General features: G+C 41.1%; 1 protein-coding gene across 3 annotated transcripts; it reads left to right on the top strand.

Annotated features, from left to right (window-relative positions):
- Positions 1-63,859: 63,859 nt before the first annotated feature.
- On the top strand, positions 63,860-122,732 carry lrrc3ca (leucine rich repeat containing 3Ca). Of its 3 annotated transcripts, XM_059956415.1 has the most exons (4): positions 63,860-64,105; positions 83,963-84,159; positions 87,457-87,517; positions 118,962-122,732. In XM_059956415.1, the coding sequence occupies exon 4, from the start codon at positions 119,048-119,050 to the stop codon at positions 119,828-119,830; it is 783 nt and encodes a 260-aa protein (XP_059812398.1). In that variant the 5' UTR covers positions 63,860-64,105; positions 83,963-84,159; positions 87,457-87,517; positions 118,962-119,047; the 3' UTR covers positions 119,831-122,732. The 3 variants fall into 3 exon arrangements, with proteins under 3 accessions (XP_059812398.1, XP_059812397.1, XP_059812396.1); XM_059956414.1 differs by lacking the exon at positions 83,963-84,159; XM_059956413.1 differs by lacking the exons at positions 83,963-84,159; positions 87,457-87,517 and having other exon boundaries at positions 63,861-64,105.
- Positions 122,733-144,179: the final 21,447 nt, after the last annotated feature.

The following is a 144,179-nucleotide window of genomic DNA, read 5'->3' as shown; positions in this document are numbered from 1 at the left end:
GCTTAGTTTTGCTATCTGAGTAAAATAAAACTTGTACTTGGTGGAAAAACTCAAGCCTGAACTGCAAAGAATAACTTAAGGTCTTTTTTTTACAGAATACTCATTTGTAGATATGTTCTAAAGGAGGTTTGGGTCTGTTCTGACAGCTTCTTCCCCTCTGCCATAAATTTCTTTAGGAACAGCTTCTTCCCTTCTACCAGCAGATTTGTGAACCCATGAGCACTAGCCTACTTCTGCTCTCATTCTGGACTACTTTTTTAAAAAATTCTTATTTTAAATTTGAGGTTTTTTTTTTACATATTTCAATGTACTGCTGCTGCAAACAACAAACTCCACAACATATGTCAGTGATAATAAACCTGATTCTGATTCAGAATCTGTGCAAATTCATTTCCCCTGTCCCTGTTACTCAGTCATGTGGATAAACATGTGATGATGCATGGTTTAAACTATAACTATCAAAAAAGGTGTGATTCCGAGATGAGTGGTTAAGTAAACATTCCATTTTAGATCCAAAATTAGTTCAACAAGAGTCCAAGAACATCAATGCTTCTCTTCAAAGCTCACTGTAAATTTATTACCAATGTATATATAATATGTGTATATATATATATGTCACTATATACTACCCTGAGATTTGCTTTCAAGCAGGCATTCACAATGGAAAATAGAAATATATTAAAATCAATAAAAAATTTCACACAAAAAAGGACTGGCAAACAACCAATGTGTAAAAGAAGACAAAATGTGTAAATGCAAAAAAAAAAATAAGGCCATAAAAATATAAGATATAGGTGCAGAATTAGCCATTTGGCCCATTGAACCTGCTCTGACATTTCATCATATCTAATCCAATTTTCCTCTCAGCCCCAATCTCCTGCCTTCCGTCTGATGCCCTGACCAATAAAGAATCTATCAACCTCTGTCTTAAATAAACATTAAGACTTTACCTACACATCTGCCCGTGGCAACAAATACCATAGATTCACCACTCCCTGACTGAAGAAATTCCTCCTCATCTCCATTCTAAAAGGATGCTCCTCTCCCACCATTGGAAACATCCTCTCCACATCCACTCTATCAAGGCCTTTCACCATTCAAATAGGTTTCAATGAGGTCGTTCCTTATTCTTCTGAATTCCAGTGAATACAGCCCCAGAGCCATCAAACGCTCTTCATATGATAAGCCCAGATTCATTCTCGTGAACCTCCTTTGAACCCTCTCCAGTTTCAGCACATCCTTTCTAGGATAAGGGGCCCTAAACTGCTCACAGTACTCCATGAGGCCACACCAGTGCTTTATAAAGTCTCAGCATTACATCCTTGCTTTTATATTCTAGCCCTCTTGAAATAAATGCTAAGTTGCATTTGCCCTCCTCATCACAGTCTCAACCCGAAAATTAACCTTTAGGGAATCCTGCACGAGGAGTCCCAAGTCCCTTTGTGCCTCAGTTTTTTGTATTTTCTCCCCATTTAGAAAATAGTCAACCCCTTCATTTCTTCTACCAAAGTGCATGACCATATACTTCCTGACACTGTATTCCATCTGCCATTTCTTTGCCCATTCTCCTAATCTGTCTGTCTTTCTGTAGCCTCTCTACTTCCTCAAAGCTACCTGCTCCTTCACCTATCTCCACATCGTCTGCAAACTTTGCAACAAAGCTATCAATTCCATCATCGTTAAAAGAATCAGTCCCAACACAGACCTTTGTGGAACATTGCTAGTCACCAGCAGCTAACCAGAAAAGGTTCACTTTATTCCCCCTCTTTGCCTCCTGCCAGTCAGCCACTACTTTATCCATGCTAGTAACTTTCCTGTAATACCATGGCTTGTTGACCAACTTCACATGTGGCACTTGTCAAAGGCCATCTGGAAATCCAAGTACGTAACATCAACAGTTTCGCCTTTGTCTATTCTGCTTGTCATTTCTTCAAAGAATTCCAAAAGATTTGTCAAGTGAAATATTCCCTTAAGGAAACCATGCTGACTGAGGCCTACGTACTTTATCATGTGCCTCCAAGTACCCTGAGACCACTTCCTTAATAATATTAAGAGCATGAGTTGAAGAGTCCTTGAAAGTGAGTTGTGGAATCAGTTCAGTGTTGAAGTGAGTGAGGTTATCCACACTGGTTCAGGCCTGTGAAGGTTGAAGGGTAAACATTTTGCACCTGGAGAATAAAGCATCAAAGCTTGAATATCTTCAGTGGAAGAGTCATCATGAGAAGTGTGATGTGGGAGTTTGTGCCACATCAAGCAACAATCTTGGACTAACTTACCTTGTAACCTTGATAAAATATGTAGCAACTGACCCATGAGTGATGAACAATGAATGTTTGATCCTGTTCCAATATTGTTATTCCACAATTAAGTTTTTAAAAATTGTGATCTTGTGTTGTGGCAGCTTTGGATGTTATGCAAATGGCTGATAAAAGTAAATCTAATTCATAGGTCCAGAATGATTTATCTTGTAAGATAAATATATCTTACATAAAATTTATTTCCATAACACCTGGCACTTAGACTTTTTATTTGAGAGAATGGACAATCTGTTTTCATTACTTCCAGCACAGGCTTTCTGTACAGTTCAGGATCTCACTGGTGATCACAAGCTCTCTCCTTTGGCTTTGACAAGATTAGAAATTTGGAACTGGGTGCAGGGAACCTACATTTGTCAATCAAAATAGGTCATCGCTGTGTAAGCAGCAGCTGTGGTGGGAGTTGACTACTGGAAATTATGGTCTCTAATAAGTGTTGACAAAGTTGTCAGGTTGAGGAAACCTGCATCTCATTGCAGCTGGAACACAAATTAAATTTGCATAGCAGTTTCTGAATATTTAAGAGTTTTAAAAAAGGGTTTTGATGCCAAGGTTCTTTTCTTATCCTTTAACAAGGTGTCAATTTAATATGTTCTAACCAAACAAATTTCTGCATACCTTCTACTTGTTCTGCATTGTCCATAAAATGCCTATTTGATCATCCATCATGCAATCAATCTCGTCTTCTCTTTTAAAGATGATGTGAAATGAAGATGCCACACCGACAGATTGAGACCTGGTATGATAGCTCATGTGGCAACTTTAAAGTTCTCAGAGGGCAAAGGCAAATGATATTCCTTGAAGGAAAGAACCTGAGTATAATCAATAACAACTTGCTTAAGATCAGATTCAGGTTCATTTATTTATCACATGTATATCAAAACACACAGTGAAATGTGTATTTGTGTTAGCAATCAGCACAACCCAAGGATGTGCTGAGGCAGTCTGCAAGCTCCCACCACAATTTGCGGTGCCAACATAGCATGTCCACCATGTTCACAGAACAAAACAAGCAGCAGCTGCAACAACAACAACAACAGAGCAACAGCAAAGTACGGCCCATTCCTCCCATCCCTCCCTCCCACCCACCTACCCATGCACGCAGACAGTCCTCCAATCCCAGGACAGGCCGTCTTTGACCTCCAGCCTCTATAAGTTATCATTAAGCAAGTTAATTGCTGAATGATAACTTATAACACCATGAACTAATGCAGTTAGACAAAATTTGTCTCAGAGGAATGGATAGTTGAGGAACTGGTGCGGGGGAAGGGTTTCAGATTTCTGGATCATTGGGATCTCTTCTGGGGAAGGTGTGACCTGTACAAGAAGGACAGGTGACACCTGAACCCAAGGGGGAACAATATCCTTTTAAGCAGGTTTGCTAGAGCTGTTGGAGGGGGCGGTTTAAACTAATATGGCAGGGGGATGGGAACCACGTGATAGGGCTGAGGATGGGGCAGTTGATATACCAATGGACGCTATGTGTAGTGATAGGGCACAATTGCTGTCAGTGGGATGAGTTGAAGTGTAACATGAGGACAAAATCAAAAAGGGCGATGAATACAGGACTGAAGGTGTCATATTTAAATACACTCAGTATACGGAATAACTTACTGTAGATGATCTTGTAGTTGGAGATCGGCAGGTATGACATCACAGAGCCGTGGCTGAAAGAAGATTATAGTTGTAAGCTTAACATCTAAGGATATCTAATGTATCAAAAAGGCAGAGGGGGTGGAGTAGCTCTGTTGGTAAAACATAAAATCAAATCCTTAGAAAGAAGTGATCCTGAGCGATGGAATTTGTAGAATGCCAGCGAGATGGCTTTTTTGAGCAGCTTGTGGTTGAGCCTATTACGGGAAAGACAATTTTGGATTGGGTGTTGTGTAATGAACCAAATTTGATTAGGGAACTTAAGGTAAAGGAATCCTTAGGAAGTAATGGCCTTAATAAGTTAGAATTCACCCTGCAGCTTGAGAGGGAGTAGCTAAAGTCAGATGCGTCAGTATTACAGTGGAGTAAAGAGAATTACAGAGGCAGGTGAGAGGAGCTGGCTAGAGTTCATTGGAAGGAGACATTAGCAGGGATGACAACAGAGCTGGAGTTTCTGGGGGCATCTTGGAAAGCATAGGCTAAAAAAAAGGTATTCTAAAGGGATTAGGCAATTGTGGCTGACAAGGGAAGTCAAAGACAGCATAAAAGCAAAAGAGAGGATGAGGAAGCTATTAAGAAAGTCATAAAGATAGAAAAGGTGAAATATGAAGGTAAGCTAGCCAATAATATAAAAGAGGTCATCAAAGAATTTTTCTGATATATAAAAATAGAGGTGAGAGTGGATATCAGACCACTGGAAATTTGGAAAGGTAATAATGGGGGACAAAGAAGTGGCGGATGAACTTAATAAGTATTTTGCATCAGTCTTCACTGTGGAAGACACTAGAAGTGTGCCAGAAATTTGAGATTGTCTTAACCAGAAGTGAGTGTAGTTGCTATACTAGGGAGAAGGTGCTTGGGAAGCTGAAAGGCCTGAAGGTAGATAAGTCACCTGGACCAGATGGACTACACCCCAGGGTTCTGAAAGAGGTGGTTGAAGAGATTGTGGAGGCATTAGTAATGATCTTTCAAGAATCACTAGATTCTGCAATGGTTGCAGAGGACTGGAAAATTGTCAATGTCACTCCATTCTTTAAGAAGGGAGGAAGGCAGATGAAAGGAAATTATGGGCCAGTTAGCCTGACTTTAAAGATTAGGAAGATGTTGGTGTCTATTATTAAGGATGAAGTTTTGGGGTACCTGGAGACACGTGATAAAATAGGCAAAAATCAGCATTGTTTCCTTAAGGGGAAATCTTGCCTGTCAAACCTGTTGGAATTCTTTGAGGAAATAACAGGCAGGATAGACAAAAGAGAGTCAGTGGAAGTTGTTTATTTGGATTTTCAGAAGGCTTTTGACAAGGTGCCACATATGAGGCTGTTGAGGAAGCAGGGCATCTGCAGAAGGACTTAGACAGGTTGGGAGAATAGGCAAAGAAGTGACAGATGGGATATCATGTAGGGAAATATATGGTCTTGTACTGTGGTAGAAGGATCCCTAAAGGTTAACTTGCAGGTTGAGTTGGTGGTAGGGAAGGCAAATGCACTGTTGGCATTCATTTCGAGAGGACTAGAATATAAGGGCAAAAATGTAATGCTGTGGATTTATATGGCATTATTCAGTCCACACTTTGTGTATACTGAGCAGTATGGGCCTCTTATCTAAGAACAGATGTGCTGGTATTAGAGATGGTCCAGAGGAGGATCATGGGAATGATTCTGGGAATGAAAGGGTTATCATATGAGGAGCATCTGATGGCTCTGAGTTTAGAAACTTGCTAGAGTTTAGAAAAATGATGGAGGATCTTATTGAAACTTATTGAATATTGAAAGGCCAAGATAGCCTGGTTGTGGTGATGTTTTCTGTAGTGGGGGAATCTCAGACCAGAGGGCACTGACTCAGAATAAAGTGACGTCCATTTAGAACAGAGATAAGGAGGGATTTCTTTAGCCAGAGGGTAGTGAATCTGTCAAATTCACTGCCACAGATGGTTGTGGAGGACAAGTCATTGAGTATATTTAAAGTGGAGGTTGATAGATTCTAGATTCCTCAGGGCGCCAAAGCTTACAGCGAGAAGACAGGAGAATGGGGTTGAGAGAGGCTTAAGAATTACCTATGATGGAATGTTGAAGCAGACTTGAGGCACCGAATGTCATAATTCTCCTCTGTCTTATGGTATTATTGTCTCTTTGGAACCTAAGATTCTTCTATTGCCTTGTATTCATTGACTATATCTAATACTGTTAACAATATACTACAAGATCTTCCATTGTGACACCTCTCACCCTAAACCTATGCACTTTAGTTCTGGATTACCCAGCTCTGGGGATATCATCCTATCAATGTCCCTTATGATTTTACCTCTGTAAGATCATTTGTCATTTTCCTACACTCCAATGAAAAAAGTTCCAACTTGCTCAGGTTTTCTCCATAACTCAGGACCTCCAGTCCTGGGAATTTTCTCTGCTCTCTTTCAAGCTTAATGGCATATTTCCTATAGTAGGAGATTCAAAACTGAATATTCCAAATGTAGCCTTAGCAAAATCATGTCTAACTGCAACATATCAACCCAACTTCTGGATGCAGTATCCTAACTGATGAAAATTGTTGACAATTTTGTCAATATTTTATTGTTCTAGTTATAGTGTTATTCTTTTATAAGTGCTGTATATTAAGAGAAAATGAGTAACTAAAGACTAAAGGCCAAAAGGGAAATCTTTCTGTGGAGCTGTAGAGATTGGCAAGATCCTAAATGATTACTTCTCCTCTGTTTTTACAGTGGAGAAAGACATGAAGACTTTGGTAGCAGGGAAAGTAAATGGGAAGGTCTTAGTGATAGTTTGCATTACAGTAGAAAAGGTGCTAGATATCTTAAAAGGCATGGAGTTATAAAATCTCCAGGGCCTGATCAGATTAATCCAAGAACACGGTGGAAGGCCAGAAAAGAAATTGTGGGAGATTTGGCCAAGAAGTTTGCACATGGTTAGCCGCAATTGGGGTGCTAATAGACTGGAGGGTGGTGAATGTTTGGGCTATATTTGAGAAAGGCAGCAAAGAGAAACTAGAACTGTAGACCATTAAATCTAACATCTGTGTCAGTTAAGTTACCGGAGCGCATTCTGAAGGATATGATGTGCGTACTTCTGCAAAGATAAGGGTTAATTAGGTACAGTCAACATGGTTTTGTGCATGGGAGATCATGTCTTAAGAAGTTGATTGATTTTTTGATGGTTACCAAGAAAGCTGATGCGGACAAGCAGTAGATGTCAAATTGACTTCAGTGGGGCCTTTGATAAGGTTTCGCATGATAGGTTGCTCTGGAAGGTTAGATTGCATAGAAACTAGTGAGAGGTGGCTAACTAGATGCACAATTGGCTTGAAGGTAGAATGCAGAAAGTGATGATGGAAGGTTGTTTCCCAAACTGGAACCCTATGACTAGTGGTGTGTCTCAGGGTAGGTGTAGGACCCATTCTTGTAATCCGTATCAATGATTTGGATAAGAATGTACAAAGCATAGTTCGTAACTTTGTAGATAACACTAAAATAGGTGGTATTGTGGACAATGAAGAAGATGATTTCTTATCAAGGGGAACTTGATCAGCTGAGTAAGTGGGCCAATGAATAGCAAATGCAGTTTTGTGTGGATAAATGTGGGGCGTTGCATTTTTGAAAGTCAAATCTAGGGAGGACTTTCACTGTCCACAGGGATTACTTCCTACATGACTCCCTGGTCCATTTGTCCCTCCCCACTGATCTCCCTCCTGGCACTTATCCTTGCAAGTAGAACAAATGCTACACCTGCCCCTACACCTCCTGCCTCACTACTATTCAGGGCCCCAGAGTCCTTCCAGGAGAAGCAACACTTCACCTGTGTGTCTTTTGGGGTCATCCACTATGTCCGGTGCTCCCAGTGTAGCCTCCTGTATATCGGTGAGACCCGACATGGATTGGGAGACCACTTCGCCGAACGCCTGCGCTCTGTCCGCCAGAAGAAGCGGGATCTCTCTTGTCCACCCATTTTAATTCCACTTCCCATTCCCATTTGGACATGTCAATCCATGGCCTCCTCTACTGTTGTGATGAGGCCACAATCAGTTTGGAGGGACAACACCTTATATTCTATCTGGGTAGCCTTCAACCTGATGGAATGAATATTGATTTCTCGAACTTCTGCTAATGCCACCCACCCTTTTCACCATTTCCCTCTCCCACCCTATCTCCTTGCCTGCCCATTGCCTCCCACTGGTGCTCCTCCCCTCTTTTCTTTCCTCCATGGCCTTCTGTCCTCTCCTATCAGATTCCCTCTTCTCCAGCTTTGTATCTTTTTCACCAATCAACTTCTTGGCTCTTTACTTCACTCCTCCCCTCCCAGTTTCACGTAGCACCTTGTGTTGCTCCCTCCCCTCCACTCCCCCCACCTTTTAAATCTACTCCTGTTCTTTTTTTCTATTACTATTACTTACTTTACTTTATTGTTGCCAAGCAATTGATACTAGAGCATACAATTATCACAGTGATATTTGATTCTGCGCTTCGCGCTCCCTGGGGCACAAATCAATAGTAAATATAACAAAAGTTTAAATTATAAATCATAAGTAGAAAATAGAAAAGGGAAAGTAAGGTAGTGCAAGTCAGGTCCGGATATTTGGAAGGTACGGCCCAGATCCGGGTCAGGATCCGTTCAGCAGTCTTATCACAGTTGGAAAGAAGCTGTTCCCAAATCTAGCCGTACGAATCTTCATGCTCCTGAACCTTCTCCTGGAGGGAAGAGGGACAAAAGGTGTGTTGGCTGGGTGGGTCTTGTCCTTGATTATCCTGGCAGCACTGCTCCGACAGCGTGCGGTGTAAAGTGAGTCCAAGGATGGAAGATTGGTTTGTGTGATGTGCTGGGCTATGTTCACCATCTTCTGCAGCTTCTTCCGGTCTTGGACAGGACAACTTCCATACCAGGTTGTGATGCACCCTAGAAGAATGCTTTCTACGATGCACCTATAAAAATTAGTGAGGGTTTTAGGGGACAGGCCAAATTTCTTCAGCTTTCTCAGGAAGTAAAGGCGCTGGTGGGTCTTCCTGGCAGTGGACTCTGCTTGGTTAGACTAAGTCTGGTCATTTGTGATACTCACCCCGAGAAACTTAAAGCTTTTGACCTGTTCCACCTGCGCACCACCGATGTAGATGGGGTTGTGCGGTCCGCTACTCCTTCTGAAGTCAACAACCAATTCCTTCGTCTCACTGACATTGAGGGATAGGTTATTGTCTTCGCACCATGCCACCAGGTTCTTAATTTCCTCTCTGTACTCAGACTCATCATTACCCAAGATACGGCCTACAATTGTGGTATCATCAGCAAACTTGTATATTGAGTTCGATGGAAACTTGGCTGCACAATCATGGGTGTACAGTGAGTACAGCAGGGGGCTGAGTACACAGCCTTGTGGGGCACCGGTGCTCAGAGTGATTGTAGAGGAGAGCTTGTCCCCTATTTTTTCAGCCTCCAGCCCTGCTGAAGGATCTCAGCCCAAAACACCGATTGTACTCTTTTCTATAGATGCTGCCTGACCCACTGATTTCCTCCTGCATTTTGTGTGTATTGCTTGGATTTCCAGCGTCTGCAGATTTTCTCTTGTTTGCAATAATAAGAGGTATAGATCGAGTGGCCAGCTGGAGATTATTTCCCAAGGTGGAAATGACTGATACCAGGGGGCATAATTGTAAGAGGATTGGAGAAAAGTACAGGAGGGATGTCAGAGGTATGTTCTTTACACAGAGAGGGAGGGTGTGTGAAACAGAAGGGAAGGGTTGGATTGATCTTAGAGCAGTTTAAAAGGTCAGCACAACATTGTGGGCTGAAGGGCCCGCACTGTGTTACAGTGTTCTATACTCTACTGTTCTAAAAGCTCCCTCGTCTTCTGCTGCTCTTTAAAATACAAAATCATATTGCAATGGTTTCCTGCTGTCACATACAAACTGTCCTATCTGAGAAGTGAACTCAATCTGCATCAGGTCATTTTGATAGGAATACACAAGCCTGACAAGAAATGTGATAGAAATTGTGAGACAAACAGGCACACCAGCAGAGGCATTGTAAGCATTTGCAGGAAATTCCAATAGGCTATGGTTGACAGATCTTGTTGAATCTAAAATGTATATCTGTTCTGCCTCAGGTTTCTTTAATATCCCACTGAGAGCTGCGAGTGTCTTTGCTATCAAAATGATTTTATAAGAAAGACATTTTCAGATTACAAATCTGAAACACTTCAGCAAAGTACGAGTCAAAAACTGGACCAAGGAAAGTGCAGCCAAGGTTGTTCAGATGTTGCAAGTAATGTGGAAGGTGAAATGACCAGCTGGAAAAGAAATGCCGTGCACTTAAAGAATTACGTGTGAGATGTGGATTGGGATGTCAGTCTTGAAAACGCTGGGCTATGGACAGGGTGTGGGAAGTTTATCGAATCCCACAGGAATAGAAATAGCAGCAGATTCAGGGAACTTAAGCTGAACACAGCTTTCATAGTGCTATAGGAAGTCCATTCAATAGAAGGAACACCTGCTAGATGTATTTACATGAAGATATTGGTCATAGACTCATAAAGTCATACAGCACAGAAATAACATCTTTGGCGTAAATGGCCCATGCTGAACAGCAGAGTGGCCCAGCGGAAGTGCACTGGGCTCATAACCCAGAGGTCGACAGATCAAAACCATCTTCTGCTGTTTTGTCTGGGTGCAGGGTAGCATAATGGTTGGTGGCAACATTTTACAGTGGCAGCCGTATAAAATTAGGGTTCAATTCCCACCTCTGTCTGTAAGGATTCGGTACATTTTCACTGTGACTGTGTGGGTTTCCTCTCGCTGCTCCAGTTTTTCTCTCCACATTCCAAAGACGTACATTTGGGGTGAGTTATGAGCATACTATGTTGGTACTGGAAACGTGGTGATATGTGTAGGCTGCTCAACAAAATCCTTGCTTAATTGATTTGGCACAAAACGATGTATTTCACTGTATACCTTGACGTATGAGTGACAAATAAAGCTAATCTTTAAGGTGCTCATAATTTAGTCCATATTTCTCTAATCCATGTACTTGTCCAATTGGCTTTTAAATGTTGTTAGTGTACCTGCCTCAACCACTTTTGCTGACTCATTTTATATACTAACCATCATGTGGGTGAATTAATGGGTTCCCATTAAATTTCTCCCCTCACACCTTAAACCCATGCCCCCTAGTTTTTGATTCCCCAACTCTTGCAAATGACTCGTGCATGGATGATCAATGACACTTCACCTTCACTTAAGACTAACATACAATGACCTCAAAAATCAAGCCATCAAGTCAAAGCCAGTGCAGTTAAAAACCAACAAACCCATGTGCCATCAATGTACAACCTACCTGCCCTGATACCTGCTGGGAGATGTAATTTGAAGGTGAAACAGTGAATCGAGACAGGAATAAAATGGCCTTCATTTTCAGATTCATTTATTTATCACATGCACATTGAAACATACAGTAAAATCTGTCGTTTGCGCTGATAGTCTGCACAAACTAAGCATGTGCTGGGGGAAGCCCGCAAGTGTCACCACACATTCCAGCACCAACATAGCGTGCCCACAATATTCAGCAGATCAACACAGAATACACAAAAAAAGAACATAACAAGCAACAAAACAACAGCAAAACAAGCCCCATTTCCTCTTTTCCATTCACCCACAGACACAAACTGACAGTCCTCCAAACCCCAGGGCAGGCTGCCGGGCCTCCAGTAGACTCGTGGATAATGAGTCTCCGACATCCCCGGTGGACTTCAGTCTCGCAAACCCAGGGCTTCGACTACTGGGCTTTGACTTCCGGACTTCCAATCGACCTTCAGGCTTTGATCTTCAGTATCGACCACAGGATGGCATCCCAAACGCCAGGGGTTGCATCTCAGGCCCCTTCGAAATCTTTTCCTTCTCATCTTAAATTTACCCTGAGAAAAAGTCTGTGACCTTCCACATTATCTATACCCCTTATAATTTTATAAACCTCTAGAAAATCACCACTTAGCCTCCTAGCCTCCAAAGAAAAACGTCCCAGTGTATTCTGTCTCTCCTTACAACTGAAGCTCACTGGTCCAAGTAGCATCCTTGTGACTCCATGACTATGACAGAGGTGGTCTCAGACCAGATTCAGCCAAAGTGAAGACAGCTGAACGATACGCTGAGCCAAAAAAAATGTTGCAGGAGGATACACTTTCGCCAAGTCCCCTCAGAGTGTATGGTGCGAGAGCTGACTGAGAAGAATAGGGAATGATGCTGGGTGAACAAACGGTCCAATGAAGAAAGCAGAGACTGAGTGATGTTATTCTGATAATAAGATGGATCCGACATTCTGGCAGACACAGATAAAGGGCTTGGAACAGCTATCTTGCCAGAGGGCAGTTGATAATATATACATCCAGAGCCTCAACAGACAGGGTGATACAGTAAGCACAAATTGAGGCACTATGTTGATCTGAAGAATTTTCATTGACACACGTACAAGAGAACTGCGCATTTGCCCACTGATCTCAAACCATTGGAGATCTGTAAGGAGCTTGTACGTTCTTTCACCAATTTCATAGGTTTTCTTCTAGGTGCTCCAGTTTCCTCCCACATTCCAAAGATGTCTCTGGTGGTCGTCCATAGTATCCGATGATGACAGGAGGACTGTGCTGGAGTTTTTAAAGTGGAACAGCCGTTGCAGTGAGTAGTTCCACTCTCTCAACCTTAGGAGTCCGAGTCCAGTGATACGATCAAGTATCACAAACTAACATCCTCCTTGGTTGCAGTGGATGACCATGACATCTCTGGTGCCTTGTCATCATGACCTTCGCTCTCCAGGGAGGGTTGCGGTATCGCTTTCCTAGCCATTAGATCTCATCCGCCCAATCTCACGGAGCTGACTTTGCATTCTTTGCATGCTAGGGCAGGCATGTCCCTGCTAGATGTATAGTTAGGGCTAGTGTGTTGTGGGCATGCACTGGAAGCATAGGTGCCCCCAGAGCAAAACTCGGGCTGTGTCGATCGTAGATTTCACTGTATGGTATGTTCTGATGTTTCGATTACATGTGACAAACAGAGCCAATCTTTATTATCGTTAACATAGTTAGCTGAATCTAATTTGAGGCGACGGACACTGAGGAGACAATCAACATACTGAGACATGTTCAAATCACTTGTACATTCAGGCAGAAGATTGAGAGCTACTGGACAATTGATAAAAGCCATGTCTGGAATGAGTGATCTAGACAAAATGAAAAGAAAATAGTATTTTTAAAAAAATGAAAAGTCTATTCTATTCTTCGACCATTTGCACAGGAGAAATGAACTGGGCGCTCAAGGAGGCCTGATCCTCAAGAGCAGAAAGGGTAGATCAATCACAGTCTATGAAGGGATGACAAAATCTGGAAGTGAGCGATTGCCTCTGCAGAGTGAGAGGACGCGTCTGCTGGCCAGTGACAAGTGAGGATATCAGAGACCATGGCAGAACTGCGGTGTGTACAGATCCCTGGAAGGGGAGCAACCAAAGGAATCAACGTTCTCATCAAGCTCTGATGAAAGGTTGTAAACCTGAAACGCCATCTTGATTTCCCTTTCCACATTTCCCGCCTGACCCACCGCATGTTCCCAGTATTTTAAGTTTTTAAAAAAAAAAATCTAATTCTGTTATGGCTGGACAGAAGAGATTTTATTCTTCATCATTATGGTTGACCATGCAGTGTGTATGCTGGGTGGGCCACTCCCTTGATCTGAACCCCTCAGAGAGAAAAAAATATTGACAATAGGAGGCAAATAGGAGACAGTGATGAGTGTAACTCTGAAAGGTTTCAATTCATTCAGTCCTGCCTAACTAATGGTTCACTGGGCCAGAAGCTCATTATCTGTAACTGCGCACTGTGGGTGGGATTGCATTGTTTGCCTGCTCTGTGCCGTATTTTGATCCAATTGGTTGCTGCACCTGAATACAGATCATATATAACAGACCAGACTGCTAGCCAAAAGCGGAGCTTTATTGTCCCTGAGCAACGGTATATTTTTTAAAAAAACGATCAGTTTAATAATTCCTTTTGCAAGTGGCTTCTTTGTTCTCAGGATAACAATTCATGCTGTAAATGGCATGACAGTTATGATGTGGAAGCAGGCTTCACATGCTGAATCCCGGTCAGAGAAAGGTAATGTGGAATCAAGAAGGTCAATTGAATGTTTTTCAACTAAATAATAACAGTCTTTGGCAAAACTGCAGAAAAAGAAGCTGAGGGCTCACAACTGATTTCAGGAATGACCTTTGCTTTGAAGGTTTGAAGAAACGTTCGTATGGAAAACATACTTTCAGTGGAATAGAAGAGGAGGAAAGATTGCTGCCAAAATCCAAGCAGAAAAATGGAGAAAAATATACCAGGGTGTAATTTTTCACGGGGAAGTCTATAAAATTTTATATAATGTACAGCAACCTTTACTAACATAGTAAAAAGAAAGCGGTTATTTTTCTTATCCCTCCATCCAATACAAAAATCTTGAGAATGCTTTGCATTTTTCTTTTCAAGGACCAAGGGTCAATTTTATTCACCATATACATTTACATGTATTAGGAATTTGCTGTGATGTGTTAGTGTGACATGCAGCACAAAAGAACAACATTTAACTATTACAAGGAACAAAGAATCAGTCAAAAATAACTTAGAAGTTAAAGCATGGATCTAGAATAAAATGTGTATGAATACATAAATACTAGGATGTATTTACAATGTAAACAGCATTATAAAAGGTGGTTTAAAGTGTTTTTAGGGCAGTGCAGTGACTGTAATAGATAGAGTGGGACGAGGGTGGCTGACTTGAATGGTCGATCAGATTAACTGCCTGGAGGAAGAAACTCTTGAAATGGCATTATGTTTTTGTTTTAATAGCCCTATAGCTTTTGGAAAAGGCTACATGGGGAAGTCTATAACATTTTATATATGACATAAAGAGATATGTATGCAAATAAACATGTATATAAACATACAGAGACCTTTACTATCACAGTAAAAGGGAAATGGTTAACTGTATTTTTCCAAAGCAAAGAATTTGAGAATGCTTTTCATTTTTCTTTCCTGCATGCTTTTAGAGGTTTCTCCTTTTGTGGTCTAGTTCAGTGCATTTAAAACTCATTATCGATAACAATGTGTAATTTGATTAGTCTTCTGTGTATGTGGTCCACACCAATTATGACATATTCGACAAAATATTGTGAGAGTATTACACACATGCTACGCACTACAGATCTGACAATCTGCAGATAATATGCATTCCTGTGGTAAGTCAAGCTGAGTTAATAAGGTTTTATTCTTGTTCTAGCTGATTGTTATCAAGATTTTTTATCACATCACAGAAAATACAAATTTCTGCAAAGGGTCACTTCCTGACCATGTTTCTATAAGATCCCCACTCATCTTCTAAATTTCAGCAAGTATAGTCCCAGGTGGCTCGATCTCTCCTCATAGGCTAACTCCCTCATCTCTGGAATCAAACTAATGGTTACTTAAACTCAAGAGACTGCAGATGATGGAATCTGGAGCAGCATACAATCAGCTGGAGGAACTCCGCAGGTCGAGCCGTAGCTGTGGTAAGAAAGGAGCTGTTGATGTTTTGGGTCAAAACCCTGCATCAAGTATGAGAGTGAAGAAGCAAGATGGCCAGTGTAAAGAACAGAAGGGGAGTAACAAGACAGGAGACTGAGGTGATTGGTGGACTGAGAAAGGATGTAAGTTGATAGGCAGGTTGTCTAGGTAGGGGAGGGTCTGGAGAGTGACTGATAGGTAGAGGTACACAAACAGACACAGAAAAAAATTGAAAAGCATATGAAACAAGGTAAGTTATGGTAGACGCCTGCATGTTTTGGGTATGGTGCCAAGAAGTAAGTTAGATCTAATGCCCTGAGCTGCGATCTATTTTCATTCTCGCTGGTTCCCATCATGAAATTGCACTCCCCCTCCCCCCCACCCACAGACCCCAAATCTCCCTCTTCCCTTAAATCTGCCAGCAGCCATGTCCAGCTTCTCATTCAAAGTGGCTTTCGTGAAGTGAGAGCATGGAAATCAAATTACCATTCATCAATAAAATATATCACCTGGATTTTCACATTAGAACTAGAAATGTGCTTTGGCCATTTGGAAAGTGGAGTCGATTTACAATGTCCCAATATTTTCCAAGAAAGCTGATATCAATAGGTCTACTAAATTTGTGTTTCTATGTCTATCAATCCAAAGTACTACATATCCTTCCTTCCTTATTCCCAACTGGACTTAACTTTCCTGAAGACCTGCTCTGTTTTATTTCTGGCTCCCTGAAAATGAGCTCCTATCAGGAGGCACTTAGGAGATACTAATACTCTGATGCAAAATCGAATATTGAAAAGCTTGGATAGAATGGTCTTGGAGAGGATGTTTCCTATAGCGGGAGAGTCTAGGACCAGAGGGCACAACTTCAGAATAGAAGGACATGCCTTTGGGACAGCGATGAGGAGGAATTTCTTTAACCAGACGGCAACAAATCTGTAGAATACATTGCCACTGATAGCTGTGGAGGTCAAGTCATTGGGTATACGTAAAATGGAGGTTGATAGGTTCTTGATTAGTAAGGGTGTCAAGGATTATGGGGATAAGGCAAGAAAATGCATTGAGAGGGATAATAAATCAGCCATGATGGAATGGCAGATCAGACTTGATTGGCTGAATGGCCTAATTCTGCTCCTAAGTCTTATGTCTTAAAATTGGGCAATCATGAATTTCTAGGCCAGCTGCCTTCAAAGGTTCCAAGGTCAAGTTTACTGTCAGAGAAATGTATACAATATACATCCTGAAATACATCCATGAAAACAGATAAATGCCCCAAAGAATGAACGACAGTTAAACCTGAGAACCCCAAAGTCTACCCTAGCTCCTCCCTCCCGCGTATAAGCGGCAGCGAGCAATGATTCCCTCTCCTCCCACCAGCAAAAAAAAGCGTATTGGTACCTTCACTGAGCCCAAGTGTGTGCTAATCAATAGCAAAGACACAAACCAAAGGCCTCACATTTCACCTGAATTCAACAACCCACAGGTTCTCTCTCTCTCCTGGCAAGGGAGAGGGAGGTGTCCCCTATTTTCACAGCCAGCAGGAGACATAACAACAACCCGCTGGTTTACGATCTTAAAAGTCTGTTTCGTCGCTTTTTTCGGGCTCTCTGTCTGAAGATCGCAAAGACCTCGGGTCTTCGGGCCCACAGTGAAAGATTTTCCGGCCTCCCCAACAACACACGAGTCTCTGGCCGTGACTCCGACCCTCGATCCACCCGTCTCCAGAGCCTCGAGATCTTAGGCTTCCAAACACGAGCGAGACTCTCAGGCCGAGCCCTTGGCATGTCAGATAGTGGCCAGTTGTGGAACCCCAAGCACGGGTCCCATTCCCACAAAGAACTGAAGCCTGCATGTAACTCCAGGTCAGAGTCTTCAAAAGAACCCTGAAAGGAAAAAAATAAAGATATTAATGGTAGAAATAGAGCTGTTTCCGCAGATGCAAGCAAAGGAAGAAAAGGGAAAAAAAGGCATTAATGAATCTATATGAAATGTTCAAAGCTTGTACATTTGCCCAGATTACTTTTACTTCTACTTATCTATCTGTTCTATTTTTTGAGTGCAATCGCCTTGCAGGAAAGTTTTGCTTTCCAAGAATCAAGGATCAATAATTAACTTTATTCACCATACATGTATTAGCAATTTACTGTGGTGTGTTGGTCTGGGTGTGACATACAACACAAATTCAACATTTATAAAGAATAAAGAATTATATATATAGGTTAAAGGATAAATGCCATTTCCACTGATTGTTTGCAAATGTGCTCAATCTACTTTTAATTATAAAATCTACACTAGACAAATTAACAAGAGATTGATAAAATGGTAATTAAAAGTCAGCTCTCATACTTTTTGGGTGAACTCTGTATTTATGCACAGACTGTAATCCTCCTAACATTCTTTGCTTCAGCAATGGTAAAGGCAAGACTATCATATACTTTCATCTTATTTGTCTTTGCTGTCAAAATGTTTCTCGGCGATGCTGCGCTCAATCTTGCAAACTGTGCTGCATGACTATTTTCTAATCGGATTTCTCAACCTTCCTGAGTTAATCCCAAATTCCGAGGCACCATATCACTCTCTCCGAAAAGCAAAATCAGGCAGGTTTTTCTATTACTGATAATAATCCATTAATTGTCACTGCAAAGTGCAAGTGCATGGAGCTCTCTCTGAAAGGCATTTTGCAAGCAAAGGCAAATAAAATGAAAATATACTATAGTCATGCCTTTATAATCGCTGAAGCAAAGAATGTTAAGAGGATTACAATCCTTGTATAAATACAGATGTATGTGAGCCAGACATTTTACAATCAACTGGACTGGGACCAATTTTGTTGCGATGAATTTGGTGCCTGCGTCCATGCCAGATGGTCTGTCCATGTTTATTTCTTCTCTGTTTGAATGTATCCATGGTAGTTTAACTGAGCATTTATTGGGCCACTTCAGAGGACACTTAAGTGTCTGGAGTCAGATGCAAGTCAGAACATGTAAGGATGGCAAGTCTTCTCTCCTGGAGGGCACTAATGAACCAAATGGACAATCTGATTGTTTCCATGGCCATCATTACAAAAGCTAATTTGTGTTATTATGTACTCCCAACATGAGGTGCCTCACATCTTCTGCATTGCTGTAGAGAAGACATGTTCCATTGCTCCTTTAATGTCTGCAGGCACTGTCTTGGTACAGTCAGAAAAGTCTCCAATGTTCTCAGTATTCCTTTGTCGCTATGGATTCAGGAACAGTATAATCAAAATAAGAAGTATTTTATATTCACTGTCTGCTTTTTTTGGCAGCCTCTCGCTTTCACACTTGTGATGTTTTCGATAACCTTTTTCCTCACACTCTATGTTTCAAGAAGTAAAGACTCCAACCTCTCCAGTTTCTCCCTTTAACTCAGGCCCTCTAGACCTGGCAATATCTTCATAAATCTTACCTTTACTCTTTCCACTTTTAACCACACCTTTCCTAAAACAGGGAGACCAAAACTATACACAGTACTCCAAGCGTGGCCTCACCAACATCTTGTACAACTGCAACTTAATGTCCCAACTCCTGTCCTCAATGTAGGTTGTTAGAGATGTTAGCCCAGATCCACAACTTCAATGCTGGAGTTCCTCAGGACCATTCCCTTAGCCCAACCCAAAGACCTGGATGACATTCAGGTATGCACTGATCAGTGACAATGAATGTTCATACCAGAGAAGAGACTTGCAATGTCTATTCCAACAAGAAAGTGTCCAATCACCTTGACAGTCAATGGTATTTACCAAGATATCATCATTGATATCCTGGGATCTCCATTGATCAGACACTAAACTGGACCAGCTGTATAAATGTGGTGACTGGCACAGAAGGTCAGTATTCTGCAATGAGTGATCCACTTCTTAACACCCAAAGCTTTTCCATCGTCTGCAGGAGGGTGATGGAATTTTCCCCATTTGTTTGATGAGTCGAGCACCAACAATGCTGAAGAAGCTCGACACCATCCAGAACAAAGCTATTCACTGTAGTGTAGCATAGCTTAACACTATTGCAGTGCTAGCAACCCAGGTTCAGCTTCTCCGCTGTCTGTAAGGAATTTGTACATTCTCTCCGTGGCTGTGTACCATATACAAAATACAATATGCGTACTCGCCAGGCTACTGCAACAGCATCTCCCAAACCCACAACCTCCATTACCAAGATCAGCAAGTGTATCACCTATTGCTGGGTCACTTCCAAGTCACACACCATCCTGACTTAAAAATATATTGGAGGCTCTTAGTCAACACTGGGTCTATGTCCTAGTGCTCCATACACAATAGCACTGTGGGAGCACTACAGGTGAAAACTCACCACTGCCTTCTTAAAGGCAAATAGGAATGGTCAACACACACATGACCTTGCCAACAATTCCCAGATCTTGGAAATGAATAAAACTGGTCAATTAATCCTTAAAACATTGCGGTTAGACCATACAACTTAGGAGCAAAATTGGGCCATTTGGCCCATTGAATTTGCTCTGCCATTCCATCATGGCTGATGTATTATCCCTCTCAACTCCATTTTCCCGTGTTCTCCCTGTAACCTTTGACGCCCTGACTAATTAAGAACCTATCAACCTGCACTTTAAATATACCCAATGACTTGTCCTCCACACTGTTGGTGGTAATGAATTCCAGTTTCACCACCTCTGGCTAAAGAAACTCCTCCTTATCTCTGTTCCAAAGACACATGTCTGTATTCTGTTCCTAGGCTCCCCCACTTTTGGAAATATCCTTTCCACAACAAGTTAGATCATAACGTAAAAATTAACTTGCAGCTCAAAAGAAATATTTTTCATGGTCCTAAAAGCCTTGTTTGTGTAAGTATCTAACATTCATTTTGAAGGCCCCCTACTTTATAACTCACCAGTAGATGTAATTTAAGTCAGGTATGAGAATTTGTCACTTTAATGAACCAATAAATATAACTTAACTTTAGGGAAGTAATATTTTCCTCAAGTATAAAGGATTGGAATGACAGAATGGGAAGACAAAGCACGATTCACTGAACAGATTGCTTTAGTAAAGCACCATGTAAAAACCCAAGGGTGTGTTTCTAAATAATTGCAGCTATTAAATATCAGCAATGGGTTCAAAAGATTTTCTGCAAAGGCTTGATGGCTGGTTATGTTAATTAAACCCGTCACCCCTACTGGGATATAAGACACGAACAACAGCTCACTAGAGTCCTCTGCCCTGGTAAGTCTTTCAAGTTGTTCCTGGGAGTAGTCCATCTTCTTGGTGTCAGCTTCAAGGTTGCATCGCCAGGTGTTCTTTGGCCAGCCACTCCTAGGAGGTTGATTGGCCCAATGACTTACACGAATTTGAGGCTTTCATCATATGATTTCATATGTCTTCTAAGCGAAGATCCTTCCTCTCCCAGGGATGAGGTCTTTAGAGCTTCTGTCAGCATTTTTGCTCTGGGTTTTTATAGGATGCTAGCCCGATGCCCAACCCTCCTCCTTTTGCAGCCAGGCTTAGGACTGTCCATGGCGGAGTTAAATGCTTTCAACAAATTAGCAAAGTATTGTGTTTAGTTCTTGTTACAGGAATAATGTGCAAACTTTAAAGAGGGTGAGGAGGAGATTTACTAGGATACTACATGGAGCAGAGTGCATGTCTTACAAGGAAATGTTGGGTGAGCTAGGGCTTTTTTCTTTGGAGTGAAGGAGGATGAGAAGTGTCTTGATAGAGCTGCATAAGCTGAGAGGCATAAATATAGTGGTCAGCCAGAGACTTTTTCATAGGACAACAGAGGGTAATACAGTAACATGAGAGGACTTTCTTAAAGCTTTTTGGAGGAAAGTATAGGGCAGATTTAAGAAGTAGTTTTTTTTTATACACAGACAGTGGTAAGTGCACTGCCAGAGGTTTTGGTAGAGGCAGATACATTAGTGACATTTAAGAGACTCTTAATTAGGCACACGGATGAAAGAAAAGTGGTGAGCTATGTAGGAGGGAAGGGTTAGTTTTCTCTGATTAAAAAGAGACTAAACAGAGAGCATTGCTAATGGAGAAATACACTCAGTGGTCACATTATTAAGTACACCTGTACACCTGCTCATTAATGCTAGCATCTCGTCAGCCAATCATGTGGCAGCAACTCAATGCATAAAAGCATGCAGACATGGTCAAGAGGTTCAGTTGTTGTTCAGACCAAACATCAGAATGGGGAAGAAATGTGATCTAAGTGACTTCTCACTCTTCGGAATTCCAGTGAGTAGAGGCCTAGAGCTTGCTTCCACAGGGACTGGTTTAGGAGGAGGGTTGACAAGTGTGTGAGGGGGAAGAGGAAAGAGCATCATGCTGATAGATCTCAATGAGGGACGATGGCAAGAGGCGTGAGTGGTGCATGAATTCCAGCAGGTCTGATTAGGTTGAATGGCCTGCTTCTCTGTTGCATAACTGACATATTAAATCAGGTAGTCTCAGTGCAAGGAAAAGCAAAACATTATTCATTTAAGCCATAGCCATTTGTTGGATCTTGTTTACACAGATAATTTTGATCACTGCACCTTCACTGTAATAGATCAAAGCGAGTTTCTGAATATTTCTTAACATTGCTCACAATGGCATGAGTGGAGAGCTGGGAGAAGGGGATTCTCATATGGAAAAGATGCCTGAATTCTTGAGCATTTCCATCACTTCCTGCTTTATTTTAGGTTTCCAGCATTTGCAAAGGGAAGTTACAATCTTTAGAAAGACCGATATCCCCCAAGTGATATCCTGGAACAACATTCATAGCATTCTGTGACCTGGTATATTTAATGAGCCATATTACCTATTATATATTATTCATTATCTGTTGTCTATCACTGTGTGAGCAATGAAATAATTGTTCTGTTTACTGCCTTTTGTGAAGCCTTTCTTGTAGAATTTTATGGCAATCATGTAATCAATTAATCACCTCTTTCTTTATATCTCCACAAGTTGCAGTTTGACTTGCACATCGATAGTTATGAGTACAATGAAAACATCTCATCTGTTTTGAAGAAAATGCCATGATAAGGAGGTCAACGACCAACTATAAGTGTTGGCTTGTCCATCTAAAAATATAGGCCACAAGAGTCTGTAGAATCTCTATTACTAATATGAGGGGGCGTAATTTTGATGTCAGTGGTAGGTTTTTTACACAGAAAGTGGTGAGTGCATGGAACATATTGCCGGAGGTGGTGGTAGAGGCAGATACAATAGGGACATTTAATAGACTCTTAGATAGGCATGAAGGAAAAATGGAGGACTATATGGAGGAAAGAATTAGATTGATCTTGGAGTTGGTTAAAATGTCAGCAAAACATTGTGGAGCAAAGGACCCATACTGTTCTGTGTTCTACTAATCCTTTGAGGCTTCCTAGAATTAAGGCTCTATACAAATTAAAGTCCCTTCTTTAACCAGAACTCACTCCTTTAAGATGGAAAGAGAGCCATGCACTGTGTTTTTTTGTATTTGTATATATGTTTTACAAATAAAGTCTATTGTTGAAATTTAAAAAAAAATAAGAACAAAAAAGTTCCCTGGGATACGGTAGAAATACTGCAATGGAAACTATTCTCTATTGAACAGACGAATGCAGTTTAACCCTTGGGAAGTTGCTTGTCTTTGTGAGGGAAAGATCAGACACGCTTGTTACACAGGGCCATGTATACTTGTTCTGTTTTCGACCGGGTAAAACGTGACTGCATCGTGCAATTGCTGAAATTTACAACACTGAACAAGGCCATTCAGCCCAGTATTTTCCTGTCTACCAAAAGTAACTATTTAGCTTTCTACTTCCCAATTGTCCATTTGCAGATTTATAGGTTATAGCTCTACTATTATTTTGTAGCAGGATAAGGATTTTTATCTGCACCATCTCTTCTGGAGGGGAGTCCCAGACCTCTCCATTTAGAAACATCTAGATGAGTGCTTGAATTGTCAAAGCAAAGAATGTGAAATGTGGGTAAATAGGGCTAGTATAGATATGTATAATTTTGGAATGGACATATTGTGCCGAAGGGCATGCACCTGTGATATACGTCTCTGTGACTTTCTAATCCTTGTACATAGGTAAATTAAATTAATACCCCTTATTTATTTATATTTATTTACAGTAGAGATACGGCACAGAAATGGCCCTTTCTGGCCCTATGAACCATGCTGCCCAGCAACCTCTGATTTAACCCTAGTCTAATCACAGGACAATTTACAATGTCTAATTAATCTACTAATTGGTACATCTTTGGACCGTGGGAACAAACTGGAGCACCCAGAGGAAACCCATGCATTCCACAGGGAGGGCATACAGATTCCTTACAGATAACAACTGAATTGAATTCCGATCGCCGACTTCCCGAGCTATAATAGCGTAGCGCAAACCACTATATTACTGTGGCACTCAACCTGCTAGGAAAACAGGTCCTTTTTGTTCTTAGACCATAAGACCACAAGATATAGGAGCAGACTTAGGCCATTCAGAGTCTGCTCCGCCATTCCATTGTGGCTGATCTCGGATCCCACTCAGCCCTATATTCCTGCCTTCTCTCCATAAACTTTGATGCCCTAATCGATTAAAAACCTATCAACTTCTGCCTTAAGTATACCCATGGACTTGGCCTCCACCACAGTTTGTGGCAAAGCATTCCACAGATTCACTACTCTCTGGGTAAAAAAAAAATCCTCCTTACCTCTGTTCTAAAGAGTCATCCCTCAATTTTGAGGCTGAGCCCTCTAGTTCTAGATACCTCCGCCATAGGAAACATTCTCTCCACATCCACTGTATTCAGTCCTTTTAACATTCAGTAGGTTGCAATGAGATAGGCCTGTTAAGGCTGCTTATAGTTTTAGACACCTGAGATTTAACTTCCCTTCTATGTTCCAAAACAAACCTTTGTCTTCTTCATATTTTCCATTCCATGAAATATCTCTGGAAGTATTTTAGTAATCATGACTGCATTAGAGAATACTATTTGTTCCACCAAGTGACACTAATTGATGACCAGAAGGGTACATAGTGTTCTAGCTGTGGCTCAGTTATGTCTTTGTACAGTTCCAGCACATTTCTGCTGTTAGCTTCACCATTGAAGGGAAGTATCCTTTCCTAACCACATTATTCTCTCTTGCTACCTCCAGGGATCGGTGGATGTAAACTCGAAGGCCCTGCTGCTTCATTACTCTTCTGATATTCTACCATTATCATGTTCTTCCTTTCCTCTCACACATCAAGACTGAATTTCATTTGCCATGGCTACACACACAGACCCTATCCAGCAGATTTCTGCAGCCCTCAGTTTTTACCCATGCTAGAGGATTTGTCAACCCACACTGTGCCGGGTGAGCTGACTATCCACTTTGGAGATTAGGCTACGGGTAGATTTCAGGGACTTGGTGCCTTGCTAGTTAATTAATGGCAAGCCTAAGCTGTCCTCATCAAACTCAGTAGCTTCTTTATTATATTCCTCCTGCACCAAATAGAGCGGCCACTGAGTGAATGTTCATGATTGGTTGCAGCCCATCCACTTCAAGGTTCGACGGGTTGTGTGTTCAGAGGTGCTCTTCTGCATGAGGTAGCGTGAGGTTACTTGAGTTGCTGTCACCTGCCTGTCAGCTTGAACCAGTCTGGCCATTCTCCTCTGACCTTGTTCATTAACGAGCTGTTTCCACCCACACTGCTCACTGGATTTTTTTTGCTTTTCACACCATTCTCTGTAAAATCTAGACACTGTTGTGCATGAAAATCCCAGGAGGTCAGCAGTTTCTGAGATACTCAAACCACCCCATCTGGCACCAACAATCATTCCATGGTCACTTAGATCACATTTCTTCCTCACTCTAATATTTGTTCTGAAAAATAACAGAACCTCTTGACCATGTCTGCATGCTTTTGTGCATCGAGTTGCTGCCACATGGTTGTCTGAGTAGATATTTGCGTTAAGGAGCAGGTGTACAGGTGTACTTAATAAAGTGGCCACTGAGTGTACATATCATCAATGTTTCTGCAGCACACAATTTTCTCCCGTGATAGAGAATTTGAAGGAACTGCTTGCAAAGATTTGTTAAAGCATTAAAATCTTAAGCAACAGGGTGATATTGTTTGGAAAAATTACTGGCAAAAGGAGTAGGGCCATACCTCTTACATGATGTGATCGTCTGAGGTACAGGCCAAGGTGGCAGCTGCTTAGCAGCTGTACAATTTACTACAATTATTAAATTGCATTCCCAAAGGTTACGCCAGATGTGGAATGATGTGAATCCAGCCTCTGGAAAAGCACTGTACTCTGGCTGACATACTCATTCTAAATTGCTCAAATTGTACACTGGATTCACTCTGAGGGAGTCATAGGCAAATCACCCCACGTCAGCGTGAGGAACCAGATAATAAAATGAAATACCCTCCCTGGGGAAATGCAATTTGTTTAGAGCTTTCCCTGAAAGGGACTAATATAGCCAGAACATTTCCATTACAGTCGTTAAGCTTTGAAATAAATTATTATACACATTTTGGAACCAGTGTAAAAAAAATTGGCATCTGCAATCAAAAAAACAGACAGCTGTATTTAGTACAACATTAGCTGATCGTAGCTAGTGCACTCAGGGAAGCTCTCCAATTTTACTTCAAAGCTCCTTGAACTAGAAGGAGATTAATCAACCATGGTCCTTCCTCTTGTTTGCTCTCAGGTAAATCCTTGCCAGAAATGCCTGCATGTGCATGTTTGATGAGCACAGCTTAGGCTTACCATTAATTAACATGCGACCTGTGCACATAGTCTTAGTGCCTGTCCTGGAACCCACCCACAGCCCAGTCCCCAAAGTGCAGAGTCAGCATGAGGCACAAGTAAGTGTGGGCGGGACAGGTACGATGTTTTTACATATAGCGGTTCAGCATATTAACAAGCCCTTCTGGCCCAATGTGTCTGTGCTACCCAATTACACCCATGGAACTTATTAACCTACTAACCCGTACATCTTTGGAATGTGGGAGGAAACCCACACAGTCATGGGGAGAACATACAAGCTCCATTCATGCCATTTGCCTACCTAACTACTAATATATAAGTCCGATACCTTCTAAGATCTATGGACATGCATTCCAGAATCACCCTGTTCCTCTCCTCTTCTAATGATCATACTCTCCCTGACTTTCCTTCTCCAGATTGAATTCCACTTACTTTTTTTTAGTACCGATCAACGCCTTTGACAGAGATGTAAACCTGAGAGATTCTTGCTCTCATCATAGAGTATCTTATAGGTACAAGGGTCCTTCGTAGATTTACAAACAAAAAACAAATATTTCTGAACAAATGTAATAGCAAACCAGATACAAAGATCAACTTTATTTGCCGTATTCATTTGCAAGTGTTAGGAATTTGCGCGGTAATTGACAAAAAGCAACAGCATTCAACAATTATAAAGAATAAAGAATTACACAAAAAGTAAAGTTAGGGAATAAAATGTGCATAAATACTAGCATGTGTGTAGGCCTCCGTTAGTCTCGATAGACCATGGATTTGCACCTTGGAAAGTTTGCAGGGCGCAAGCCTGGGCAAGGTTTTTTTTAATGGAAGACCGGCAGTTGCCCAAGCTGCCAGTCTTCCCTCTCCACCAATGTTGTACAAGGGAAGGGCATTAGGACATAGTCACAGAGCAGCATGTGGTTAAGTGCCTTGCTCAAGGACACAACACGCAGCCTCAGCCAAGGCTTGAACTGGCAACCTTCAGATCACTAGATGAACTCCTTAACCACTTGGCCATGTGCCAACACACTAGCATGTATTTATAATGTAACCAGCATTATAAAAAGTGGTTTAAAATGCCTATGGTGCAATGCAGATGGGCTAACTAGAATGGTTGATCAGATTAACTGCCTGGAGGAAGAAATTTTTAAGATGGCGTGAAGTTTCTGCTTTAATAGCCTGATAGTGATTTCCAGAAGGGAACTTATGGAAAAGGTAACTTGCCAGATGGGTAGTGTCTGCAATTACTTTTTCTGCCTGCTTCTTTGTCCTGGACACATATAGATCCTGCAGAGATGGTAGACTGCAGCCAATGACCTTTCCAGCTGACTTGACAGTTTGCTGTAGTTGTCGTATATTGTGAGAGGAATGCTGCACCAAACCAGACAGTAATGGCTTACTTGAGGATGCTCTTTATGCTGTGAGAGAAATTCTCAGCTTACTTTAAGTACTGGTATATGATCCAGACTAAATCCTTAGGATATGGCTTTGTTTTCACGAAAGGAAGGTGGAAAAAATATTAACACGTTTTTGTAAAAAGTCCTCTTCCCTACTCACCATCTGATAAACACCCAAACAGTTCTTTCAGTTCTTCCAATTTAGAAATTGCATTTGCTTTTCTCAATGTAGTACCGACAACACTGGAGAAACCAAATGCCGCTTTGCAAAATACCTCTATAAAATCTGTAAGTGTGAGACTGAGCTCCCCGTCAGTTTAATTTCCTGCCCTGCTCTCAGCCTGACATCTCTGGCTTTGAAATTGCTCCCTTTCCTTACACAGAAGTAAGCCCAAGATAGCGTTCCTCTCTCTCACCACATGTGGCAGTACCTTTCCTTTTTCTCTTCTATTGGTTTCACAACACTTTTGTCAGACTGAACTTGGAGTATTGCATGAATTTATGGTTGTTCCATTATAGGAAGGATGTGGAGACTGTGCAGAGGGTGCAGGAACCCACCAGGAGGTTGCCTGCATAAGAGGGTATGAGCTATAAGGAGAGGCTGGATAAACTTGGGTTGTTCTCTGCAAGGTGTTGGAGGATAAGGGGAAATCTCATAGATCTTTTTAAAATTATGAGCGGCGCAGATAAAGAAGAAAGTCAGAATCTTTTCTCCTGGGTGGAAATGTTAAGTACCAGAGCACATGCTCTTAAAGGTTAGAACCTAGAGCAAAGAAACAGGCCTTTTAGCCAACTATGTGACACCAACCATCAGCCACCTATTTACACTAATCCTTTAAACACAGTACAGGCCCATGATGCAGTGCAAACTTTTTCACCTTTTCTGAGATCAACCTAACCCTTCCCTCCCACGTAGCCCTCCATTTTTTATCATCCAAAATCCCCTTTCATCAAAAGAGGGAAATTTAAAGGCAATGTGAGGGGCTAGATTTTTACACACAGAATGGTAGGTGCTTCCAATAGGATACCAGGAGTAGGTGCGGAATCAGGCTAAATTTAAGAGGCTTTGGATAGACATGTGGATATGAAGTGAATGGAGGGATATGGATGATACACAGGTGGAGGATATTTAGTATAAATGACATCAAGATTGGCACAACATTGTGAGCTGAATGACCTGTTTGAGGTTCTATGTTCTGAACAACTTTGGTCTCCGCTCTATCACAAAGACTCCTTCTCTCCATTCCTGAAACTTAAAACACCTGAATTTCCCACTTTCCAGTCCATGGCATGAAACATTGACTTAGCTTCTCTTCCCACTGATGCTACCTAACCAGCTGAGTACTTCCAGTACATTTTTTTTTGCTTTGGTTTCAGCCTTCCAGAATCTATCATTTTATTTTGCCCTGGTTGTAAAAAGCTGCTTTGATTTCTATCAAATTATGGTTTTAAAACTCCTATTAAATAGTGAATTTGGCAATGCATCAAATCTTTGGATTCATTTTTTTCTGAATTTTGAAGAGCAGAGATAAATTGCTGCAATTTGATTGCTATTCAGAGACCAATTACTGCAATTGTGGCTCTAATTGTATTCTGAATTCAATATTCAAATTAGTTACCCGGAGATAAAGTGAAAATATAGTTATCATTTTGGAGTTTAAACACATTGTACCAAAGTTGGCAGACAGACTTTATCCAAGGAAAAAACATTGCAATTAGCTAAATTACTATTATTTATCAATAGCTATGCATGCATTTATTGATTTGCATGACACTTCCATGTCACCTTTTCTAGAGCAGGCATATTTCGCATTACATTATAAGTATTTAAAAATAAACAGAAGTTAGGCAATCATTTTTAATTACACAAAAATGCCTAGCAACAGAAAATACCTTACTCATTGAAGAGTTACCGACACATCTATAATGGGAGGATTAGCTTTTGTGTGAGAGTGTGAGAGAAGCTACAATGCCGGGATCCACAGGTATATATCAGGGAAAGCTAAAGATAGCCTGGGCTCAAGGTTATTTTAGGTGATTTTTGGGTAAAATGGGTGATTTTAACTACTCTAGTATTGACTGGGACTCCCCTAGATCCGGAGGAGTAGATGGAGCATAATTTGTGATGTGTATCCAGGAGGGATTCATGAAAAAGAATGTAGCTTGTTCAACAAGGGAAAAGGCGATAATTGATTTTATAAAATGAGCCTGGCTGGGTGCTGGTAGTTTCAATGCAGTAACCCTTGAAGAATAGTGATCATAATTCTGTAAGTTTTAAGAGCTTTATGGATAAGGAATGAAATGATCCTTGGTGAAATTGGGAAAGGCTAATTAGACCATAGACCATGAGAGATAAGAGCAGAATTAGGCTATTTAGCCCATCCAGTCTTCTCCATTATTCCATCATGGCTGATTTATTATTCCTCTCAATCCTGCCTTCTCCCCATAACCTTTGATGCCCTGACTAATCAACAACTTATCACCCTCTGCTTTAAAAATATCCAATGATTTGGCCTCCACAGCCATCCGTGGCAGTTTCACAGATTCACCACCCTTTGGCTAAAGAATTTCATCTCTGTTCTAATCCTCTTGAAATGAATGCTAACATTGCATTTGCCTTCCTTACTACAGACTCAACCCGCAAGTTAACCTTCAGGGAATCCTGTACAACAACTCCCAAGTCCCTTTGCACCTCTGATTTCTAAATTTGTTCCCTGCTTAGAAAATAGACCATGCCTTCATTTCTTCTAACAAAATGCCTGACCATACATATCCCTGCAGTATATTCCATCTGCCACTTCTTTGCCCATTTTTCCAATGTGCCTAAGTCCTTCTGAAAACTCCCTGCTTCCTCAACACCACCTGCCTTTCCACTTATCCTTGTATAGTCTACAAACATGGGCACAAAGCCATCAATTCAATCATCAAAATCATTGACATATAACTAAGAAAAAGCGGTCCTAATAACAAATCCTGTGGTACACCAGGAGTTACCAGCAGCCAACCAGAAAAGGCCCCATTTATTCCCAAAGGTCCTCGTTTAACTACAAGACTATTAGCCAGGAATGTAGATTGAGTGTGGCTATTTGAGTGTCTTTCTGACTTGAGGTCTGTGTCCAGTGGGTGTTCCATAAGGGTCAGTGCTGGGACTTTTGTTGATTGTAATGTATATAAATATAATTTAAAAATATAGGTGGTCTAATTAGTAAGAAAATTCCAGGTATAGAGTTAATACATTGTGGTCATAAACCTGCTCCTCCACAGCACATCACAAACCCTGAAATTTATTGTGATTAAGCAATAAGCTGTTATGTTTTGGTGTTGCAGATGGTTTACCGCCCTTCCCCCACCTATCCAAGGAGAAGACTCTCATGAGGTCCAAAACTTTAGCTGATGTGAAGAATCAAGCTCAAAAGAAAAAAAAATATATATAAAATTAGTTAATGTTGGGCATTTCTGACCTAAACTGCAGCATTTTCAAATTAACATTTCAGGAAATGCAGTAAGACAAGTATTTGAGTCGCATCAACAACCAATTGGCCAATTTTATGTTAATATAACAGTAATAATACAAATGACCATGTATAGAATGTGGAAATAAAGCAAGAATAATGCAGGGAGACAGCCATGTAATGAGAAATTCTTAAATTTATGATTGGGAACAAGAATTTGGCAAAAAGCTTCCAGTACACTGAGATGCAGTTACAGCATCTGTTTTTATTGTTAGAGGGAGGAAGGAGATGGTGAAGGCCTAAAAGGAGCCTTTATGGCGTCTTATCTAAATACTCCAGTTTTGGTTCCATGGAAGTCAAAATTGTCAAGTGGTAGAATGTTCAACATAGTTTCTTTCACTGAGAGACATTAGTGAATGAGATCTAGTAGTTTTATGGTAATCTTTGCTGATGGCTGCCACTTTTAAAGAGGATGCTTCCAATGGTGGGGGAAACTAGAACCAGAGGGCATAGCCTCAGAATATAAGGACGTCTCTGTAGAACTGAGATGAGAAAGAATTTCTTTAGAACTTAGTGAATCTGTGGAATTCATTGCCACAGATGGCTGTGGAGGCCAAGTCATTGGGTACATTTAAAGCGGAGATTGATAGGTTCTTGATTAGTATGATGATGATTGATGTCGTCATCATCATGATTAGTAAAGGCACCAAAAGTTACGGGGAGAAGGCAGGAGATAATAATTCAGCCATGATGGAATGGCAGAGAAGACTCGATGGGATCAATGGCCTAATCCTGCTCCTATGTCTAATGCTCTTGATGTTTTCCTGAAAGATAAAGATTAACTTCATTTGTTACAACATACAGCTAAATGCATCATCTGCATCATATCAAATCAGTGAGGATTGTACTGGGCAGCCCACAATCTGATATCAACACAGCTCACTATTCCTAACCACCCATCTTTGGAATATGGGAGGAAAGTGGAGCACCCAAGGGAAACCCATGTGGTCAAGGGGAGAACATACAAACTCTTTACAGAGAATGGCGGGGATTGAACCCCAATCTTACAACTTACAAGCGTTGCATTAACTGCTGTGCTTCTGTATTGCATTGGTAAGTCTTTAATTACTCCACTGCTCACAGTTCCTATCTCCTCTTTCCTCTCTCATCAAATTACTCATTGTCGAGATAAGAACAATTCTCAGCTTCCCATCATCTGATATGCTTGTTGCCTAACTATTCACAAACCTAGAATGGAAAGTGAGGATAGAATTTCAACACAGTTAGCATCCGGACTGAAGTACAAAAATAAGCACTTAAATGCCATTGTTTTATTAGTTGGAGATACCATTGTGCTGACAAAAGTGAGAAATCTTTTAATGGAACTATTTCAGGATTGATTATGATATAATGGTTCATTGATGAATGCCTTGAAAGAGAGGAAATATTTTGGAAACTGTAACTGTTTTACTTATCCGTATGAAATGTATGATAGTTAGGACAGCGTCATTTTGAAACTATTTGCCAGGGAACAAATTTAGGCATAAAACACCAGTCATTGGAAGGATTAATAAAACTACTGGTTGTAACAAGAAAATAACTTTCTCTGGAGAATGAGTTACTCTCCAATAACTTCTAAGTTCAAAGACAGGCAGACAGGCTCTGAGCAAAGAAAGTAACATTGGGAAGTAACTTATAGGTACTGAGGGTATTGACAGTTCTTTAAGGATTGAGGAAATCTAGGGCATAATAACAACAATTTAATTCCAATTAGATAAATCAAGTTGGCTTACATAACGTGAACTACATAAGACAGGAAGAGAATTCTTTATTGCTAATGTGTAAATAACAGATTTAAGATGCCAGCATAAAAGAGATCTTAGAGATCTTCAAAATAATTGCTATTTCTGATTTCTACTTGATGTGTCTAAATGTACAGCTGATAAAGTTTTGTGCCAATCCACCTTCTAGCTATCTTCCTTCCCCCCCCCCCACAAAAAAAGAGAAATTCTGCAGATGCTGGAAATCCGAGCAACACACACAAAATGTTGGAGGAACTCAGCAGGCCAGGCAGCATCTGGGAAAAGTCAACGTCTCGGCCCGAAAGGTCAACTGTACTCTGGTGTCTTCTTCTTTCCTTTCCAGTCCTGAAGAAGGGTCTCTGAAACGTCGACTGTTTATTCATTTCCAAAGATGCTAGCTGACCTGCTAATTTCCTCCAGCATTTTGTATGTGTTACTTCTGTGAATAAGTGTTGGGTCATCAAGAAAGCATTATGCGTGTTAATTATTGGAACTGCAGTTGAGATTGAATTGAATCAATTGACTTTATTTCTTACATCCTTCACATACATGAGGAGTAAAAATCTTCACGTTACATCTCCGTCTAAATGTGGAATGCACAATCATAATAATTTATAATATTTTATAATTTTGGTCATATTATACTGAACAGCAATTTTTTTCCAAGGTGTTGCTTCCTCAGAAATATTTTGTAGTTATGATAGACTGCTTAAAGCTGAACACAAGTATAATTTCAGATTACTTGCATCACATAGAAATTTGTAGAAACGAGAAATTAACTTTTATTGAATATAATGCATTTAGTTGCATGACAGTGCTGACGCTTTGCAATAGTTCAACTAAGCTAAAATGTTTTGTTGATGATTTTCATTTGTACTCAGTGTCTAAGGCTTCTCACTTAAGTGTCCAACAATAATCAACCAGCATTGATGGATTCCAGTTGCCCTGATACTGTTTCTCCATGACCGCAATGTCCTGGTGAAACCTTTACTGTGCTCGTCACTGATAGCGCCAAGATTTGCAAGAAAAAAGTCTAAATGGGAATTCAGAAAATGAATCTTTAGTGACATGTTACGCCTCATGGTTTTGTCTGCTTGAAGCATGTTGTCAACCAGCTGCACGTAGTTTGGTGCTCTGAGGTTGCCAAGGAAATTTTCAACAACGTCCATGCAATTTTCTCTGGTCCCACTAGAAGTTCTTCGAATTGCTTGACATTGATGATCTTATTTATTTGTGGGCCAACAAAAATGCCTTCCATAATCTTGGCATCAGTTACTCTGGGAAACATCTGTCTCAAATATCAAAATCCTTCATGGAAATTTTTGTGCCTGGTGACAGCAGATCCCATCGTTGCAGTCTTGAACCCAGTAATTCTGCTTCTGCCTTTGACAAGCCCAAGTCTCTGACCAGGTCATTTAACTCAGATTGAGTTATCAGATGAGGCTCACTCAACATAAAGGGTTCAAAATCTGTATCAGTATCTGTTATTTCCATTCCTGGCTCATGCATCATGACATCTTTGTCTATCTCCTCTAGACCCCATGTCTCTGGTGACTTTAGTACTAGAAGATTATCATCATGTGGCATGGGTCTCATGGATGAAGGGAGATTGGGGTATTCGGTGGATTTCTTATTTTTAGCAGAGGAACCATGGTCACCTGGTCAGAGAGAAGTAGCAGTCTGTCATATCATCAGGACAGTGAACGACATTGATTTCCGAGTACCTTTGAGCCAAGGTCTAAGATCAACAGCACATGTTGCACAACGAATGTGAGGAGCCCACACTTTGTCTTGGACCCCAATTTTACACCCAAATTAGAGCTCATACAGTTTCTTAATCTGAGGAGTCATGCTCTGTCCTTGAGATTTAACCACAAAGATATGCAGAAAGTATTGCAGCTATTGCAACACTGGTGAGGCATTTTGCTATCACAAATACTCCTGAAAATGCAATTACTTTTTTAAAATGAACCCGCGCAATATGCTATGAGCATAAAGCAAGCGTGTCAACGTGATCGCAAACTGATATACAAGTAAACGCAATGCACAGAGCAGCGTGAGATGCATTTATAGCCTTTCTAAAATCTGTCCTGCCATGCAGCATCCACCCTGCCTAGCAACGCCTGGACAAAATAGAACACTTTCCAGCTTACATTGTAGGTAACATTTTAATTGTCTTGAATTATGAATTAAGATAGCAAATATAGGCAATTACATAAAGATGGTGCATGATAGGGAAAATGTCGTGGTGACATTCATGATCAGCAGCCTCAAATAAATAAGATACACCCAAAAGTATTCAGGAAGCAACATTTTTGTTGTCCAGTGTTATTATTGGACATTACATCATCTGTGCATTAAATCTTAGGCTTGATCAGAAATTAATCCTCAACACATGCTGTTGTCTTCTGGGATAATGTAGATATCGAGAGAAAGGATACTGTTTCTATCAAGGATTGCATAATGTGTATAACTTCTGTACTCAACATCATATAGCGTATATGAGGATAACCCAGAGGCATCACCAGATCTCTTTATAGTGATGCACAGGGCACAGTTATTCCTGAACTGTCACATTTTAATTGCTACTCGGTACTCATCCTATCTCATTATGGAAAGGTAAATTTCACTGATGAGGAATCAGTGGAGTGGGTTATAATAAAGTGATGGGTAATAGGAGCTCAGTGGGTAATAATGATTGTCATTTTATAGAAAATTTGATTATTTTTAATTGCATGCTTAGGTCAAGAAAGCCTTGTTTACCGGCAGTAAATACAGAGTTCGGCTAACAATTAGCTAAGTAGAGAGAATTTGTACAGAAATAAAGCTTTAAAACAAATGACTCCAACCTAATGTCAACAGGATGGGGACAGATATAAATAAATTGCCAAGGATGACTAAAGCTTCTATTGGCAGTGCTAAAACCCGCTTCATGAATAAGACAGTGGGCAAGTTCAGTGATGGCAAGGCTTTTTCATAACGGTTACAGCTTTTAAAGGCTCTGTGCTCCTTTGAGAGATTAGTCAGGGTACATATGATAATATAGATGAGGCTAACAACCTCACTCCGAAAGGTGAAACCATGTGACATTACAGTCTCAGTATAGAAATCTTGAGTCAAAATCAGAAATATTTGCAGATGTAGCTTTAACTATGATGAGTGCATGTCTTGAGAAGTGGAAATTGTTGGTACTACCATTTAATTTCATGGCCTTTTGTTCTACATTTAAAGCTGATTACTTAGTGGTTCATATCAGCAGTCGACAAGGGAGGTGGAGGATCCTTTCCAAAGAGCATTATAAAATCAGCTGTAATTTTATAATAATGGTGATTTTCTAAAGTGAGACTGAATTATTAGAGTTTTCAAGCACAATTTAACAGCTTCTTATGACAGAATTTGGGGTTGCTACACCCGTATCAGACTCTTGAGCAGTGCTCTCATGCAGTAAAGGTGGATTCTTGATCTCGCAATCTAACTCATGATGGGCCCTTGTACTTTTACTTGCTCTGAACTTTTTCTGTAGCTGTGACATCATATTCTGCGCCCAGTCTTCTTTTTACTGCCTCAGTGTACTTATGATTGCATTCATACTGCAATTTGAGAGGGAGAAGCACAAGTTGCTTGTATCAGTACCACAATGGAATAAAAGGAATTACAGGGGCATGAGAGAAGAGCGTGTCCAGGTGGATTGGTGGGGATGTCGGCAGAGCAGAGATGTCTGAAGTTTCTGGGATAGTTCACAAGGTGCAGGGTAGATATGTCCCACAGAAGAAGCAGTTCTCAAACGGCAGGGCTAGGCAACTGTGGCTGACAAGGGAAGTTATGGACTGCATTAAGGCCAAGGAAAGGGCATATAAGGTAGCAAAAGTGGGTGGGAAGATGGATGATTGGGAAGCTTTTAAAACCCCATAAAGGGCAAATAAAAAATATAAGAAGGGAAAAGATGAAATATGAGGGCAAACTAGCCAATAATATAAAGCAGGATACCAAAAGTATTTTCAGTTATATAAAGAGTAAAAGGGAGTTGAGGATATTGGACCACTGGAAAATGATGATGGTGAGGTAAGTAATGACGATGACATCGACTGTACTTCTTCCTATAGAAAGTGTCTCGGCCCGAAATGTTGACTATACTTCTTCCTATAGATGCTGCCTGGCCTGCTGCGTTCCACAACCATTTTGTGGATGGTGAGATAGTAATGGGGGACAAAGAAATGACAGATGAACTTAATAAGTATTTTGCATCAGTCTTCACTGTGGAGACACTAGCAGTGTGCCAGAGGTCAGTGAATGACATGGAGCAGGAGTGTGTGCCATTGCTATTACAAAGGAAAAAGTGACAGGCAAACTGGAAGGTCTTAAGATGCATAAGTCACTTGGACCAGATGGACGACATCCCAGATTTCTGAAAGAGGTTGCTGAAGAGATAACAGATGCATTGGTCATGATCTTTCTAGAATCACTTAATTCTGGCATGGTCCCAGAGGACTGGAAAATTGCAAATGTCACTCCATATTTGTGGTAGGTATTGCTAAGGATGCAATGCGATTGCAGCAGGACTTTGGCAAATTGGAATAATGGGAAAAAAAGTGGCAGATGGAATACAATGTTGGGAATTGTATGATAATACATTTTGGTAAAATGAACAAGACTCCCAGAAGATTAGTTTACAGGTTGAGTCTGTGGTAAATAAGGCAAATCCGATGTTGGCATTTATTTCAAGGGGAGTAGAATATGAAAACAAGGAGATAATGTTTAAGGTTTATAAGACACTAGTCAGGCTGCACTTGGAGTATTGTCAACAGGTTTGGGATCCTTATCTCAGAAAAGATGTGTTGTCATTGGAAACTCCAGAGGAGGTTTTGGGTGGATTTTTCCAGGACTAAAAGGGTTAAAATATGGCAGCTTTGGGCCTGTACTCACTGGAAGAATGCATGGGGTTCTCATTGAAACCTACTGATTATTGAAAGGACTAGATAAGGTGGATGTGGAGAGGATGTTTCCTCTGGTGTGGGTTTCCAGAACTAGAGGGCACAGCCTCAAAATTGAGGGGCAACCTTTTAGATCAGAAATAAGTAGGAATTTTCTCAACCAGAGAGTAGTGAATCTGTGGAATGCTCTGAAACAGACTACAGTGGAGGCCAAGTCCGTGCGTACATTGAAAGCAGAAGTTGATAGATTCCTGACTGGTCGGGACATCAAGGGAAATGGTGAGCGGGCAGATGTGTGGGCTTAAATGGGATCAGCCATGATGAAATGGTGGAGTGGACTTGATGGGATGAATGACCTAATTCTGCTGTTATGTCTTATTGTCTTATTGTCTTATGTATGGTATGATTGGCTTAGAAGGCATGCAAACAAAAGATTATCATTGTTTCCCATTGCATATGACAATAATAAACCAATACCAACACCAAATCAAACTGTTATTGCTTGCTTAAAACTGTAAGACATAGGAGTAAAATTCAGTCATTCAGCCCATCGAGTCTGCTCCGCCATTTGATCATGGCTGATTTATTTTCTCTCTCAACCCTCTCCTGCTGCTGTAATATCATCTAGATATCATCTCAATGATATTGCTGCAGTACTACAAGCCAGTTATTGCAAAAAAAGGATATTTTGAAAGTCATGTACATTCCATATTTCATTGATTGGTTGTTCGATATTGAGGCTCATCTGGGAAAAGAAAACTCAGTCTTTGAAATTGATTGTCCATTGGACATGAATGAGAGAAAAGCATTATACCTGATGTGTTGTTTAATTACTTGAGCCTCATCAGCTGGGCTAAAGTTTATTTGAGGACATGGCTCAACTTCAGAATGCAGATGGAATCTTGATGAAGGGGTTTGGTACAAAACATCGTCTTTTTATTTCTTTCCATAGATGCTGTCTCAGCTGCTGAGATCCTTGAACATTTTGTGTGCGTTACCCTGGATTTCCAGCTTGAGTTTAGGATAAAACTGGAGTCAAGATCAAGGTCAAAGTAGAGCTTATTATCAGTTGGGCAAGTGTAGGTGTAATGTAGAGCTTACGTGTTGCAGCATCATAGGCAGGTAACATCATTTAAGCATTATTCATAAGAATTAATCATAAATTAAACACAACATTTACAAGGACACAGTCAGAAAAAAGAAGTCTCCATTTTAGTGCAAAGTTTTCAAAGTCAGATTGTTCATAGTAGTCATATTCCTAAACTCGTTTTTAGGGTTGTGCAGGTAATTTCTAGAACCATGTGCTTGGGAAGTTGCTGTTCTTGAACACTTGATGTCTTAAATATATTTTTAATAGTGTATTGTGTCTGTGGCTATCAGAGAAAAGAAATCCCTCTCTTGAGTTTATAGGATTAGAGGTACTGTTTGAAGAATATTAAAGGGATTATCTGAATACAATTCAGTTACAACTGGAGATCCTCACTGTTCTGTGGGCTGTTATATAATTTTCATTAATGATCTTCTTGAGGATTGAAACAAAATCATTCTCATATTTGTTGCAGAAGTAAATCTGTGGAGGAATGGATGATTCAGAAAACATGAAATGATCAGTGCTGAGTTTAAATGTGGATGAGTAAAAACGTAAGAAACTGAAGCAGGACTTATACAACAAGGCTCTTCAGGCATGTCCTGCCATTCATTGAGTCATGGCTTGCCACATTTCTTGTCTAATATATGGCTGACACCTATGCCCTCAGCCCTTCCCTGGACTTCATTAAGTGTACTCAAAGACTTCACTCAGAGGGCAGTGAGAATGTGGAATGAATTGAATTAAATTAAAATGACTATTATTTACATCTTCATATACATGAGGAGTAAAAATCTTTATGTTACATCTCCGTCTAAATGTACAATGTGCAATTTATAGTAATTTATAATAAACAGTATGTACAACAGGGTAGTCAGTATAACATAGAAATACACTCAAATCAGCATGAGTTAATCAGTCTGATGGCCTGCTGGAAGAAGCTGTCCCGGAGCCTGTTGGTCCTGGCTTTTATGCTGCAGTACCGTTTCCCGGATGGTAGCAGCTGGAACAGTTTGTGGTTGGGGTGACTCGGGTCCCCAATGATCCTTCAGGCCCTTTTTACACACCTGTCTTTGTAAGTGTTCTGGATACTGGAAAATTCACATCTGTGCTGGGCTGTCCGCACCACTCTCTGCAGAGTCCTGTGATTGAGGGAAGTGCAGTTCCCATACCAGGCAGTGATGCAGCCAGTCAGGATGCTCTCAATTGTGCCTCTGTAGAAAGTCTATGGGATTTGGGGACTCATGCCAAACTTCTTCAACTGTCTGAGGTGAAAAAGGCACTATTGTGCTTTTTTCACCACACAGCCGGTATGTACAGCTAATACACAGCTTTATAGTTCAGTAGTACCATTGGTAGTGTTCTATTTTTTTCTGTATTTCATTTAAATACATAATATATTTGTCTTTTTTATACCTTTTTAACTATATCCATGAAACTTCAGCTTGTGGCAGCTGCTTAATTGGGCCAAATTGGTCCTGATGTGTCCCAATTAATGGGAATCCATTGTATTACCACAAATAAATTTGCAAATAATAAGGCGCATTTATAACACATGTTAAAAAGCAAACGGTATAACACTACTGATGCTTCATATGTGATGAGAACTGGGTGGTGTCCTGGGGAAAGAAGCTGCTTCCCATCCTTGTCTTAATACTACAGTACTTCCTGTCTGATGGTAGGGGGTCAAAGAGATTGTTGGGTGGATGGGAGAGATCATTGCCAGTGCTACGGCCCTGTGTCCACAGCACTCTGGATAAATATATTTGATGTGTGAAGAGAGACCTGAAGATCCTCTCAGTAATCCTCACAATCCTTTGAAGGGACTTGTGGTTAGATCCCTTGAAATTCCTGTACTAGGCAGTGATCAGTGATGCAGCTGGTCAGGACACTCTCAGTGGTCCTCTATAAATTAGTTAGAATGCTAATAAAGCTATATAAAAAGACAGACTAAACAGAAAGAAAGTTGATCTTCTCATAATATTGCTGGTTTGCAGTATTTGACAAAGTACTTTTTGATTAATCAATACTTTTTGATTAATCAAAACTTATTGATAATAAATAAATAAATAATTTTGGTGAGTGCCACTTTATTTCAGGTTTACACCATCTGTAATGTTTTGCTGTTTGCTTGTAGATGAGGAGTTTCCCAACACTAACCCTAGAACGACACTCCCGGTCACATCCAATTAGAAAAGCATCCTCTCACCACTACCCTCTGTCTCCTGACACCACTAACTTGCTCCAATTAGTCAGCAGGTGTTGGATGGCATAGGACTTAAACTTCTGGAGCGACCTGCCACATGTGTCCTTATCAAAATCCTTACTAAAGTCAGTATAAACAACATCTACAGCCCTGCCCTGGTCAATCTGCTCGGTCAAGCCATTTTGGATATCCCTGATTAACCTCTGCCTTTCCAGATATACATAAATCCTATCTCCTAATATATTCCCCAGCAATGCAAGGTTCACCAACCTGGCTGCTCTTTTTTAATACAGGAACTATTTTACATATCCTTTAATCTTTTAGCACCTCATCTTAGCTAATAATAATGTTAAAATCTTCAACAGGCCCCGCCCATCTTCTACCTTGCTTCCCTTAGCAACCTGAAATAGATCTTATTTGTTCCTGAGTATTTATCAACATTACGTATTCCATAACATTTAACACCTCCAAAACGCTGGAGGAACTCAGCAAGTCAAGCAGCGTCAGTGGAGGGAAATAAACAGTTGATGTTTCAGGGTTTCAGTCCAAAACGTTGACTATCTCCCCCCATAGATGCTGCCTGACTTGCTGAGTTCCTCCAGGATTTTGTGTGCGTCGCTCAAGATTTCCAGCATGTGCAGAATCTCTTGTGCATCCAACTTGTTGTCAATACTGACCTGTTCCGCACTACCCTTGTGGACCTCTCTATCTTCCATAATCTTCTCCTTGGTGACTACAGATAAGTATATATTTAGGACACTGCCCACGTCCCCTGGCTCCACACATAAGTTAACCCATTGGGGACCCCTTTTTCTGTGGTTGCTCTTTTGCTTCTAATATACTTACAGAATGCCTTAGGATTCTTTTCAGCTTTACTTGCCAGGATTTTTCATGGTTATCTATTATGGGAGAATTAGTTCCAAGGTAACATTCCTAGCAGCAAAAGACATCAAAGTTACAAAGATCTGCAATGAGGAGGATTAATTAATCACGGTCACATCTATGGTTCTGGACACAGAACAGTTTTATATCTTCATGTAGGATAAAATTATGAAGCCGTGCATAAAACAAAATGCTCCAAGCTGTGGGAAAAGTAAATCACATTTCAAAGAAATGATACTATTTCAGAATGGATTAACTAAATGTGGTAATGTAATAAGATGAATAATGTTTGAATTTTTCCAGCTTTACTCAGAACTTTGTGCTACTCATTACTCAATCTAACAAAATTTTCACGTCACTTCTTTTCTGAGGGATAGTGCTGTTTACAACACAAAACTAATTGAACAGCTGTTGACAAGTTCTCTTGTGCCAGAATGATTCTATAGCATTAACATGGATAAATTTCACAGTCCTGTTGGAGGCAAAGCAGTTAGTTCTCATTTCAGTAACCTCATGGTTAATTGTACGGCATGGATAAGTCACCAGCAAGCTCTGAATGTCTCAAAGCAGGTGGACACCCAGAGAGCTGGCAATACAACACAAGGTAGCATGGGGTGGTTCAGAAGTCACAATGGAAACTTATAGGAACACAGGAACAGTGGTAGACTGTTTAGCCCTTTGAACCTGAACCATTCCATTAGGTCAACTATGGTTGTAATTTAAATTAAACAATACACCTAATTTAAAAAGAACATGCAGTAGACTGTTTTGAAATGGACACATACTCTCTAAAACCATTCATACTACAATGGTACAATTAGTTGAAAAGGCCATAAATTCATATGGCATGGAAACAAGCACTTCAATTCATTGAGTCCACACTGTCCATCAAACACGCAATTTATTCTGGACATAAAAGATTCCGCAGATGCTGGAAATCTTGAGCAAAATATGCAAATAAAAAGTGATGAAGGGTCTTGGCTCAAAACATCAACTATTTATTCCATAAATGCTGCCTGGCCTGCTGAGTTCCTCCAGAGTTTTGTGTGTGTTGCCCAATTTGTTCTGGCATAAGGCACAAAGTGCTGGAGTATATCTGTGGACAGAAGTGATCAGTCGATGTCTTGGGTAGAGACCCTTCATCTGGTCAGCTGTTCGTTTCCCTTCTAGAGAATAGCTGATGTTATTCCTCCAGCATTTTGTGTGTTGCTCTCGATTGCAGCATCTGCGGTCTCTTATGGGCCCAATTTTCTCTCCCCATATACCTACCAACTCTTGCCCAGAATCTACCACCTATGTATGAGAGGATATTATAAGGTCAGGATTGACCCTGGTCAGTAAAGTTGTGAGTCGGTAGCTTTACTAACTGCTCCACTCTGATGCACGTGATTGAATGATAGAAAACAAACAAAGTATACAATGTAACATGCTTCAGAAGCTTATAAGTTGCAGAAAAATGTCATAAAAATTTCATTTCCTATGCCATAGTCAGTTTTGTTTATGCTGCTTGTCATTTTCCTTTGATTTATATGAGTTTTGGTGGAGTTTTAGGAAGGAAATCTTGTTGCAGTTTATTGTTGGATCAGAATAGGGGTGCTTCTTTCCACATGTCCATTTTATAATCCATAATAAGATTAAAATAGAAAGGGCTAGAATGATGACAAGAGCATAAACTGATTGATCAAAATACTTGAAAGAGAGCAGCAACCAGAAAAGTTGTATAATTACTGATGAGGATTCAGCTGGGAGTGGGGTTAGAATGCAAGAAAACCAAAACCTTAAGATCTAAAGCAACGCACACAAAATGCTGGAGGAACAGAAGGTGGGGGAGGGGGAGAGAAAGACCACAAGCTTGAAGGTGTATGTTCTTTCAACAACTCCCATGGACTTTCTGTATTTCGTGGCTATCTGGAGAAGATAAATATCAGAGTTGTATTGTACATGCATACTTTGACAAGAAAATGAGCCTTTGAACCTTTGACACTGCTGGATGGATTCACCTCCCTGTGTTTGGACCTGTTAACGGTAATGGAATAACTCAAAGGATAAAGTGATCCAGTGCTTTTTAAACAGTCACCCCTTAGTTCCTGATGAAAGCTCTCAGCTCGAATCGTCCATTGCTTATTCCTCTCCATAGATGCTGCCATACTTGCTGAGTTCCCCAATATTTTGTGCATATTACCCCTTAGTTCCTCTCCACATCCAAACTCTTAAGGTATATCAGGGTCTTCTATCTTTTAGCTTTGCCCACTCTCACTTTTCTCAACTCCAGAGAATGCAAGCAGCCAGAGTAATTCTTTTCCATCAACTAAGCTCCCCAATACAGGGTTTAGTTGAGTAATCCTTTAAAAACTGTTTCTAATATATTTACATCCTTCTTTCAATAAGACTAACATAGATTCAGGCCTCCAACCCTGGGATTGCTCTAATTACATCTGATAATTAAATGATGCAAATCAACTTTCTTAACTGCCAGAAAAAATCAGAACAGAAGTAATTTTTGGCAGGGATTTCAGAAACTAACGATTTTCCAAGGTGGCTAATGAGGTATCATAAGATAATAAGACTATAGACACAGGAGCAGAATTAGGTCATTTTGCCCATTGAGTCTGCTCCAACATTCCATCATGGCTTATTTATTATCCCTCTCAAGCCCATTCTCCTGCCTTCTCCCATAACCTTTGAAACACTCTCTAATTAAGAAACTATCAACTTCTCCTTTAAATATTCCCAATGACTTGGCCTCCACAGCCATCTGCGGCAATGAATTCCACAGATTTGCCACCCCTGGCTAAAGAAAATCCTCCTCATCTCTTTTCTAAAGGGACACATCTGTTATGTATGTTCTTAATAAAGACAAACTTGGTGTGGGTTTACGTTAGAACATTTTATTACTGATCTGCTGCTCAGCTCTGTGTGCACACAACCCGGTCACCGTCATAACTTCCAGATCCGGGGGAAAAGCTTACATTGCCCACTGGGAACTGAAGTTCTTTATTATGTATACATAATAACACATCTTACCCCTTTAAAGAAAAACAAACACAATACTACGTACGTTCTCATAAAACTGCAAGGAACAATAATCTTCTCCAACAAAGATATTTATATTCCATAGGCAGTCTCTTATCTTTTTTTTGAATTTTCCACTGTTCAACATTTCAACTTCTATTGCAATGAGCAACCACTGTCCCTTATCCACTCAAAAGCTTTTAATAAGTCTCTGAGGTGGTTTAATGGTCCTTTTTTCTCTGCTGTTTGTTTCCACAGGTGTATTGCTTGCATTTGCATTAACCTCTTGGTCACTCTTTTCTTTCTTTTCAACTGCTCAAGACAGCGCACCAAAAGTAAACATATAATTTCTTGGTGTACAGATCATTTTCACATCATATTTCTGCAGCCTTATCTAGTTAGGCCACACTTGGAGTATTATGTCCAGTTCTGGTCGCCTCACTATAGGAAGGATGTGGAAGCATTGGAAAGGGTACAGAGGAGATTTACCAGGATGCTGCCTGGTTTAGAGAGTATGGATTATGATCAGAGATTAAGGGAGCTAGGGCTTTACTCTTTGGAGAGAAGGAGGATGAGAAGAAACACGATAGAGGTGTACAAGATATTAAGAGGATTAGACAGAGTGGACAGCCAGCGCCTCTTCCCCAGGGCACCACTGCTCAGTACAAGAGGATATCGCTTTAAGTTAAGGGGAGGGAAGTTCAAGGGGGATATTAGAGGAAGGTTTTTCACTCAGAGAGTGGTTGGTGCGTGGAATGCAATGCCTGGGTCAGTGGTGGAGGCAGATACACTAGTGAAGTTTAAGAGACTACTAGACAGGTATATGGAGGAATTTAAGGTGGGGGGTTATATGGGAGGCAGGATTTGAGGGTCAGCACAACATTGTGGGCCAAAGGGCCTGTAATGTGCTGTACTATTCTATGTTCTATGTTTATCAACATACACAGTATCCTGATGGGGCAGTCATTCTGTGGTTTAGACATAACTGAGACCAGTGGTTTGTGATCTTTCTCCACTTCAAAAGCTTGTCTATAGATGTACTGATGGAATCTTTTGGATGCATATGTGCTGAAGAGAAGCTCTTTCTCTATCTGTGCATGGTTGGCTTCTGCACTTGTTAAAGTCTTTGATCCACAGGCCACAGGTTACCATGTGTCATCATGTTGCTGCAGTAGCACTGCTCCTAGGCCATATCAGCTGAGATCCTAGTACACCTTTCTGGATCCTAAAACTTCACCATGGGCTCTTCAGTTACAATGCTTTTCAGCCTTTGGAAACACTCTTCTTGCTTGTGAGACCAAATCCACCCATTCTGTTGATCAAAGACTGACCGAAGTGGTTCTGATACAGTAGACAATTGAGGGATGAACTTAGCCAGGTAGGTCACCATCTCCAAGAAACATCTCACCTTGTCTTTATTTTGGGGTCTCTCCATGGTTTCAGTGACTGACATCTTTCTTCAGTCAGGCTTCACTCCCTCTTCAGATATGACATCTCCTACGAAGATCAGTGTCTTAACACCAAATGCATCTCTCTTCATTTAATGTTAAATTGACATTCTGAGTCACATCAAGCTCTTGTCTCAGTCATGTATCATGTTCATCCTTGGTGGACCCCCTGACAACGATATCATCCATCATCGTCTCGATGCCAGGTATGCCCTCAAAGACCACGTGGATGGTTTTATGGTAGACTTCTGGTGAGGACAGAATCCCTTTTGGTAGCCAAAGAAATCAGTATCTTCCCCATATTGTGTTAAAAGTACTACCCAGATGATGTGTTGAGTTTTCTAAACCACTTGGCACCTGCAAACTGGGACATGATCTTCTCCCATGTTGACAATTTAAACTGCTCTCTCTTAATGGCTTTATTGAGATTTCTTGGGTCCAGACATATCCACAATTCTCTGTTTTTCTTTTGTACAATCAGCAGTGAACTCACCCTATCTGTTGGTTCTTCAATTTTCTGTGTGACATTTATCTGTTCCCTGTGTGTTACTATATGAATTTTACTGGAGCAACAGGTCCACAGCAGATGCCATCTCAGTGGCTCTTCACTCAACCCTGGACCATCTGGGCAGCAAAGATGTTCTTTATTGATTATAGCTCAGAATTTAATACCATCGCCTCCCCCCCAAAACTCCAAGGCTCTAAGCCCTTGGTCTCAATACCTCCTTGTGCAATGGGAGCCACTATATGAACTTTGTGTACACCAGGTAAGCATTTGAGCCCTTCAAAGGCGTCTCTGTACTCTTCTATGAGTGTTGTGTGGTCAGATTTGGTGTGTGAAGACACTATGAAAACTTTTCACCAGGTTGGGCTTTTCACATGCATTCAGACCTAATATTGGCTATACTCTCCTTTCTACAATCAATGTCTCTGACTTTAAGTGCTTCCCCTTGTGCTTGAAGGTCATTGTCCCCTTTTACTGGAATGTTATCTCAAGTGTAGCATGTCGCTTTTAACTTCACTGGCTAAATTTTGCTCTTTATTGTGTCAGTTTTGTAATCATCCATAGATAACAGATTCACCTGGGCTCTGATGCTAAGCTTGAATAGAATTACTGTCTCATTCACAGTCACTGGAACAATCCATACTGTTTTACCAGCACCAACAGTCTGCAGAAAATCCACATGGAATTCCTGCATTTCCTCATCAACCGTGTGCACCTCTCTCTTGGTAGCCCAATCTTCGAAGCACTTTGCAAAATGACACTTCTCCTAATTATTGTAGAACTTTCAAAAGTTGGACATATCTTTGGGATGTGCCTACCTCCACATTTGCTACATTTGCTGTTTGAACCTTCCTCTTTGCTTTGTTGTTGCTTTGAGAAAGGTCATGTGTGTTGCTCCTCCATTTTCACAGCGTGCACTGTTGTGTCTGCCCTGTGCAGCTCCTTAGCTTGTGCCTGTGTGGTCTCTGCTGCCCTACACATGCTCACAGCCTTTTCCAGAGCCAAATCTTTCTCATGCAGCAGTCTTTCTCTGATTTCATTATTTGGAATTCTGCAAACTATTCTGTCACAAACTAGTGAGTTTCTCAGATCTCCAGGACTTAACCAATGTGTGAAGCTCGACTAAGTATTGGTTGAATCTAACACCTTGTTTCTGGTCACAGGGACAACAAACTTATATCTCTCAAACATGATGTTTTCACTTGGGACAAAATACTCCTCTAATTTTGTCATCAGAGTGTCCAACGTAAAGATTGTCTCATCAATTTGAAAGCTGTTATAGATGTTCAAAACATGTTCACCAATTACCTGCGGAAAAATAGATGTTTTCAATTTTTCATCAGTCCCTCCTGCTCCACTAGCAGCTAAATATATATTGAATCGCTGTTTGAAGCATTCCCAGTTATCAGTTAGATTGCCGGTAAACTGCGCAGGCACAAGGGGACTTAGCTTATCCCATGACATGACAGGAACTCTCGGTCTCTAACCTGAATCTTTCTTGGTGAATTCAGTTTTCAGCTGAATTTCGGGAACAACGTACTCTCTCACCTCACTGGCCAGTTTTTCTCTGTCGTAACTAGCATTTGACCTCACTTGCTTCTGGTGTCTTTTATACCCATGCAGTCTCCTTCTCCGTCGTGCACGCTATTCATTTACTTGCCATGTTTCGACCTCACGCTGTCTTCTGACACCATGTTATGTTTTTTCTTAATAAAGACAAACTTGGCCTGGGTTTTCATTAGAAAATGTTATTACTGCTCAACCCTGTTATCGTGCAACCAAGTCACCATTGTAGCTTCTAGTTCCATATTGCCCACTGGGAACTGAAGTTCTGTATTATGCACACATAATAACCCTCATCCTCTATTCAGAGTCTGTGCCCTCTGGTCCGAGACTCCCCCACTACAGGAAACATTCTCTCCACATCCACTCTATCCAGGCCTTTCAATATTCAATAGGTTTCAATGAGATCACCCCTCATTTTTCTAAATTCCAGCAAGTACAGGCCCAGAGTCATCAAATGCTCGTCAAACGTTAACCCTTTCATTCCCAGGATAATTCTCGTGAACCTTCTCTGGAGATTCTGATTGTAGTTCACATGTTGTGTGAGAGAGGTTAAAGCATGCACTAGAAATGGTTCCCCTAAGGCCCGCCAGGGCTTTTTAAAGTGCTTTCTGTGGTGTTTTAAGAAAACAGTATGACACATTGGTGACTAGTTCTCATTTTTCTTCTCACACTGTGACCAGCTGCTTAGAAATTAAGAAGATAATGATGTGGAATTTAAATGGTTCTTAAAGAACATGCCTCACAGGTCGTGATCAGCGTGGTGTATTTGATTATGCATAAGTGGCCAAAGAAAATAGTGATATCACTAGGTGCATATATGGTTCGCAAGACTGTGACACATGAGATTCTGCAGATGTTGTAAATGCAAAATGCTGGAGGAACTCAGCACGTCAGGCAGCATCTATGGAGGGAAATAAATAGTCAACGTCTCGGACTGAGACCCTTAATCAAGACCGGAAAGGAAGCCAGAATAACAAGGTGGGGCTAGGGTATAAACTGGCAGGTGAGAGATGAGACCAAGTGAGGGAGGAAAGAGAGTGGGTGGGGAAGGGGGGAATAATGTGAGAAGCTGGGAGGTGATAGGTGGAAGAAGTAAAGGGCTGAAGAAAAAGGAATCTAACAGGAGGGGACAGTAGACCATGGAATACAGGGAAGAAGCCTTCTAAAATTCGGAATCAGAATCAGAATTAGAATCAGTTTTAATATCACTGAAATATATTGTGAAGTTTGTTGTTTTGTAGCAGCAGTACAGTGCAATACATGCAAATACTATAAATTACAATAAGAAATATATATAACAAACTAAATTAGTGCAAACAGAGAGCGAAAATAGTGAGGTACTGTTTATGGGTTGGTTCATTGTCCATTCAGAAATCTGATGGCAGAGGGGAAGAAGCCGTTCTGAAAACATTGAGTGTGTGTCTTCAAGCTCCTGTACCTCCACCCCAACGGTAGTAATAAGAAGAGAACATGTATTGGGTGATCGGGGTCCTTAGTGACAGTTAGTACACTCTCCATGGTACATCTTCAGAAATTTGCTAGAGTCTTTGATGACATGCCAAATCTCCTCAAAATTCAAATGCATGTGAATTTTGGTGTGCCTTCTTTGTGATTGCATCAAAACGTTGGGTCCAGGATCTTGAAACAGAAGAGATTGGTGGTGCAGAAATCTGAAATGAAAAAATGAGCTGCTGGAGGAACTCAGCATCTGTGGGGGGAAATAGAGAATCCACTTTTTGGGGTCAAAACTTGTCGATCTCTACTTCTTGTTTGTTCATTCACATTTTTTTGCGGTATGTGGACATTGCTGACAATTGTCACTGTTCATTGCTCTCGAACAGAATCACAATGGCCAGATGGGCAAGGATGGCAGATTTCCTTCCCCAAAGGAAATTAATTAACTAGACTGTGTTTCATAAAAATCTGATAACTTCATGGTTGCTGTTACTGAGACCAGCTTTTCATTTCAGTTCAAGACTTACTTAATTACTTGAATATAACTTCTCCAGCAGCCATAGTAGGATACGCAATGGACCTAATCCACCTACCATGCTATTGAATCTCTAAACTGGACGTCAATGACAAGGCCAAAAGTTCAAAGTTCAAACTTAACTTTATACTCAAAGTACATATATGTCATCATACACAACCCTGAGATTCATTTTCTTGTGGGCATACTCAATAAATCTAAAGAATAATAAGAATCAATGAAAGACTGCGCAACTTGGCTTTCATCCAGAGTGCAGAAGACAACAAACTGTGCAAATACAAAAAGAAAGAAGTAATAATAATAAATAAATAAGCAATAAATATCAAGAACATGAGATGAAGAGTCCTTGAAAGTGAGCCCATTGGTTGTGGGAACACTTCAATGATGGGGCAGGTGAAGTTGAGTAAAGTTCTCTCCTTTGGTTCAAGAGCCTGATGGTTGAAGGGTAGTAACTGTTCCTGAACCTGGTAGTGTGGGTCCTGAGGCTCCTGTGTCTTCTTCCTCACGGCAACTGTGTGAAGGGAGCATGTCCTGGGTGATGTGGGTCCCTGATGATGAACACTGCTTTCCTGTGACAGTGTTTCATGTAGATGTGCTCAATGGTTGTGAGGGCTTTGCCCATGATGGACTGGGCTGTATCCATTGCTTTCTGTAGGGTTTCCATTCAAAGTCATTGGTGTTTCCATACCAGTCAATATACTCTCCACCACACATCGCTAGAAGTTTGTCAAAATTTTAAATGTCATTCTGAATCTCTGTAAACTTTTACGGAAGTAGAGACACTGCCGTGTTTCCTTCATTATTGCGGTTACATGCTGGGTTCAGGACAGGTCCAAGGAATTTAAAGTTGCTGACCCTCTCCACCTCTGAACCTCCGATGATGATTGGTTCATGGACCTCTGTTTTTTTTCTTCTGAAGTCAATAATCAGCTCTGTGCTCTGGCCGACATTGAGTAAAAGGTTGTTGTTATGGCATCACTCAGCCAGATTTTCAATCTCTCTCCTATATGCTGATTCGTCATCACCTTTGATTCAGCCATCGACAGTGGTGCCATTAGCAATGACATTGGAGTTGTGCTGAGCCTCACAGTGATAAGTGTAAAGCGAGTAGAGCAGGGAGCTAAACACACAGCATTGTGATGCACCTGTGTTGATGGAGATCGTGAAGATGTTGTTGCCAATCCAAACTGACTGGATTCTGCATATGAGGAAGTCGAGGATCCAATTGCACAAGGAGGCATTGAGGCTAAGGTCTTGGAGCTTATTGATTAGTTTTGAACGGGCGATGGTATTGAATGTTGAGCTGTAATCGATACAGAACATAGAAATGTAGAAACATAGAAAAACTACAGAACAATACAGGCCCTTCGGCCCACAATGCTGTGCTGAACATGTACTTACTTTAGAAATTACCTAGGGTTACCCATAGCCCTCTATTTTTCTAAGCTCCATATACCTATCCAGGAGTCTCTTAAAAGGCCCTATTGTATCTGTCTCCACCACCGTCACCGGCAGTCCATTCCACGCACTCACCACTTTCTATGTAAAAAACTTACCCCTGACATCTCCTCTGTACCTACTTCCAAGCACCTTAAAACTGTGCCCTCTCGTGTTAGCCATTTCAACCCTGGGGAAAAGCCTCTGTCTACCCACATGGTCAATGCCTCATTGATGTATACACCTTTGCTGTCCAAATGTTCTAGGGTTGAGTGAAGAACCAATGAGATGGCATCTGCTATGGACCTGTTTCTCTGGTAGGCCAATTGGAACAGATCTAAGTCACTTACCAGGCAGGAGTTGATATCTTTCATCACCAACCTCTCAAAAGACTTCATCACTCTGGATGTAAGTGCTACTGGGTGATAGTCTTTGAGGCAGCTCACCATGCAGGGCACCGGTATAATTGAAGACTGCTGGAGGGAAAGGTTAAAGATCTCAGTGAACACACTAGCCAGTTGATCAGCACAGGTGAGTGTTTATGGTCCATTACTATTGCCCTTGAACCAGAGTAGAAGTTGAGAAATAGCTTCATTGTTTGCAGCCAAGTTCAAATTATCGCCTCAACAATTCAAAAGCAAAAAAAAAATCTGCAAATACTTGATATTCAAAATAAAAATAAAAATGCCATAAACATCCACCCAGCAGGTCGAGATGCCTTTTGAAAGCAGCCTGTGGTTGAATCCACTAGGGGAAAGGCAATTCTGGATTGGCTGTTTGTTGTGAACCAGATTTGATTAAGGAGCTTAAGGTAGAGAAACTCATAGGAGACAGTGATCATAATATGATAAAATTCACTTTGTAGTTTGGAAGGGAGAAGATAAAGTCAGATGTATCAGTATTACAGTGGAATAAAGGAATTGCAGAGACACGAGAGAGGAAGTGGCCAGAATTAATTGGAGGCGGACACTGGCAGGGATGACAGCACAACAGCAATGGTTGGAGTTTCTGGGAGCAATTTGGAAGGTGCAAGTTAGACACATTCCAAAGATAAAGGAGTATTCTAAAGGGAGGATGAGGCAACCATTGCTGGACAAGGGAAGTCAAAGGCTGTGGATGCCAAGTCATTTGGTATATATAGAGCAGAGGTTGATAGGTTCTTGCTTAGTCAATGTGTCAAAAGATACAAGGAGAAGGCAGAAGAATGGGGTAACGAGGGATAATAAATTAACCATGATGGAATGGTGGAGCAGATTCAATGGTCCAAGTGGCCTAACTCTGCTCCTATATCTCATGACTTCTCATGACTTCTAGAAAGCATCCTTGGAGAGATAAATAGCATTTATGTTTCAGATTGGTGACTTTATAAAGTTTCTGTCCTGCAGAGTATTTCCAGCAATTAAAAAAAAATTATGATCTCCAGTAATTGGATTAGAGTTGGGGCAAGCTTTCAAATTGATGTGCCACATTAGTATGCCTGTTTGGCCAAATGATCCCCATTTTATGGGATCTTCCTCATAGCAACCCCAGTTCCACAGAGACCAATTAGTGATCCACCACCCCATTCAATATTGTGCTATACCAGTAGCCATCTCAATGTATAATATATTTTAATACAGCTGTACTCTAATATGGTATGGTAGTGTAATGGTTGGTGTTAATACTTTACAGCACCAGTGACCTTTGATGGGGTTTCAATTCCTACTGCTGTCTGTAAGAAGTCTGCATGTCCTCCCTGTCACCATATGGGTTTCCTCCAGGTGCTCTGATTTCCTCCAACATTCCAAAAATGTATGGGTTGAGTTACTAGGTTGTGGGTGTGCTATGTTGGTGCTGAAAGCTTGGCAAGACTTGTGGTCTGCCTCCAGTACAAATTTGGACTGTGTTTGTCATTGATGCAAGCCATAAGTTTCACTGTATTTTTCAATGTTTCGATGTACATGTGACAAATTAAGCTAATCTTTAATCTCTAGTTAAACCTTTTAATTTGTCATAGGTTACATCCTCAATTTCTTCCTTTCCAGAAAGGATTCTAAGTTAGTGTTAAGGCTAGCTCATACTTGATTGGTGGATTTAAATACTTTCAAATACACATAGTGATTGGGTTTACATTTAGGAAATGGTGACCTATTCCATTTTTTATGAACAAATGAAGCCCACAGAAGGACAGTATCTGTGGACTTCATATAACCTTTCTCATTTCCATGCAAAACACTTGGCCAGAAAAGCTCAGGGACATAGTTTGCATCTAATCACTGAACCGATACCAGCAGCTGGAAGTGGATTAGTGTCATTGCCCCAAGATCAGCCCATGTGTTTTAAGTGCCATTAACAATGAGATTTTTTTTAATGCAGTGAAAATTTGTTCTCTATTGAATGGTTGCCTTGCAAAATTAAGTTCTACAACAGCAAAAGCCTATTAACATACACTCAGTGTCTATTTTAATAGGTACATGGGGTACCTAATAAAGTGGCCGCTGAGCTTAAGTAATGCGTTGAGAATATAATGCTATTAAGATTGGGAATAAACAGTTAGGCATAAAAATGTAGACCGCTGGAAACACTGAGCAGATCAAGCAACATCTTTGGTTAGAGAAGGAGAGTTAACATTTCAGGTCAATGACATTACATCAGGAATGGGGTAGTTAAAGGTAAAAAAAAGGAGTTGGGGGCAGGTGCAAGGGATGCTCGGTGATGGAACAAAAGGTAGAGGAGATTATATGTCAAAGGAATGTCAGAGCAAAGTGAAGGCAGATGGTAATAGGGGAAAATGCTCAGTCTGGAGTAGGAGGAAATGCAGAATACTTATCTGAAATTAGCAAAGGAATGTACTGAAAATCCGAAGAAAAGCATTAGAAATGCTGCTAATCTGAAACTTTTGAACTCAAAGTTGATTTCAGAAGGTTTAGTTGGAAGAGGTACTGTTACTTCAGTTTATGTGGAGCTTTAGTGAAGCAGAGTGGGAAGCCGAGGACAAAGAGATCTGATGAACCAGAATCGGAATCACGTTTATTATTATAGATATATGTCATGAAATTTATTGCTTTGTGGCAACAGTACTGTGTAAGATAAAAATTACTGTAAGTTACTCTTGCTAACTAAATAAATAAACAAGCAAAAACAAATAAATAAGTGAGCAAATAATAAATAAATAAACTAACATAAGTAAATGAATAAATAAGTAACTGGATGAATAAATAAAAATATGGAAGAGGAATAGTGACGAAGCATTCATGGGTTCATTGTCTATTCAGAAATCTGATGGCGAGGGGCAAGAAGCTGTTCCTAAAACATTGAGGGTGGGTCTTCAAGCTCCTGTACCTCCTACCTGATGGTAATAATGCAAAGAGAGCATGTCCTACATAGTGATAATGGCTACAAAATGTGAAGGATCTGCTGATTAGCTTTTGATTTTCTCAGTGGCTACTAATATCTATAAATATAATATCTTCTTTAGAGGTGAGGGCTTCTTGTTCCTTACCGCTAATGCTTCAAATCAAGAGTAGTAGCAAGACTTAAAATCCAGAGGAGCAATATGAAAGCCTGGATAACTGATCTGGAGATGTGAGTTCAAATCCCACCAGGTCAATTAGCTGTAATTTAATGAAGTCAATGAAATAAATCTGAAATAAAAAGCTAGCATCAACAAGGGTGACATTTAACTATCAGAAAAAATCCACCCACATCCTTCAAGAATCCATGTGACCGAGTTGAAATCAGAGCCGGTGTTAGCCATGGGATTCTTCATCATTCAGTTACATCAATGCTGATCTGATCTTAGCCTCAACATATTTACCTGTTCCCCATAGTCCTTGATACCTCAACTTTAAATTTAATTTCACAGTTAAAATGGCCTAGGAAGCTATCAAACTGAAGGCAAAAGGGGTAATTATCAACCTTGCCAGTGAATATGTTTTTATTCAAAGTTCAAGGATTTCCTATAAGACCATAACACGTAGGAGCTGAATTTGGCCATTTGGCCCATCAAGTTTGCTCCATCATTCCATCACAGCTGATTTATTAGCCCTCTCAATTCCATTGTACTGTCTTCTCACAATAATTTTTCACGCCCTGACTAATTAAGAATCTATCAACCTCTACTTTAAATATACCTTATGCCTTAGCCTCCACAGCCGTCTGTGGTAATGAATTCCACAGATTTGCAGTTCTCTGATTAAAGAAATACTTCCTCATCTCTGTTCTAAATAGACATCCCTTTATTCTGAGGCTATGCTCTCTGGTCTCTCTGGTCCACACTATGGGAAACATCCTCTCTACATCCACTCTATCTAGGCCTTTCAATGTTCGATAGGTTTCAATGAGATCCCCCCTCAATCTTCTAAACTCCAGTGAGTACAGGCCCAGAGTCATAAAATGTTCTTCATATGATAACCTTTCATTCCTGGAGTCATTCTTGTGAACCTCCTCCGGACCCCCTCCAATGCCAGCATCTTTTCTTAGATAAGGGGCCCAAAACTATTCACAATACTCCAAGTGCGATCTGACCAAAGCCTTATTAAACCTCAGCATTACATTCTTGATTTTACATTCTAGTCCTCTTGAAATGAATGCTACCATTGCATTTGCCTTCCTTACCACTGACTCAACCTGCAAATTAATCTTTAGGGAATTCTGCACAAGGGTACTCCCAAGTCACTTTGCATCTCTGATTTTTGAATTTTCTCCCTTTAAGAAAATAGTCTACATCTTTTCACAAACCAGAGAAAATCTGCAGATTCTGGAAATCTGAGCAACACACTCAAAATGCTGAAGGAACTCAGCAGGACAGGCAGCATCTATGGAAAAATGTACTTTTGAGTTCCTCCAGCATTTTGTGTGCGTTGCTAGTCTACATCTTTATTCCTTCTACCAAAGTGCATGACCATACACTTCCCTGTACTATATTCCATCTGCTACTTCTTTGCCCATTCTCCCAATCTGACCAAGTCCTTCTGCAGACTCCCTGCTTCCTCAACACTATTGGTCCCTCCACCTATCTTCATATTATCCATAAACTTGGCCACAAAGCCATCAATTCCGTCATCCAAGTCATTGACATATAATGTGTAAAGAAGCGGTCCCAACATCAACCCATGCGGAGTACCACTAGTCACCAGCAGCCAACCAGAACTAACCTTGAAAAAAAGTGTGCCTTTAACTTCTAGAACTCCCTCTGCTAATTACTCAAATTACTCCTATTTGGTTGTTACTTTCATACAATCTATGCCAGAAAATAGCATCATTACTTGCTTTCAACCTTTATAGTAAAATTCAATTAAGGGTGAAATATTACCTTTTTTCTGCAAAATAAATTCCAAATGATTGTCCACTTGTCTTGAAGCCAAGTGTCTTTGTTTGGGATCCTCCCATTGGTGAAAACATCTCAATATATGCCCTTTAGAATCTTACATGTTTTTAATAAGATTGTCCCTCATTCTTCTAAATTTCTGAGGGTATAGACCCAGCGTGTTTAGTCTCTTTTGATAGGGTAGGACTCTCATCCCAAGAAATGGACTGAAGAATCTCTTTGGTCTACCTCCAATGTTACTATCTTCTTTCTTAAGTCTGGTGACAAACACCCTGTACAAATTGAACTGAATTTTCCTATTTCCAAACCCCAAATGCTCTGCAATTGAGGCCAATCTACCATCTGATAACAAGAATACAAGAAAATAGATGCAGGCTTCCAGTCCCCATGATTCAATGATCACAGCTGCCTTAACTCCTCTTCTGTGTCAGTTCCCTTAACCCTCGATTCTACTCAATCTTTCAAATATTTTTCTATCTCCATCTTAAATATATCTAACGGATTTGATTCCACCACCCTCGGGGGCAAAGAGTTCTTAGTCTCACTTCCATCAGGGAAGAGGCTATACACCATCCATGCCAGAATCACTAGGCTCAAAAACAGTTATATCCCACAAGCCATCAGGCTGATCAACACCTCCACCATTTACGCACCCCACCACCTTCGTCACCATTAAATTCACATCAGCTAGAAGCACTTTATATGCATACAGTCAGTCTATGCATATAACAGTTATTTGTACATTGTATTGGATAGGATTGCTTTTATATTTATATCTGTTGTGTTTTATTTTGTTTCTTTTATCGTGTTTTTTCCTGCTGCTTCGGATCCAGAGTAGCAATTATTCGTTCTCCTTTATGTTCATGTACTGAAGAATGACAATAAGCAATCTTGAATCTTGGATTTTCCAGGCTTTTGTCCAGTCGGTTGCTCTGGTATATTTGTAGAATCCCAATGTCATCATCACAGTATGCACTTCCACCTATTTTTCTTTCATTGGCAAATTTGCATGTTGTTCCCTCCTCCAGGTCATTAATCTAAATAGTGAACAATCAACGGCCAAGAGCTACTTATATCCCTACAGCCTGGAAGGAAGCTATCAAATTGAATGCAAATGGGGTAATTGGTAACCTTGCCAGTGAATATGTTTTTATTCAGGGTTAGTTTTGGGATTTCCTGGAACTAACCTTAGCACAGCACTGGAACAGGCCCTTCAGTTGTGCTAAACTAATTAAATTTATAAATAGTGCCCAAATAAATGAATCCCCTTTGTCTATACAATGTCCGTATCCTTCCATTTCCCGCACATTTGTATGCCTACCCCTTGAACGTGTCTATCGTATTCGTTTCCACTATCATCCTAGATGGTGCGTTCCAGGCACCCACCATCCTTGGTGTAATAAACTTGCCCCCTCTCAACTTAAAGGCATTCTCTCTGGTATTAAACATCTCATTCCTAAGAAAAGATACTTGTTGTCTCCTCTATCTATGTCTCTCGTAACAAACAAACCTCTATTAGATCTCCCCTTAGCCTCCACAGCTTAAGAGAAAGCAACCCAGGTTCGTTCAATCTCTCCTTATAGTAAATATCCTCTATAATCCAGACAGCATCCTGGTAAACCTCTTCTTTACCTTCTCCAAGTTCTCAACACCCTTCCTATAATGAACTGAATGTAGTATTTCAGAATCAGCCTAACTAAAGCAATAGTAAGGTAAAATAAGCCTTTAACCTCCACTAGTTACATCCATCCAGTCTGGAAGGAAGCTATCAAATTGAATATTTATTCCAACTCTTCCTTTTAATGTGACAGCCACTTTTCAATCCAATTTTCTAACTCACTTCCTCCAATACTTCAGCCTCTTAGTACATGACCTGCCTCTTACATGGCACCATGCAAATGTCTTTTGAAATCTAAATCTAAGTATCGGCTTTATCTGTCACATGTACAGTACATCAAGACATTGAAATTTATAGTGAAATCCAAGCAACACACAAAACGCTGGCCAGGCCAGGCAGCATCTATGGAAAAGAGTAATTAGTCGACATTTTGGGCTGAGACCCTTCATTGGGACAGGAAAAAACAATGAGAAGTTAGAGCATGAAGGAGGGGGGAGGAGAGAAAGAAGTACAAGGAGGTAGATGAACTGTGTCGGGTGCGTCAGTACCAGCACAGTCCGAAGATTGTGTTGGGGGCAGCCCGCAAGTGCCACCACGCTTCCGGCACCAACATTAGCATGCCCACAACTTACTAACCCTAACCTTAACTGTATGTCTTTGGAACATAGGAGGAAACCAGGGCACCCATAGGAAACCCACGTGGTGATTTGAGATGTACAAATTCCTTACAGACAGTGGCGGAATTTGAACCTCGATCAGAGATTGCTGGTACTGTAAAGCATTACGCTAACTGCTATGCTACCCTGCCAATCTACCATTACAGATTCCCTTCCATCAACTCAAAATTTTTGAGCAAGTTTATAAAACATGAATCATCTTCCATAAAGCTGTGTTGACTAGGTTTGATTCTATTTAACTTTCCTCTTTGATTATTGATTCTAGCCACCAAAAGATGTTAAACAACTTCCTTGTCTTCTGCTTTCCTCTGTTTGAACAAGGCAGTCATGTTGGAGGTTTTCCAAACTTGGGATTGATCAAGTTTTGAAAAATGTTCAACCAATTAGTCTACTATCTTTGTAGCCAGTTGCTTTAGTGTGGACCATTGGGTCCTGGTTATCCATTTGCTTTTGGCCCTGTCCATTTTTCTAATACTTTATCTCCTGTAATTTGGAGTTTTACAAGTTCCTTCCTATTTTTTGAAATTATCTCTTTCATTATCTTGGGGATATTTTTACTGATCTCCAAGGGAAAGAATGATGCAAAAAAATCATTTGCGGTATCTGCCATTTCTTTGTTTCCTGTTACAAGTGCATCAGACTTGCTCTTTAGAGGTCCAACACCATCTCCTTCCTCTTCATATCTCCACAGAATCTATTACTGTTTATGTTAATATCATAAACTTCCTCTCGAAGTTAAATTTCTCCCTTCTTATGAACTTTTTAGTCTTTCACTGATTTTTTTTAAATTCTTGGTCCAATGGCTCTTGCCACTTTGAATGTTCTACTTTCAATTTAGCATTATCCTTGACCTCCTTTGATAACCACAGAACGTGTGTCTTTCTCATAGAATCCCTTTTGTTAATTGGGATAAATTTCTGCTCAGTGTTGCGGACCGGCTGCTTGAATAGCTGCCACTGTTCATTTACTGACCAGTCTCTTAGCTTATTTTTCAACTCACTTCAAATAACTCCACCTTCATACCATTATAATTAAGCTGAAGAGTGAAAACATTAGTTAAGCTGAAGAGAGTGGCTTTGGCCCTGTAATAATATAGGCTTTGTATGGAAGCTCCAAAACACAGGATCAAAAGAGGCTTCCGAGGGTTGTAGACTCGGCCAGCTCGATCTCAGCACAAGATTCCCCATAACAAGGACATCTTCAAAAGGTGGTGCCTCAGTCAGTATCAGAATCAGAATTAGGTTTAATATTCCTGGCATATGCCATGAAGTTTGGCAACAGTACAATGCAATACATAATAACAGAAAAACCTGTGAATCCCAGTAAGTATATACATATCAAATAGTTAAATTTGATAAGTACAGCAAAAATAGAAATAAAAAATGTAATAAGGTAGTCTTCACGGGTTCAATGCCCATTCATAAAATGAATGGCAGAGGGGTAGAAGCTGTTCCTGAATTGCTGAGTGTGTGCCTTCAGGCCTCTGTACCTCCAACCTGATGGTAACCGTGAGAACAAGGCATGAACCAGGTGGTTGGGATCCTCAGTGATGGATGCCACCTTTTTGAGGCATCGCTCCTTGAAGATGTCCTGGATACTACAGAGACTAGTGCCCATGATGGAGCTGACTGTTTACAACTCTGTAGCTTACTTTTATTCTGTGCAGTACCCGCAAAACCACCCCCTCCCACACCAGATGATGATGCAGCCAGTTAGAATGCGCTCTAGAAGGTGGTATCCATCATTAAAGACCCTGATTATCCAGGACATGCCCACTTCGCATTACTACCATCTCAGAGGAGGTACCAGAGCCTGAAGGCCCACAAGAAGGTACAGCTCCTTCCCCTCCATCATCAAATTTCTGAATGGTCCATGAGCACTACCCATAGCTAATCCTCTTGCACTACTTATTTATTTGTATTATAGTTTATAGTTATTTTTATGTTTTGCACTGTGCTGCTGCCACAAAACAACAAATTTCATGATATATGTCATCAAGTCACTTTTTATTGTCATTTCAACCATAACTGCTGGTACAGTACACAGTAAAAACAAGACAATGTTTTTTCAGGACCATGGTGCTACATGAAACAGTACAAGAACTAGACTGAACTACGTAAAAAACAACACAGAAAAAAAACTACACTAGACTACACACCTACCCAGGACTGCATAAAATGCACAAAACAGTGCAGGCATTATAATAAATAATAAATAAGACAATAGGCACAGTAGAGGGCAGTGAGTTGGTGTCAGTCCAGGCTCTGGATATTGAGGAGTCTGATAGCTTGAGGGAAGAAACTGTTACATAGTTTGGTTGTGAGAGCCCGAATGCTTTGATGCCTTTTCCCAGACGGCAGGAGGGAGAAGAGTTTGTAAGAGGGCTGCGTGGGGTCCTTCATAATGTTATTTGCTTTTCGGATGCAGCGTATAGTGTAAGTGTCCGTAATGGCGGGAAGAGAGACCCCGATGATCTTCTCAGCTGACCTCACTATCTGCTGCAGGGTCTTGCGATCCAAGATGGTGCATTTTCCAAACCAGGCAGTGATGCAGCTGCTCAGGATGCTCCCAATACAACCCCTGTAGAATGTGATCAGGATGGGGGTGTGTGGGGGGGAGATGGACCCTGATTCTGATGTTCACCTTCAAACTGCATCTAGAATACTATCATATTGTGATCGCCAGCTTCCAGTGCATCCCATACCACAAGATCTCTCAGTAATCCTCTTTCATTATTCACATTACAGTATTTTGTAGCATACTGTTCGAAGCAGCAATCCCTGATGTACTCCACAAATTCTTCTTCTGCAGCACCCTCACCAGTTGGGTTCATCCAATCAATATGTAGATTAGAATCTCCCATGGTAATTGCGGTTCCCTTCAAACAAGCACTTAGGAAGCTGTTACCTGCAGGGCTGCCGAGCGCGTGGAGGTAACCAAAAGCTTGTTGATTTTTACAGACCTTGACCAAATAACCTCCTCCTGCGCTGTGGATGTCCATGGTTTTTATGATACATTGAAGGAGGGCATTGGATAAATAGATTTTCTCTACATTGAAATAGTCAGTGATTCCCTCTGCTCCTCACGTATCAGAATTTATTGTTGCGACTTATTGATTGGAAGAGCTTGCTCCATCACGGGTACAACCATCCCCACCATTGAGGACAGCTTCAAAAGACGGAGCCTCAGAAGGTGGCATCCATTATTATGGACCTTCACTATCCAGGACATGCCCTCTTCTCAGTACTACCATCTGGGAGGAGGTACAGGAGCTGAAGACACACTCAGTGACTCAGGGACAGTTTCTTCCCTTCCACCATCAAATATCTGATTGGTCCATGAACATTACCCTATTTCTTTATCTTGGACTACTTTTTGTAATTTACAGTGATGTTGTGTCCTGCTGTCACAAAATTACAAAATTTCACGTCACCTAAGTCGGTGATACTAAACCTAATTCTGATTCTGAGAGCACAGCTAGTGGTTGCTTCTGCTGTCTTGCACTTGCTCAATTTATTATAGCCATGTTTACTCCGTGAGCTTCATGCAAGCAAGGAATTTCCTTGCACGCTGCTGTAAATGACAATAAACTAACCGAATCTTGTGGCAAACAGTGAAAGCTTAAAATAGCTGGCTGGCCAAGCAGCATCTGTGGTTCCAGTGACAAGTTATTTTGGAATCAATACTTGTGACTGATGATACTACAATTAAATTTTGATGGATTAAAACTGCTGTCTCAGCAAGTTATTAAATGTGATAAAGAGCGAATATTCTGTCATCTCAGTTCCAGTGCCCGGAGGTGTTTGAAGCGGGGCAAGGGCTGCGTTCTGTTCCCGAGTCGGTGATTCCTGCTGTGTTCAGGAGACTCGCTCTCCTCGTAGTTGTGGGAGGAGGCGATTCCTTCCCCTCGGCTTCTGCAGCAGATGGGGGATCGGGTTCTAACGGAAACACACAACACACAGTCACAGTCTGCACAAGGAGAGACAAAAATCAGCCAAGGAAAGAGAGGTGGGGTGGGGGTAGGGGGGTTGCAGGAAAGAGAGAATACATTAAAGATGACAAGCCAGACCAAGAATTCTCCCGGCAGCAACTGAAGGTTTGGGTTGGCAAGATCTTTAGAAAACAACGCGCTCTCTTTCTCTCTCTCTCTCTCTCTCTCTCTCTCTCTCTCTCTCTCTCTCTCTCTCTCTCTCTCTCTCTCTCTCTCCTCTCTCTCTCTCTCTCTCTCTCTCTCTCTCTCTCTCTCTCTCTCTCTCTCTCTCTCTCTCTCTCCCCTCTCTCTCTCCCTCCCTCCCTTCCTCTCTCTCTCTCTCTCCCCCCCCCCCTCTCTCAGCAATAGAGAGAGGAAAGTAAATATAAGGAGGAGGTGGCTCGAATCAGAAGCTGTCTGCGAACCGACGGACTGACCGAAGACTGAAATAGATCGAGATTAAACAAGCGCCTGTTGCTTCCTCCTTCCCACCGCCCTGCCTTTCAGATGCAAAGATACTGCGCTGTTTATAGGGGCGACTTGGCTCTCCAGAGCTGGCGACCACAGGTAAGTGAATAAGATTTCATTCACCTCTCCGTGCCGTGTGATGCTGAACGGAGAGTGTGGCTGAGAGCCGCAGACTCGGCTCTCTCTCGGATCCCGGGCTGGGCTGATGCACTCTCAGGCGGACACGGTTGCTGTCTCCGATCGCCCTGTTGTGCATCACTGGAAAGTAGGTTGAAGGGAAAGTCTTGGAATTGGGGAGGCGGTGGAGGAAACACTTTGCCAAGCGAGGCTTGTACTTCCCCATTCTTCTCACTCCCCACAACACGTAAGGTTGGTTTCCTCAATAATGTAGAGCAGTTTTTAAAAGGGTCCTGTTGTATTTTTACTAAAAATGCTACCTCTCTCATTTAAGATTGTTTCGCAGACCCAAAACTGATGTTAATCACAAACGACCCGTGAACGCGACCTCTCGTGGACAGCAGCTCCGGGGGAAATCGATGCAATTTTTTTCGCAAATCTTTTGTGTTGAGAATACTTATAACAGTAACAATACCTGTAGTTATACTGCGTTTTCTAGATATTTTCCCCACCCTGGGGAATTCACTGCCTAATGGAGGGAGAACGCCTCTTCATATTTAAAACAAATCCAGCACTATCACTTGATATGCAGTAGCTTGCAAGGCTGTGAAACTAGGGAATAAGAGTGAATTAGGACGGATGTTTTTCGCCCAGCACGGAAACAATGGGCCGAATGGCCGTCTTCGGCGCTGTAAAATTTTATGCTTCTAACGTTAGGCTGTAACGCGTCAGTGTTTCTCATAATGGAATACTTATCATTGGAAGTAACAAGGCAGCAAGTCTGAAACTGCAAGATCTCACAGTGATGAAGCTGAGAGGCCTCTGTTTAGTTTGTTGTGGAATCATTATCCATTTAATCTCACCCCCAACTAACCTCCCCAAACCCTGTACTATTTCTCCACCCGGTATTAAATTCCGTTTGTCTCTTATTACAACTAGCCCAGCAACAAGTAGTTTACCCATTAAAACCTCGTGTGTAAAATCTTTAGCGGTATTCATGCAGCATTAACCATTCTTGATGTTTGTAGTGGGGACCTGCCACAAGGAAAGCATCAGCCACAACCCTATCAGGAATAGTAAAATACTGTAGACTGTTGTATACCAGATCTGCTGAGGAAGGCAGTAGATACTAAACTGCAACACACGGGACACTTGCAATGTTACATGACCATAGAATTTGGTTGGTAGGTTAAAGCCTTACTGTAAATTGCTCTAAGAGGGGAGTCATAAGACCATAAGACATAGGAGAAGAACTAAGCTACCTGATCATTGAGTCTGCTCCGCCATCCCATCATGGCTGATTTACTTTATTTCTCAACCCCATTCTTCTGCCTTCTCCCCGTAACCGTTGATGCCCTGACTAATCAAGAACCCATCAACCTCCACTTTAAATATTCCCAATGTACTGGTCTGTGGCAATGAATTCTACAGATTCACCACCTGTAATTCACCTGTAAAGTAATTCCTCCTCGTCTCTGCTCCTTCCATTTTGAGCCTGTACTCTCTGGTCCTAGATTCCCCCTTTATAAGAAACACTCTCACCACATCCACTCCATCTAGAGCTTTCAATATTTAATCAGTGTCAATGAGATTGCCCCTCATTCTTCTAAACTCCAGTGAATACAGGCCCAGAGCCATCAAACACTTCAGATTGTTTTACTATCTGGAGGATGGCCTTTCTGGCTCAGAAAGGGGTGGGGGAGGGGTGTTGGGGAGAAGAGCAGAGCAGTGGTGATAGGTGATTCCATAATTAAGGAACAGAAAGCAGATTCTGTGGATGTGAAAGAGACACCGTATGGTACGTTGCCTCCCAGGTGCCAGGGTCAGGGATGTCTCGGATCGAGTCCACAGCGTTCTAAAGGGGGCAGGTGAACAGCCAGAAATCGCAGTACGTATTGGTATCGATGACATAGGTAGGGAAAGGGAGGAGTTCCTGAAGAGAGTATATAGCAAAACGCTGCAAAACAGGACCTCCAGGGTAGTAATTGCTGCCTGTGCTTCGTGTCAGTGAGGGTAAGAATGGGATGATTTGGCAGATGAGTGTGTGGCTGAGGAACTGGTGCAGAGGGCATGGATTCAGATTTCTGTATCAGCGGGATTTCAACTGGGCAAGGTATGACCTGTATGAAAAGGATAGGTTAGATCTGAACTTGAGGGGGACCAATATCCTTGTGGGCAGGTTTGCTAAAGCTGTTGAGGAAGGCTTAAACTAATTTGGTAGTGGGATGTGAACTGGAGTGATAGGGCTGAGGATGGTGCAGTTGGTGTACAAAGCATATGAAGTGTAGTGAGACTGTGAGGAAGGACTGGCAAAATTGCAGTCAGTGGGATGAGTTGCATTGTAACAACCTCAGGATTCTGAAAGACATAGCCGAAGAGATTGTGGAGGGTTTAGTAATGATCTTTCAGCAAGAATCACCAGATTCTGGAATGGTTCTGGAGGATTGGAAAATTGCAAATGTCCCTCCACTCTTCAAGAAGGGAGAGAGGCAGAAGAAAGGAAATTATAGACCAGTTAGCCTGACTTCAGTGGTTGGAAAGATGTTGGAATTTGCTATTAAGTGCAAGGTTTCAAAGTACTTGGAGGCACAGGAATAAAGGCTTGGACTATTTTCTAAGTGGGGAGAAAATTCAAAAATCAGAGATGCAAAGGGACTTGGGTTAACATGAGGAGCACTTGATAGTTCTGGGCCTGCACTCACTGGAGTTTAGAATAATGAGGGGGGGATCTCATTGAAACCCACTGAATTCTGAAAGGCCTCTATACAGTAGACGTGGAGAGGGTGTTTCCTATAGCGGCAGAGTCTAGGACCAGAGGGCACAGCCTCAGAATTGAAGGACGTCCATTTAGAACAGAGATGAGGAACATTTTCTTCAGCCATAGGGTGGTGAATCTGTGACGTTCATTGCCACATTGCAGGCCAAATAATTTTGTGTATTTAAGGTGGAGGTTGATAGGTTCTTGATTAATCGGAGTATTAAAGGTTACAAGGAGAAGGCAGGCGAATGGGGTTGAGAGGGATCATAAATCAGCCATGATGGAATAGTGTAGTGGACTCGATGGACTGAATGGGTTAATTATGTTCCTATGCCTTATCATCTTATGGTCTCAATATTCAATAGGGGGGTTTCTATGAAGTACCCCTTAATTCTTCTAAATTCCAGTGAATACAGGCTCACAGCCATCAAACACTTGTCAGGAAGAAGATGAAAGAATATGGGGGAAAATATGATGTGGAGAAGTAAGTGCAACAAAGGGAATAATGAGGATGGTCTGAGAGCTGGCAAGAACTAAATGGGTCAAATGGCCTCATTCTAAGTTGTAAGAAGTTCTAAATAAATACAAGGAGTGTTTTATGATCTTGTTGGAGGAGGATTGTTGTGTAGGATATGTAGGGTGGTGGGAGTGTTTCTGTTCTTCATACATTTTAACGATCCACTGATGGAGATAAACCCTCAGCTTAGCTGTGGAAAGGAAAATGTGGAGGCGATGGCACAAAGTTGTGCGGCTATTATGGTCTCACGGTTTAACAATAAAGGAGGATATCATACTAAACAAAACAGATACTTACTGCAAAATTAGATGAGCACAAACTTAAAGAGATTATATTATGCCTCAGTGAATGATTTGTTACATAACATAATCCAACATCCCTTTTCAAAGACTGTTCATAATTTTGTTCTATTCATTCCTCTCAGTTTAATGTCCACTACTGGAGTTATTTAGAACACGTGAAGATTCAGATGATTCTCAGTTCCTTTGAGTAGGTGTGGAGAGGGTGTAGAAAACAATAGGTTTGAAAGGAAATGTAAGTAAGGAAAATGGTGCTTCACCTTACCTATGACACAGCAGAGTTGGGAAACCCCAGCTACTTCTACATAGGACACATCGTTTTCTAAACTAAGAGGTTAAAAAAAGGTGATTTTTCCCTCTGTGGGCCTATGAATAGGGAGTTCTGGTTTTAGAAGGCGCTGAAGGGCCAGTAATATAGCTCTAAATCGGGGGGCTTGGAGAGGATCTTGTAAATGGTGACATGCTGCGTTTCTCTCTCTATGTGGGAAAGCTTGGGAAGAATAGATGAGTTATCACACTAGGTTCTGCAGATAGATAGTAAATAGACCTACATTTATAACAAGAAGACACAGGCTGCTTCAATGTCTGGTATGGAGGGGGTGGGGCTATTGCACAGGACCGAAAGAAGCTGCAGAGGGTTGTAAATTTAGTCGGCTCCATCTTGGGCATTAGCCTACGAAGTACCTAGGACGTCTTCAAGGAGCGGTGTCTCAGAAAGGCAGCGTCCATTATTGAGGACCCGCAGCACCCAGGGCATGCCCTTTTCTCACTGTTACCATCAGGTAGGAGGTACAGAAGCCTGAGGCACACAATCAGTGACTCAGGAATAGCTTCTTCCCCTCTGCCATTGGATTCCTAAATGGACATTGAACCCATGAACACCACCTCACTTTTTAAATATATATTATTTCTGTTTTTGCACTTTTTTATTGATTCAATATACATATACTGGAATCGATTTATTTATGTATTTATTATTTTTTCTTCTATATTATGTATTGCATTACACTGCAGCTGCTAAGTTAACAAATTTCACAATGATTCTGTTTCTGAGAAATTTAGCTTCCTTGAGTTATATCTCTCAGGGGAATCCATGAATCTGATTCTGATTCTAATCAGGAAGACCCGTGAGTAACCTTGGAAAGATCTCCCATCCACTAAATGTGTTGAGAATAATGATAAAGGTTCACCTTGGAATAGTGGTGATTGGTCTTTCAGTGGGAGAACCAAGGATCTAATTTGAATCTCTAAATCGACAATCAGCACAGAAACTGTTCTTGCCCTCTCCATGAGATCGGGATGTTTGTTTGGCCTTCTCATTCAACAAAACAAAACGTTCCTGAAGCTGAATCTGAAATAAGCGCAAAGGTAGCCAGGTTGGATTTCCTTTCTGTACCATATGTGCTGGGAAATGCCAGAGTAGAATTTTCAGCCAAAAATAACTCGGCACCCTCTGGGATGTGGTGAAACAGGCCAGCAGGGTAATTGTGCTTATTGGGTTTTGAGCATGCAAACATATTACTGAGACAGAAAAGGAGTGCTGTTGAAAAACATTTAGCGACAGTGATAAATGCAGGGCTTAATACCAAAGCTTTCAGTCAGCATTCAAAACCTAGTGCTTAAATGTACTTTGATGCATGTAATGGAGTAGTTTTATAAAGGACTTTATATAAAAAGAAAACTTCTTTATTGTGGGAGAAGAGAGTAAAGGTATAGAGAAGGCACACAAAGGGTGATGTGTTTTTAGAATGAACTGCCAGAAATAATAGTTGGGATTAGACGATAAAAGAGATTAGCTTTATTTGTCACATATTCATTGAAACATACAGTGTAATGTGCTGTTTGTGTCAACAACCGACACAGTCTGGGATGTGTGGTCAGCAGCCCGCAAATGTCGCAATGCTTCCGGTGCCAAAATAACATGGCCACAACTTACTAACCCAAACCCGTACGTCTTTGGAATGTGGGAGGAAACCCACCCGGTCACGGGGAGAATGTACAAACTCCTTACAGGACAGCCAGTGCTGTAAAGCGATTGCACTAGCCACTATATTGCCGTGCTGCTCTTAAGGCCAGCACGGCAACGATGGGCACATCAGCAATATTTAAAAACCATCTAGACGAATACATGGATAGGAGAGATTTAGAGAGCTATGGGCCAGATATGGGCAGATTGAACTAGCTTGCTGGTTAATGCAGTCAGCTTAGACAAGCTGAGGGACCAGTTTCCGTGCTCTATAACGTTATACAGACAACAGAATTACTTAATCTTAATGGGGTGCCACACGAGCTCGATCAGTGGTCATTGAATCCAGACCAACCAGATTCATACAACTGGGTGTGGGTCTTTTCAGAAACTGAAACAAAATTGATAAACTGATGAACCTGTGAAGAGAGTGAATGGAGGTAAAAGTGTAGGATAATCATTTTTTGGAAATAGGTGTGGAATTATATGAAATGCAAAACAAGTATAACAATCTGAAGCATAATGTGATGTGAGCCATATGATCTACCAGTAGCCCATTTTAACCTTTGATGAAGAGTTTCTTATCTTCCACTTTGTCTTGATCAATGGTGGTAGAGAAGATCAGGGATCAAGAAGAAAATTGGGTTGGTTAACACGAGTTACAAGAGATTCTGAGATGCTAGAAATCACGAGCAACCCAGCAGGTAAGGAAAATGAACAGTTGATATTTTAGGCTGAGACCCTTCATCAGGACATTTCATTTATCCTGATGAAGGGCCTTGGCCTGAAATGCCGACTACTCATTTCCATCCATAGGTGCTGCCTGATCTGCTGAGTTCTCCAACATATTGGGTGGATAGCCACTAATCTACCAAAAGCAGAAATCAATTTGATCTTGATTGGAAGCAAATGAGTGTCAAGTTTGTAATTCTGCTGTGTCATCCATGGATTCCTTGGATGAAGGTACTGTTGTGGCTGATTAGAAAGAGAAGTACATGAGTCACATGATTGGAATATGAGCACTCAGAGTTCCATACTGTTGACTGGCCTTTTGAACAAAGTACTCTTAATTTGTGATACATGGCTCACCAGCTGAAAGCATAGAGGGAAATGTTTTGCACTTTCTCAGCAGCAAATTACTTTTGTGAAATATACTGTTCACGTGCACCCATTAACTGCCAGACAGCCAAGGGATCTACCAAGTCACTTGAGCTTTGCCGGGTCACTGTTGGGCGGGAAATGATTCATGGCTTCCATGTGAGTCCTAAGAATTGTGTATTTGTAAAGATAGAGCGCGCCCATTGGGGTGAAATCAAAAACATTTAGATTTTATTGCTATTTGTTTTCTGTACTTTAACACGGAAATAGGTGGGTCCTTTTTAGTCAAGTCAGGGAGTTTGAGTCCCTGTGGGAGTTGGTGCCATACTGAGCGGTCTGATTTCATGTTATTCTGACAAGAGCTTGTGCATTGCATGGAAAATGAGTCCTCCTTCTCTCCTCCACCCTCCCTGATAAAACATAGATTACATTATACTCTCTTTTCTTTTGGCGATTGTAAACATAATCTCATAGTACATGGAGCAGAGAAGATTATAGCATCTAACCCTTCCCTCCCACATAGCCCTCCATTTTTCTATTATGCATGTGCTTTTACATAGAAACATAGAAAATAGGTGCAGGAGTAGGCCCTTCGGCCCTTCGAGCCTGCACCGCCATTTAGTATGATCATGGCTGATCATCCAACTCAGAACCCTGTACCTGCTTTCTCTCCATACCCCCTGATCCCTTTAGCCACAAGGGCCATATCTAACTTCCTCTTAAATATAGCCAATGAACCGGGCTTAACTGTTTCCTGTGGCAGAGAATTCCACAGATTCACCACTCTCTGTGTGAAGAAGTTTTTCCTCATCTCGGTCCTAAAAGGCTTCCCCTTTATCCTTAAACTGTGACCCCTCGTTCTGGACTTCCCCAACATCGGAAACAATCTTCCTGAATCTAGCCTGTCCAATCCCTTTAGAATTTTATACGTTTCAATAAGATCCCCCCTCAATCTTCTAAATTCCAGTGAGTATAAGCCTAGTCGATCCAGTCTTTCTTCATATGAAAGTCCTGTTTCTTAAATGCCCCTAATATATCTGCCTCTACCACCATCCCTAGCAGGACGTTTGATGCACCATCAATAACTCACTCTGAGACGTAAAGGCGAGATATCGGCTTTTATTGACTGGAAGAAGGAACAAGCAGTGAGTGACCACCATACTACATCCTGGAGACTGAGAGGCCGGGCTCAGGCCTCAATCGCATTTATACAGGGGTCTGTGGGAGGAGCCACAGGAGAAGTCAGCAGGGGGCGTGTCCAGACAGGTATATGTAGTTCACCACAACGTTCCACGCACCCACCAGTCTCTGCATAAAGCACTTATCTCTGACATTCCCCTTATTACCTTAAAATTGTGTTCCCTTGTATTAGCCGTTTCAGCCCTGGGGAAGAAGTCCACTCAACCTATGCCTCTTATCCTTTTGAACACCTCTTTCAAGTCACCTCTCATCCTCTTTCACTCCAAAGAGAAAATCCCTAGCTCACTCAACCTACCTTCATAAGGCATGCCCGCTAGTCTAGGCAGCATCCTGGTAAATCTCCTCTGCACCCTCTTGAAAACTTCCATGTCCTTCCCATAATGAGGTGATCAAAACGGAATACAATCCCGAATTATTTAAGTTTAAAATTAAATAAGAACTTTAATTACACTTTATGCAGACTGAATGGTCCAAACACTAATGTTTGTGGTTCATGCAAATCTCCTTCCAATCCTTTTCTTCTAACTCTGTTTACATTTCCATCTACATCTTTGCCCCCCCCATTGTGATGTTCTATTTTCCCCTTAAAATGTTCTGCACAATTTTCTGCAACCACTCTCTGTTCTACATCCTTACTGATCATGAGATAAAAGGGTTTTTATTGAATTATTAAACACAAGTGATTCTGCAGATGCTGGAAATCCAGAACAACTCACACAAAATGCTGGAGGACCTCAGCAGGTTAGGTGGCAACTACGGAGAGGAATAAACAGTCAATATTTCGGCTAAGATGCTTCACCAGGAATGTAAAGAAAGGGGACAGAAGCCAGAATTAATAGTTAGGGATAGGAAGGGAAGGACTACAAAAGTGGGCAGGTGATAGATGAGAGCAGGTGAGGGGGAAGGTGGGTGGGTGGGGGAGGGAGGATGAAGAAGCTGGGAGGTGATAGGTGGATGAGGTAAAGGCTGAGCAAGGAGGAATCTGAAAGGAGAGGACAGTAGAATATGGGAGAAGAGTAAGACAGGAGGGACATCAGAGGGAGGTGATGGGCAGGTGAGGAGAAGAGAAGGGGTAAGAGGGGACCCAGAATGGGGAATGGATAAAGGAAGAAGGGGGAGGGGGAGATATTATCAGAATTTGGAGTAATTGATGTTCATGCCATCAGGCAGGAGGCTACCCTGATGAACTATAAGGTTCCCTTCCTTTACAGACCTGATGAAGAATCTCGGCCCAAAACATAGACCGTTTATTCTTTTCCATAGATGCCTGACCTACTGAGTTCCTCAAGCATTTTGTGTGTGTTGCTGAATTCTTTATCAGCTTTATATTCTAATTATGACTCCCAATTCTATCCCTTTCTAAAGACATAATAGGCGTAGTGGCATCTGTACCGGACTTCAAGGCGAATGGCTCTGGGTTCGAATCCAGTCGGCTCTTTGCATGCTTTCCATCTGTGCTGGGTTGAGCATTAAGCTTGCAACTCAGCCTTGTAAAAAAAACAGACAAACGCTAAGGAAATGAGAAAGATTGCTGTCCGATCTGCCACAAGGCGCGGAGAGGAACAACTGAAGACATAAGCATGTTGTTATGTCCATCCTATAAAAGTTCTTGACTATCTCCTTTGTTATCTTCAATCTTTAGAAAAAAGACATTATTCTGACAATTCTAAATACATGAGAAAATCTGCAGATGCTGGAAATCCAGAGCAACACACAGAGAATGCTGGAGGAACTCAGCAGATCGGGCAGCATCTGTGGAGGGGAATAAAAAGCCGATGTTCCTCTTAACCCAAATATCTAGCATCATCTTAGTTCCAATGCTTTGTGTTTTCCACACAGTTTGAATGAAAACCACTGATTTATAGTTTTTCATGGAAAGCAGAATTGCAGGATGTAATCATGAAATATTTTTAGCGATGTTACCGTGAAATTAAAAAAAATCTCCAGCATCATCAGCCACTGTAAATTCAGGATCCCTATTAGAGATAGAAAATGTGAAGTCCTAACATTGTAGTTACAAACAAATTCTCAAAAGAAACTAGATGGAATAGTCAGCATTGCAAATGCACCATAGAGGCTGCAGGAAAATCATTATATAATGGATATTGAATGTCAGTGTAGATTGGTTTGCCTGTCAGTATAGATTTATTGCTGTGTTGTGTCGATTCTTTCCAAGATACGCTGCCACAAGTTTGAAGCCTGTGTAGTGAGACACTGGAAGACTAATACAATTAAACCATGCATTATCCTATTTTTACCCTTTATCTCTTTCTTCATTTACCTATCCCTTTCTCATTTATTATGTATTCAGCTCTGCATTTTTTCTGTCTGTTTTTCTCTCTTTCTTTCCATCTTATATTTGCTGGCATGAAGGAGATCATGATAATGTCTTGCATTATAAATGATTTCAAATAAACAGACCCAGAAGTATCTGTTATTAAAACAGATACCTTGTTGAGGTCAAATGGCTGAAAAGATAATAATCCAGAGATTTGTTAATATTAATGGTTGAAAAAATCTGATTAAAAATATCTTTGTTGCTGAGACTATCATAAATTCGATGAGATGGGTTCATGCAGATAAAATTTCCGCCTGTTTGGTGCTTCGAGCTGCATAGATTAGAAAATTATAAGTTGAATTCTCTGTCCTGTGTTTAACTGATAAACCTTAGCTTTGGCAGCAGTTATCAGAGTCCATGAACCATGAAGAATATTTACCAGGCTTTCTATACAATTGCTAGGTCGAAAATGTAAATCTGTGGCCATTATGTGAGGATTGAACTGGCATAGCTATTGTGCCTATTGTGACTGAAAATTAAAGACCATAAAACATAGGAGCAGAATTAGGCCATTTGGCCCATCTATCTTGCTCTGCCATTCCATCATGGCTGATTTATTATCCCTCTTAACCCCATTCTCCTGCCTTCTCCCTGTAGCCTTTGACACCCTTTATTCATCAAGAACCTATCAAACTCCACTTTAAATGTTGCCAATGACTTGGCCTCCACAGCTGTGTGTGCCAATGATTTCCACAGATTCACCACTCCTTGGCTAAAAAATTCCTCCTCATCTCTGTTCTAACAGGGCTTTCTTGTTCAATCCTTAGTCTCATGCTGGAAATATGATCTATAAGCGGATGCACTGGAAGTCTTCAGGGATCTGCTGAACCAGAGTTTATGGCCACAGCTTTGGAGAGGAAGTGGGAGTCTGGTGTAACTATGGACCTATATCCATGGGATGACATTTCCTTGGCTAATGGGAGAACTGCTTGAAGCTTCCAAATGAAATATTAGAATCTGAAGTGAGCTGGGGTCTTGTTACAGGAGGGAAGCTGAGCTTATATTAGTAAAATGAAAGCCTTATAAATTATTAACAATCATTTTTGATGTCTGGTGTGTTACTCATAAAACAGAAAACGCTTTTTGTCAGAGTGGAATCAATATGCAAAAGTGAACATGGAAGGAGCAGGAAGAAAACAGTGCCTCACTTAAAAATCTGGATATATCTGCAAACAATGTATTGAAATCAATGTATTTTTAACCCTTTGGGTGAGTTGGGCTAAATGACATGTGTTCCAATGTTGGGGTCTGACATGCTGTGACCTAACGATGCAAGTCTGGGTTGTGTAATATCTCAGGCTATTTAAAACTATGCACTTGGATATGCAAATGAGGAGGATGCGGAGCCGGCTTGATTGGCCAAATGGCCTAGTTCTGTTTCTATGACTTATGTCTGTGATTAAAATCTGAGGAGCCTTCTGGGAAACTTGGACTGTGCCAAACTCAGCAGGCCTGGTGTCTATTCCACTGAAATTTCTTCTAGGTTTCAGCATGATTTAATTAATTGCTGTAATGTCAAAAAAACACACTTAGTTATATGTAATTAAAAATTGCCATGACACTGAAGCAAAGGAGGCTACGGTGTTGAGGGGTGACCCTATAGATGTGCATTAGCTTATGAAAAGCATAAATAGGATAGATAGTCAAAATACTTTTCCCTTGCTAGGGATATCAAGAACACGAGGGCATAGGTTTATGGTGAGAGGAGGGAGTTTTAAGAGGAGATTAAAAGGATATTTTTTTTAACACAAGTAGTGGCTGATATCTGAAGCATGCTGGCAGAAGAGATGGAATCAGGTAAAATTACTCCATTTAAGAGGCATTTAGACAGATACTAAAAGAAAGGCAAGGATTAGAAGGTCTTCATATGGCTGAAAGGGATTAGTGTAGATGGGCAAAAAGTTTGGCAAGGACATAGTGGGGTGTAGGGCCCATTTCTATGCTGTATGATCACATGACAATGGTTGGCTCATAGACGAATGAAGCAAAAACAAAAATGATGGAACAATAGATAAAGATTACCTTTATTTGTCACCTGTCCATTGAAACATACAGTGAAATGCATTGCTTGTATCAAATCAAATCAGCGATGATTGTGCTGGCAGCCTACAAGTGTTGCCATGCTTCCCGTGCCAACATAGCATGCCCAGAACTCATCAATACCAACCATACATCCTTGGAATGTGGGAGGAAACTGGAACACCCGGAGAAAGCCCACATGGGCACAGGGAGAAGGTACAAATTCATCACAGACAGTGGCGGGAATTGAACCCTGATTTGTGATTGCTGGCACTGTAATAGTGTTATGCTAACCACTGTGCCACCCCTCAGTTAGTCACACAACATGTGTGGAAATTTAAACCAAATGTTGTTTTGGGTGAGGGTTCTTTTTCCCCAGGTGCTGCTTAACTGAGTGAGTTCTTCCAGAAGTTTCTGATTTTGTTTCAAATCTCAGCATCTGCAGTTTTTTTTTTGTTTCCAGAGAGGACTGCCGTGAGCTCCAGAGCATTTTATTGGCTGCACTCACACCTTGATCTTCTTTAATTTAACTCAGAGCTAAACTTGTATCAAAAGAACCAAAAGTAAAGATGAGACATAAATTAGCGGAGTTCCCATGCAGCCCCAGTTCTCTGTGATCTCCCACATGGGTGAAAAGGAACATTGCATGGGGAATGATATAATTTTGTTGTGCACAGTTCAATTGCTCTGGGATTTGCCTGGCCAAATTTCTGGAATGATGCAAAATGATGTGGAGTGGTCATTCTACTCTGGGTAAGGTCAATTTTCAATCAACAACAACAAAAAAAAAACCCACATCATCAAGTGTTTACTATATGTAGCAATTGTTTCATGAGCTTACAATTCCAGGACAAGAGAAATGTGTTTCAGGAATGGAAATATAGACACATGAATGAAAGAAGACTGGAGGGCTCTATGGGAGAGAAGGGTTAGATTGATCTTACGTTAGGCTGAAATGTGCACACAACATCATCGTGGGCTGAAGGGCCTGTACTGTGCTGCGCTGTTCTACGTTCTTCGAAAATCTGATGGTGATGGGGGCATGTTGCAGGGGCTGTTAAGCTGGTATAGAAAGTGTGGTTTACCACAAACTAAGATGAACTTATAACAATGACATGATTCATTGTAACAGATAGAACTGACTACTTGATGGAAATTATACAGCGATGAATGTAACCCTTTTCAGAAGAGCATAAGGCAACAAAAATCTAACAAAGACAACCTAAAACAAAAGAAGAAATGAATTTGCTGTAATTATAGATTTGTAGGCTTGGTCGAGGACAGAGATTAATAGGTTAATAGAGGTTAAATTACTCAGGACGACTAAATTTAGAAATTTAGTTTAGGATTGTGGATAATGTGAATCATGTTCTGACAGAGTTTCATTAATGCAGTTGTGAAAAACAGGTGACTGGGGAAATTACCGGAGAGCAGTTTGTGAAGTGACTGAAAGAGGAAAGGCAGTGTACATCACTTGGTGCCAGTGTTCTGTCAGATTGTACCAGCTCTGTGAGACTTCATTAATCCCCCTCCACTGCAGCTTCTCGCAACAGAGAAGCATTTCCTCATTTATTTCTTCAATCTCCTTTTTAATGTGACTAGTTAATCTGCTGCCTGTGAATTCCAGACTTGTTCTGATGAAGGGTCCTCAACCTCTCTCACCACAGCTCTGAAATGATCACTAAACTGTTCCCACAACCTATGGACTCACTTTCAAGGACTCTACAACTCACGTTATCAGTACTATTTTTTGTACTTATTTATGTTTATTATTATTATTTTCTTTTTGTATTTGCAGTTTGTCCTTATTTGCACTTGGGTTGCTTGTCAGTCTTTGTGTGTAGTTTTCCATTGATTGGTTGTATTTCTCTGTCTACTGTGAATGCCTGCAAGAAAATGAATCTCTGGGAACTATTTGGTGTACTATTTGATAATAAATTTACTTTGAACTTTGAACCTAAAACATTTACCATGTTAGGCATGCTACACAGGCTGCTTGACCTACTTAGTGTTTCCTGTATTTCTGTTTTTATTTCAAAATTTTAGCATTTTAATTTCTACAGTTTTCATATTACAGACCACATCAACTCATAGTATGAAAGGAGAAATTATTTATGTCACCCCTCTTCCACTTGCTAATCATTTTGTACCCATGATCTCTGGTTAACCTGTTCTGCCATTGAAAACAGTTCCTCATTTATTATGCTATCAAGATCATTCATGACTCAGATATCATCGAGGCTTAGTTAATCTTCCCTGCTCATAGGAACTAAATCACTTATCACCTCAGGTCTGTTTAGGACAACCATGGTGGCTCTGTGACCTTCTCATTTGTGCAAACAATGCAGTCCAATGAATGTACTGAATAGGTGGACATAGCAGCAATGTGACAATCAGAATCAGGTTTATTATCACTGACATATGCCGTGAAACTTCTTATCTTGTGGTAGTAGTACAGTGTAATACAAAATAAAAAATATGATAAGTTACAATAAGAAATATAAAAATTCTTCACGGTTAGTGCAAAAAAAAAGAGAAAAATAGTGAGGTAGTGTTCATGGGCTTATGAATCAGAATAGAATCAAATTTATTATCACTGACCTATGTCATGAAATTTATTGTTTTGCAGAAGCAGAACAGTGTAATGTGTAAAGAAATGCTATAAGTTACAATAAGAAGTATTACAAAATAAATAAGCAGTGCAAATAGAGAGCAAAATCGTGAGGCTTTGTTCGTGGGTTCATGGACAGTTCAGAATTCTGATGTTGGAGGGAATGGAGCTGTTCCTGAAACAATAGATGTGTGTCTTCAAGCTCCTCCCTGTTGCTAGTAAGGGGAAGAGCGCATGTCCTGGGTGGTGGCGGTTCTTAACGATGGATTCTGCCTTCTTGAGGCATCGCCTTTTGAAGATGTCCTTGATGGTTGAGAGGCTACTACTCATGATGGTTACAACTGAGTTTACAACCCTCTGCAACTTTTTCAGTCCTGTGCATTGACACTCCATACAAGATGGTGATAAAACTAGTTGGAGTGCCTTGGTACATCTATAGAAGTATGCTAGAGTCTGTGAAGATATACCACTTTGTTGATGGTCCCACTAGGAAAAACTTTGGTGGCATTCAGGCCAGGCCGAAGTATTGGGGGACAGTGTGGGGAATGTGGTCTTGACTGAACAATGGGGGAAGTGAGATTGATGTGTTAGTTTAGGGGTGTGGAACATGGGAGAGGGGATCAAGTATGATACAAGGTAGGTATGAAATTTGCGTCAGTGGGGTCCTGGTCCAGTGCTGGAGAGTAAGGATCTAGTTGCATATTTCTATGAACAGGGGAAGCATGAGTCAGCCAGATAATGGTCTCTATACTCTTATTTGACCGAATAACCTTTCTATCACCAGAAGAGTCTACTCCCACCTATGTGACCTCATCAACCCCTGCCTCAGCTCAACAGTTATTGAGACTCCCAGCCATGATCAAACATCAACTTTATTTGCCATATACATTTACATTTATTAGGAATTTGTTGTGGTGTGTTGGCATGATATGCAACAAAAAACAATTCAACAAACATTCAACAAATAAAGAATTAAGTAAAATATAAAGGTAGAGTTTAAAGTATGGATATGCACTAAACCATGTATAAATACATAAATACCAGCATGCATAAACAGCATTACAATAAGCGGTAACACACACAAAATGCTGGAGGGACTCAACAGGCCAGGCAGCATCTATGGAAGAAAAGTATAGTTGACTTTTCGGACTGAGACCCTTCGGTAGGAAGCCTTGGCCCAAAATGTCGACTGTACTTTTTTGTTGTTTGCATTTCCAGCATCTGCAGATTTTCTCTTGTTTGTAAAAAGTGGTTTAAGATGTTTGCAGTGACTGAGGTAATAGATAGATCGGGGCATGGGGACTGACTAGAATAGCTGATCAGATTAACTGCCTGGGGGAAGAAACTTATAAGATGGCATGAAGTTTTTGTTTTAATAGTCCTATAGTGCTTTCCAGAAAGGAGCTTTTGGAAAAGGCAGTTTTCAGGGTGGGAAGTGTCCGCAATTATTTTTTTTCCTTCTCACTTCTTTGTCCTGGACACATGCAGGTCCTAAGGTGATGGTAGACTGCAGCCAATGACCTTTTCAGCTGACTGGACAACTCATTGTAGCTTTCATATATTGTGAGAGGATACTGAACCAGACCGGACAGTAATGGCTGATGTGAGCATGCCGAAGTAGAAATGCATCAGTATCTTCTGGGGAAGATGGAATTTTATAAACTGCTGCAAGGCATACATCCTCTGCTGAGCCTTTTTGTTAATGAAGGAGATATGGTTCTCCCACATGAGGTCCTGCAAAATAATAACGCCCAGGAACCTAAATGTTGAAAGATGTTAACTGTAAAATTGTTAACGATGAGTGGGTGGAGAGGAGACACATTTCTCCTGAAGTCTGTAGTTTTGCAGGAAACTTTGTTACCTGTAGTTTCTGTGAGTTCAGAGCTTTCTGTTCTCTTTCATAATACCAAAGTCTTCATTTTATTATATAAAAGTTGGGGGAATTTAATGCCATATCTAAATTCCCGATTTGTTCCCTTAGCTGTAGGGAAGAAAATGGGGAGGAAATATTTCAAGGATAGGCAGTGAGTGGAAATGCAGAGGAAAATGACACAGGAAATTTACCAAAGGATACAAGAATAGTGTCAAAATAACTGTTTTGTGTTGGACAATGAACCCATGAACACTATCTCACTATTTTTGGTTTGCTCCCTTTACCCACTACTTATTTATTTTTTATACTGTTGGAAATAATTTGTAAGAAATATATTGTATATTTCCCATTATAATTTATAGTATATTTTACATGTTGTACTGATGCAAAATAACAAATTTCACGACATAGTGATAACAAGTGTGATTCTGATTTTGAAAGGTTAAACAGACTCTTTGTCATGAATTAAAGATGATAAACATTAACTTTATTTGTCACGTGTACATCGAAACATACAGTGAAACGTGTCACTTGTGTCATTGTGATGCGCTGGGGGGGCAGCCTGCAAGTGTGGCCACGCATCCAGCGCCAACACAGCACGTCCAAAACGCACAAACCCTAACCTGTATGTCTTTGGAATGTGGGAGGAAACCACACTGTCGCAGTAAGAACATACAAACTTCTTTCAGACAGGTTGAGGCTAAATTTCATCCCTTACTTCAAGCCTGCTGAGCGCTCGTATCTGCTGATATAGCCCTCACATACAGAAAGAAAACAGTATTTGCCAAAGATCAAAATAGTGACAAACATCCTAAACCCTGTTGACTTGGAGCAGGACAGCTATCAACTATATACCTTTAGCTATTTATTACTACAAGAATTATAGATGTTACTGCATTCAGAAAAACATGTCCTGCTGTTGCTGATTCCCTGTACCTTCTGTTGCCTGGAACACCACATCTCATTTGCAAGTCTCGTATAATTTTATTTGCTGAGTCCACATTTGGGCAACTTTCAGTGTGTTCTTATAGATTGGGTTCACCTCTGACAACAACCGCCTCAGAATTCACTCCTTGCTGATCCTATGCAATGACCTGTCCTCTAACATCCACCATCGTGTCTTGTGATAACTTTCTTAATTCAGCTAAAAACTCAGCCACTGTTTTTGTTGGTTTTCTTAAATATGAATCAAACTTAAACATTTGCCCAATCTCGCTGGGCTTTGGGTTGAAGAAATTCTTCAACAAGTTTCTTAAATTTTTCTGACAAGGTTTCTCTGGGCTCAGCAGGTTTCTCATTAAACTATGTGGATGGGCTTTCACACAATTTAGGATAGGCTCTCGTTCTTTTATTTCATCAACAATGTCTTTTGCAACAGGGGTAGGCAACAGTACTTTCACAAAATTCCTCTGGGTTTAAGAGTTAAATGCTGTCTATTGTAACCATTTTATTTTCATAGAACATAGAACAGCAGCACAGTAGAGGCCCTTCGGCCCATAACGTTATGCTGACCTATTAACCTACTCTCAAATCCTTCCCTTCCACATAGCCCTCCATTTTTCTTTCATCTATGTTCCTTTCTAAGAGGCTCTTAAATATCTCTATTGTAACTGCCTCTACCATTATCCCCGGCAGTGCACTCCACACACCATCACTCTCTATGTAAAGAAAGAGCATCTCTCCTATACCTTCCTTCAATCTCCTTAAAATTATGAGTATTCGCCATTTCTGTCCTGGGAAAGGGTCTCTGTCCACTCTATCCAATGCCTCTTATCATCTTGTGCACTTCTATCAAGTCATCTCCCATCTTCTTTAGCTCAATGAGAAAAGCACGAGCTCACCTTCACCTAAAGTGTGTTTAGAATATGTGAGTTCCTTATTTATAGAACCAACAAGTTATTTTGTAGTCGCTAAGGCAATTAGTAAGGATAGAGCTATCACCAAAACATCCTTTATGGAGGATATCAACATTCAATCAATAACAGTGGATGTATAACAACATATCAAAATTCATATCACAGAGCTTAAAAGTACACTCCTATTCATTAATTGAAGCAAATGGCACAGATTAATCTAAAGATTAACTAGATAAACACACAAGGGTGAAACGAATAGAAAGTTCATTTAGTTAATAGGAGGAATGAAGCTTGCTGGGAACGGCCAATTTCTTTGTTATACAGTAAGTACTTGGCAATTTGATGTAAATTATATTATTACAAAATAATTAATTAGTGTTCCTATTAAACATTCCTCCAACCTGGTTCATTATGATGAAAAATAATTACAGTAATGGGAAAAAAAGAAAGAATAAAAAGATGTTTAAATAGACACACAAATGTGAAGAAAATCAATGGACATCAACATTGTGTAGGCAGAAGAGATTCGTTTAGTTGGCTATTTGATTACTAATTTAATTGGTTCAGCACAACATTTTAGGCCTAAGGGCCTGTTCTGTGCTGTACTGTTCGACGTTCTATGTTATACAACAAAACATATGATTCTGCTAACCATTACACATTTTAAAAAAACATGTGGGAGAAAATCCTTCTCCCTTTCAGAAAGTATCGAGACAGAGGTCACAGAAAGCTAGCATGGAAAGTCGAGGGTTTTGATCATCAGTTTGTGAAGGTAAGCACAGGCATGTTGATCTGCTGCAAGAAGATGAATACACATGCTCCGGGGAGGTATGGCAGTGCAGATAATGCCCATTATATTCAACAAACAAACAGAAGACAGGAGGATTAATCAGAATATTTAATGGAGATTCCAAAGCATAGTGAGCATTACTGGAGGGTAATTTGTGATTCTTGTCGCCAACCAAGATTCTTCATGCTGCGACCTTATTCTGAAAGCTGGTCACTGCCTTATTAATAAGCTATCTCTCCCTTGCAGTTTACAGCTCTATTTCCCTTGGAGAATTAATTCTCACACAAGAAGTCTGCACTCAGAACAGAATTGTACCAGACATTATGTTCTTTTGTCTACCTACATAAAAATGTAATTAAAAGAAGAGGCAGTCCATATGGCCCCTGGAGTCTGAGCCACAATTTACTAAAATCACAGTCACTTCGATCCCTTAAATAAATGTTCAGTTGTGTCGTAATGTCCAAAAATCTATCAACTTCACCCTTGAATATATTCAATGATTCTGCCTTCACAGCACTCTGGGTAGAATTGTAAGGACTCGGGATATTCCAGGAGAAGAAGTTTTACGTCATTTCATTCCCAAGTGGTTGAGTCGTGATGTTGAGGTCATGCCCTCTAGATTCTCCAGATAAAGGAAGCAAGCTCCCATCATTCCCTGTGTCAACCCAACAGCCATATATTAGGTCATCAACTCATTCTTCACTCCAGTGGGTAAGGCCTAAACTCTTCAATCTCTCTTCAGAGGGTGAATTTTATTCAGATTGTAATACATGCTGGAGTCAATTGATAAAACTTCATCAGCTTATTAGCTTTTTATTGAGAGCAACTGAGGAGCAAACAAATATGATTGTGAATAATAAACACAATCACAAATGAGATTGAGGTCCAAAAAAAGAGATTCTGTTACCTTGGTCATGACTTGAAATGAAGCTTTTTAAATGTTTGTACAGAAATTCCTCGTCTGCTATCCAATTAATTGTACTTACCAAAGACAAATAGTAAAGTACAGGATTTAGACGGTGCAAGATGGTATTTCGGCATTTGGAATGCAATTTATTGACTGAGGATATGGATGAATGATTATCTTCCAGAATAGTTTTGATTAGTTATTAAACAGTAATAGACAAATACAACTTGGAGGATTTTATACAACCTGGACCATTTACAATGCTGTGTTTAATTTCTCCTTTGCTGCTCATTGTAGAGCTTGATACTGGTGGCTAGGGGTATCAATTATCCTTTGGTGCCATTACTAAAACATAACACCTCTGTGGCTGCACCAGGGATAATATCCCAAACAGTGTGCTTTTGACTTGGAGTAATAAACTGATCAGAGGAAGCTTAGCCTAGAAATGTGATTTTGTCCCAGAACTGACTTTTATGCTGATTGCCCCGCTGGAGTTTTCTATAAGTGAGTCAGTTCATTTTTGTAGATATTCATTTGGCCAGTTGTGGCTTGTGTTGGTCATGCCATCGACCACACATCCAGAACCTGGAGGCGTATTGCTTAAAGAACAAGGAAAACTCCAGCTAATCTTTGCTGGTTTATGGCTGTTTGCTGACCTTCATCATAAGCTGGAAAGCTAACTACTCAGCTCTTTCATTAAAAACACTGAAGTATAAAAGGACTGAAATAAACATCAGAAATTGGTGGAAGGAAATGCAGAGCTTCAGAAAATACAAGGACCGGCCTCCTAGTGGTGGTAACAACATCAGCAACATAATCACATTTTTCAATGACAAAGCTTTTGCTTTTGAAGATATTTCCTTTGCCAATTAGACAGTCTGGCAGGCTAACAATAGCTTTAGCTGAGTATTGTGCTTCTGCTTGCAAATCATATTACTATACCTGTAAGGTACTGTTAGCAGAAATAGTAATATGATTGGCAGGAAGGATCCAGCCCCATTCTTCCACCTGCTTCCAATTCAGGATTGATCTGGATATGATGTAGCCGGCTGCTTTAATCTGAATTTAGTTTCACTTTAATTCAACGCAGCCAGTGCAGGACACTTCTTGTTCACAGCTTTGGTGATCTAGTCAAATCCTGACCTCTCCGTTGTTGGTGAGGAGTTTGCCTGTTCTCCGTGTGACCATGCGGATTTCTTCTAGATACTCCCAGAGCCAAAAGACATGAGGGATGGTGGGTTAGTTAGCTCTTGGAATGGTGAATGGTAGAATCTGTGTGGGGGGATGGGGGATTTGATTGCAGTTTTAGAGGATAAAATGGATTAGTGTAAGTGGGTGCTTGGTGGTCAGCACTAATTTGGCGCAATGAAGGGCCTGTTTCTTATGTTAAAGAAGGTTTATTTTTCACTTTTGCGTCATTGTCCACTTCCTTCCTCATCTTGGCCTCTCTGAAATGGAAGTGTTCATCCATGGTCTAATTTTATTGACATCAATTTCTCTACTTATTTGCCAACTTGCTTGAGCTGCACTCAGCTATTCAAATCCTATCCCACTTAAGATGTATTGTCACCTCCTTTTTGACTGGATTGGCTTCCTTCCATCGCCGAATCAGTTTCAACTTCCCAATAGTTATGAACAAATCATTTCAGTGTGTCAGAGAGGTTTCCCTATGCTCCCATTCCTGCACTTTTGAGGGCTCACCAGTGGCAGGAACTAATGACTCCTTTTCTGACCTCAGGCATCTCAAAACACTTTAGAGCAGGTTTAGTACTTGAAGACCAGCCAATGCTGTGATACAGAAAACATTTTTGTATTCTTGCATCAGTTCCTTTATTCTGTCCTTAATGCTACAACATCCAAAACCTTTGGAACTGCCTTATGTTTCCCTGCTTCATTTTCCCCACTTCATGAACCTCCTTAAGTATTACCTCTTTAACCATATCTTTTATAGTTCCAATCTCACATCTGTTTCATTCTTAATCTAAATTATCATGAATCTTGAGTGTTTTTTTCTCAATTAAATGAACTCATTACCAAAATGATTCCAGGGAAGAAGGTTATAAAGATATACCAGAGAAGTTAGTTTTGTTCTCTGCAGAAGAGGGGAGAATACAAAGGGGTCTGATGGATCTTGAAGGGTATAAGCAGAGTAAATAGGGATGGTACAAATCAGTGGCAGCATCAAGAACTGAGGAACACAGTAAAGACAATTGACAAATGAATTGAAAGTGACATGGGCATGAGGTAAAGGTGTTTTATACTGCAAGTGTTTGAGGATGGAAGTGAAACTGATTCAGTTGTAGCATTCAGGACGATGTTGTCCAAGTAGGTAAATTGAAAGAATTGGGTAGAAAGTGAGACAAGCTGGATTGTTCATTGTGAGCTGCTAGAGACTCACTGGGGTAAACATCCTCTTTCGGTGTTCTTAACCATCCTGGTGTCAAAAATGAGCAGCCAGACAATACTACACTCAGCGGCCAATTTATTGGGTATCTCCTGTACCTGACAAAGTGGCCACTGTGTGTATGTTCATGGTCTTCTGCTGCGGTAGCCCATCCTCTTCAAGGTTTGAAGTGTTGTGCATTCAGAGATGCTCTTCTACACACCACTGTTGTAACGTGTGGTTATTTGAGTTACTGTCACCTTCCTGCCAGCTTGAACCAGTCTGGCCATTCTCCTCTGACCTCTCTCATTAACAAGACGTTTTCACCCACAGAACTGCCACTTACTGGATGGTTTTTGGTTTTTAAACTCCAGAGACTGTTGTGCATGAAAATCCCAGGAGATCAGCAGTTTCTGAGATACTCAGACCACCCTGCCTAACCCCAACAATCATTCCATGGAAAAGTCACTTAGATCACTTTTCTCCCCCATTCTGATGTTTGGTCTGAACAGCAACTGAACCTCTTGACCATGTCTGCATGCTTTTATGCATTGAGTTGCTGCCACATGATTGGCTGATTAGATATTTGCATTAATGAGCAGGGGTACCTAATAAAGTGGCCACTGGGTGTATATTTCAGCAGCAGTTACAAAATTGCATTGCACTATTTAACTTGTGTAAGAGGTTATTAGAGTTTACTGTGTCTGCTTAATCCTAGATTTAGAAGCACACAGTGGATTCACTTTTCCATTCTCTGCACCAGCTCTGCTTCTTACTTGGCAAGTATCACGTTATAAATATTTGTGTATTGTTAGCTAAGGCTAGCTGAAAACATCACTAAGACTAACTCGGTGAGAGGGCTGGGGCTGACTCTTATTTTCTTCAGCAAATGCTGAGTAAAATGATTTCACTGGCTCCTTTTATGACCTCAGGCATCTCAAAGCACTCTAAGCAGGTTTATTACTTGAAGTCCAACCAATGCTATGATTCAGAGAACATAGGAACTAATTTGCGAATGATAATAGTACAGAAATTGGGAAGAACTGTCCTGCTCTCCTTCAAGTAATGTTGTGAGATCTTTGATTCCCTACATTAGGGGACAAAAGAGGTACATTGATAGATTTAACAATGTGGCACACCTTTAGTACTGCACTGGAGTGTCAAGGACTAGATTTTTGTGGAGGTCATGACTCATGGTGAGACTAGTACATAATAACTTACAGTTGAAATCAGTGGAGGAGGAACTGTACTGTAACAGATTCAAATTCATTTATTTATCACGTGTACATCAAAACATACAGTGAAATGCGTCATTTGCATTAACAACCAGCACAACTTAACAATGTGTTGGGGGCAGCCCACAAGTGTTGCTACACATTCCTGTGCCAACATAGCATGCCCACAATGCTCATCACCACACAGAACTCAACAAGCAACAAAACAACAGCAAAACAAGACACTTTCCTCCCATCAATCCACCCCCGGTCCTTTTGATGGGTAGTGACAATTGTGACGGAGGAAGTACAATAACTGCTTCACACCTAGAAAACATTCACAAACAACACCATGATAATTACCAAATTATCTAAAGCGGGGGTTCCCAACTTTTTTTATGCTATGGAAGCATGGCAAAGAATATAAAACATTCTGCTTCCTCTGGCACCTCCACATGACCTTTTTGGCATTACTGTAATAAATTTGGGGATGCTGACATTGTTGTTAAGGCCAGTCCCAAGAGAAGATGTTGGGGGAAGTTATTCTGGTGAACATATTTGCATAGTGCCGTTGAAGATTTAGACCCAATAATGATGAACAAACACATAATTCCAAGTCAAGTTGATGTCCAGTTTAAAGAGGAACCCGCAGGTGGTGGTGTTCCAAGGCACCTCTTGCCCTTGTTGTTCTTGGTTCCAAAGGTCACAGGTCTGGGAGATGCTGTTGGAACTGGGAAATTGGCTTGGAAGCGATTAGAAATGCTGTAGTTTGCGCTGGAGGCTCTGGTTACCGGATGAGATTAGAAGTACATTTGAACTTCTGCCTGGAATTTGAAAAGGTGATTTCAGTCACACTGAGCAAAGCATAGACTTTGTTCAGAGTATTAGTGGCTATATCCATGGGGAGCCAATGTGATGATAGCATCGGATTGGAACAGCTGTTCTTCCTTCAGCACCACCATTTCAAAACTATGTGTCTGTCACGCTCCCTTCTGTATTTTCACCTGGTATTGGTTTCATGTCAATTTGGATTCTCATTAAATTTGATCCTTTCCTAAATTTAATCCAGTGTATCATGATATCCAACAAAATGGATTTTCATTTACCAACCAGTATTACCCTCAGGTCTACAGGGAACTGAAGATAAATCTCCCAGTCTCTGATGTGAGCAAGCCAAAAGTAAAATTATAAAAGAAACAAAATAATTATTGGGGATGGAAGCTGATCTCAGTTAAGACCGTGCACAATGTCAGTTCAGCACCTCCATGCTTGTGAACTGAATACGCATTAAGTCACTGTACATGCTCTCCGGAATCCATTGGTGTTCAATGTAATTTTGGTTGCTACTCATTTAACATGCTTCTGCACAGGAGTTGACCACAAGTGCCAAAGGACTTGAAAGGTGAAGAAAATTTTAAAAAGTTATGTGAGACCTGTTTCTGTGCAAGTTAAAGAAGTGCTTACTTTCCTCCTCATTGTTGCCATGGGTCAGACACTGTGAGCCACTTGACAGTAGATCCCTCTACAATTTTAACTTGACCTTTACACTGACCTTTACATCTACATGGAATACTGCTGCAAGAAAGCAGTATCCGTTATCAAGAACCCTCACCATCCATGCTCTCTTCTCGCTGCTTCCATCGGGAAGGAGGTAAAGAAGATTTAAGTCCCATATCACCAGGATCAGAAACAGTTATTACCCTTCAACCATCAGGCTCCTGAGCCAGTGTGAACATCTTCACTCACCTTGACACTGAACTGATTCCACAACCTGGGGACCCACTTTCAATGATTCTACAACTCATGTTCTTAGTATTATCTATTTAATTATTTGCTATTATTACTTGTTTCTTTTTGTATTTGCACAGTCTTCTGTCTTTGTGTATAGTTTTCATTGATTCTATTGTACTTCTTTGTTCTACTGCGAACACCTGCAAGAAAATGAATAACAGGGCAGTATTTGGTGACATATATGCACTTGAAAATAAACCTACCTTGTGATTTGTTTTGCTTTTTATTTTTTGCCTCACTCCTGTTTCCACCCCCTTATTGGTGATATCCCCTGAAAATGCCTGGATGGACTATGACCACGATATGCCTATCCAGTGGCTTATCACAGTGAACACAAACCTCTAGACCACTACTTGAATGAAACTGCAATTTGGCCCTCCTCCCCATCCAAGCATCACTTCACCGAGACCCAGAAGGAAAAAACTGAGCACCTCCACTAGTGGAAGAAAGCTTCCTGTTTGCACAAACCATTCAAAGTTAATTTGATTAATGATGCATTAAGGATGCATTGCTTGCAGCTGAGCCCAAAACAAACTGCAGCATCGAAGACAAGCACAAAATGGTGTACCTGAATCAGAATCAAGTTTAATATCACTGGCATATGTTCTGAAATTTGTTGTTTTGTGGCAGAAGTACCAAGCAATACATAACAATAAAGCTATAAATCACAATAAGAAACATATAAATAACTATATATGTATTTATATTTATATAAATATAAATAAATTAAATAAGTTGTGCAAAAAGAGAGGGAAAAATAACAATATAAAAATAAAAAAATACTGAGGAAGTGTTCATGGGTTCAATGTCCATTCAGAACTCTGATGGCAGAGGGGAAGAAGTTGTTCCTGAAACATTGAGTGTGTGCTTTCAAGCTCCTGTACCTCCTCCTTGACGGCAATAATGAGAAAAGGAGATGGGGGTCCTTAACGACAGGTGCTGCCTTATTCAAGCATTGCCTTTTGAAGGTGTCCTCGATGCTGGGGAGGCTAGTGCTCACGATGGAGCCGGCTGAGTTTACAACTTTCTGCAGCTTTTTCTGATCCCGTGCAGTGGCCGCTCCGTACCAGACAGTGATGCAACCAGTTAGAATGCTCTCTACGCCCTCCAAGGTACATCTGTAGAAATTTGTGAGTATCTTTGGTGACATTCGAATACTCCTCAAACTCCTAATGATATATAGCCACTGTTGTGCCTTCTTTGTAATTGTGTCAATATGTTGGGCCCAGGATAGATCCTCAGAGGTGTTGACACCCAGGAACTTTGAAACTGCTCACCCTTTCCACTTCTGATCCCTCGATGAGGACTGGTGTGTGTTCCCTCGACTTCCCCTTCCTGAAGTCCACAATCAGTTCCTAGTCTTACTGATGTTGAGTGTGAGGTTATTGTTGCGACACCTCTCAATCACCTGACCTATCTTGCTCCTGTATCCCTCCTCATCACCATCTGAAATTCTGCCAACAATAGTTGTGTTGTTGGTAAATTTATAGATGCCGTTCGAGCTGTGCCTAGCCACGTAATCGTGGGTGTGGAGAGAGTAGAGCAGTGGGCTAACCATGCATCCTTGAGTTGTGCCAGTGTTGATTATCAGCAAGGAGGAGATGATATTTTTGATCCTCATAGACAAAGGTCTCCTGATGAGGAAATTAAGGATCCAGTTGCAGAAGGAGGTACAGAGGCCCAGGTTTTTGATTAGAACTGAGGTTATGATTGTGTTGAACACTGAGCTGTGATTAATAAACAGCAGCCTGATGTAAATATTAATACTGTTTACGTGATCCAAGGCTGAACGGAGAGCCAGTGAGATTGCATCTGCTGCATTCCTATTGTAGCGATAGGAAATTGCTTAGGCGGGTGTTGATTCTGGTCGATACCAACCTCTCAAAGCACTTCATCACAATAGGTGTGAGTGCAAATGGGTGATAGTTGTTGAGCCAGCTCACCCTTCTCATCTTGGGCACTGGTGTGATTGTCACCCTTTTGAAGCAGGCGGGAAATGCCAACTGCAGCAGTGAATGTGTCATTGAACACTTGTTGGTTGGCAGAGTGTGCCCCCCCCCCCACACACCCCAGATACACCATCAGGGCTGACACCTTGAGATGATTCACTCACTTGAAAGATGTTCTAACATTGATCTCTGAGACAGATCCTCCAGGGATTTGCATTGATGCTGTTTTATTCTCCCTTTCAAAGCATGCATAAAAGGCGTTGAGGTCATCTTGGAGTGAAGCATCACAGTCGTTCATGATGTTAGGTTTTGCTTTGTAGGAAGCGATGGCTTGCAAACCCTGACAGAGTGGACGTGTGTCCGATTCCATCTCTAACTTCAATTGGAGTTGTTTTTGTTGGTAGTTGTTCCAGAGACTTCTTCAAGATGGCCTGGTTGAAATACCCCACAATGAGAGGGAAGGCATCGGGGTGTACAGTTACGTGCCTGCTGATTACAGTGTTGAACTCCTCCAGCATCTTCTTGATGCTGGCCCGAGGTGGAATGTATACCACTACTAGGATGATGGCGGATAAAAAGGACAATATTTGACTGCTAGATATTCCAGATCAGGTGAGCAGGACTGAGACAGTACTGCCATGTCTCTGCACCACAATGAGTTAATTATAAAGCATATTCCACCTCCTTTTCCTTTAAAAGACTGAGCTGTTCTGTCTTTGCAGAGAATGGTGAAGCCATTGAGCTACAGTGATGTGTACAAAATGGCACCTGTTTCTACGAAACAAAGTACACAGCGGTCCCTGATGACCCTCTTGTAGAGCAATCTTACACTGAGGTCTTCAGTTTGATTTTCCAGAGACTGTACATTCAGCAGAAGCATCTTTGGGAGTGGGGGACTGAAGCCTCTGAGTTTCAATCTTACTTGCAGCCCAGCACATTTTCCTCACTTCCCGTTTCTTAAAGGGAAACTGCACTCACGACCTGAGTCTGCCGTCTGGTATCCACCAAATAGATATCAATATCAAATAGATTTTTTATATGTCTTTAAACAATGTTGCTTACTGAAGCACCCATGACTCTGATTGTGGATTTTGCCTGAGCATGAATATTTGATGATTCCCATTGGAGCTCCATGCAACAAGTTGCCACTTATTGCCATCACTTTTGTCAAGCATTGTCACAGTTTATCAAGCATTTTTGCTAAAACTGTTTTATATTTTTTGAGCACGTTGATTTATTAGTAATATAAAACTTCCTGCTATGATCAAAAACACCGACTGACTGAAAATTGGATAAAGAAGAATCCATCCATGATCCAATTGCTTTTGGAGAATACAGTTCATGGCATGACCAGTGAACAACTATTTGGGATGAGATGGTTGGAGTTTAAATAAAGCCAAATGAAGCCAGCAGGATTTTATAAAATTATTTTGTAATAAGCACACTAAAACAAATGAAACTTCTACAAGAATATGAATCTCAGGGTAGTATATGGTGACATGCACTTACTTGGGACATAAATTTACTTTGATTCTGAATTGAAAAAGAAACTTCAACTACATTTGCTGCCTTCTCACCCTTTTGTGTTTCAAGAATCTTGAATCTTAGTTTCTTGAAGATGCTGAGTATTTTTCTGTTAGACTCAACTTTCAATTCTCCATGAGTTGACATTTATTTAATTTCGAGATACAGCGTGGAACAGGCTCTTTGCTCACTGAGCAACCCACTACCACGGGACAATTTACAATGCCCAATTTACCTACTAACCGGTATGCCTTTAGGCTTTAGACTGTGTGTGGAAACTGGAGGAAACCCATGTGGTTCATGTGGTAAGCTATGTATACCTGTCTGGACATGCCCCTCTGCTGACTGCTCCTGTGGCTCCTCCTACAGACCCCTGTATAAAGGTGATTGTGTCACTGCTCCTCCCACTGTCCAGGGCAGTTGTCTGGCATGGACGTGGTCCATTTTACTGCTAATAAAAGCCTTTCAGTATTTACTCTACTTCCAGTCTTTTGGAGTTATTGATAGTGCATCAGTTCACAGTGAGAATATACTAACCCCAACAGACAACGCTGTGAATTCCCAACTCCCCGAGCTGTGATAGGGTTGAGCTAATTGTTCTGCTACCTGTGCCCATTGAATAGATCTTACATGAAAAGAAATGCCTGTGTTCCACTATTATGTAGTAAGTAGGTCATCAAGACAGGAGCTGGTCCAGCTCCGGATCCAGGGAGTTGCTGAGAAGTGAGGCCCAGAGATAGTCAAGGCTAATTGGTGAGTAGAGGGGTTGGGGCCAAATGGGAAAAGGTGCTAGGCTGAGTGTTGTTGGTGGGTTAGATGATAGGAGCAAGTTGCCAGAGATCATTTTGTGATGTTGGAACATTGAACATCACTGGGGAGGATGATGTTATTAGTTTGGGGTGGTTAGTTTTCCAGTGTACGTGTAGATTTTGGTTTCTTTATGTGAGAAGGCATTCTTTTAGGTCAAGAATCTTTTCAGTTATTCAGCAGCAATTAATTCAGTAATGATTGCTGTTTGTTTACTGTGATTTCACATATTTCAAAAGAAAACCAGATAATAGACACACGAGATTCTGCAGATGCTTGAAATCCAGAGTGACACATGCAAAACGCAGGAGGAACTCACAGGTGAGGCAGCATCTATGGACAGGAATAAACTCTGAAGGCAGCAAATGTAGTCTCAGCTTTGGGTTGAGACACTTCATAAGGAGTCCTGATGTAGGTCTTGGCCCAAAGCATCAGCTGGTTATTTCTCTCCATGGATGCTGCCTGACCTGCTGAGTTCCTCTAGCATTTGTGTATGTTGCAACGGTCAGAAGCCATTTTTAATAAAATGTTGGTAAAAAAAACCCAGCGCTCAAAGGCAATTAGGGACTTGGTACCTGTAGATGTTTGTGCCAAGTCAAATGGCAGCAGCAGCAGCTCGGATAATGCATTAGCGACCTGTCAGAAGGAAGCAGGCACCATCACCTGTGAGAGGAGATACCTCTCCATGATTAATGGGCATTAAAAGGCCTGTGGACGGAACTAACAAGTCATGGGCAGCCAGTATTTTCTTGTAGAGGTTGAATGCATCATACTTGTGACAGATTAACAAATAGGCTGCTTGTTGAAATGATTGGACTTTAAGCCACAGCTTAATGGAGAGAGCAACTCTGTGATCAAGCAGATTCAGAACAACGTGCCTGTCCTCTGCAAACTGATCAATTATTGAATTGACATAAACCCAGAAAATGTACAGAGGAATCCACGTTCGACCAGAGTCTTGAACAAACTATAAAGATCTCTTAAATATTGCCTTATATTGGTGTGGGCCGGTAAGGACTTTGTGGATGCTATAATAATGATTGTTCAGATCATAGGATCATTGCCAAGAAAGGCTGGATTAAACATTTAGTTTTTTTTTTCTTAGATTAATTGTTCAGGGTGACAGAAATATGAAAAAATGTTTGCAAAATACTTCATTTGTACTTAATTGTATTGGGTAGAGTGCAGGACGGATGATGGAAAATTAATTTTACAGAAGAAAGGACTAAAAGCCTCAATGACTTCTGATCATGCGGGCCTGTGTATCTCATTGAACTCAATTGTATCTCCTTAACTTTTCAACGTTGGCAAGACTTCTCTAGTCCATTTGGTTAAACAGGGTTGGGGTACCAATTATCTATAGTCAGACTGAATTGTACTTGAGGATTGAACAATCAAACATTCTGTTCCTAAATTAATTGGTCTCCTTGCAACTTTGTACAAATACCTCTGATCAGAATATGCAGATGAGCCAGAGGGCATTTTCTATTCCTGTGCTATGCTGCTCTAATTTGTCTATTTTCCAACTGTTGAAGGGAAACTTGCTTTCTAAGTGTTTTCAACTTACAAAAGGAAGAAAAAATCCATTTATACAACTCCTTTCAACTGCCTTAGAAACATCCAAAAATGTTTACTAGATAATAGCAATTGCAGCTACATTGAGTGTTATGCAGGTCACCACAGTGGTTATTTTATACTAGACAAAATCCCACAAACAGTTTTGAGCTAAATTACGTGTTTCTGATCAGGCTGAAGGTTGATAGAATCACTGTGAAAGATAACCCTGTATTTTTTTCAATCTACCTGACCATACATGATAGAGTCATGGGCTTATAAAATGTAGAACAAGCCTTTCAGCCCAACTTGCTGATACCAACCAAGGTGTCTTCCTGAGTTGGTCCAATTTGCTTGCACTTGGCCCATATCCCTCTAAACCTATCCCATCCCTGTACCTACCCAAATTTTTTAAAACAATTGTAGCTAAAGTCCCTTCTGTAGGTCAGAGAAACATTTTCCCCCCCACTGGCTTAGCCTGAGACTCCTTATAGTCTTTTGGATTTTAACTACACACAACACTAATCCGGAGATAATACTGACCCAAGTCAAACTTGTGCACTTGTCAGAGATCTGATGGAGTTTAAGGATGAACGAATTAGTCAATTCTACAGAGGCACTCCTTAAATATTATTTTCCAAATCTGACACAAAGGTGAAAGATCCAAAAATATATTTCTGCCAGATTTATTTTCTACTAAGGATTAAAGTGGATGAATCAAACAAACTCACATAATGTAGCAGCTTAGAAGTTCTAGAAAGCTCTAAACATTGGGTGGCATGATAGCTGTAGAGTAGGAGAAGGAAAAGAAAGCCAGAAACGGGAGGCCAGAATGCAGCTTGGGACAAAACTGCATTTAGCCAAGTACTGTGGTTGAGGAGATGGAGCCTGGACCAACAGAAAGTGAGGGTGGAGATTGGTGGGTTGGAAATACAACGTTTGTAGGTTCTCTAGTACTACAGAGCAAGCAAGGGAAGGACGTGAACTTAAAAGGAATGTTTAGAATTTACTGGGGCCCAAGTCCAGTGTTGTAGCACAAAGATTGACTTGCCCCAGGGACATCCAACAACCATCACTTCCAGGAAAATAGTGTCTCATTTCTCTTGCAATGCTCCAGTCATGTCAAGTGCTCAAACATGCTTCACCCCAGCAAGTAAGTGGTGTTCAGCAACCTAAAAAATGGGTGTGATTGTGGTTCAGCCCCATGGAGGCTTTATAAGGTATTGGTTAGACTACACTTAGAGTATTGTGAGCCGTTTTGGGCCCCATATCTAAGGAAGGATGTGCTGGGACTGGAGAGGCTTCAGAGGAGGTTTATGAGAATGATTCTGGGAATAAAAGAGTTAATGTATGAGGAGGGTTTGATGACTCTGCTGGACTTGAGAAGAATGGTGGGCGAGGGTGGGGAAGTGGAATCTCATTGAAACCTACCAAACATTGAAAGGCCGAGATAGAGTGGGTGGGGAGTGGATGTTTCCAGTTGTGGGAAAGTCTAGGACCAGAGGGCACAGCCTCAGAATATGAGGATGTCCTTTTAGAACAGAGAAGGAATTTCTTTAGCCTGAGGGTGGTGAATCTGTGGAATTCATTGCCAAGGATGGCTGTGGAGACCAAGTCATTGGATATATTTAAAGCAGGGGTTGATAGATTCTTGACTAGTAAGGGTGTCAAAGGTTAACGGGTGAAGGCTGAAGAATAGGATTGAGAGGGAAAATAAGTCAGCCATGATTAAATGGCAGAACAATTGGGACAAACGGCCTAATTCTGCTCCTATGTCTTATGGTCTTATGGTAAAGACAACTCTCATTCCATAGCATTAAACAAACAGTACTAGGTGATTGAATTTCTGGGCCAATGCATTCAACGTTGAAAAATTTGAAGATGAATCTAGTCAAAATAACAACCAACACCACCCTACGATGTGATGGGGGCAGTTCACAAGTGCCGCTACACATTCTGGTGCCAATTTAGCATGCTCACAAAGTTCAGCAAAATAGTACAAGCAACAACAATACCAACACCACAACAGCATTGAAACAAAACAACAACAGCAAAATCCCCACCCACCCTCTAACACGCACAGTCAGGGAGAGAGGGAGAGGGAGAATGAGAATGTGAGTGAAAGAATGAACCATGGAACTAGACTGTGCAACCCACCAACTCCACAATTGGTGTCAAACACCCATTTTTAATCTTTTGTCAGAGGTATTATTAAGCAACGGGACAATAAATACATTGAGCTTCATCTGCTGTGTGATTTGCCCGTTCCACCAGCCCGACTTATAATTTTAACTTCAACTAACCTCTTCATGTATTTTGGGTTCAGAGTGCTGGATGAGAATGCAGACTCTTGTAATGATGCATTCTCTTAAAATTCGGGAGTAGTGTTGAAAAATGTTAACTGACCAATGATGATTATTGTGGTTGCTGTAAATGGACCAGCATGGTCCCAGGTCACCACTCCATGAAAGCTTCAGTGAAGTGTTATCAGAACAGCCAGCTCTAACTTCCCCATTTATATCCTTCTTCGCATCACACCCTCCTCCTGCTTTGATTTTTTTAATATATAAAATCAAGAATGGAAACTGTTGATGATTTCATTGTGTCAGTACTATGCATAATTCAGTTAATGAAGCAGCCTCTGCCTAGCCCACAGCAGGACACTGGATTGATAAGCATCCAGTGACATATCTCCTACAGATCTATAGTATCCAGCATCTACAGGGAATGGGAGGGAGTGCTGGTTGCGTCAGAATTGCTTAAATATAATATTCTTGTACAAAATACACTAGTATTCCATGCATAAATCTTCAAATAAATTTCCCAGCATTATGCCATGTCCCTATTATTTAAAATAAGAATGTTTTACAATGCAATTCTCTATTTTAGGGCCAAATGTATGAATGTAAGTCACAGCCACAAAAAAAAATTGACTGTCTATACTCAATATCGCCAGAAGTGCTAAGTCTTCAAAGGATGCTGTATCAGCCTATAATCATCTTCGTGTATAAAATCAATGAAGTAAATGTGTTTTCACACTTATTTTACATAATATTTGAAACAAAATTCACTATTCAGCTTCTTTTCCTAAAAATGACACAATCTTTAAAAAAAATCATTGTCTAACAACAGAGGATCCTCTCATTTGCCTAACAAATGAGAGGATGTTGTATCATGTGAATAACCAGTCATCAATTACTTCCATTTAAAATCTCCCACAGTTTCACAATCCAAAGTTTAAACAGACCATCCAATAAGCGCAACAGCATTGAAGAAACTCAACACATTCCCATGCAATTGATTAACTAAGTTGCAATTTAACTTGTCTGTTCCTGTGCACTGTGGTTCTGATATGTAGACAGTTATTTTCAATACAGAAAATGCTGGAGGAATTCAGACAGTCTATGGAGAGAAATAAACAGTCGGTATTGGCCTGAAACATCGACTGTTTTTCCTTCTGCATAGATGCTGCCTGTCCTGCTGAGCTCCTCTGGCATTTTGTGTGTGTTGCCCTAGATTTCCAGCAACTGCGCGATCCCTTCTGTTCACTAGTTGTTTAACTACCACTTCTTTTAAAGACCATCACTGAGGTGGATAAAACCTTTAAGATTACTACTAATAACTACTACTACTTTAAGAAGTAGGCATGCCTTCCAGGTATGCCTACTGTTTAGACTTGACATATTCCTTATCTCATAACTCCAGACCTTTGTAGGAATGCTGGACTTCATTAAGGTGGCTTTCTGCTACCTTAAAGTAGTAGAATGTTTCAGCTGGTAAAACTATTGCTTCATAGCTCCACCGATATGGGTTCAATCCTGATCTCCAGCCTGTGAGGAGTTTGCACCTTTCTCCCTCTGATGGTGCTCCGGGTGTTCTGGTTACCTCTCACATCACAAAGGGGTGCAGGTGGGGTAGGTCGATTAGCTAAGCACAAACTACACATGGAGCAGGGATAGAAAGTGCTCTATGGCTCATCTACACAATCCGTTCTGGGCTGTATGTTCAAAGTTGCAAGAAGACCAATTGCTTTAGGAACAGAATGTATTTAGCTCAAGTCAAGTCAAGTCAAGTCACTTTTTATTGTCATTTCAACCATAACTGCTGGCACAGTACACAATAAAAATGAGACAATGTTTTTCAGGACTATGGTGCTACATGAAACAATGTAAAAACTACACTGAAACTACGTAAAACAACACAAAAACTACACTAGACTACAGACCTACACAGGACTGCATAAAGTGCACAAAACAGTGCACAAAACAGTGCAGGCAGTACAATAAATAATCGGCAATACAATAAAGACAATAGGCACAGTAGATGGCAGTAGGTTGGAGTCAGTCTGGGCTCTGGGTATTGAGGAGACCGATGGCTTTGGGGAAGAAACTGTTACATAGTCTGGTCGTGAGAGCCCAAATGCTTCGGTGCCTTTTGCCAGATGGCAGGAGGGAGAAGAGATTGTATGAGGGGTGCGTGGGATCCTTCATAATGCTGTTTGCTTTGTGGATGCAGTGTGTAGTGTAAATGTCTGTAATGGTGGGAAGAGAGACCCTGATGATCTTCTCAGCTGACCTCACTATCCGCTGCAGGGTCTTGCGATCCGAGATGGTGCAATTTCCAAACCAGGCAGTGATGCAGCTGCTCAGGATGCTCTCAATACAACCCCTGTAGAATGTGATGAGGATGGGGGGTGGGAGATAGACTCTTCAATCCTCAACTAGAATTCTCTTTGACTACAGTTAATTAGCATCCCCACCTTGCTTAATCAAATGAACTAGAGAAGTCCTGCCAATGTTGAAAAGTTAAGGAGATATAATTGAGTTCAATGAGATACACAGACCCGAAGTCATTGAGGCTTTTAGTCCTTTCTTCTGTAAAATTAATTTTCCATCATTTGTCCTGGAATCTATCCAATACAAGGTTCCAAAGAAGTATCTTGCAAATATTTTTTTCAGAATCTGTCACACCTAACAATTAATCAAACAAAATAAAACAAAATAATTAATTCAACCTTCCTTGGCAACGATTCTGTGGTCTAAACAACCATTGTTACTGAGTGCATTTGCTCTATTGTTGACAATACATAAAGTACTTACCGGCTCACATCATGCAACTGTTATGAGATCTTCATGGTGTTTTTCATAACTCTAGTCAAATGTGTATTTCACTGTAAACTTCAGCTGTTGTGTGGGTGAGTGGTAGAATCAGGGTGGAACTGAGGAAAGCTGGGAAAAGTAACAATAGGTTTAGTGCAGATAGGTGTTTAATAGTTGGCACAAGTTTGAAGGGCCAAGAACCCATTTCTCTGAATATATAATTTCCTTGAAGTTAAAGCCAAAGCTGTGGCAATATAGGGCTACTTACAAATGAAACCAGGAAGCATTTTCTCAGAGTTGTCATGGAAATTAGTAACTTCTACCCTCTGGAAAGCTGTAAATAGGAAGAATTCTATGTTTTAAGACTGAGATTGAGTGTTGGGACCAAATTATCTAGTAAGTATGGACCAAAGATAGGAAATTGGAAGCTGTGGTACAAACCAACCAGAATTTGCATGAATGGTGGAAAGACTTGAGGGGCTAAGTGACTTGATATAATGCTATTAGTTGAAGTCAACTACCATTTGCAGAGTCTTCAATAGCATTGAAAAGCAAGGCTGTAGCAACTCGTAACAACGAAAAGGTAGCTCAAAATAGAAGAGTATTGATTATCCAATCTTGTGTTGCTTAGTTAGTGGGCTTGTTCCTGAATTATTCATGGCTGATAAAACAAAAGGGCTACTTATGCCTCGTGGGTGAATTTTAATATAAATGATAGAAGCTAACCATTTACAGTGTATCAATTGAAAGCTAAGCTCTGTGTTGCTCCTGATTAACTCCAGAGGCCTGTGACCTTAGTGAGACCTGCTCTAACAGCAAACCTCTTAGTAATAATTTTTGAGCAGTTATCTACATAGAAAAGTAAACTATCGATGAATATTTATAAAGGAAATGCAGCACTTTGACAAGCAATTCATAAATGACAGCTTCCACAGGGGTCTGTGTTGGGGCTGCTTCTTTTTAACATTGTATGTCAGTGATGCACCATCAATAACTCTCGGAGACATGAGGCGAGATATCGGCTTTTATTGGCTGGAAGAAAGAGTAAGCAGCAAATGACCACCACACTACATCCTGGAGACTGAGGCTGGGGCTGTGTCTCCAATCGCCTTTATACCGGGGTCTGTGGGAGGAGCCACAGGAGCAGTCAGCAGTGGGGGGCGTGTCCAGACAGGTATATGGAGTTCACCACAGTCAGTGATTTGCATGATGGAATCGATGACGTTGTGGCCGAGTTTGCGGATGATATGATGATAGGTGGAGGGGCAGGTAGTATGGAGGAAGCAGGGAGTCTGCAGAAGGACGTAGACAGATTAGGAGAATGGGCAAAGAAGTGGCAGATAGAATACAGTGTCAGGAAGTGTGTGGTCACACACTTTAGTAGAAGGAATAAAAGCATGGACTTTTTTCTAAACAGGGAGAAATTTCAAAAAAAGGTATTTGGGAGTCTACGTGCAGGTTTCCCTAAAGGTTAATTTGCAGGTTGAATCTGTGGTGAGGAAGGCAAGTGCAATGTTAGCATTCATTACAAGAGGACCAGAATATAAAACCAAGCATGTAATGTTGGGGCTTTATAAGGCGCTGGTAAGACGTCACTTGGAGTCTTGTGAGCAGTTTTGGGCTTCTTATCTGATAAAAGATGTGCTGGCATGGGAGATGGTCCAGAAGAGGTTCACGTGAATAATTCCAGGAATGAAAGGGTTAACGAATGTGGAGTTTGATGGCTCTGGACCTGTACTCACTGGAGTTTAGTAGAATGAGAGGGAATCTCATTGAAAGACCTTGATAGAGTGGATGTGGAGAGGATGTTTTCTGTGGTGGAGGAGTTTAGGACCAGAGAGCACAGCCTCAGAGTAGAGGGATATATATTTATAATGGAGATGAAGAGTAATTGTTTTAGTCAGAGAGTGGTAAATCTGTGGAATTTGTTGCTACATGCGGCTGTGGGGGCCAAGTGATTGGGTGTATTTCAGGCAGACGTTGATAAGTTTTTGATTTGTGAAGGCGTGGTTACGGGGAGAAGGCAGGAGACTGGGGTTGAGAGGGAATTAGATCGGCCATGATGAAATGGGAGAGCTGACTTGATAGGCCAATTGACCTAATTCTGCTCCTATATGTTATGGTCCTATTCCATGCTGAATCTTCACATATTCCTAATGAAATAGATGTGCTGTTGACCTTTCTTTGTAATTGCATTTATGTACTGGAGCCAAGGCAGGCCCTCTGAAATGATAACAAAGAGCAATTTAAAGTTGCTGATCCCCTCCACCTCCAATCCTCCGATGAGGACCGTCTCATGAACCTCCCTCATCTTGAAGTTAATAATCAGCTCCATGGTCTTGCTGATATTGAGTGAGAGGTTGTTGTTGTGGCACCACTCAACCAGATTTACAATCCCCTTCCTATACGCTGATTCATCATCACCTTTTATTCAGCCGGCGGCAGCTGTTTTGTGTTCTATGTTTTATTTCTTGTTATTTTTTTTATCTTAGATTGTAATTGTCTCTAAAATATTTGACTTTCAAGTCTTGTTCTTTTGCCTTTCAGAACAGTATAAGTCAAAAACTGAGGAAGCAAACTCTACCATTGCCTGCCAATCCTTTCTCCTGTTTTCTGAGAATGTTGTGACCTGGAACTCTGGAACTGCAATCCCCAGAACATTATTGATTAGCTTAATTGTCTAGTGCACAAAACCTTTCTAAGTTATAATATGTATTGCTGTCAATGGTTACCAGTTATGAAGGGTTTATAATTCAGAGTTATTTTAGTAGATTTCTCTCTAGTATTCGTCCTTGCTGAAAGCTCAGTCTGCTCTTGGTCAATGATTGATCATGCAAATGATCATTTTTTATAAAATAAGTTAGCTGATCTGGCAATAGTAGGGCCACTATAACTGCTTTGGTACTTCAGGGACAGACAAAAGCAAAAAAACCACTGATCATCAGAATCTTCTGGCAAAACTTACACAAGGAGATAGAGTATAAAATAATAAGGAATGGAAACAGTTTGTTTGGGCCACTGATTCCCGCTGATAAACAAGTTACTTGCACAATTCCTCTGTAAATCCAGTTTTTCTCCATTCATTGCCATCAATTACCCCAGATTCTACCACTCATCTACACACTAGGAGCAATTTTGCAGGGATCAGTTAACCTGCCAGCCCACACATCTTTGGAATAAGTCGAAGGGAAACAAGACACCGAATGGAAAACCAGGAGGGTGCAGAGGGCGCCAGAGGTGAGAGATGAATTGCGGTGGAAGGAGCTGTGTGTCACCAGCCCGCGTTGTCCCTCTGTGCCATCCAATGACATTGAATAAAGCTCGATTCTGATTTGGCTGTGAGGATCAACTATGCAATCAATTTTTAGAGTCATAGAGTCAATGGGACTTTCGGCTCAACTGGTTCATGCCAACCAAGATGCCCATAGAAGCTAGTCACATTTGCCCATGTTTGGCTCCTATTCATATACCTGTCCAAGTGTGTTTTAAATTTTATTATTGTACTGCCTCTGGCAGCTTGTTCCATATTGATAACCACCCTCTGAATGAACAGGTTTTCCCTCAGGTGTCTTTTAAATCTTTCCCTTTCCCCCTTAAACATATGCCCTTTAGTTTTTGACCCCCTTCCTCTTGGAGAAAAAAAACTGTGCATTCACCCATCTATGCCTGTCATGATTTTTCTCCTCCACAAGGCCACCCCTCAGTTTCTTTTGATCCAAGAAATAAAGTCCTAGCTGCCCAGCCTCTCTGAATAATTCAGGCCCTCGCAAAGAGTCATAAAATCATATAGTCATAGAGCACTATAGGACAAAAACAGGCCCATAAGCCCATCTAGTCCATGCCAATCTCATCAACCTGCATCTTCAACATAGACCTCCATACCCCTCCCATTCGGTGCTTGTCCAAATTTCTCTTCAATGCTGAAACTGAACCCGCATCCATCACTACCACTGGCAACTTGTTCCACACTCTCAATAGCCTCTGAGCAAAGAAGTTTCCCCTCATATTCCCCTTAAATATTTCATCTTTCACCTTTAACCTATGAACTCAAGTTCTAGTCTCACCCAACCTCAGTGGAAAGTGCCTGTTTGCATTAACCTGTCTATACCACTCATATTTGTGAATACCTGGCAACATTTCAATGAATTTTCTTCACTCACTTTCCACCTAAATGATGCCTTTCCTATAACAGGGTAACCAAATCTGTACACGATATTCCAGGTGCAACCTTACCATGACTGATGAAGGCCTGCATGCCAAAGACTTTCTCCATTACCTTGTATACCTGTGACATCACTTCCCAGGAACTATGTACTTGCATTCCTGGGTCTCACTGTTCCAAAACCAGACCCAGGGCTCTACTGTTCATTGTGAAAGTCCTGTCCTACTTTGACCACCCAAAATGTTTACAGTTTAGTTTACAGACAAAATGTTGGGCAAACTCTTTGACTTCCAGCATCTGCAGATCTTCTCTTGATCGTGACTGTTCAGTTTACTCTAGTTATTCAGTTTGCCTTTAAATCCAGAAAAGAAGCAATACCTTTGGAAGAGAGATAGACAAAGAATAACAACCAAATGCTAACATTTGTAAAATTTATGCTTTTGGAAACTTTAAAATCTGAGCAATTAGATAAGGTTGATGACATCCCACTGATGTAACCACAGACTTAGTTTATGTCTTGTAGTTTATGGCTTGCGTCAGAGGAGGAGAATAATGGTGATATGGGAGAATATTATCTATGTATGGCTGTTAATAAATCTTAATTATGTCAGTAAGTTACAGGCAGAATAATTACAGTCTGCTCTTCAAGAACCTGGGTGAGGAGTTCAATAGCAGCCTTAAATCCTGACAAATGAAAGGACTGAATAGCAAAATTTAATCTTCATCCACTGTTATTAACATTCATTTTAAACTACTAAGTGCCACTATCTTAGCAAACAAGGATTGGTAATGAATGGTTGATGTCAGTTTTGCTTCAAAAATTCCCACAAGCTTTTTTCACTCTTTCCCAATTATGACACAAGTGACAGTCAAAAAACCATTGGTCTAAATTACCTCTGAACTGTGGAAGAAGCTGGCCTTCAGACGAGATAGTCATTGAGCAATATAGCATAGATACAGGCCCTTCAGCCTTCCAGTTAGTCCCGATTTCCTGCTCATAACCCTCTAAACTCCACCCCTGCATGTACCTATCCCAGTCCTTCTTAAATAGTACTATTGTACCTGCTACAACCACTCTGCATTCCATACACTCAAAAGCTTCGGCATGAACAAGTTGCCTCTCAGGCTCCTTTTAAATCTTTCCCCTCCTAGCCTAAACATATGCCCCCTAGTTTTGAACTCCACTACACCGGGGAAAAACCTTTACCAAACACCTTATCTATGCCTCTCATAACCATGTGGGTTTCCTCCAGGTGCTCTGGTTTCCAAATAGAGCAGAAGTAAATCATTTTATTCTATAAAGTACCACCCCGTTCTCCTACATTCCGAGGAAAAAAGACTGAACCTGGCCAACATCTCCCTATAACTCGAGCTCTTGAGTCCTGACAACATCCTTGAATATCTTCTCTGCACTCTTCCCAGTTTAACTATGTCTTTCCTACAACAGGTGACCAGAATTGTACACAGTACTCTGATTGTGGCCTCACTGTTGACTTATACAACTGCAACTAATGGCCTGACTGAGGAAGGCTTGCATGCTAAGCGCTTTTTTTTTAACCACGCTGTATACCTGTGACATGCAGATATAAAATCAGAGGCTGAATCGTGTGGCTGTAAACAATCCCATGACTGTGGCATCAGAATAGAAACAAATTGCTCTAAAAACAATTAAGTGCATTGAAGTGCAGCTGCAGGAGCAATATGATCACAGCAAGCACTCATGAAAAATCTATTTATCATCATATCGCTGCTTGTAATAGCTTGCCAGGCTCAAATTAGCTGCTGTATTTCCTTCATTACAATTGTGACTATAGTTCAGATATACCTGTTTTAAAGGCTTGGGACTCCCTGTGGTTGGAAAGCATTAATTAAGAGTTAGACTTTTATTTTAAGCACAATAAATATTTATCAACCTTTCTCTTAAATACAACAAGGCAATAAGTATTGATCTTAGTTTTCTGGCTGAGGTCAGCAAACCTGAGATGCTCACAGATTCTGTATAGCTCAGAGCCACACAGCACTGCATCTACAAAGTCATAAATTAACCAAGTCTTTTTCTTGAGAATGTACACTCGAAAAAATAATTAGATACCTCCTGTATCTAATAAAGTGGCCACTGAGTATATGCTTGTGGTCTTCTGCTGCTGTAGCCCATCCACTTCAAGATTCAACAGATTTTGCATTCAGAGATGCTCTTCTGCACACCACTAAGCACGTGGTTATTTAAGTTACTGTCTCCTTCCTGTCAGTTTCAACCAATCTGGCGATTTGCCTTTGACCTCTCTCATTAACAAGGCATTTTTGTCCACAGAACTGCCGCTCACTGCATACTTTAGGTCTTTTTTGGTTTCACACTATTCTCTGTAAATTCTAGAGATTGTTGTGCATGAAAGTCCCAGGAGATCAGCAGTTTCTGAGATACTCAAACCACCCCATCTGGCACCAACAATCATTCTACAGTCAAAGTCACTTAAATCCTATTTCTTCCCCATTCTGATGTTTGGCCTGAAAACCAACTGAACCTCTTGGTTATGTCTGCATACTCTTATGCATTGAGTTGTTGTCACATGATTGGCTGATTAGATATTTGCATTAATGAGCAGCTATACAGGTGTACCTAATAAAGTGGCCACTGAGTGTAAATCTAAAAGGGAAAATAAAAAGAAGCATTGCAAACAGCTGCAGGCAACACTGAGGGCAAAATTCTTATTGTGTAATTGTGCAATGGTGACAAAGGCAAATCAGCAGTGATTTCACACATCAAGTTTTTCCAAACAAGGTGGCACCTATAACCAGCTTATGACTCGCTAGTCAGCATTTTATTTAACCAGCCAGGATTATTTCAACTCACTGTATCATACGTTGTGATGCACTGGAAACTAATTTGATACAGAAATCCTGGCAATAGTGCACAATAACTGGAGCTGCTATTTAAATTTGTGTTGTTATGATTTGAATATTAGCAAAACATCAACAAAATGTTCATCTTGGTTATCAGGTTTGTGTTGAGATCTTTAGGCATTGTATAAGTGAAACCATTATCTATAATATTTAAAAATTGTAACTCATAATCAAATAGTATCAAAGGGCAGTCTAATCTATCAGACTGCAGGCACGTTGTCAATTGAACTGTCCAGCCTGATCTATACAATGGACTTTTATTCGCATTTTCTGATTTGTTTGTACATTTCCCAAGGTGGTTTCTGGTCTGAAAGCTGTCACGGAGGATGGTAAACCCTGATGACACAGCCTTCTTTCTGTGCATTCTGCAACCTGGAGTTCTGCCTGTATTCTAAACCAATTTATTTATATGTCAAATGTCCTCTGTTCATGCTATTTACACTCCTGAAGAGGAAATGAATCAGGCCATGATGACGGCTGCGTGACCATAGAGATAGTCAGGGTCAAACCCTGCAGTATGACTTCTAGAAATCTTATGCTTAAACGGTGATGATGCTTTTGTGATGTATGAATCTCAAAATGGGAACAAAGAGATTGGCTGGAAATGGTTTATAAGGTCTGTGTAGACAAATAGAAAAGTGAATTTAAAATTGATGCCATCCTCTGGCACCCTGACATAAGAAACTGCAGAATTTGATTCTGTCTCCTCCTTGGTAACCTTGGCAGATACAGCTTACAGATATGACTGAGCTTTCCTTCAAAAATAAGTGGCAAAGTGAAAGGAGCCCTGATCTAGTTCATCCCCACGGTGCCATATCCTCTTGTTGACTCATTCTACATGTCTTTGGCTATTCAGTCAATTGCTGGCATTTCTCCTCTTCTATTTATTTTTCATGAAGCGCATATTATGTTCTCTTGGAATGAGATGTGGCATTTCTAGGCTGGCTATTGAAAGTGTCAGCCTGGAGTAACACAGGGCTGGAAAATGAAGGCTGTAAAGGACATGGAGCACTGTGAGAGATGCCATGGCAATAGAATTCTAAATGAATCACTGGCTACAAACCAACAGCTGTTCAAATGTGACTCTGATTATTCACATTGCATAAATTCATAACTGTGTGAGTATTACTATTGAGCTCTTATCTCTAGCTGCTTCATCAGAAAACCTTTCAATTTTTGTTATATATTTGGTGAAATCTATAAAATAAGGGCTGCAGAAATTGTCCATGAGAAAGAAAGTTGTTATCATTGACTAACTGAGAGTATTATGACTGGTTGCATCATGGCCTATTATGGAAACACCAATGACCAGGAATGGAAAAAAATACAGAAAGTGCTGGATAGAGGGCACAATGCTTTGCAGTACAGGGACCTGGGTTCAATTCCTACTGCTGCCTGTAAGGAGTTTGTCCATTCTCCCCGTGATCGTTTGGGTTTCCTCTGGGTGCTCCGGTTTCCTTCAAAAGTCCAAAGACATATCGGTTGGTAGGTTAGCTTGTCATTGTAAATTGTCCTGTGATTAAACTAGGATTAAATCTGGGGATTGCTGGGTAGTGTGGCTTGAAGAACGGAAGGGTCTATTCTGTGTTGTATCTCAATAAAAATAAAAAACATAAAATAAAATTACAGGGAAAGCTCTCCTCAGCATTGAGCTCATTTAACAGAAACCAGCATCCATCATCAAAGACTGACCCCTCATCCAGGTCATTCTTGCTTCTTGCTACTACCATCGAGCAGGAGGTACAGGAGCACTGGGTCCCACACCACCAGGTTCAGGAACAATTATTACCCTTCAGCTATCAGGCTCCTGAACCATCGTGGATAACTTCACTCACATCAACATTGAACTGATTCCAAAGCTATAGACTCACTTTCAATTCATGTTCTCAGTATTATTTATTTACTTTCTATTATTATTATCTGCATGATTTGTCTTCTTTTGCACATTGATTGTTTGCCAGTCTTTGTTATTTATAGTTTTTCATAAATTCTATCGTATTTTTAAAAATTTTCCTCCAAATGCCTGCAAGAAAATAAATCTCAGGGTAGCATATGGTGATATACTGCAAATGCACTTTGATAATAAATTTACTTTGACTTTGAAATTTGAACATTTTTTGTTCGTCAATCTTTGTTATTTATAGTTTTTCATAAGTTTTATTGTATTTCTTTATCTTCCTCTAAGTGACTGCAAGAAAATGAATCTCAAGGCAGCATATGGTGACATATATGTACTTTGATAATAAATTTACTTTGAACTTTGAAATTTTAATTTCCTTGTTGGGAGATTAGGATGGGGAGAGCAAATAGCACGTTTAGGATATAAAGTACTGGATTTTGTTTAACAGCAGAACTACAGTCAGCATAAACACTGCAAAATTGCTGTGTTCAATCTGTGCAATGATAAAACCCTACCTGCTTCACACAATGCCACTGCAGCTCCCAAGCTGTGAGCTTGGTGGCTTGTCTTCCTCAGCTCTTCCTTTATCTCAGAGTATGTCTTACTCACATGCATAGGATTTGCGAGGGTGTGGTATACAGGGGTAAGATAATGTGGTGTGGTAGAAGAATTTCCACAGACAACCCAGTGTTTCCATTATTTAAAATAGATAACGGCTGCATGAAATCCAGTTAAATCCAGGATATTACATTAAAATTGATTAAATTGAAGGATAGTCCAAGCGATAGCCTATGACCCATTTGTTTGAATAAATTCTGGGCACCTGATCCACCAAGCAGTAAGATCCATTCCTGTGCAATCATACCTTCTATTTCAACTGTTTGTCCTGTTAAGTTTGTGGTTCTGAAGGGTTTACCAGTGGATACATCTGGTAAGGTCAACATTTCAGATGTTTGGATATGAAGAGGAAAGTGAATTTGAACCTTATGGACTAAGCTTTCTAAAACTGGAAAAATAGGATACAAGAGCAAACATGAATTCACAGCCTGTAGCTTACGGTCTTTTTCATATCCCTGCCAGGCGTACAATGGAGATACTAGAGACTGTCAATGCTTGTATCTTCTGGTGGAACACTGAGGGTCGAGCAGCATCTGTGGGAGGAAAGATTTGGTCCAAACCCTGCATCAGAACTGATCTCACCACTTCCTCAACCAGTTCCCCTCCACCAACACTCATCGCCCTGGCTGAATTGTTCTTAATACAAACAATTCCTTATTGAGTCATAGAGCTCTACAGCACAGGAATAGGGCTTTTGGCCCATCTAGTTCATGCCAAACAGGTCTCTTGCCTAGTTCCATCGACCTGCATCTCAACCATAGCCCTCCATACCCCTCCCATCCATGTACCTATCCAAATCGCTCTTAAATGTTATTGAATCTGTATCCACCACTTCTGTTGGCATCTTGTTCCACACTCACACCACCCTCTCTGAGTGAAGAAGCCCTTCTCAGGCTCCCCTTAAATATTTCACCTTTCACTCTTAACCTATGACCTCTGGTTTTAGTCTCATCCAACCTCAGTGGAAAAAGCCTGCTTGCATTTACCCATCGAAACCTCTCATAATTTTGTATACCTTTATCAAATTTCCTCGCGTTCTCCCACACTCTAGAGAATACAGTCCTAACCTATTCAACCTTTCTCTGTAACTCAGGTCCTCGAGTCCTGGCAGCATCCTTATAAATGTTCTCTGCACTCTTTCAAACTTATTGCCATCTTTCCTGTAGGTAAGTGACCAGACTGCACACAAAACTCCAAATTTGGCCTCAGCAATGTCTTATACAACTTCAACATAAGATGTCAACTCCTGTACTCAATACTCTGATTTATGAAGGCCGTAAATCCTCCCATTTCCAGACCTAATGCAGGGCTTTAATCTGAAATGTTGACATTTCCTTTCCTTACGTAGATGCTGCTTGAACTGCTGAGTTTCACCAACAGATTGATTGGTGCTCCACTCAAGCACCACTACACCTGGTGCTGTTTGCAGTTGTGCAGGGGGGGTCCAGCTACCTAATGTATTTTCCTGTTGTTTATTCCTGTTGCTGTTGCTTTCTGGCAATAAACCTGGTGGGAGCTGCTGAAAGTCTCTTGTTATTAGACAATAAAGTGGAGCTAATAGTTACCGACCCTGTTCAACATGACCCAAGTCTCAGCTGAGGAATGTGAGAAAAAGTTTTCCTTACATCTTAGAAATTACCCTTCAATATGGGCATTTGGCATACATACAAGGACAATACAGCTGTTGATATTATAATTATGGGCATAAAAATGAGGACTAGCTTCCAAATGCTTGATGGCAATGTACCAACTATTTAACATTGTTTAATTTGCAAAATTGGACTAAATGCTTTAAAAAGTTGAGATTTTGTAGTTTAGATATGAAGTCTTCTTGGCTTAAGGCTACAGCTTGGTTGATGTTGTGATTTTGTAGTTTAGATAAGAAGTTTTCTTGGCTTAAAGCTACAGCTTGGTTGATGTTGTGATTTTTTTCACTAAGGTTCCTGCAAAGTGTGAACATGGGACAGTACAGCACAGTATAGGCCTTTTGGCTCACAATGTAAGATCAATCTAATCCTTCCCTCCCACATAACCCACCATTTTGCTTCCATCCTCGTGCTTATGGAAGAGTCTCTTAAATGACCTGAATGTATCTGCCTCCACCATCACCCCTGGCTGTGCATGTCATGTTCCTACATCTTTAAAAAAACTACCTGATATTCCACCCCCAAACTTTCCTCCGATCACCTGACAATGATGCTCCCTCATCTTTACCCATTTCCACCCCAGGGAAGAGGCTCTCTGTGCCTCTTATCATCTTGCATACCTGTGTGTAAAATTATCTCTCATCCTCTTTCACTCCAATAAGAAACGCCCTGAAGGATTTTGGAACGTGTTAACTATGTTAAAAATGTTACTAATGCTGGAAAAAGGAGATAGAAACAATGCAGAATCCTCATACAGGAGTCATGACCTGAAACATCAGTCATTCCTTAGCCTCTACAAAATCAAAATCAGCGCAGTTCCTCCAGAAGTTTGTTTATTACTCCGGGTAATAAACCTGGAGTTTAAACCTGGAGGAACTTTTGTTCCTCTGAAAACTGAAAATACTGAAAGGAATCAGCAGGCAAGGGAGCACCTGTGGAAAAGAGAAACCGATTAAATATTTCATTTCAAAGCCCTCTCATCAGAACTGGGAAGGTGAGGGCATAAGTTACTTTTAAGATGCAGAGAAGCTCGAAAGTAAAGTTTAGAACAAAGAAGACAAAGGTTGGGATGAGGTGAGCATTGCTGATTCTGTTGTTTACCATCTGGTTGATAGATCAGGGCGAGCAATAAAGAGAGAGACCACTTCAAGGGGTACACACTCAGTGGCCACTTCATTTGGTACCTCCTGTACTTAATAAAGTGGCCAGTGAGTGTAAGTTCATTGTCTTCTGCTGCTGTAGCCCATTCACTTCAAGGTTTGGCATGCTGTGTGTTCAGGGAAGCTCTTCTGCACATCACTGTTGTAATGTGTGGTTATTTGAGTTACTGTCAGGTTGAACCAGGGCTGGCCATTCTCGTCAGAGCTCTCTCATTAACAAGGCATTTTCACTCACAGAACTGCTGCTCTCTAGAATTTTTTGCTCCCCCCCCCCCCCCCATTCTCTGTAAAGTCTAGAGACTATTGTGTGCAAAAGTACCAGGAGGTTAGCAGTTTCTGAGATATTCAAACCACCCCATCTGGCACCAACAACCATTCTACAGTCAGAGTCACTTAGATCACATTTCTTCCCCATTCTGATGTTTGGTCTGAACAACAACTGAACCTCTTCTGCTTCTCGTCAAGTTTAATGGCGGTTGGGAGACAAACATAAGATACATTACTGCCACCTACTGACTGGAGTATGGAACAAAGAGACAGGAAGTATACATACTAAATTCCACCCCCTCGCCCCCCAAAAACCTCAAATAATATCAGAAAGACTAATGCTTGCTTTTCAGAAAGTCAAATATGCACATATACGTTACAATGACAGTGATAGCGTAATAAATATTCTTACCAAGGGTTTTGGCTCAAAACGTCGACGGTACTTCTTTTCCGTTGATGCTGCCTGGCATCCAGCATTCCTCCAGCATTTTATGTGTGTTACCATGTTAAAATGTGTCTGTCCCAAAGATCTCAATTTAGCAATTAGATGTTTCTTTCACACATCATGGGAACTGCATTTAAACAATATATGCTGCACTGTTTCTTAACAAATGTGCTCCCTACAAGTGCCCATATCATGCATATTAATTCTGAACAAGGAATTATTCAACCTACTGTGTCTAATATGTAAATATGCAAGTATAAATTCTTTTCTCCTTTTATATCCATCTCTCATTATCCTCCAAATTTTTTATAAATGCTGTCCTTTTCCTTATCCCAACTTTGTTGCCAAAGTAATCAAACAAATTTTTTAAATTACTGCATTCTCCTTAGAGAATGTTGTTCCCACCCTAACTTGTATCTTCCTATCACATATACAATCTTGAAACTGATTGAACATTCTACCATGTATTTCCATCTTTTACAGTTTAAGCAGCCACCCTTGTGTCCATAATGTATCATAAGCTTTTTCTACATCAAATAAAACTGCTACCACTGGTACTTTATTAAGTTGGACCTTAGGAATATCAGATTCGAAACTTAATACTGAGTCCATGGTCATTCTCGCTTTACAAAATACAGATTGGTATACAGCTAATTTCCCACTATTTTTCACAAAATAAGAAAGCCTTGCTATAACCATTCATTCCATTGTCTTACAGACATGTGAAGTTACTGAAATAGGTTTATAACTGCAAGGATCTGATTGATCTTTATCAAGTTTCAATGTAGGGATAACAAATGCTAACCTGCAGGAAGCAGGAAGTCACCCTTCAGCCCATATTGTATTAAGGAATTGCAAAAACAACATAAATTTTAAATCTGATAACTGTGTAAACATATTATAACAAATATCATGTTTCCCAGGTGATGTCTGACCAGTGCTGTTAATAGCCCTTTTAAGTTCAGACAATGTAAATTCAATAACCAAACAGGAACTGAAACATACATTTTTTTCTCAGCAATCTGAGAAACCATATACACTGACATACGTATTTGCTAATAATTTTGCTTTTTCAGAGTTAGTAACTGCAACCTTCTCCCCACCATACAAAACCATCAAGTTTCCTAACTCCCCCTATTTTCTGTATCAAACCCCAACCCTCTGCTACCTGGATCTCTTTCCCAATGCTATCACAATACATTCTGCAATTCATTTTCTTTGCCCTTCTCACTACTTTTCTAACTATAGCTTGAGCTCTTTTACCTTGTATGAAAGATGAATAGGAGTAGCATTGCCTAACTTTCCGAAAAGCTTTATTCCGCTCCTTCACAACTCTTTTACATTTCTCCGTTTGCCAGGGAACAATTCTCCTTTTATTATCTCCCAGCGATCTGGGAATTGCTTCCAGAGCTGTTGAGTTGAGTACAGAGCTCAAGGTATTATTACTCAACTCGATATCCTCCAAAACCCAATGATCAGGAGATCTGCTTTCACATAAATCATCAAATACATCCCAAGTTGCCTTTTTAAAATTCCATCTGGGGACACGAGAACCTTTCCTGTGATTCACATCTATTCCCATTGTACAGATAAAGGGGAAATGATCACTCCCCACTGTTGTATCATTATACACTTCCCAGTTACACAGACTTGCTCAGATACCAGTGTCAGATTTGTAGCAGAAACTGTGTTGTTAACTAGATTTATCCTTGTACTCCTACCATCATTCAAGTATATCAAACACTTTCCTTCCAGAAAACCTTCCACTACCATCCCACTCACGTGTCACAACAACCCCACATGAGCATTAAAATCCCAATACCATACGATCTTATTTTTTCCACCTCCATCAACACACTTTTCTTCCCTAAATTTAAACCACAATTGACTCATAAGCAACCCCAATTTTGATTACTCTATGTATTATTCCATTTTTGACAAAGGTAGCCACTTCTTCTCTATTACCCATTTTCCGATCACATCTTATCATCAACCTAACTTTCTATCTTAAAACTTAGACGAGATTTCAACCAGGTTTCCTGTACACATATAACATCAGGTTTATTTGGTAAATCTTCAATAAGGGCTCCAAAGGTTATGGGAAGAAGGCAGGAGAAAGGGATTGAGAGGGTTAATAAATCAGTCATGATTGAATGATCGAGAACTCGATGGGCTGTATAGCTTAATCCTGTTTCTGTGTCTTAGAAGCAGAATTACAAAAAATGACGTACAATGACAGAATTACATTAATGGCATACAATGTGTCCTTCTTGCTACTTAAAGAGCTTCCTCTGCTGGTTAGAGTGGACAAACAGGAGAATGGCCTCCAGCTTTTACTCCTCTTTTGGACTCTGAATGGGATGACAGGACAGTTCCAACACGGAGAAGCCAATGCTTGAAGTTGGTGTGCGGCACATCTCCAATCTGGTAGCTCCATCTTGGTTTCATTTCACTGCTGGAAGATGTCAGTTTGTTTGAATTTGCAAATTAGCAGCATTGTAAAGCAAGTCTCTATGCAACCAGGAGCATAGAGTGTTGGAATAAATTGAGTAATGATGCTTGTGAAGCATCCTGATCAGTTACTGTCTCGATGCCAACTGGGCATTGATTCCCCCTGTGTTTCTCTGCCACTCAGTCAGCTTTAGAGCAGTCAAGGCTGTGTGCTTATCCCCCTTGTTTACTCACTTTATACCTATCATAGCAAGTCATATTTAAGTTTGCTTATGACACCATTGTTGTTGATAGAGTCAAAGACTGTGATGCATCGGCATATAGGAGAGAGAATGAAAATCCCATTGAGTGGAGTCACAACAACAACCTCTCGCTCAATGTCAGCAAAACCAAACCGCCGATTCTAAACTACAGGAGGAAGAAGCTGGAGCAGCTTCCATGAGGATTGGGCCCATGAGCCAATCCTCATTAGGGTATTAGAGGTGGAAAGGGTCAAAATCAAGGTTTAAAATCTTGATGTGATACTGCTTGGTATGGAACCACCAATGCCCATGAAAAGAAGGCTACAGGAAGTGAAGGATGTATTACAGGCCATTCCCTCCTCACCAGCGAGTACATTTAGATGGAGCACTACCTCAAGAATCATTAGCAGCATCCATTATCAAAGACAGCCATCATCCAGGCCATACCCTGTTTTCACTACTACCATCAGGCAGGAGGTGCAAAGGCCTTAGGTCCCACACCTCCAGGTTCAGAAACAGTTATTAGCCTTCAACCTTCAGGCTCCTGAGCCAGTGTGGATAACTTCACTCACCTCAACATTGAACTGATTTTATGACCTACAGTCTCACTTTCAAGGACTCCTAACAACTCACGTTCTCAGTATTTTTTAAAATTTGCACAATTTGTATTCTATAGCACATTTGTTGTCAGTCTTTACTTATGTATAGTTTTTTTTTAGAAATTCTGTTGTATTTCTTTATTTTCTTACCTGAATCTCAAGGTAGTAGTTAATAGTAACATATACGTACTTTGGTAATAAATTTACTTTACTTTGAACATTTTCACATCTGAGAACTACATTAATCTGCTCACTCTTTGGGCAATTTCAGAATCAGAATTAGAATCAGGTTTATTATCACTGGCATATGTCATGAAATGTGTGCTTTGCAGAATCAGTTCAATGCAATACATACAATATACTGTAAGTTGCAAAAATAGTGTTCATGGGTTCTTGGTCCATTCAGGAATCTGAGAATCTGATGGCAGAGGGGAAGAATCTGTTCTTAAAATGTTGAGTGTGTGCCTTCAGGCTCCTGTACCTCTTCCTGACAGTATTAATGAGAGGAGGACATATCCTGATGTTGGTGGTGTTTGTCTAATTCTGTAAAAAAATAGAAATGCATGCTAATAATATTAAAAATAAACTATATTTAGTACAGCAAGATGAATTGATTTAAACCTTCTGCTTCACGAATCTATCCATGGACTGTGGCCAGATCAAAATAAGGAGTCACCCTTTCAAGTAGAGCTGAGATGAAGTAATTTCTATGAGTGTGTTGAAAGGTTTTGGAAATCTCTCCATTAAAGGTAGTGGAAACACAAGACTTTGAACGTTCTATACAGATTGATGGATTCTTGATAAGCAAGCTCACTGGGAAAATGAGCATGTGAATTTGAGATTACAGTTAGATCAGCCATAATCTTATTAACTGTTGGGGAAGGCAGCTGGGTCTAAATCCCTCCACTCCTGTTGCTATTTCAAATATTGTCTGAATTGTCCCTAGTACTCTGATTCGTATTTATTACACAAACAACATCACTGAAAGAGTTATCATATCCTGATGTATGAGGAATATTTGAAAATTCTGGGCTCAGTGGGGTTCAGAGGTTGAGGGGGATCCTACTAAATACTGAAAGGCCTACATAGTGTGGATGTGGAGCAGATGCTTCCATTAGTAGGAGCATCTAGGATCTGAATATGCAGTGTCAGAATAAAGGAACACTCTTAAAACTGAAAGGAAATTTCTTCAACCAGAGGAATTAAAAGCATAAATCAGCCAGTTGCTTTCTTATGTCTCCCCTCTCGCAGTGAAATGGGGACACCTCTTTTTCCCTTATTAAGGAGGGAGGGAGAGCCTGTGGTATGTTGAATTACTGGGTGAATGAGTGGGCTTTGAGGTACTGCAAGTCTGTGTTTTTATTGATGCGTTGTGTACGCTTGAGTGCTCAGTAGAGGGTGCCGATGCTTTGTGCTGGTGGGGGGAGGGGGGTCATTGCTTTGCTGCTGCTTACGTGTGGGAGGGGGGAGCTGGGGGTGGGCTGTGGGGTTCTAACGTTTAACGGTCATTCATTCTTTGGGGCACTCCTCTGTGTTTGTGGATGTTTGTGAAGAAAAAGCATTTCAGGATGTATATTGTATTCATTTCTCTGACCTTAAATGCACCTTTGAAACCTATTGAATCTGTGAAATTCATTGCCACAGAGGGCTTTGGATGCCAAACCTTTGGGTATACTTAAGGCAGAGATTAATGTGTTCTTCGTTGATAAAGGGGGTTAAAGGGAGAAGGTGGGAGAATGGGGTTGAAATAAACTTTGGCCACAATTGAACGCTGTCATTCCTTCTTTGCACATCAAGGGTACATCATTGTTAAGTGCTTTTAAACATCCTGAAACTGTGATATATCAATTGCGGAACCCCCTTCACTAAACTTGCACTTTTCCCCTCCTTTCAGATCGCAGCTGTGGTTGCCAGAGGTGCCACAGAGTGTGGGCTCCGTCGTGGATTGGAGGATTTCCAGGATTATGCCGGTGCCCCGGAATGGAGCTGAGGATCCTGCTCCTGCGGCACTCTGTCGCCATGTGGCTGCTCCTACAAAGCTTTGTCCTGATGATCTTCTGCTTTAACTCAGCAACGACGTGTCCGAAAGGCTGCTACTGCTCGGACCCGGACAAGAAACTGACTGTCCGCTGCAGCGACATGCACCTGAAGGAGGTCCCCAGGGACATTCCAAACAACACTCGGAAGCTCTACCTTGATTCCAATCAAATAACTTCCATTCCGCATGAGATCTTCAAGAATCTGCACGAGCTGGAAGAACTGGACCTGTCCAATAATGCCATTCAGCACTTGGAGTTGGGTGCCTTCCGAGGGCTAAATGAGAGCCTGAAGTTTCTGAACCTCTCCCACAATAAACTGGTGACTGTCAACAAAGAAGTCTTCAGCAAACTGAAAGCAGTTATTAAACTTTCGGACAACCCCTGGTTTTGTAACTGCGACCTGCAGGAAATGATCAAGACAGTTACTGTCAAGGTCGAGTCCACCAATGACATCATCTGTGCATCTGCTTACCCAGAGGAACACACAAAGAAATCCTTCCTGGAGGTCGCCCACCACGTCAACTTCTGTAACTTTCAGAAAAAGACGACCGACGTGGCAATGCTGATCACCATGTTTGGCTGGTTCACCATGGTCATCTCTTATTTGGTGTACTACGTCAGGCAGAACCAGGAAGATGCCAGGCGTCACCTTGAGTACCTGAAGTCGCTTCCCAGCAAGCAGAGGAAGTCAGAGGCATCCTCCACCATCAGCACAGTGGTGTAACAATGTACTTCCAATCCTTGCCACTGGGGTGTGTGGGGTGGGGGCAAGCTGACATAAAAAACACAACTATCTATTGGCTCATGATCCATGACACTGGAAAGGTGGAACTGGAAAGATCAGTTCTTCTAGACCAGTGGATCATAACTCTGACCTCTTCTCCTGATCTACCAAACTGAATCATTTAAAAATTAGTTGCCAAAAGCAAATAGTAATGAATTCACTGGATTATGGCAGTACATTACACAGTACTGTACTCAGATTAAGAGGTCACAGTCCAATGTGTACTGTTGATGACATGCTCCTCAGAGCTAAGGAAAGAATAAGGAATTAGTTTGTAGCTGAGAGGAAAGAAGCCTGTGACTTCAATGTGTCCTGAAAGATATTATTTTGTTTTAACAGTCCAAGTTTAATAACTTGGCCTCCTTTCTCTCCCAGTCTCTCTCCCCACTGTGTCCAATCTGCAGGTATGCTTCTGAAGGACAGACAAACAAGATGACAATAGCCACCCTGTGCAACCAGATGTGCTCATTTGAGGTTGTGGCTATTTTAAGGTCTCTTTATGGAAGATCACACTGCATCAGAGATTAAAGATTACACAGAAATTAGCTTTATTTGTCACATACGCATCAAAATATTGACATGCAGTAAAATGCGTTGTTTGCGTCAATGACCAGCACAGTCTGAGAAGTGGTGGGGGCAGCCTGTAAGTGTCGCCATGCTTCTGGCGCCAACATAGCATGTCCACAGTTCACTAACCCTACCCCATATGTCTTCGGAATGTGGGAGGAAACCAGAGCACCCGAAGGAAACCCATGCAGTCATGGGTTTAACATGCAAACTCCGCGGGAATTGAAACCTGATCTTACAGCTGGCGCTAAAAAGTGTTACGCTAGCCACTATACGCTCTCGTGCTGCCCACCAAACATCAAAGTAATAATTGGCTCTGAACGTGATATTGATAGACGATCTTAGACGCCGTATGGCAAATACTTTTATCTTTCATTATAACTCCCATCATTTTACACATTTTTGGCAGTCTGTTGGTCTAATCTCTTAATCAAAACAGCTGAAGGCCACAAAATCAGAAACAGAATCAGGTTTATAATCACTGACATATGTCACAAAATTTGTTATTTTGCAGTGGATACATAAAATATACTATAAATTACAAAAATTAAATTAAATATATATATAAAATATAAATAAGTAAGACAAAAAAGAGAGCAAAAATAGTGAGGTAGTGTTCATGGGTTCATGGCCTGATGGCTTCCCTATGTCATCTAACTTGTTTGAACCTTGCTTGCGCAGCTGACAAATAGAGCAGAGACTCTACACAACTCTATAGCCAGCTTCATTTTGGCCAGCCTGAAAAGGGTGATTAAAAAGTAGTGCTCATGACAGAAGTGATGCAGAGCTGGCCGTATGAACCTGAGGCTGAGTTTATGAACCAATATGCTAAAAGGACCTAGTGGGTCATGCAGAATCAAAACTCTTATCCAGACACCTGTATGACCTTGCAGTCCAGGAAGCTGCGACATGCACACCCTCACCCACTGACTTGGTTTCAAAATCATGTTTGGAGATATTGAGGAATGGGATTAAAAGAATGCTCCCTTTTGCACACAAAGATATCGCTGAAAACCATGGATCATGACCTAATACGTTTACTATCTAAGGTCATGGAAGTGATCAGGTGCACAGAGCTCGCTCAGGCAAACAAGAAACGCAGACCTGTAATGTCGGATGGTAACTTAGGAAAGAGAAGTCGCAGGTGCAGCCAACAGCTTTGAACTTGGGAAGAGAAGCAGTAAGACATTACCATACCTGGAGCTGTTGCTACCTGGTGTTTCACTTGGTAATTAAATGTAACACATTTAACCAATGAGTTATGAAGACAGATTAGAACTAACCAATATACCCACTAACAAATAGCATTGGAATGGTTTTCCTGTTCGCCTCTTGAGAGCGAAAGCACCAAGATCGAAACAGCTCTGCTTTTAAAAGAATTAACCAAACTCGCACCTTTAGAGAGCAAGAACCTTTGGCATTAGTGGACTCAACTAACACTCCACAAATGCAGAACAGAAGATGAGCCTCACTAATGAAGCTATAGCCAGCATGGTGAGGTATAGGCTGCTGGAATAATTTGGGAAAATTCATCTTTGCTTGTTAGTGTTAAATACTTGTGAGATTTATCAACTGTTGGTCCTAATTGTCTCTTGACATTCAGTTCCATTGACTTTAATGCATATAAATGTGTGTAGTGCTGCTGACTCAAGGTTGATTTCTCCACCTCAGCCTTTTCAGACTGATCCCATTAAAGGGAATAGAACAAGGTGCTGAGTTCCTTCATTACAGCAGTGATTTCCTTTCAAGATATAATTTCATTAAGAGTAAACGGTGGGAAAACTTTGCTGGTCAAGGAACAACTTTTGAGGGGTGGTACTCTTTAAAAAAAAGGAGTAAGTAAGAATTTCACATTGATGACTTTTGATGACTTTTCATCAGCTGTAAAATGCTTTGGGGCATTTCCAAACCATAAATGATATTATTATTTAAATAAATATTCCCCCGTTTTAATTGCTTTCACATTTAAGAATTAGTCTAGGTTTCTCCAATGAGTTCAAATTGCACCATCTGGATCTAATGTGATCTAATATTTCTGTGCTTACTGTATAGTTTGTAAGGACACACTAGAAAATGCAGCATGAAAATTTCTCAATATTGCACAAACTATTTATAAAAGTCAGACATTGTACCTAACATTGAGTTGCAGCCATCCCCCTCAGTACCCCGCAACCAATACTTCGGCCTTACAGTGAAAGAGTCTGTGATTTTCAAATTGTATTTTTCAACCTATGTAATACTAATTGGCTAATCAATAAAGTTTTTAAAGATTCTATTATCAGAGTTATTTGTTTTAAATCATGCATTGCTCATAAAGAAGTCTTTTCACTAAACATACACAAAATGCTGGTGGAACACAGCAGGCCAGGCAGATCTATAGGAAGAAGCACGGTCAGTGCTGACGAAGGGTCTCGGGCCAAATCGCGACCGAGCTTCTCCTTCTCGATGCTGCCTGGCCTGCTGTGTTCCACCAGCATTTTGTGTGTGTTGCTTCAATTTCCAGCATCTGCAGATCTCCTTGTGTTTGTGAAGTCTTTTCAGTAAATCAGTTAGGTTACAAATCTCTTGAGAGAGCCAATTTCTTCAGCAAAAACTGAACTAAGACAAGAGTTGATAAGGTTAAAATTCAGCTGGAGTTCCATTAATTAAACACTGGATGGAAACTTCAACCGCTTTAAACTTCACGTTACTGGATTCCATCCATAACTATTTTCCCCTCTCGTCATGACTCTTGCCCACAAATGTTTTCCAGTCTTTTTCTATGAGCAGGGGAACCAAGAATTTGAGGGCATAGATTTAAAGTGAGAGGGGGAAGATTTAGAATGAACCTGAGGGGTAACTGTCACTCATTGGGTAATCAGTTTATGGAATGAACAACCAGAGGAATTGATTGAAGCAGGTACATTAACAACACCTAAAAGCCGTTTGGATAGGAACGAGCTTAGAGGGATATGGGCCAAATGTGGGCAAATGGAACTAGTTTACATAAGCATTTTGTCCTGTTACCATGCTGTATGACTCTATATCCCACATAATTATAAGCATTGCTTGGGACCATGGAGTGTTTTTAGGTCTGGGTCTGGGCCTTTGATCTGGAAAACATGAGTAGTGTTAAAGGAAAACGTGAGTAGTGTTAAAGCTGTGGAAAGTGGTGATGCACCATCAATAACTCTCTGAGACGTGAAGGCGAGATATCGGCTTTTATTGACTGGAAGAAGGAACAAGTAGTAGTTGACCACCATACTACATCCTGGAGACTGAGGGCTGGGCTCAGGCCTCAATCGCCTTTATACCGGGGTCTGTGGGAGGAGCCACGGTCAGTGGGAGGGGCCACAGGAGCAGTCAGCAGGGGGCGTGTCCAGACAGGTATATGTAGTTCACCACAAGTGGCCAGTGAGTGAGTGGGCCAATAGACAATAGACAATAGGTGCAGAAGTAGACCATTCGGCCCCTCGAGTCTGCACCGCCATTCTGAGATCATGGCTGATCATTCACTATCAATACCCAGTCCCTGCCTTGTCCCCATATCCCTTGATTCCCCTATCCATCAGATATCTATCCAGCTCCTTCTTGAAAGCATCCAGAGATTTGGCCTCCACCGTCTTCCGAGGCAGTGCATTCCACACCTCCACAACTCTCTGGGAGAAGAAGTTCTTCCTCAACTCTGTTTTAAATAACTGATCTCTTATTCTCAATCCATGCCCTCTGGTACTGGACTCTCCCAACATCTGGAACATATTTCCTGCCTCAATCCTATCAAATCCTTTAATTATCTTAAACGTTTCAATCAGATCCCCTCTCGATCTCCTCAATTCCAGCGTGTACAAGCCCAATCTCTCCAATCTCTCTGCGTAAGACAGCCCTGCCATCCCAGGAATCAACCTAGTGAATCTACGCTGCACTTTCTCAATTGCCAGAATGTCCTTCCTTAGACCTGGAGACCAAAACTGTACACAATATTCTAGGTGTGGTCTCACCAGGGCCCTGTACAAATGCAAAAGGACATCCTTGCTCTTGTACTCAATTCCCCTTGTAATAAAGGCCAACATTCCATTTGCCCTCTTCACTGCCTGTTGCACTTGCTCATTCACCTTCATTGACTGATGAACTAGGACTCCCAGGTCTCTTTGCATTTCTCCCTTACCTAACTCTACACCATTCAGACAATACTCTGCCCTCTTGTTCCTGCTTCCAAAGTGGATAACTTCACATTTATTCACATTGAATGACATCTGCCAAGTATCTGCCCACTCACCCAGCCTATCCAAGTCTCCCTGTATTCTCCTAACGTCCTCTTCGCATGTCACACTGCCACCCAGTTTAGTATCGTCAGCAAACTTGCTGATATAGTTTTCAATGCCCTCATCTAAATCGTTGACATTACCAGTGAAGGAGGCCAGTGAAGGAGTGGAGATTTGAGGCTTTGACTCGAGAGACTCTGGCAGTTTTGGCAGTTGGACTGTGCAATCAAGTCAATATTCAAGATTTGAATAGCTCAGACTCAGCAGAAAGCAGCTGATTGGGCAATCGAGGTCAGGTGACCAAGCAGCTTGAAAAGCTCAAGCAAATAAATAGAGGGTTACCTCAAGTGGAGCGGCCTGTGGAAAGCGGACAGTGATGGAGTGGAGATTTGAGGCTTTGACTCGAGAGGCTTGACGAGAAGATGCTGAGGACGAGCTTCACTCCAAGTGAGGTAATGCTGGGTAAGTTCCTTTCAAAGAAGAAAGTTTCAAAAGTTGAGGCAAGTATTGGGAAGGTCATGGCAGGTGAGATCGGCCCCATGGTTTGTTCATCCTGCAGCAAAAAAATCAGGGATACTTCCAGTGTCCCTGACGACTATGTGTGCAGGAAGTGTGTCCAGCTGCAGCTTCTGGCGGACCGCATTGAGCATCTGGAGCTGCAATTGGATTCATACTGGAGCATCCGCGATGCTGAGAAAGTTGTGAATAGCACGTTCAGTGAGTTGGCCACACCGCAGGTAAAGGCTACACAGGCAGAAAGGGAAGGGGTGGCCTCTAGACAGCGTAGCAGTAGGCAGGTAGTGCAGGAGTCCCCTGAGGTCATCTCCCTCCTAAACAGATATACTGTTTTGGATACTGTTGGGGGAGATGTCTCATCAGGGGAAGGCAGCAGCAGCCGAGTTCATGGCACCATGGGTGGCACTGCAGCACAGGAGGGAAGGAAAAGGAGTGGGAGAGCTATAGTGATAAGGGATTTGATTGTAAGGGGAATAGATAGGCGTTTCTGCAGCCGCAAATGAGACTCTAGGATGGTATGTTGCCTCCCTGGTGCAAGGGCCAAGGATGTCTCTGAGCGGCTGCAGGACATTCTGGAATGGGAGGGTGAACAGCCAGTGGTCGTGGAGCACATAGGTACCAACGATATAGGTAAAAAACGGGATGAGGTCCTACAAGGTGAATTTGGGGAGTTAGGAGATAAACTAAAAAGTAGGACCACAAAGGTAATAATCTCTAGATTACTACCAGTGCCACGTGCTAGTCAGGGTAGAAATAGGAGGATATTTCAGATGAATACGTGGCTTGAAAAATGGTGCAAGGGGGAGGGATTCAAATTTCTGGGGCATTGGAACCAGTTCTGGGGGAGGTGGGACCAGTATGAACAGGACGGTCTGCACCTGGGCTGGACTGGAACCAATGCTTTAAACTAATGTGGCAGGGGGATGGGAACAAGTGCAGAGAGACAGAGGGGTGTAAAATGAGGGTAGAAGCAAAAAGTAGTAAGCTGAGAAGTAAAAGTGGCAGGCAGGCAAATCCAGGGCAAAAAGCAAAAAGAGCCACTTTTCAACATAATTGTAAAAGGGCTAAGAGTGTTGTGAAAACAAGCCTGAAGGCTTTGTGTGTCAATGCGAGGAGCATTCGTAACAAGGTGGATGAATTGAATGTGTAGATAGTTATTAATGAATATGATATAGTTGGGATCACAGAGACATGGCTCCAGGGTGACCAAGGATGGGAGCTCAACATCCAGGGATATTCAATATTCAGGAGGGATAGACAGGAAAGAAAAGGAGGTGGGGTAGCATTGCTGGTTAGAGAGGAGATTAATGCAATAGAAAAGAAGGACACTAGCCTGGAGGATGTGGAATCGATATGGGTAAAGCTGCATAACACTAAGGGGCAGAAAACGCTGGTGGGAGTTGTGTACAGGCCACCTAACAGTAGTAGTGAGGTTGGGGATGGCATTAAACAGGAAATTAGAAATGCGTGCAATAAAGGAACAGTACTTATAATGGGTGATTTCAATCTACATACAGATTGGGTGAACCAAATTGGTAAGGGTGCTGAAGAAGAGGATTTCTTGGAATGTATGCGGGATGGTTTTCTGAACCAACATGTCGAGGAACCGACTAGAGAGAACCAACCATTCTAGATTGGGTATTGAGCAATGCGGAAGGGTTAGTTAACAATCTTGTCGTGTGAGGTCCCTTGGGTAAGGGTGACCATAATATGGTGGAATTCTTCATTAAGATGGAGAGTGACATAGTTAATTCAGAAACAAAGGTTCTGAACTTAAAGAAGGGTAACTTTGAAGGTATGAGACGTGAATTAGTTAAGATAGACTGGCAAATGATACTTAAAGGGTTGACGGTGGATATGCAATGGCAAGCATTTAAAGATCTTATGGATGAACTACAACAATTGTTCATCCCAATTTGGAAAAAAAATAAACCAGTGAAGGTAGTGCACCCGTGGCTGACAAGGGAAATTAGAGATAGTATCAAGTCCAAAGAAGAAACATATAAATTAGCAAAAAAAAAGCGGCACACCTGAGGACTGGGAGAAATTCAGAGACCAGCAGAGGAGGACAAAGGGCTTAATTAGGAAAGGGAAAAAAGATTATGAGAGAAAGCTGGCAGGGAACATAAAAACAGACTGTAAAAGCTTTTATAGATACATGAAAAGAAAAAGATTGGTCAAGGTAAATGTAGGTCCTTTACAGTCAGAAACAGGTGAATTGATCATAGGGAACAAAGACACAGCAGACCAATTGAATAACTACTTTGGTTCTGTCTTCACTAAGGAGGACATAAATAATATTCCGCAAGTAGTAAGGGACCGAGGGTCTAATGAGATGTAGGAACTGAGGGAAATACATTTTAGTAGGGAAGTGGTGTTAGGTAAATTGAAGGGATTAAAGGCAGATAAATCCCCAGGGCCAGATGGTCTGCATCCCAGAGTGCTTAAGGAAGTAGCCCAAGAAATAGCGGATGCATTAGTGATAATTTTTCAAAACTCCTTAGATTCTGGATTAGTTCCTGAGGATTGGAGGGTGGCTAATGTAACCCCACTTTTTAAAAAAGGAGGGAGAGAGAAACCAGGGAATTATAGACTGGTTAGTCTGATATCGGTGGTGAGGAAAATGCTAGAGTCGATTATCAAAGATGTGATAACAGCACATTTGGAAAGAGGTGAAATCATCGGACAAAGTCAGCAAGGATTTGTGAAAGGAAAATCATGTCTGACGAATCTTATAGAATTTTTTGAAGATGTAACTAGTAGAGTGGATAGGGGAGAGCCAGTGGATGTGGTATATTTAGATTTTCAAAAGGCTCTCGACAAGGTCCCACACAGGAGATTAGTGTGCAAACTTAAAGCACATGGTATTGGGGGTATGGTATTGATGTGGATAGAGAATTGGTTGGCAGACAGGAAGCAAAGAGTGGGAGTAAACGGGACCTTTTCAGAATGGCAGGCAGTGACTAGTGGGGTACCACAAGGCTCAGTGCTGGGACCCCAGTTGTTTACAATATATATTAATGATTTAGACGAGGGAATTAAATGCAGCATCTCGAAGTTTGCGGATGACACGAAGCTGGGCGGCGGTGTTAGCTGTGAGGAGGATGCTAAGAGGATGCAGGGTGACTTGGATAAGTTAGGTGAGTGGGCAAATTCATGGCAGATGCAATTTAATGTGGATAAATGTGAGGTTATCCACTTTGGTTGCAAGAACAGGAAAACAGATTATTATCTGAACGGTGGCCGATTAGGAAAAGGGGAGGTGCAACGAGACCTGGGTGTACACCAGTCATTGAAGGTGGGCATGCAGGTACAGCAGGCGGTGAAAAAAGCAAATGGTATGTTGGCATTCATAGCAAAAGGATTTGAGTACAGGAGCAGGGAGGTTCTACTGCAGTTGTACAAGGCCTTGGTGAGACCGCATCTAGAATATTGTGTTCAATTTTGGTCCCCGAATCTGAGGAAAGACATTCTTGCCATAGAGGGAGTACAGAGAAGGTTCACCAGATTGATTCCTAGGATGGCAGGACTTTCATATGAAGAAAGACTGGATTGACTAGGCTTATACTAACTGGAATTTAGAAGATTGAGGGGGGATCTTATTGAAACGTATAAAATTCTAATGGGATTGGACAGGCTAGATGCAGGAAGATTGTTTCCGATGTTGGGGAAGTCCAGAACGAGGGGTCAGAGTTTAAGGATAAAGGGGAAGCCTTTTAGGACCGAGATGAGGAAAAACAGAGAGTGGTGAATCTGTGGAATTCTCTGCCACAGGAAACAGTTGAGGCCGGTTCATTGGCTGCATTTAAGAGGAAGTTAGATATGGCATTTGTGGCTAAAGGGATCGGGGGTATGGAGAGAAAGCAGGTACAGGGTTCTGAGTTGGATGATCAGCCATGATCATACTGAATGGTGGTGCAGGCTCGAAGGGCTGAATAGCCTACTCCTGCACCTATTTTCTATGTTCCTATGATAAATCGATTCATGTGAGAACAAGTTCAGTCAGGAGAATGGGTGCGTTGGTGAAGGGAAATTGGCTAGACCTTTTTTCCCAGAAAAAAATGGAGGGCACTCATACCACCCTGATGTGGAACGGAAGAGCAAGGCATTAAGGGATTGTATGTACATGGTGAAGGTGAACCTGTTGTGACCAGCAAATTGAAAATGGTCAAAATGGTAGAGAGCATTGGTGATATTACGGATATGTTGGAAAGGACTGGGCCAGCAGAGAAAGCATAGAGTTAAGGTTGGAAGAGATAATTTGGTGGGGCAAGAACAGAATGAAACAATAGACTTCATGAGCAAGAGCAAACTGAAATAATAGACTTCCTTAGCAGTCCTGCTTCTAGGCTTTTTTGCAGGAGATAGAAACTTCTTGTCATAGGCTGAAATGAAAGCTGAGGAGGGAGGATCTCCCAAGGAAATGAGGTCCATATTTTCCAGGTGACTATGGCCTAAAGTTCAACATTAGGTTTCTAATTCAAGTAAAACTATGAGGAGGTATCTGGCCTCTGTGAAGGGTCTTTGAGCCAAAACATTTTCTCTGTTTCTATTCCCTCAGGTGTGGTCTGTCCTGTTGAGATTTCCAGCTTTTTCCATTTTATTGGAGATTTCTTGCATCTGCAGTATTTTATTATTTCCAAACAATGTCTGGAGACTGAAGGCAGATAGTCATGTATACTTACTGATTCACAAAAATCTTTTACAGGAGAGAATGTTTACCCTTGCCTGGTGTATCCTTAGAATGATTCACATTCTGGCCCTGGTGCGGCTAGCCAACTTAATGCTTTAAATATCTTCCATTTAAGTTCAATGTTCAAAGTTCTAAATACAGTTATTGCCAAAGTATGTATATGTCACCATATACTGCCATTAAATTCATTTTTTTGCAGACATTAACAGTAGAACCTACCAGCACACTCTTCAAGCAGCTAGGGATGGTCAATAAACTCAGGCTTTGTCAATGATGTCCATCTCATGAAAATTAACCTGAAGTGAAGGTGCTATCTTAAGATTTAACCTTATTTTGAAGTGTGCAGTTATAGGATGATAATTTCATGTTGTGTTTGTGAGGCCAGACGTTTGAGTCCTCAACAGTACACAAAATGCTGGAGGAGCTCATCAGGTCAGGCAGCATCTATGGAGGAAACTGAACAGTCAACATGCAATCTGGACTGGGCAGGTCATGGAAAGTGAGGACAGCAGCTATGGGAGAGAAAAAGGGGGCACAAGGTAGTGCACGTGGCGGAGAAGGTAGAATCTTGAATAAAAAGAAAGAAATAAAGGGAAAAGAAATCAAGTTTCTGGAAAACTGTTTCTCAGGATGTGGATTTGAATGGTGCATCCATGCCTGATAGATCAATGCCAGGTCATCCAACTGCCTGCTCATGCTATTCATTTACCTTTTGCCTAGAACTTACAAAGATGCAACAAAGCTCTGGAAAGGAGATATTTCTTTAAATTACAGATTTCAACTAATAGGTGCATTTTATAAATAATATACATAATGATGAATGCAAGATTATTGGCTTACAAGCTGAAGATCACCAGACAACCCCTGTTGCAAGAAAAAAATGGAGCAAATGAAACATTAATGAGGCAAATCTCTTGGAAACCAATAATGTTTTCATTAATTAATACTGCCAATGTTTGCAATTGTCTCAATACTGAGGAGTACTCCCGGCAAAACAAAGGAAGTATGTGCAAACAGAGCGGCCATTGTTGGAGTGGCTATTGCGTGAGAGGGGTGTTGTTAGAATGGTTCAGCTTTGGCTCAAGAGGCTTAGGCGAGAACAGGCTTGGGGAAGCACAGACAGAGGTTTGAAGTAAGTTAGTAAGAAAGTTTCTAGTAAGTTTTTTTGTTAGTACATTGCTAGTGCACTGAGAATGGATGCGGTGGTAGTAGTATTTTCCTTGTGTGAGATGTGGGAAATTTGGGAGACCTCCAGTCTCCCTGTTAACTGTATCTGCATGAAGGTCATCGAGCTGCAGCTCCTTAGAGATCATGTTAAGGAACTGGAGCTGCAGCTTGATGACCTTCAGCTCATATCGGAGCACAAGGAGGTGACAGGTAGGAGCTGCAGGGAGGTAATCACGCTGAAGATGTAAGAGGCAGGGTGACTGTCAGGAGAGGGAAAGGGAGCAGGCAGCCAGTACAGAGTACCCCTGTGGCCTTTCCTCTCACTAATAAGTACACTGCTTCAGATGCTGTTGGGGACGGGAGGGGAATGGGGCTACTGAGGGGAACCCAGCGACCAGGTCTCTGGCACCAATATCCTCTGTGGCTCAGAAGGGAAGGGGGGGGAGCAGAGCAGTAGTGATGGAGAATTCCCTAATTAGAGGAGCAGAAAGCAGGTTTTGTGGATGTGAAAGAGACACCAGATGGGATGGTGCCTCCTAGGCGCCAGGGTCAGGGATGTCTCGGATTGGATCCACGACATTCCAAAAGGGGAGGGTGAACAGCCAGAAGTTGTGGTACATATAGGTACCAACAACATGAGTAAGAGAGGAAGTTCTGAAGAGAGAATATGGGGACTTCGGCAGAACGCAGCAAAACAGTACCTCCAGAATATTTATCTCTGGATTGCTGCTTGTGCCATGTGCCGGTGAAGGTAAGAAAAGGAGGATTTGGCAGATGAGTGTGTGGCTGAGGAGCTGGTGCAGAGGGCAGGGGTTCAGATTTCTGGATCATTGGGATCTCTTCTGGGGAAGGTCTAACCTGTACAAAAGGGGTGGGTTACTCCTGAAACTGAGGGGGACAGATATCCCTGCGGACAGGTTTGCTCGGGCTGTTGGGGAGGATTAAAATATTTTGGCAGGGGATGGGAATCAGAGTGATTGGGCTGAGGATGGGACAGTTGAAATAAAAGTAGCTGCAGTGTGTAGTGAGACTGTCAGGAAGGATAGGCAGATGACAGCACAAAATTGCAGTCAGTGGGAGGAGTTAAAGTGTGACAGGGGTAAAATCAAAAGCGTAATGAATACTGGACTGAAGGTGTTATATTTGAATGCATGCAGTATATGGAATAAGGTAGATGAACTTGTAGCACAGTTAGCGACTGGCAGGTATGATGTTGCAGCTATCTCTGGTTCGTGGCTGAAGGAAGATTAGAGCTGAAAGAAGATTAGAGCTGGGAGCTGAACATCCAAGGATACACATTGTATTGAAAAGACAGGCAGGTAGGCAGAGGGGGTGGGGTGGCTCTGTTGGTATAAAATGAAATCAAATCCTGAGAAAGAGGTGACATAGGATCGGAAGATGTAGAATCCTTGTGGGTAGAGTTAAGGAACTGCAAGGCTAAAAAGACGATGATGGGTGTTATATACAGGCCTCCAAACAGTATGCAGGATGTGGGATAGAAATGACAACAGGAGATAGAAAAGGCATGTAAAAAGAGTAATGTTGTGATAATCATGGGAGATTTCAATATGCAGGTAGATTGGGAAAATCCAGTTGGTGCTGACTTTGAATGTCAAGAGAGAGAATTAGATCCCCAGTTGTGGAATGGGTGTGCGTAATGAACTGGATTTGATTTGGGAGCTGAAGGAACAGGAACCTTTAGGAGACTGTGATCATAATATGATAGAATTCACCCTGCAATTTGAGAGGAAGAAGCTAAAGTCAGATATATCAGTATTACAGTAGAGTAGAGAGAATTACAGAGGCATGAGAGAGGAGCTGTCCAAAGTTGATTGGAAGGGGACACTAGCAGTGATGGTAGCAGAGCAACAATGGCTAGAGTTTCTGGGAGAAATTCAGAAGGTGCAGGATAGATGCATCCCAAAGAAAAATGATTTTTTTCAGACAGGATGACACAGCCATGGCTGACAATGGAAGTCAAAGCTGACATAAAAGCAAAAGAGAGGGTATACGATAGAGCAAAAATAGTGTGAAGTTAGAGGATTGGGAAGCTTTTAAGAATGAAGAGAAGACAACTAAAAAAGTCATAAGGAGGGAAAAGATGAAATATGAAGGTAGCCAAGCCAATAATATCAAAGACAATACCAAAAGATTTTTATAAAGTGTAAAAGAAAGGCAAGAATAGATTATCGAACCACCGGAAAATGACACCGGAGAGGTAGTAATGAGGGACAAGGAAGTGGTGAGCAAACTGAATAGAGTAATTATTTTGCATTAGTCTTCACTGTGGAAGACACTACTAGCAGTATGCTGGACGTTCGAGAGTGTCGGGGGGCAGAAGTGAGTGCGGCTGCTATTACTAGGGAGAAGGTGCTTGGGAAACTGAAAGGTCTGAAGGTGGATGAGTCACCCAGACCAGATGGATCATCCCCAAGTGTTCGGAAAGAGACAGCTGAAGTGATTGTGGAGGTATTAGTAATGATCTTTTACGAATCACCAGATTCTGGCATGGCTCCAGAGAACTGGAAAACTGCAAATGTCACACCACTCCTCAAGAAGGGAGTGAGGCACAAGAAAGGAAATTACATGGGACAACAAAGATTTTGCATCTGGAATACTTTGGAGTGTATCTTGTGGATTTTGGTCTGCTGATCATGAAAATCACCATGAAATTTCCCTGGCAACACACACAAAATGCTGGAGGAACTCAGCAGGCCATCTATGGAAAAAAGTACAGTCAATGCTTCAGCAAAGACCCTTCGAATTTTCACTGTCAGGCACCTTTTAGTTTTGAATTTATATATTTGTTATTTCAATTCATAATCCAAGTAAATTAAAATAATGTCCACAATATATGCTGATAAGTTTTCTATCTTGCCCAGGCATGCCTGAGCATGCTTTGGGTGCAGGCATGGCCCACACCAATGGGCCTTTTTATTGACTCTTCAGTGTTAAGCCTAAAAGCTGTGCTGCTACTTAACGTCAATGTCCACCTTTCAGAACTAATTAGCTATACAGTACACATGAAAGAAAACTACCAAAATTTGGAAGCCTTGTTGAATACACCAAGCACTGTTGTTTCATTTGCAAATAGGACAGCCCCGCTAAAGAATCTCATTACATTAAAAGGATTGGCCACTCTGTGAGCAGTTGGTTCCAGGGCAGAAAAGTGTGGCACATGAGCCACTTGTAGACTCATCAAAGATATTTTTGCCTCCTCTTTATATAAAACTGGGGCTTATGAAAAATTTTGTGAAAGCAATGAACAAGGAAGGTGGTGGAGTTCAATATTTCAGACAGATGTTTCCCAAAAATACTGATGCCACGATTAAGGCAGGCATTTTTGTTGGTCCACAAGTCAAACAGGTCATCAATAGCAAGCAATTTGAATAACTTCTAGTGGGACTGGAGAAAATTGCATGGGAGGCATTCAAGGATGTTGTTGAAAATTTTCTTGTAACTCCAGAGCACCAAACTACGTGCAGCTGGTTGACAACATGCTTGAAGCATACAAAACCATGAAGTGCAACATGTCACTAAAGATTCATTTTCTGCGTTTTCATTTGGATTTCTTCCCTGCAAATCTTGGCGCTGTCAGTGACGAGCCCGGTGAAAGGTTTCAGCAGGACATTGCGGTCATGGAGAAACGGTACCAGGGCAACTGGAATCCATCAATGCTGGCTGATTATTGTTGGACACTTAAGTGAGAAGCCTCAGACACTGAGTACAAATGAAAATCATCAACAAAACATTTTTAGCTTAGCATCAGCATCAGAGTCATTATGCAATTAATGCATTATATTCATTAAAAGTTGATTTTGTGTTTCTCCAAATTCCTAAGTGATATAAGTAATTTGACATAATATTTGTGATCAGCTTCAAGCGGTCTATCATAACAAAAAAAAAATCTGAGAAAGCAACACTTTTGAAAAAATTTGCTGTCTGTGATAGGACTGTAATCGGCCAGTTAGTTTGACTTCAGTGGTTGGGAAGATGTTGGAATAGATTGTTAAGGATGAGGTTTTGGGTTACTTGGAGGTGCACAGTGAAGTAGGATAAAGTCAATATGGTTTCCTTACAGGGAAATCTTGCCTGACAGACCTGTTGGAATTACAGGAAACCTACTAGCATGGATAAAGCATTGGCTGTTTGGCAGGAGGCAAAGAGTAGGAATAAAGGGAGTCTGTGACTAGTGGTGGTCCACGGGAGACTGCGTTAGAACCACTTTTTTTATGTTGTATGTCAATGACAGAATTGATGGCTTTGTAGCCAAGTTTTCAGATGATACGAAGATAGGTACTGTTGAGGAAGCAGGGAGGTTGTGGAAGGACTTAGGCAGATTAGGAGAATAGGCAAAGAAGTGGCAAATGGAATACAGTGTTGGGGCGTGTATGGTCATGCTCTTTAGGAGAAGAAAAAATATCTTAGACTATTTTCTGAATGGGGAGAAAATTAAAAAATTCAAGTGCAAAGTTACTTGGGAATCCTCGTGCAGGATTTCCTCAAGGTTAATTTTCAGGTTGAGTCAGTGGTGAGGAAGACAAAGGCAATGTTAACATTTATTTTGAGAGGATGAGAATATAAAAACAAGGATGTAAAGCTGAGGCTTTATAAGGCACTGGTGAGACCTCACTTGGAGTATTGTGAGTAGTTTTGGACCCCTTATCTAAGAAAGGATATGCTGACAATGGAGGGAATTCAAAGGAGCTTCACAAAAGTGATTCTGGGAAGGAAAGGCTTGTCATATAAGGAGCGCTCGTTGGCTCTGGGCCTGCAGCTGCTGGAATTTAGAAGAATGAGAGGGGATCTCATTGAAACCTATTGAATGTTAAAAGGCCTAGGTAGTCTGGATATGGTGAGGGTAGAGGGGAAATCTAGGACCTGAGGACACAACCTCAGAATAAAGGGATGTCCATTTAGAACAGAGATGAAGGCGAATTTCTTTAGCTAGAGAGTGGTGAAGCTGTGCAATTTGTTGCCACAGGCAACAGTGTGGGTCCGGTCATTGGGTGTATTTAAGGTGGAGACTGATAGATTCATGATAAGTCAGGGTGTGAAATATTATGGGGAAATTGCAGGAGAATGGGGTTGAGAGGGAAATGGATTCTGCTTTTGGTCCTATGAACCTAAAGAACCAAATGCATGCTGGGAACTCCATATCTCAAGATGGAAGCAAAGCAAGTGACCCAGTCATACTCATAAAAGGAAGCACTGCTAATCAATTCCTCGACATTATTTGCTAGCAGCTTGCAGCAGAACATTCTAGGACAGTAGCGACAGGGCTTCAGGTAGTGCTCGTATGTATGCAATTCAGTTACTATTCAGCAGAAAGAAAAGCGCAATGTATCATGGGAATTGCAAACATCTTTACAAGTGCCTAACAACCAATCTGTTTCTTTACTTGGCCTGTTTCATTCAAATCCCATTGTCCTTATGTAGTAGAGGCTTTTGAGCTGGTCTGTGTAGGCTGCACGTTACATCTGTGATTTATGTCTTATTTTGTCTGATCTACCTGTACATGAAATCAACTTGAACCCTGATGATATGGAGTTAGGGAAACTTGGTTAGAAGTGGCACAGATGAGATATCTGTGCACTGTATATGTTTTTTATGTGAAAAGCCTGCTGTGAAGGGTAGCTGAAGCAAGCAGAAGTGATGGCAAATCTTGTCTCCTTTCATCCATCTTTAATAATACTAAACTATCCATTTTCTCAGCAACACAACTGGATTTTGCAAACTCCGAATTCTGATCTGCAAGTTTGAAATTCTGTTACTCACTTGCTCTTTGTCTTAAGCAACGTGGGATTTAATTTGCACTGTTTGTAATTTTTGTGAGGTTTTTCACCTGCAAGAATAGTAAACTAATGATCAGCCCTTCCACTTGGAAATTCTGGAATTATGTTATTATTTTTATTTCAAATATAAACTATATTCAGAATAAAAATTATGCTAAAGAATAAGCATTTTGCAATTTTTTTACATTCTTAGTGTTATATTGTTAATATATTCAGTAGTGTAATGTCTTTTTGAACTATAGTACCGTTGCCACTCATGTGCACCCCCCGCCCAGGGAGATACACCATTCGCACGATTTCAATGTCTGAGGGACTTCCCCACACAACTAAGGCCCTTTGCCCATTAGCAGAGGGACCCTAGACTGTGGTCCTTCACCACAGAGTATTTGCATTGGCTACATTTTTTTATTCCAGAATAAACATTCATTATTTTTGTTCCTTTTCGCGCCTCATGGCACATCAGGCAGCATTTTTGCTGTTTCGGTAGCATTTGATTATTTTTTAAGAGGCCGAGTTGCTAGCTCAATGCTCAACCCAGCACAGATGGAAAGCGTGCAATGAGCCGGCCAGACCATTTGTCTCAAAGTCCGGTAGTGATGCCACTACACTACCAGCAGGCTTAATCTTTCATTATATATACTGTATATATACAGTAGAAGAATCGAGAGTACAAAACGTTTTACATTTATAGTTGATAAATTCAGCAGAGTTAACTTTTTTCTAATAAAAGCATTGCGCCATTCATGTTGGCTGCATTCCGAAATGCATTACTATGTTCACTGAATCATCACGTATTCCCAAGTTATTTCAATAATCCGTAGTGCTGGTTAAGACCCTTTTAAATCAGGCTAAGTTCAAAGCAATGGGCTAATTGGCAGTGTTTTAATGATATTCAGTTGACCTACAATTGGACAGAAAATCGTTGGGAAATGGAATGCAGCACAAATAGACTAGGCATGAATTAACTTTCTGAGAAGTTCAAAGCTTTTAATCAATTGAATATTGGTACTGTAGACCTCATCATAGTACTATTTGATATGTTACAATCTCCTGTGTATAGCAGATAGCTTATGGATCCTGTAATAATAGAGAATCACCACAAAATAAATCCTCAACAACCTCCATCATTCTCAAGGACAGCTAAAAAATGATATTGATTTGAGAACATGCTTTAATTTGATCCAAAGTCTGAAGATTGTGGTGTTAATTTGTTTTACCCCAGTCTGTCCTAATGTAAGATGCTATTGATTCAGTACTTCACTTTCTCAGCAGCTTTCTAAAATCCATCCCATCCTGCTCTTAAATCCTTTCTCAAGCAGAACATTTAACCTTTGAAACTTTTTCTTAACCTCTGAAGTATTTATTCTGTAATACCTCTTACCTGGTTCCTTTGCAAACGCTGCTTAAACTAGTCGATTTACCTGGATCCAAATAACCTCTGCTCTCAAAGCATTATTTGCAAAGTCTCAATTCTATGAAACTTTTTTCTTTATCTTTCAACTCCAACCTTCTTAAAATCCCAGCCTGGATTCATCTAGCTACTAGTTACCACTTTCTGAGCAAATACTGTATGTCTGTGAAGCAATATTCCCTCTAAAATATGCATGTGTGCGTGCACATGCATCTTTTGCTACCAGTGCACCAAAGGTTGCCACCCTCTACCTCATTGGCATGTTAAGTATATTTCACAATCATACAGTCACATTTCTTTTTCCAGTTTCTGATGCGGGCAGTGCTGACAACTTAGAGTTTGTAATGATTTGTCTGCAGATTTCAGAACTGGCTTATATATACTGCTTTTATTGAAGAAATTAGTGATTCACAATGTCGAATTCCAAAGAAGCAAAGGGCATGAAGTACAATAGAACTGCTAGTTCATTTGAAACGGAATGGTTCAATGAAACAGTAGAAACTGCTACACAGAAAGCTCATGAGGTCAGGAATGTACAGCTATGAGAAATATTTATGTAAAATACAGAAATAGCATTACCAGTGTGTATTATCATGATTACTGGAGAACTTGCAAGTGGGAAAAAGTGGAATGATATTTGGAAACTTGAACTTGTAAAGCGTCATTTAGCAAACAAATCACATATGGATAGTGTGGAAAACCTCCAACGAGAAATCCTTCATGACCCGCTACAGGCCTGCTACTTATGTTCTGTGAGAGTGCAGATAAACGAGAGGGAAAAAAATGATCAAACTCAGAGGAGATCCAAGTTCTTATTGACAGTGTTTTGCTCGTTGTTAAAATATAAAACCTCTATATGTAAAATTCAGTGTGGTCATGTTGTTGTCACTGGACAAAGCATTGCACAGCACAAGATTTTTGCACACACTGGTCATTACAGATTAGAGAGAACATTGCTGTGAACAAGCTTGATACGTTGGGAGACAAGATTATTGTGGTCTGGGAGCTTCCCTGTTCTCAGTCACAATGCTGCAAATGAACTTAGTCAGTGAACCGGAATGGATAACTTCACTCACCACATCTCTCTTTCCAAAACCTACAGACTCACTTTCAAGGACTCTACAACTCACGTTCTCGGTATTATTTATATATTTTATATGCTGTATTAAAATAATATAGATCAACACACAAAATGCTGGGGGATCTCAGCAGGTCAGGCAGCATCTATGGAGAAGAATAAAGAATCAATGTTTCGAGCCAAGACCCTTCTTCAGGACTGGAAAGGAAAGGGGAACATAGAATAAAAAGGTGGGGTGAGGGGAAGGGGAAGGAGGATAACTAGAAGATGACAGGTGAAACCAGGTGGGTGGGAAAGGTAAAGGGCTGGAGAGGAAGGTATCTGATAGGAGAGGAGAGTGGACCATAGGAAAAAAGGAAGGAGGAGGGGACCCAGGGGTGGTGACAGGCAGGTGAGAAGAGGTAAGGGGCCAGAGTGAGGAATAGGTGCAGTGGGGGTGGAAGAGAAATTGATATTCATGCCATCGGTTGGAGGCTTACCCAGAAGACTCTTGTACAGTACCACCTGCCTAATGGTAGTAGCAAGAAGAGAGATAGCCTGGATGGTGGGGGATCTTGATGACGAATGCTACTTTCTTGTGACTAGTGATGGACTGGGCTGTATCCACTACTTTCTGTAGTCTTTTCCATTCTTGGGCATTGGTGTTTCCATACCAGACTGTGATGCAGTCAGTCAGTTTTCTCTCCACTGTGCATCTGTAGAAGTTCATCAGAGTTTGAACTGACATGATGAATCTGCGTAAACTTCTAAGACAGTAGAGACTCTTTTCTGCTTTTGTGATATCCAAACTTCTCTTAAACATTGAAATCGAAATCACATCCACCACTTCCGCTGGCAGTTTGTTCCACACTCTCACCTCCCTCTGAGTGAAGAAGTTTTCCCTCATGTTCCCCTTAAACATTTCACCTTCCATTCTTAACCTATGACTTCCAGTTGCAGTCTCACTCAACTTCAGTGGAAAAAGCCTGCGCTACCTACTTTTCACCCATGAATGTGTGGCTAAGCACAGCTCCAATACCATGTTCAACCTCTCACTCAATGTCAGCAAGACAAAGGAACCCATTATAGACTTCAGGGGAGGGAAATCAGAGGTCCATGAGCCAGTCCTCCGTGGAGGATCAGAGGTGGAGAGGGTTAGCAACTTTAAATTCCTGGGTGTTATTATTTCAGAGAACCTGTCCTGGACCCAGCACACAAGTGCAATTGCAAAGAAATCACAGTAGCACCTCAACTTCCTCAGGAGTCTGTGGAGATTCAGCATGGCATCTAAAACTTTGACAAACTTCTATAGATGTGTGGTGGAGAGTATATTGACTGGCTGCATCACAGTCTGGTATGGAAACACCAATGCCCTTGAATGGAAAATCCTACAAGAAGTAGTGGATTCGGTACATCACTGGTAAAGCCCTCCTAACCACTGAGCACATCTACATGAAATGCTGTCGTAGGAAAGCAGCATCCATCGTCAGAGACCCTCACCACCCAGGGTATGCTGCCATCAAGTAGAAGGTACAAGAGCCTCTGGACTTGCACCACCAGGTTCCACTACACCCTCAATCTTGGTGTCATCCACAAGTTTGCTGATCCAGTTAACCCCATTATCATCCAGATCATTGATATAGATGACAAACAACAATGGAGCCAGCACCGATCCCTGTGGTACTCCACTAGCCACAGGCCTCCAGTCAGAGAGGCAACCATCTACTAACACTCTCTGGTTTCTCCCGTAAAGCCAAAGTATGACAATGTCAAGGAATTTAAAATTAGTTACCCTCTCCGTCTCCAATCCCCTATTGAGGAATGGCTTCTTCCTCCTGTAGTTGATAATCAGCTCTTCAGATTGCTGAATTAAAGTCAGAGATTGTTGTGTCTTCACCAAAAGGACTGCATCAATTCAAGGGGCAACTCACCAACAGCTTCTCAAGGGCATTTATTGACGGACAATAAATGCTGGTTTGCATCCCATAAATAGCAAGAATGAATATTTAATTGAATTTCTACATAGAGAACTGTTTCATAGTCTCCAACTTGACGGCATGGATATTGACTTCTATAACTTCTGGTAATTTCTCCCCTCTACGCCTTCTCTCATTTGCTATTCCCCATTCTAACTCCCCTCTTACCCTTTCTCTTCTTTTCACCTGTCCATTACCTCCCTCAGATGCTCCTCCCTCTTCCTTTTCTCCCACGGTCCGCTCTCCTTTCCTACCAGATTCCTCCTTCTTCAGCCCCTTACCTCTTCCACCTATCACCTCCCAGCTTCTCACTTCATCCCCCTCTCCCACACTCACCCACCTTTCCCCTCATCTGGTCTCACCTATCACCTGCCAGCTTGTACTCCTTCCCCTCCCTCCCACCTTCTTATTCTGGCTTCTTCCCTTTTCCTTTCCAGTCCTGATGAAGGGCCTCGATCCAAAATGTTGACTATTTATTCCCTCCATAGATGCTGCCTGACCTGCTGAATAGCTCCAGCATTTTGTGTGTGTGGCTATATTTCCAGCATCTGCAGAATCTCTTGTGGCAAATAAGTGCTTATAATTTTCTGTTGTTCTAAAGAAAAATAAGAAGAATAGCATTTTAATTATAATCATGAAGTGCATTTGATGATGAGAAACAGACTCAAAACTCATTATTAATTTTTACTCAAAGTGCCCACTGCTGTGCCAGTTTTTTTTTTGTTGATGTTGCAGATTTTATTCAGTTCCTGGACACCACAATGAGAAGGAACCAAAGTCTGGTCATTATTGTAGAGAGCAGAGTTAATGATTTTGCTATTGATCAGCTGGGTATCATGTTCCATCATAGCATTGATCAGTACCTGCTCAGTACCTTTTAAAAATCTATACCTTGCTCATTATTAGGGCCAGTCTAGTGGCTGGACTGATGGCAAACACAGATTTTAGTCTCTGAAGGATTTTCTTAACAAATCATTTGGATACCTCTGATTGTAATTACTCTTCTGATATTTGCAGTGATAATATCTTCCAAATCATAGATATTCTTGACTTAAACATTAAGCATATCAGAGCATCTGCAGGGGCCTGGCCAGTCTGTTGCACATGTTGGTAAAACAGATTAAACAAACAGGTTTAGGATTGCTGCCAGGGTTTGAGATCAACTGAATCAGCAATCAAGGTGTTGCTATTTGTTTCAGAGCTCCCGGTGCGCGGAGCATTGAAAAAAACAAAGGACTTGATCATTCTGCAAAAGATGGATGGATTTCATATGCAGCGGCCGCCAGTGTTTGCCAGGCATGGCTGCAGCGACAAACACTGAATGATGTTCAAGTATCTGCTGCTGCTTTCATGAGATAAAGGGCGCAAACAAAAATGATATGTGCAATGGATTCCAGATAATTGGGCCATCGGTTAATCGGGCACAAACAAGAGAAAATCTGCAGATGCTGGAAATCCAAGGCAACACACACACAATGCTGGAGGAACTCAGCAAGCCAGGCAGCATCTGTGGAAAAGAGCACAGCTGACGTTTTGGGCCAAGATCCTTCGGCAGAACTGGAAAAATAAAGGTGTGGAATAGGAGTTAGAAGGCGGGGGAGGGGAGGAAGAAACACAAGGTGATAGGTGACACCGGGAGCGGGAGGGGTGAAGTAAAGAGCTGGGAAGTTGATTGGTGAAGAAGATACAGAGGTGATGAAGGAGGAATCTAATAGGAGAAATCAGAAGACCATGGAAGAAAGAAAAAGAGGAGAAGCGCCAGAAGAAGGTATAAGGAGATAAGGTGACAGAGGGTAGAGATGGGAATGGTGAAAGGGGGAGGCATTACTGGAAAATTGAGAAATCGATGTTCATGTCATCAGGTTGGAGGCTACCCAAGAGGGAATATAAGGTGTTGCTCCTCCAACCTGAGTGTGGCCTCATCGCGACAGCAGAGGAGGCCATCAACTGACATATCCGAACGGGAAGTGGAATTAAAATGGGTAGCCATTGGGAGATCCCACTTTTCCTGGCAGACGGAGCATAGGTGCTCAGTAAAGCAGTCTCCCAATCTACATCGGGTCGCACCAATATACAAGAGGCTACACTGGGAGCACTGGACACAGTAGATGACCCCAACAGACTCACAGGTGAAGTGTCGCCTCACCTGGAAGGACTGTTTGGGGCCCTGAATGGTAGTGAGGGAGGAGGTGTAGGGGCAGGTCTAGCACTGTCTCCACTTGCAAGGATAAGTGCCAGGAGGCAGATCAGTGGAGAGAGATGAATGAATAAGGGAGGTGCGTAGGGAGTGATCTCTGTGGAAAGCAGAAAGTGGGGGGGGGGCAGGGAAAGATGTGTTTGGTGGTGGAATCCCATTGGAGATGGCAGAAGTTTTGGAGAATTATGTCCTGGACATAGAGGCTACTGGGGTGGTAGGTGAGGACAAGAGGAGCCCTGTCCCTGGTGGGGTGGCGGGAGGATGGGTTGAGGGCAGACATGTGTGAAATGGAAGAGATGCAATTGAGAATGATGGAGGAAGGGAAGCCCCTTTCTTTGAAAAAGGAGGACATCCCCTTCATTCTGGAATGAAATGCCTCATCCTGAAAGCAGGTGCGGTGGAGACGGAGGAATTGAGAGAAGGGAATGGCATTTTTACAAGTGACAGGTATAGTCCAGGTAGCTGTGAGAGTCAGTGGGCTTATGATTGACATCAGTAGATAAGCTGTCTCCAGAGACAGAGAGATTGAAAAAGAGGAGGGAGGTGTTGGAAATGAACCAGGTAAATTTGAGGGCAGGGGGGAAGTTGGAGGCAAAATTGGAAGTTGGAAGTTAATTGGGCAGATGCTTATTTGGGACAACTCTTAAAGAACAAAAACTAATTGAGAAA

This window comes from Hypanus sabinus, chromosome X1 (genome assembly GCF_030144855.1).
Source record: "Hypanus sabinus isolate sHypSab1 chromosome X1, sHypSab1.hap1, whole genome shotgun sequence".
Taxonomy (NCBI): Eukaryota; Metazoa; Chordata; class Chondrichthyes; order Myliobatiformes; family Dasyatidae; genus Hypanus; species Hypanus sabinus.
This window is presented reverse-complemented; position numbering and strand designations above follow the sequence as displayed.

Excerpts from the sequence above, each read along its gene's own strand:
- lrrc3ca (XM_059956414.1), top strand. The coding sequence starts at position 119,048 with ATGGAGCTGAGGATCCTGCTCCTGCGGCACTCTGTCGCCATGTGGCTG.